This window comes from Schistocerca americana, chromosome 4, assembly GCF_021461395.2.
Source record: "Schistocerca americana isolate TAMUIC-IGC-003095 chromosome 4, iqSchAmer2.1, whole genome shotgun sequence".
Lineage (NCBI taxonomy): Eukaryota > Metazoa > Arthropoda > Insecta > Orthoptera > Acrididae > Schistocerca > Schistocerca americana.
The window spans coordinates 179963381-180107559 of record NC_060122.1 but is presented as its reverse complement, the minus strand read 5'-3'; the positions used below and the strand labels follow the sequence as shown (position 1 = coordinate 180107559).

The window sequence follows — 144179 nt, the reverse complement described above, 5'->3', positions numbered from 1 at the left end:
CCACTTCATATGAAAACAGTGGTTTCCGCATAGTTGCGCTCTTCCAATTCAGGAATCACAATCTGCACAAGAGGGTCTCGATAACGTGCAGACGTCACGTTACAAATGGCAGGCCCTCTGAGTGTTTTCTGTTCGAAGAAGAAAGGACCGGGATTAATGGTGCTGCTGTATCCACACTATACAGTTAAAAACAGCAAGTGCAACGGTTCTTCGTACACAATACGCGGTTTAAAAGTACACCAAAATCGGCAGTTTTGGTATTCATTGCCCCTTGTACTGTAAAATGTGACTCGTCACCCCATAGAATACTACCCGCCCATATACCGTCAACTTCGATCCGTGCCAAAAAACAAAGAGCAAATTCAAAACGTTGCTGCGGATCATGAGAATTCAGTTCCTGCACTGTCTGGATCTTGTACAGGTACCAGTGTAAAACGGGCCGCAAAAGTTCTTGTAGTGTTGAGCATGGAATGGACATTTTCTTGACGCTGCGCGACTCTTGCACTACCCGGACCACGTACTTCATGGTCAGTTACAGCAGCAACAATATCGTCAATAACTTCCACCTAGATAGGACGCCTTCCTCTTCCAGCCCAACCGTGTTTTTGAATTTCCTTAGCATCTTCTTTAAACCGTTTATGACATCGGGTCTCTCGTGAGATCTTTCCGTCGGCGGTACTCTCTCAATGCAGCACTGTAATTGCTGCCGTTCACATAAAACAGGTTCACTAACGGAGCATGGTCCTTCTTCTCGATAACCGTACTGTTCACTCTGTCAATTGACAGAGTGGGTATCATACCGTCATACAAACAGTCTACAACGCTAGATTTGCACCTCGTGGCTAAAATTGGAACTAATTTTTTCCATCGTTAGTCGGTTCCGAAGTATCACATTAACAATCTACCACGTTCCGCTGCCATACGATAATTACAGCCGACACTCCGTCTCCATGAGTAGTTGCACTTTAATTATAACCACCCGGTACACAGATCGTAGTGGATACTCGTAACACTACCACTAACTCTTTGAACCTTGAACTTACAAGAGAAAGTCACATCGTTTAAATTATCATCTTGAAATAATACGGAGTCTGTGGCCCAAGCCCGTGATCGCCCTATCGGCCTGATTACAGGGGGAGTGCCACTCCTTCCTACTCACCGCGGCACTAGGAGGTGGGAGGGTGGCGAGCTTCTCCCCCAGCCCACATTTTACCCCTGGTTAAGATCACCGGCACTCATTTTGACTGCAGGGTAAGTGGATCTGGGGTCATCCTGGAGACACTTGTGCGAGGAAAATTCCCCGCCCCTATCCGGGATTCAACTCATGACCTCCAAGGGCTTTACCCACTAGTTGTTGGTTGGTTGGTTTTTTGGGGGAAGAGACCAAACAGCGAGGTCATCGGCCTCTTCGGATTAGGGAAGGACAGGGAAGGAAGTCGGCCGTGCCCTTTCAGAGGAACCATCCCAGCATTTACCCACTAGTTCACAAAAGCCACTAGAAATGACAAAATTATGTAATTAAATTTTGTTTGAAACTTCCTGTAAGATAAAAAGTGTGCGTGACAGCGGTAGTGAAACCCACGACCATTTCCTTTCTGACAGAGCTAACGCAGCACGACTCATCAGCTGCCCTCATACTACCTCTTCTTCTATCTTCCGAACTTCACTTACGTTGCGTGACGAGTACTCCCGCAATGAGAGATATTGATGGGCCCCTAGACAACCTTTCTTTCCGCAGTGATAGTCCCGCGAGATATGTAGCCGAAATTCTGTAGTTTGGAAGGCAGGAGAAGTACTCTAAGGGTGGATGCTGAATCGTGACGGAATAGCTCAGTTTCTAAAGCAATGCCCCGCGGAAGGCAAAGATCTTAGCTTCAAGTCCCGGTGCGGCACATCGTTTTAAACCACTAGAAAATTTCAAATCAGCGCACACATCACTCCGGAGCGATTATTCAAATGGTTCAAATGGCTCTGAGCACTATGGGACTTAACATCTGAGGTCATCAGTAACCTAGAACTCACAACTACTTAAACCTCAGTAACCTAATGACATCACACACATCCATGCCCAAGGCAAGATTCGAACCTGCGACCGTAGCCGTCGCGCGGTTCCAGACTGAAGCGCCTAGAACCGCTCGGCTACACCGGCCGGCGAGCGATTATTCATTATGGAATTTTTTATTTCTTCGAAGATACATGTCTGCGGTCTTGAAATACATTCACATCCCCTCGCTACAGTGTACCACTAGAAGTGCCAAACAAAAAGGCACAGTCCCTTCATTTTTCCGCTTTTGAAGTGACAAAGTTGCAAGAATCTATGCTGCATTTGTGCGTGGATCCATGCAGCTTCGTCACCTGCATTGGTGCGTGTGTATAGAAATAATTTCCAGTCATAAGACACATTGCTCACGTGGCGCAGCCGCTTCCAGTACAGTCAAACATGTCTAAAATGACGAAGGTCGAAATGATCAGTCATCCGTTTGAGAAGAGCCGCATATGTGCAGATCCTGGCAATAGACCGCCGGCGTATCACAGTCAGCGCGATAGTGAAAAAAGTGAAAATCGGTCATTGGTCAGATTTCTAGATTTTGGATGACATTCTGGTCACAAAAAGGTCGCCGCCCTCTGGTTTCTGACTCTGGTTACACACTTTCAAAAAGCTTGCCAAGAAAGTCAACAACGAAAATATTGAACTTGGGTCAGGACATTCCAGATTACTTATGAATGGGTGTGTATCACCAACATCCGTGAGAGAGAGGAACAAAGGAAGCAGTGGAAACAACCATAATCGCAAGAGGAGTGTTAAGAATGTTTTGGACTTGCAGTGTTTCTCGCTCATAAAGAGCATACCGCGGTCTAGGGGCAGACAGCACGGTAGCTCAGCGTATTCGGTCTCAGGGCTGCTTCCCCCCTTTACAATAAATAAATAAATAAATAAATAAATAAAAAACTGCTTAAATTTTGATTAATCAGCAGCATTGGTGGCCAAAGACTTCCGGCATAAGAAGTCACCCTTATTCTGCAAACGGCCTTGTCAGTGAGGCGGAACGTTTTAGTGATAGGATAGTTCTTATCAAAGTCGACAGCAAACCAACACCGACAACCATAGTTTCGCCGTCGAAAGCTGAAGATGAGGAGATAGAGAAAGTATATGAGGATATTGAAAGGGTAATATAATAAGCAAAGGGAGATGAGAATCTAATATTCATGGGCACTAGAATGCAGTTGTAGGGAAGGTGTAGAAGAAAAGATTACAGGAGAATATGGGCCTTGAACAAGGAATGAGAGAGGAGAAAGACTAATTGAGTTATGTAATAAATTTCAGCTAGTAGTAGCGAATACTATGTTCAAGGATCACAAGAGGAGGATACTGGAAGATTTCATTATATTACAGCATAGTCAAACAGAGTTTCCGAAATCAGATACTGGATTGTAAGGCTTAACCAGGAGCAGATATAAACACAGATCACAATGTAGTAGTGATGAATAGTAGGCACAAGTTAAGAGATTGGCCAGGAATAATCAATACGCAAAGAGGTGGGATATGGAAATACTAAGGAATGACGGGATACGCTTGAGATTCTCAAAGGCTTAAGATAGAGCAGTAACGAATAGCTCCGTAGGCAGTACGGTTTAATTGGAATGACATCCCTAAAACTGGCGATCACTGAAGTTAGAAGGAAAAGCACAGGTACAAAGAAGGTAACTCCGAAGAAACAACTGATAATAAGACAAATACTTCAGTTGATCGGCGAAAGAAGGAAGTACAAAAATGTTCAGGGAAATGCAGGAATACAGAAATACAAGTCGCTGAGGAACGAAATACATAGGATATGCACGGAAGCTAAGACGAAATGACTGCATGAAATATGTGAAGAAGTCCAAAAAGAAATGATTGTCGGAAGGAGAGACTCAGCATATAAGAAAGTCAAAACAACCTTCAGTGAAGTTAAAAACAAGGTTGATAACATTAAGAGTGCCACGGGAATTCCACTCTAAATGCAGAGGAGAGAGCGTATAGGTGAAAACAGTGCATTGAAGGCATCTATGAAGAGAAAGAGTTGTCTGATGTGGTAGAAGAAGAAACAACAGTCGATTTAGAAGAGATAGTGGGATCCAATATTAGAATCAGAATTTAAGAGAACTTTTGCAGGATTTAAGATCGAATAAGGCAGAAGAGATAGATATCATTCCATCAGAATTTCTAACACCATTGGGGAAAATGGCAACAATCCGGCTGTTCAAGTTGGTGTGTAGAATGTATGAGTCTAGCGACATACCTCGTGACTTTTGGAAAAATATCATCCACACAATTCCGTAGACTGAAAGAGCTGACAAGTGCTCATGCATCCAAGTTTCTAACAGAATAAAATACAGAAGTTAAAGGAAATATTGAGGATACGTTGGATGTCGATCAGTTTGGCTATAAGAAAGGTAAAGGCATCAGAGAGGCAATTCTGACGTTGCGGTTGATAATGGGAGCAAGACTAAAGAAAAATCAAGACACGTTCATAGGATTTGTCGACCTGGAGAAGGCGTTCGACTATGTCAAATTGTGCACGATGTTCGAAATTCTGGGAAAAATAGGGGTAAGCTATAGGAAGAGACGGATAATATACGATACGTACACGAGTCAAGAGGGATTTATAAGACTGGAGGACGAAGAACGAGGTGGTCGGGTTAAAAAGGATGTAACATAGGGATGTAGTTTTTCTCCCCTACTGTTCAATCTGTATATCGAAGAAGTAATGATGGATATAAAGGATATCAATGATACCATCCGCTGATGACATTGCTTGTAAGGTGTCAGGCAAATCCAACACCTTCCATGAAAACCCTGACATGATAAGCAAATCCAGTAGTGTGTCACATAGCTCCGAATAAATCGTGACATTAAATTAACCAAAGTAATACGAGTAACGAGTGAGCAAATGGAATACCACAGACTAACACAAGAATGCCTAAATGCATGTCATACCTCCCCACCGTGAGACAGTCGCAGTTCCGAGGGGAGAAACGAGAACAGAAGCCGAGAGCAGAACCGTGTTAAGCGAGAAGGCCCTACATCTACATCTACATCTACATCCATACTCCGCAAGCCACCTGACGGTGTGTGGCGGAGGGTACCCTGAGTACCTCTATCGGTTCTCGCTTCTATTCCAGTCTCGTATTGTTCGTGGAAAGAAGGATTGTCGGTATGCCTCTGTGTGGGCTCTAATCTCTCTGATTTTATCCTCATGGTCTCTTCGCGAGATATACGTAGCAGGGAGCAATACACTGCTTGACTCCTCCGTGAAGGTATGCTCTCGAAACTTCAACAAAAGCCCGTACCGAGCTACTGAGTGTCTCTCCTGCAGAGTCTTCCACTGGAGTTTATCTATCACCTCCGTAACGCTTTCGCGATTGCTAAATGATCCTGTAACGAAGCGCGCTGCTCTCCGTTGGATCTTCTCTATCTCTTCTATCAACCCTATCTGGTACGGATCCCACACTGCTGAGCAATATTCAAGCAGTGGGCGAACAAGCATACTGTAACCTACTTCCTTTGTTTTCGGATTGCATTTCCTTAGGATTCTTCCAATGAATCTGTCTGGCATCTGCTTTACCGACGATCAACTTTATATGATCATTCCATTTTAAATCACTCCTAATGTGTACGCCCAGATAATTTATGGAATTAACTGCTTCCAGCTGCTGACCTGCTATTTTGTAGCTAAATGATAGGGATCTATCTTTCTATGTATTCGCAGCACATTACACTTATCTACATTGAGATTCAATTGCCATTCCTTGCACCATGCGTCAATTCGCTGCAGATCCTCCTGCATTTCAGTACAATTTTCCATTGTTACAACCTCTCGATACACCACAGCATCATCTGCAAAAAGCCTCAGTGAACTTCCGATGTCATCCACAAGGTCATTTATGTATATTGTAAATAGCAACGGTCCTATGACACTCCCCTGCGGCACACCTGAAATCACTCTTACTTCCGAAGACTTCTCTCCATTGAGAATGACATGCTGCGTTCTGTTATCTAGGAACTTCTCAATCCAATCACACAATTGGTCTGATAGTCCATATGCTCTTACTTTGTTCATTAAACGACTGTGGGGAACTGTATCGAACGCCTTGCGGAAGTCAAGAAACACCGCATCTACCTGTGAACCCGTGTCTATGGCCCTCTGAGTCTCGTGGACGAATAGCGCGAGCTGGGTTTCACACGACCGTCTTTTTCGAAACCCATGCTGATTCCTACAGAGTAGATTTCTAGTCTCCAGAAAAGTCATTATACTCGAACATAATACGTGTTCCAAAATTCTACAACTGATCGACGTTAGAGATATAGGTCTATAGTTCTGCACATCTGTTCGACGTCCCTTCTTGAAAACGGGGTTACCTGTGCCCTTTTCCAATGCTTTGGAACGCTACGCTCTTCTAGAGACCTACGGTACACCGCTGCAAGAAGAGGGGCAAGTTCCTTCGCGTACTCTGTGTAAAATCGAACTGATATCCCATCAGGTCCAGCGGCCTTTCCTCTTTTGAGGGATTTTAATTGTTTCTCTATCCCTCTGTCGTCTATTTCGATATCTACCATTTTGTCATCTGTGCGACAATCTAGAGAAGGAACTACAGTGCAGTCTTCCTCTGTGAAACAGCTTTAGAAAAGGACATTTAGTATTTTGGCCTTTAGTGCAGTCTTCCTCTGTGAAACAGCTTTGGAAAAAGACATTTAGTATTTTGGCCTTTAGTCTTCATCCTCTGTTTCAGTACCATTTTGGTCACAGAGTGTCTGGACATTTTGTTTTGATACACCTACCGCTTTGACATAAGACCAAAATTTCTTAGGATTTTCTGCCAAGTCAGTACATAGAACTTTACTTTCGAATTCATTGAACGCCTCTCGCATAGCCCTCCTCACACTACATTTCGCTTCGCGTAATTTTTGTTTGTCTGCAAGGCTTTGGCTATGTTTATGTTTGCTGTGAAGTTCCCTTTGCTTCTGCAGCAGTTTTCTAACTCGGTTGTTGTACCACGGTGGCTCTTTTCCATCTCTTACGATCTTGCTTGCTTGCATACTCATCTAACGCATATTGTACGATGGTTTTGAACTTTGTCCACTGATCCTCAACACTATCTGTACTTGAGACAAAACTTTTGCGTTGAGCCGTCAGGTACTCTGTAATCTTCTTTTTGTCACTTTTGCTAAACAGAAAAAACTTCCTACATTTTTTAATATTTCTATTTACGGCTGAAATCATCGATGCAGTAACCACTTTATGATCGCTGATTCCCTGTTCTGCGTTAACTGTTTCAAATAGTTCGGGTCTGTTTGTCACCAGAAGGTCTAATATGTTATCGCCACGAGTCGGTGCTCTGTTTAACTGCTCAAGGTAGTTTTCAGATAAAGCACTTAAAAAAATTTCACTGGATTCTTTGTCCCTGCCACCCGTTATGAACGTTTGAGCCTCCCAGTCTATATCCGGCAAATTAAAATCTCCTCCCAGAACTATTACATGGTGGGGAAATCTACTCGATATATTTTCCAAATTATCCTTCAGGTGCTCAGCCACAACAGCTGCTGAGCGAGGGGGCCTATAGAGACATCCAATTACCATGTTTGAGCCTGCTTTAACCGTGACCTTCACCCAAATCATTTCACATTTCGGATCTTCGTCAATTTCATTCGATAAGGGACGGACACCCACGTCGCCAGCTAACCGCTAGGACCACCCCCAGCCCATGTTAAAAGCTAGAGCCCTCCAGAAGAGCAGTATAGATTTACGATAACTATACAAGGACCACACCCGCTGCAAGTTCTAGCGTGAGACTTTTTTCGCGTCTCTGTTACGTTGCAAACTTTAAAAACATTGCCCCACCACGAAAAGTATAACGTTTCTCATTGGATAGACAGAATTTTTGTAGGCGGAGCTTAAGGTTAACACTGAGACCCTGATTGGTCAGATGAAAACACAGCCAGATAGTTTTTTTTTAACCAAATTCGGTAAATTGTAGTAAGGAGAAGTTAGGAGAGAGTTGCTTTCGAGACGGCGAGGTGAGCGGAGCTGTGCTACCCGCCGCCCCCTGACGAACACCGACAAGGTAATGAACGCACGCGATGCCGCATAGCAGCGCATAAAGCTTCACTCAGAACTGCAGAAGTCTCATCTGTTACACCCCCTTTTTGCGTAATACTAGTGTCGATCGTCAATTAAAGCTCAAGGTGTTCACTTTTGCCACTTGAAGTAAAAATCTGAAACGCGATGATTTTTCTGTTATATAGTTATTGAGAAGCCACATCAGCCACTGTAATTTACAAGTTAGATAAGTAATTAAAGATATTTGAGGGTCACTGTAGACCATTTTCGCTGATGACATTGCTATCCTGACTGAAAGTGAAGAAGAATTACATGATTGCTGACTGGAATGAACAGTCTAATGGGAACAGAATATCGACTGAGAGTTAATAGAATGAAGACGAAAGTAATGAGAAGTAGGAGAAATGGGAACAGCGAGAAGCCGGCCGTTGTGGCCGAGCGGTTCTAGGCGCTTCAGTCCAAACCCGCGCTGCTGCTACGGTCGCAGGTTCGAATCCTGCCTCGGGCATTAGATTAGTTAGGTTTAAGTAGTTCTAAGTCTACAGGACTGATGGCCTCAGATGTTAAGTACCATAGTGCTCAGAGCCATTTGAACCATTTTGAACAGCGAGAAACTTAATGTCAGGATTGATGGTTACGAAGTAGATGAAGTTAAGAAAGTCTGCTAACTAGTCAACAAAATAACCAATGGCAGACGGAGGATGAAGGACATCAAATGAAGACTAGCACTGGGAGAAAGGGCATTCCTGGCCAAGATAAGTCTACTGGTTCCAACAGGTCTTAAGCTGAGGAAGAAATATCTGAAAATGAACGTTTGGAACATAGCGCTGTATAGCAGTGAAACATGGACTGTGGGAAAACCGGAACATAAGAGAATCGAAGCATTTGAGATGTGGTGCTACAGATGAACGCTGAAAATTTGGTGGACTGATAATTTAAGGAATGAGGAGGCTCTGCACAGAATCGGAGAGTAAAGGAATGTGTGGAAAACACTGACAAGGAGAAGGGACAGGTTGATAGGACATCCGTTAAGACACCAGGGAATAACTTCCATGGTAGCAGAGGGAGATGTTGAGGGCAAAAACTGTACAGGAAGACAGAGATTAGAATACATCCAGCAAATAATTCAGGACTTAGGTTGCAAGTGCTACTCTGAGGTGAAGAGGTTGGCACAGGAGAGGAATTCGTGGCGGGCCGCATCAAACCAGTCAGACGACTGATGTACATCTCCCAAATGTAAGACTCTTCAGGCTCAGCCCTGTTTCATTTTACCTTGTTTCATTTTATCTATTATGCAAAGTTCATTTATATATGCATATAAAGTGATTGAGCATAATTATTTGATCTTTCAATTACTTTTTGTTGTGGAACCCTCCTCTTTCCGTTGCTTTTTCCTGTCTTCTGTGGTGTGGTCGCTTGGAAGGGCGATGTACAAGTTCCTGAAAGGGCAAGAAGAATGGACAGAACCAGTCCAGCCTGGCGCTGAGGTAACTTTAGGATAGGGTTGTTCGACGGCCGAAGGCCGGGTGACTGCAGCCATTGCCTCGCGGCCGCTACTGCACGCTGGCTCGGAGTATGAAGCTCGCTTTCAGGATCAACAGACCACGCCACCATGGCGTCTTCGCTAACTGTTTTACATTTGGAATGGCTTGTTGTCATGGACTCATGATGTTTGTGCGGGAAATGACGAGGTTCCGGCTACAGAGCCAGCAGGCTTTGTTTTCTCTCCTTCCTAGGACTGTATGTACGGTTCTGCAGGCGCCACAGTTATGCCGCCTTCTTAGGATGCTGCATTGGCATGCTCCCACAAATATACATTCCTGTATGTGCAGTCTGCTAACTCAGTGATTGGTTGCCTGGATGTGATGTCAGCGTCTTCCCCGTGTTGTGGATGACGTAGCCCAGGTCCTTGAGCGTCCTTATTGCTAAGCTTGCCCACTCGTCGGAGCCGAGCTGCTCGGATCCGATGGGCTTTGGTGTTGGTGCGGCGCGTTCCGTCTTCTTCCTCCTCGGTGTCTCCGCCGCGGTGTGTCCTGCCGCCGGCTGCTCCGCCGGGGGAGCGGCGGCTGACGTCTCTTCTCCGCCTACTGCGTCTGCCCGGAGCAGTTGCCGCAGCGCAGTTGCCGCAGCAGGTTGCATGCCTCCGTCGTCTCTGCGCTCAGGGTGGCCCCGAAGGCCGCCCTGTCCTCTTCCGTGGCGGCTTTGAAGGCCGCAATCGCCTCCTCCGGCGCGGCCGCCAGCATGACGCGCATCTCCTGTACTTGCGGCGCCTGCTCAGCCGCCGTCGGCGGCCGGTCCCCCGCCCCACTCTCACTGGTGCAATATTCCGGCCGCCTGTTGGCAGTGGGAGCAGTCTTCTCGCCTTCCGGAGTTAAAGGGATGCTAAATGTCTCTCTCCATGAGGGGCTTGCTGGTCCCCCATCGGGCGCCTCCCCAGGTGGCGGATAGGGGAATGCTCACCAGATACGGTGGGTACCGGCGAAATAAGGTACCCGGGGTGGACCAAAACCAGTGAAGAGGAAGTCAACGGCTCATATGCTGGAAGAGAATGTTTTTTTGTAGCATTCCAACAGAAGAAGAGGCGGAAGGCATCTCTACGGGGCAGGCAGAGCCCGGAGCCTGGGAAAGGCAATCTGCCTGGGAAATGATAATCCAAAATATTACTCAGCAAGCTTTGAAGCTGTGAGGTGGAAGCCCCATCACCAAGCTTAACCTGCACAGTGCTCGTAAAACGGCCAGGGGATTCTATAGCTACTGGCTCACATCAACGATTTGCCTCGGATAATGGATTCAAAGGAAACGGGCATAGGCTATGGAACAGCAATTCGCGAGATGGGAACAAGAAACACTGCTTCACATTTGGGACATGGAACGTTCGTAGTCTTAATAAACCAGCTGCAGCAGCGACTTTGATATCTGAACTAAAAACATATAAGACAGATATTGTAGCTCTACAGGAAGTTAGGTGGCTTGGAGAAGGGACACACACGGAGGATAATTGTGTCATTTTTTATGGGGAGATGAAAAAATCATGATTTTGGTACTGGTTTTGCTATTAAGAACAGGATTGTTAATCGGGTTAAGGAATGTCATCCCACTAACAAAAGAATGTCTTACATAACAATCAAACACCAGTGGTACGATATAACAATCATAAATGTCCATGCACCGACTGAAGATTCAACTGAGGATAGAAAGATGAGCACTATCAAGAATTAGAGAGAGTAGTCCAAAGTATTCCAACAAGAAATATGAGAATTATGTTAAGGGACTTTAATGGAAAAATAGGTAAAGAGGATATGTTCATCTCCAGAATAGGAAAACATAGCAAGCACTCGACCACAAACGAAAATGGATAAAAAATGCACTGTCAAAGAATATGAGAATTTGCTCGACGATGTTCCCTCGCAAAGATATACACAAAGGTACATGGTGCTCTCCAGATGGCAAAACAGTAAATCAGATTGACCATGTTCTGACAGATCAACGTTTCGCTTCATTTATAAGAGATGTCAGAACGCATAGAGGAGCTGAATTTGGCTCGGATCATTTTCTAGTGGCAGGGAAGATGAAAATCAAGATGATTTGGAATCAACAACCAAAAGCCACACCAAAACCTAATTTAGACATCGAACGACTGAAGGAACTGTCTATTAAAGAAGCCTATGTGATTGAAATAAATAACCGATTTACAGCATTGCTAGAAGCTGAGGAGGTAAATAGTGTCGAGAAGGCTAGGGAAAAAATAAAGACTGTAGTAACAGATGCAGCAGAAAAGACACTGTGCAAGAAAAAGAAAACGAAGAAACAGAAATGGTTCAACGAAAAGTGTTAGAGAACAGTAGAAAGGAGGAAAGAGGCCAGGATGCTATGGCTGCATAATAAGGAGAGTGAGGGCAGGAGGGAGACGTTCAATGCGGTTAGAAGAGAAACAGCAAGAGTTCTGCGAACAGAGAAAAAGAAATATCTAACTGAAGTCCTAGAATCTATAGAAGTGGAAAGCAGGAATGGAAAGTCAAAGAAGTTATTTCAGTATACAAAGGAAAGATTATCAAAGTGAAAACCTATTCATAAAAGATAAAAATCAAAATATGCTAACGCAGTTGGAAGGTATCCTAGAAAGATGGAAAGAGTATTTCTCAGAAATGTTAAATTGCACTGACCCGCACATAACCTTCAATTACGCAATGTCTTAGAGTGACAGCATTAATAATGACGAATGTAGAATCACAGAACAGGAAGTGATCCACTCCAATCAAAAGCTCAAAAACAACAAGGCAGCAGGCGAGGACCAGATATCAGCAGAGAAAAGAGGGCGGAAGCAAACTACACAAAGAAATTTATAACCTTATCACAATGATCTGGAAGACTGAAACGCTGCCTGAAGATTGGAAAACTGCAATAATTTGTCCCATACACAAGGAAGGAAACAGAATGGAATGTGGAAATTACGGAGGAATCAGCTTGCTGAATGTAAAATACAAAATCCTGTCAATGACCATTCTGGAAAAACTTAAACCTTACGCGGAAAACATTATTCAAGATTACCAGGCTGGATTTCGAACAAACCGCTCCACAACTGATAATTTGTGTACTATAAGACAGATCTTTGAGAAATACTGGGAATTTAACAAAAACAGCCACTGTCTCTTCATTGACTTCCAGCGAGCCTATGACAGCGTCCACAGAAGTAGCCTCTACAACACCTTACGAGAATTTAGTATACCCAGTAAAATCATTAGGATGATACAACTGTGCATGGATGGCTCCCAGGCAGCAGTGAAGTTCAGAGGATCCATATCCCCCCCACCTTTCCAATTAAAACAGGCTTACGACAGGGAGACGCTCTATCAAGTGTCCTCTTCAACCTTGCTTTAGAGAAAGTGGTTCGGGAGAGTAATTTACATCTATACAATGGTCTCCGTTTCGAACACAGTGAAGAAAACTCCTGGCTAATGCAGATGATACAGTGTTGCTGAGTGAAACTGACGAAGAACTGAAAGATGTACAGATTTCTCTGGCAGAGTGCCAGCAAAATCGGGCTTTTGTTTAACCAAGAGAAAACCGAATGTATGGAAACAGGTCGAGTCATAAACCCAAATACTTACTTTGAAATTGACCATCATTCTAAATTCATAAAATTTCTCCAGTTTAAATACCTTGGATCACGTTTCAACAGTAAAAATATCATAACAATGGATATAAATGAAAGAATAGCCTCAGGGTCAAGATGTCTGTACTCACTAATCAACCCACTCAAAAGTAAAGCTTTGTCAATCACCACAAAGATGAAGATATACAACACTATTATCTGCCCCGTAGTATTGTACGGTTCAGAAAGCTGGACGCTTACAAAGAATGAAAGAGAAAAACTGAATGTTTTTGAAAGAAAAGTAATGAGAAAAATCTGGAGACCTGTGATGGAGAATAGCATATGGAGAATTCGAAAGAACAATGAAATTTATCACTTTTTGAAGCAACCCACTATCATCCAGAAATTAAAAAGTCGGAGACTGCAATGGGCTGGACATGTGGCCAGAATGGAAAACAACAGAATAACTAAGAAAGCATTTGAAGGAACTGTCCAGGCAACAAGACCATTGGGCCGACCTCGTACAAGGTGGAAAGATGACATAGAGAAGGGCATCCCAGCATTAGGAATTTCTGCAGGGTGGAGAGAGGTTGCGAGAGATAGAAGGTGGTGGAAGCAGATCGTTGATGCAGCGCGTGGTTTACAGGGCCTGTGATCGCTGAGAAGAGAGAGAGAGAGAGGAATGTCCCTCTGTAGTAGACTCGTGAGACTATTCTATCTATATATCGCTTGAGCCTTGACCTGCAGTTACGCAGGGTCAGCCATCGTTAATCGTATTTGGCATGTTAATGGTTAAGGGGTGGCCGGATGCCCTTCCTGCCACCACCCCGTACCCCCCAGGATGGAATTATTGTACCCCAACCGTCTGCGTCGGGTGTAATCCATGGAATAGTGCGAATGTCTTCAGATGCCTTTGAGCCATGTAACTGATGCGGAACATGGGGACCAGCCGGTATTCACCTAGCGGGATGTGGATAACCGCCTTAAAACCACATCCAGGCTGGCCGGCACATCGGCCCTCGTCGTTAATCCGCCGGGCGGATTCGATCCGGGGCTGGCGCGCCCGCCCGAGTCCAGGAAGCAGCGCGTTAGCGCTCTCGGCTACCCTGGCGGGTAGACTCGCGAGACTGCAGCGCAAATAAATTGTGCATGCTCCATAGCATTCTTTCCCGAGTGATCAATCACCGGCGCACAGAGTTATAATTATTCATGTCTTATTTCGTTGCAACCCGGTTGCAAAGCATCTCACACAGAGCAGTTAGGATCTATGGCTAGGCTTGTCAATTGTACAGCGTCAGATTTCACTTGTATTTTACGATTAAGACTTATGTTCCTTTAATATTCATGCACGTAATTACCACTCACATGAACTTGTTTGATTGAAATAAATCTCTTTATTATATCAAGAAGTCATGAAATGTCTGTAGTGAAATATAGTTTGCATTCCCATTCCCTGACCACAGATTTTCGGCGTTGCAGAAGGCCAACAAGTAAACTCACGTACTGAAATCCTTGCGTAATACTTTGTGTGCAGACTTTTGGGGCAATCGGTATTAATGAGCTCAGCTCAGTTTATTCAAATCGGGCAGCCTTCAGCTGCCCCCCCTTCCCTCCCCTCTCTTAGGGGTCACCTTCTAACGTCGAAGTAGTATATAACCAAAATAGCCTGGAGAAGTTATGGACGGTTTTTTGCTGCTTGGCAACGCCCTAGTAATTCCTTCACTGAAAACAGTCTGACGTGCGACTTACTTCAGATACCATATTGTATCACTAAGTACAAAAATAATTTTAGGATACAAATCGTCCTATAAACAGTACTCACGGCGGTATATTAAGGCACGTTCCATGTTCTTATCACCGTGTAAGCAACCAGCATTACCCTTTGAAACAGTCATGTAACCTTCTGTGTACCATCTGAAGATGAGCCTGAGAAAGTCCGAAAACCGTTTTATGTAATAGATAATTATTTTAGAAAAAGTGACTCGTAGCACTATTCTTTATTTATATACGTAGGAAAGATCATAACTTGTAAAGATGTTCACCTGAAATAATTAGGGCTCTGTCAACGTGAAACTTACTTCTGCACATGTAAAAATGTGACTCATACTGTACTAATTACGTTGGTGTCACACGGAAACGGAAAACGAAGGGGATATGATTCAGTTCAGCAATCTGTATCGACCCTGATTTTTCTTAACTCCATCTGCTACACATGAGTACACAAGGTTAACTTACGTTATATATTGTCTCTTATGCCTACAGAGTAGATCAGAATAACGTTCAAACAGAAATAAATCCGGTACAACATCGCCCCCAGCATCCATTTCACGAACGCTTGTCAGATACATGTGATTGACATATAACTGATATGCCCCATCAGTTGATTCAGAGGTCGTATCCATACCAAACGATAAATGAGCAGCGACAGTTTCTACATACAAAGGATACTGCTGAATTTATAAATTTTACCCATATTTCTTGCAGAAGCTGTAAATAAAGAAATCTATACGTCCATATTGTAATATCTCTTATGTATTACACTTATGGACCTACAGCATGAGTTATTCTGCTACAATGTACTACAGTACACAATCTCTAAAAACCACAAGGCAACCTCAATTATGGTGACTGCAGATACTTAGACAACAAGAAACAACGGAAGTTAATGCGACATTTAGCACCTGTATGGGGATACTTGGTAGTCGGCAGTGCGAAATATGTTTTTGCTATCATTACGTTCATTGTGTTGTCAGCTGCCCGTAGTTGACAGTACTTTTTAGATGAGCGCCCAAGGTGATGATGTGGTGGCTGTATAATAACCATACACACATATAATTACAAAACATATTACACAAATATATCGTAAATGAAACTGATGTCAACACAAATGTTTGAACACTGTAGTGCTATGCTAGGCAGTGTGGTAATGGAAGTGGTATGCTCTTGCCTTCTTCAGACCTTCGAAACGACTTATTCAGGTGTACAGGAGGACCTATAGTTTAACATCGATCCCGAACCAAAGCGAAACATTATATTTCACATTACCAAAACACTATCAGGAGTCGAAAAAGAGATCAGTGAAAAAAATACTAGAACGGCCTGGAGGTCGGGTCTAGGAACGATGAAGTATCAGAGTTGATACAGTTTTTCGAATTCTGTGCTTGTTCCCTTTGCTTTCCTTTCAGGCTCTTTCTCAGTAATTCAGTTTATGAAACAACACGAAATGAATAAAAGGAGAAATTAAATATTTTACCCATAGAATGGCTTCTAAGCGTGCGCCAAGTTCTAGAATCACAACGATCAAAGAAAAAGTGGAATAGTAATTCAAATTTCCAAAAAAAAAAGTTGTAAGTTCAACAGTATCGCCTAAGTAGATGGACATTTAAAATACAACACCGACATGATGAGAGAGAGAAGTTTTACACTAGACTGGGAACTAACATCGGAAGTTTGGTCACTATCACCAAAGCTTAAGCAGCGTTGAGCCTGGTTAGTACTTGGATGGGTGACTATTTGGGAAAAACAGGGTACTATTTGTTTTAATGGCACGCAAGTCACCGAAGTGGCGTCCAATTGAAACACTTGCAGCAGGCTGTGGTGCCACACGATTGTGTTACTAACGTGTGAACGTAAGCTCACCGAGCAAAACACAGGTCACCCTATTAAAGGGTCATACTGTTCACTTTTGAGTGCTATAGATAGTCTAGTCCTGATATCAGGCGGTCAGGCTGCCCTCTGCAACCAATCTAAGTCGTTGCATTGAAGCGATAAGTTACGTACTAATGGGTTGTATGAACTCCATGCGCACATGGGCCAACGTGGAGTCGTGGCAGAAAGTAGGTGATGTGCTTGGACATAATTGAGCCTACGCCGTAAATACAGTTGTATAATATGTTTGTGCATCAATATGGACTGCCCAAGATGTCTACAAGGAATGCGGCATAACTCGGCCGTCGTGTAACACGACCTAAGAACAGTGGTTTTAAAAAAGTGTTGCAGCCAATAGCGACTCGAAAGGTGTACTACGTCTTGTCAATAACAGTCGTTACAAACCCGATAGGAATTGCTCCTGTCACCAAATGAATGTCCATCTCAGTCAGTATCTGAGCTTAGATTGCGAAGGAAACTGTATGGAATCCACATTTGGAGTCGAGTACCTCAGAAAATGCTGTTGTTTACAACGACACATAAAAGTAATGTTTTCGAAGAACCAAATAACAAAGAAACTGGACTGCTGACTGGAGAGGGGGGGAGGAGAGTTGGCGTGGTTACAGAGTTGTCTGAAGAGTCGCGATTTTGCCTCTCTACTCATGATACGATGCGTCGACTACAATGACGACCCTTAAGGTATTTGGTTGGTTGGTTGATTTGGGGGAGGGGACTAAACAGCGAGCTCATCTGTCCCATCGAATGAGGGAGGATGGCGTAGGGAACGGGCCGTGCCCTTCCACAGGAAGCACTCCGGCCTTTGCCTGAAGCGAAATCACGGAAAACCTGAAAGAGGTTGGCCGGACGCGGTTTTGAACCGTCATCCTCCCGAATGAGAGTCCAGTGAACTAACCTCTGTGCCACCTCTCTTGGTAATCAGGTGTTTAATTCGATGTGTGTGGACGTTGTAGTTCATGCCGTAAGCAGTTCGTTCGTACTTTTTAAAAGTTTTTCGTATCGTGGCTTCGGCTCACTCATTCATTTGAACATGCACATAAACCGTGATGCTTACGTCAACATTCACAGTGACCAAACGTTGCCGATCCTTGCACATCTTCACTACGAGAACGCTGTGTACACCTTCGTGTTCCAAGACGCCGCGCGGAGTGGCCGCGCGGTTTCAGGCGCCACGTTACTAAGCGGGCTGCCATTCCCGCCTGAGGTTCGAGTCCTCCCTCGGGCATGGGTGTGTGTGTGTGTTGCCCTTAGCATAAGGTAGTTTAAGTAGTGTGTAAGTCCAGGGACCGATGACTTCAGCATTTAGGTCCCATAGGAATTCACACACATTTCAACATTTTGAACATTTTGTTCCAAGACGACAAAAGCTGTTTTCACGGGGCTGCACACATATGTTCCTTCTTTGACATATTCTCGGATACCCTAAGAGGCTCCTACTGGCCAGCTGAATTATCCGATCTATGTCCCATTGAAAATGTTAGGGACTGTCTGCAGCAATGACTGGAACGTAGCAATTGACATCTTTTCAATTATGTTAGTCTACTGGAGCTAGGGTATTAATGAGTGGTAAAACTCAGAAACTTTAGAGAAGCAATTTACATCCTTTTAACTTCTGGACTATGATAAACACAAAATAATAAAGGCACAAGCAACCAATTACAACTATTAGCCGCCTTTAAAGGCAACGGAATAAAGGGACACACTAATTAAATAAGCGCCTTCACGCCGTCCAATGTGTGTCAGTACAATTTTTAAAATAATTACAGTTAGTAGTTCGCCTTAGTTTGCTATCAAGATAAGCAAAATTTTAAAAAATAGCATCTGGGAACTAACTGCGTCAGCAGTCAGATCAAATAACCAAAACAAAGAACTTCACAACTTAACTATCCACTGCAGGTGTCCAACTACGTGTCTGATGAGTTATAAAAACTCAGAAATCAGCCCTTGAACAGAAACGTTTAGGAGACAAGGCCCTCCACTACGCTATTTTTTAACATTAAATTCCTTAGATATGTTAAGGCCCATAAACAGTAGGAGGTCGCATGAAATACAATCAAATGTCATCGCGCTTTTAAAAATACTATTTCGACAAGCACAAAGAATTAAACCTGAACACAAAATACACAATGCAGATCAAATACTGAGTCTTCAGACAGTTAAACAAAAATAACGAATACAGCAAAGAGCAATCAACAAACGACCACCAGAATGAGAGGACACAAGAATAAAAATATAAATATCAGTTAAAGCCAAATTTGTACAGAACATCTCGAAAGCCAAGTGACAATAAACGTGAGCAGTAATTCTGTCAGTGCCACTGGCATCATGCAGTTTTATATTGAATGTAAAATACAGATTACGAATAAACATTGTCCACTCTTCAGCCTACTGCGCATCTACTAACAAGGCAACCTCTGCAAAATGTGAACCAGATCTTTATAAAAATTTAACAGGAGGCAACACTTGGTTTTTCCATGAACAGAATATAATCAGGGCACCTGCACAGGCTTGACGATGTTACAGCGCAGTGTGGCGCGATAGCCAGGATGGCAGAATCCTACAATAGAACACATGTATCTTCCAAACGTCTTTCCCTGCCAACCGATGGCTTAAAAGCAGATGCTCACTGAACCATGGATATACTTTCAAAACATTTCCTTAGGAATTTACTTTATTTACTAACGATTCATCAATAACATTAACACATTTAATCAAAATATCCACGGGTATGCTGCCGGTCTATAGTGTCCAACGGGCACAATATTTCGGCGATCAAACATGTCGCCATCATCAGGTGAACTGACGGACTGAGCTCCTGTGAACGTGCTGGCACGGAGATCCGTACGCTATGGCTGCTCAGAGGGAACTGGGTTCGGTCGCGGCGGCGGCCGATTTAAATACTCTCCGCCCGCGGCGTGCTCCCTCCGCCGTCCGCGCCCAGCGCCACGGTCGCGCTGTGGAACAGATTGCGACGGCGTCTGAGATGACGTCGGTGTGATGGCTCTGTCCGCCGTGGTCGTCACAACTATACGTCTGCTCGATTTACTCTTGATTAACCCGATCGCTGGTTCCCAAGCCTTGCTAAGATTATAGCCACAGTCACGGTTTATGAGGTCGTCATTGGTGCGAATTTCGATGGCCTCTCTAACAACGCTGTCCCAGTATCTCGACGTCTGTACCAGAATCCTCGTGCGGTCATACTCCATGGCGTGATTTTCCGACAAACAATGTTCAGCGACCGCCGACTTGCTCGGATACATCAGTCGAGTGTGCCTCTGGTGTTCACGGCATCGATTCTCGACGGTACGCATGGCATCGATTCTCGACGGTACGCATCGTCTGACCAATATACGACTTGCCACATTGACACGGAATCTGGTACACGCCGGCCTTCCTCAAACCGAGGTCATCTTTGGCGCTCCCCACCAGTGCACGAGTTTTATTTGGAGGACAAAACACAGTTCCGACCCGGTGTTTCTTCAGAATGCGGGCGATTTTTCCCGAGAGTGCGCCTGTGTATGGAATAAATGCAGTGCCTACCTCCTCCCTCGGGACTTCATCCATCTCAACAGGTTGTGCTGCAGTGGTTGGGCGGAGAGCACGTTGAATCTGGCACCCATTTTTTCGAAATACAGTTCTCAGATGTTCCAGTTCCTGGGGTAGACTCTCTGCGTCAGAGATAGTGCGCGCCCTATGTACTAGAGTTTTAAGTACCCCATTCCTCTGTGAAGGGTGGTGGCAGCTGTCTGCATGCAAATACAGATCAGTGTGCGTAGCCTTCCGATACACCCCATGACCTAGGGTGCCGTCAGCCCTTCTCTTGACCAAGACGTCAAGGAAAGGTAATTTACCCTCCGTTTCAGTCTCCATAGTGAATTTGATGTTGGGGTGTATGGAGTTTAGATGTGTAAGGAAGTCAAGGAGTTTATCCATACCATGTGGCCAGATGACGAACGTGTCGTCAACGTAACGGAAAAAGCAAGTAGGTTTCCATACGGATGACGACAGGGCTTCCTCCTCGAAGTTCTCCATGTACAAATTCGCTACCACCGGTGAGAGTGGGCTACCCATGGCGACTCCCTCCGTTTGTTCGTAGTATTCTCCATTAAAAAGAAAATACGTGGAAGTCAAGACATGCCTAAAAAGTTCAGTGGTCTTCTCGTCAAACTTCTGACTAATCAATTCTAGTGACTCTCGCAGGGGTACCCTCGTAAACAAGGAAACGACGTCAAAACTCACCATGATATCTGACTCATCCAACCTGAAGCTATCAAGGCGTTTAACAAAATCCACGGAATTACGGATGTGATGAGGGCATTTACCCACATAAGGACTTAATATTCCCGTCAGGTATTTGGCCAACAAATATGTAGGTGCCCTGATGTTGCTGACAATGGGGCGTAATGGTACCCCCTCTTTGTGAACCTTCGGGAGTCCATATAGTCTAGGCGGTACCGGACCTTGGGGTAACAATTTCTTAGCGTCACCCTCCGGTAAATCTGCGTCCTTGAGAAGCGCCCTCGTCTTGTTCTCCACCTTCTTTGTAGGGTCAACGCTGATCTTCCGGTAGGAATCGTCATTTAGCAGGCTCTGCATCTTATCAGTGTAGTCCTTATGGGAGACAACAACTGTAGCATTGCCTTTGTCAGCCGGTAAGACAACAATTTCAGAGCGCTCCCTCAGATCACGAATGGCCGCCCTCTCTTTACTGCTGATATTTGACTTCATCGGCTTGGATTTCGTCAACGCACGACAAGTTTCACGTCGTATTTCCTCGGCTGATTCTGGCGGAAGTCGAGCTGCAACCTGTTCAACAGCACTAACAATTTCTGCGACCGGAGTGAACTTGGGGGTGGGAGCGAAGTTGAGACTTTTCTGCAAAACCGAGAGCGCATCATCACTCAACACCATGCCACTCAAATTGATGACAGTCTTGCACGGAACCTGCAGGGATGGTTTGTCAAGGAGACGTGAGAACTTAGCTGTTTGACGTCCCGTAGCCTTCTTATGGGCGGAATCAGCTGACACCCAGGTGACACCATCAATCCAATCCCAGGAACAAGAAGTGAACTTACCAGCCAGTTGCAAATGTAGTTTGAGTAATTCCTGTGAGATAAACTCAAGGCTCCGGCGGGTGAATTGCACTCTCTCACGTACCAATGCGAGGCTGGCTCGTTTCTTGATTCTCTTAGCTGCTGCAGAATCGATGTGATGCATAACCTTAGCAAAATTTGGAACAACATTCTCGGAACGACATCTCTTTAGAAAGGCAAGAGTACTTAGCAAACGACATCTACGGTGGCGCAACTTTTCAAATTTCTTCATGCTGCGATACATCTCCTCCCCGTAAAGGTGTATGATGTGATTCTTGAGTTTCTCCCAACGTATTTGATAATCAATATATCCACGGGTATGCTGCCGGTCTATAGTGTCCAACGGGCACAATATTTCGGCGATCAAACATGTCGCCATCATCAGGTGAACTGACGGACTGAGCTCCTGTGAACGTTCCGGCACGGAGATCCGTACGCTATGGCTGCTCAGAGGGAACTGGGTTCGGTCGCTACTACTACTTCCACTTCTGAAGGCTGATGGCAGCTATTTATGAAGGATTTACCGTTAGGCATTGCCTTCATCTTAGGGTTTAGGGAAATTTGTCATCTTTATTTATGTGTGTTTTGCGGGAAGGGCGTGGGCTGTGTTATGATCTTAATTTATTTTGTTTTCTCCTTACTTATCGCGTTATGTTCTTAAGGTTGCAGTGTCTCATCTGTCCAGCATTGCAACTGGTCGTCTGTGTCGCTCTCGTGGTCGTGGTGGTGCTCCAAGGTCCCTGATGAGGTGATTCGTCGATGTCCGCGTCTTCTCGTAAAAATGTCTTGAGATCTTCTTATGTCTGTCGATGATTTCCAATTCTTCTGCAGCTTCATGAAGGTATTGGTGTGGAAATTGGCTGTTGACGTGAAACACTCGGCGTAAAATTTTATTTTGTAACGACTGCAGTCGTTGAATATGTGTCCTAGCAGCAACGCCCCAGACTTCACAAGCATAGTCAAATAGAGGGCGGAGGTACATCCGATAAATGAGGAGGCCGTTTGAGATGGATAGTTCTGACCGCTCATTGAGGATAGGGTATAAGGCCCCTAGACGTTGATGTATCTTCTTTCGGAGGTCTGTAATGTGCTGGTGCCACGTAAGTTTCTTGTCCATGATGACCCCCAAGTACCTTACTGATGACAGCCAGGGTAGTTGCGTCCCATAAAGTCGAAGTTGTCGTTGTGGCATGGTCCGTTTCCACGTAAAGATGATAGTCTGTGTCTTCGTCGGGTTGAAGCTGATCCTCCAGCGAGCCGCCCAGTCTTCCAGTCTGTTGAGGGCGCTCTGAAGTCGTGGTACGAGTACTTCCTTCCATCGGCTGCTGGAATAAAGCATGGTGTCATCGGCGTAGATGGCCTTCTCCACTCGGGGTACCGTTGGCATGTCAGATGTGTACATGATGTACAGAACCGGGCCAAGGACCGATCCTTGGGGCACGCCGGCGTTGATGTTGCGCGCACGAGAGACTGCGTTGTCGAGTCGTACCACAAACGTCCGATGCTCGAGGTAAGATGCGATCAGTTTGACATAGATTCTTGGCAGTCGTAGTGTGTGGAGTTTCCAAAGTAGGCCTTGGTGCCAAACGCTGTCGAACGCCTTAGTGACGTCTAGAAGGACTGCACCACAAAATTCCCGCCGGTTGAAGGCTTCTTTAATGAATTCAACCGCTCGTAGAATTTGCTGTGTAGTTGAGTGTCCACTTCGGAAACCGAATTGCTCCGGCGGTAGGATGTCCAGTTGCGTCGCCAGTCGTTGAAGGCGTTGAAGAAGAAGTCTCTCAAATAGCTTGCTGACGTGGGGAAGCAAGCTGATGGGTCGGTAGCTGGTGGGGTTTTTCCTGTTTTTGCCCGGTTTCGGCACTGCTACGATGACTGAGTGTTTCCATGCAGCAGGGAACGTAGCTGTCTTGAGTATCCAGTTGAATAGCGCGGCAAGATGGACGATCGCCGACCAGGGTAGTTGCTTGAGTACTCTGCCGGTGATGTCGTCCGATCCTGGCGCCTTGTTGTTTGGAAGTTGCTTGATGCCCACTTGTACTTCTTCAGGTGTAATTGGAGTGATAGGTTCTTCTTCTTCAACGTCCTCTTGTAGGAGTGCGGTGACGTCTCGTTCGATGTCTGCAGTTCGTCGTAAGTCGACTCGGTCTTCTAACGGCTGGAAGTTAGCTTCGAATACGTCTGCGAGCATATCGGCTTTTTCTTCAGGTCGGTACGCTGTGTGGTCATCTGTCGTCAGTGGTGGCGTTCTAGTCTTCCTGTTCGTGAAGTGGCTCACTGTTTGCCATCCTAGTGGGTCGGGTGTAAAGCTGCGGAGCTTATCCGCCCATCTCTCGTTACGGTGTGCAGCGATGCCGGCTCGAATCTCTCTTCGGAGTTGATTAATACGCCGCTTGAGAACTGCGTTGCGCGTAATGCGCCATTCTCGGCACAGTCGATTTCGCGTCCGGATTGAAGCGAGGATTTCCTGTGGCAGGCTGGGCACCACTGGGCGATGCGGTGGCGGTGGCGGTGTGGCGTCGTGAAGGGCGTCGGTGATGATGGTGGTGAGTTGTGTAAATGATTCTTCAGAGATGTCGTCTTCGTCGATGTCGGTGAATGCAGTGTCTACATGCTCGCGGAAGTGGTCCCATTGCGTGCGTCGTAAGTTGAGTCGTCCTGGTATATGTTCCGCTGTTACTCTTAAGCTGAAGAGAACCGGAAGGTGGTCCGAATTGAGTCCATGAATGACATCAGCATCGAGGAATTGTGGTATTCCCTTCGTTATTGCAATGTCGATGACATCTGGAACACCTCTCGAAGGATAGCATGTGGGCTCTTCAGGGCCACATGCATGAGCGTGAGCTTCTTCAAGTGCCTGAAGAAGTATTCGGCCACTCCAGTTGGTCACCAATGAGTTCCATGCTGCATGCTTGCAGTTTAAGTCCCCTGCGATAAAGAGTTTGCCTGGCACACGGAGGAGCGCTCTTGCATCGTCGAGAGAGATGATTCGTCGTGGGCTGCGGTAAACAGAGATGAATGTTATGGGTCCGGTTTGCGTTTCAAGAAGAACTGCTGAAGCTTCAATATGCTGCGTGATGGGTGGATGAACTTCATGGTGCTGGATGGTGTTGCGAATGAAGATGGCGGTGCCCCCTCCGTGCGTCAGGCGATCTCTTCGGTAACAGCGATAGTTTGCAATGTTGCTTCGAATGCCTGGTTTCAGAAACGTTTCATTAACGAGACAGACGTCAACGTTGTGGTCGTGTAGAAACTGCTGCAGTTCGGCAATGTCGTGTGTTAGATTGTTTGCATTGTATGCAACAATCCTTAGGTCTTCCAGCCTTGCTGCTCTAGGCATGCTGTGTTGTTCTTGAGGCTTCAATGGCTGCCGTAACGGCTCTGGAGACCGCCGTGTCGACTGCGGCGGCGATGGTGTTAGGCAGCTGCGTTAGCTGTTGGGTGACATCGGCCAAAGTGGTGACGATGTTTGTCAGCAGTTTTACGATATCGGCATCATTCTGCGGAGCCGTGTCAGGCTGTTGGCGTGGTCGTTGAGAGGCGGGTATGCGTGGTGGTGCAGCTTCTGTGTGCTGGGCGGAGGCTGCAGCAGCGTAAGCCATTGTAAGCCGTGCCTGTGCCGGGGTGCGAGTGCGCAGCGCAGGCCAGGAGCGTCCGTCAGCAGGAGGCGGCGGCGGTGGCGGCGGTTGCCGTCGCGGTTGTGGTGCAGAAGTTTTCTTCAGTGGTGGGAGCCCTCTTCTCCTCCTGTTGTCCTCTTTGTGCTTAGGGCAGGACCGGAAGTTTGCGGTATGAGGACCGCCGCAAAGTCCGCATGTAGGCGTTTTGCCGAGTGTGCAGGTGCGACTGTCGTGAGCGCCGCCGCATTTAACGCACATGATGGGCATCGTGCAGAGGCGGGCGACGTGACCGAAGCCCTGGCAGCGGAAGCACTGGATTGTGCCCCGCGTCTTCTGCAGTTTTTCAACTGTGACAGATAGATTGTAAAATCGCGTGACGTTGAAGATATTGCGATGTTGTGGCGTGTCTTGTAAGATGACAATTCTGTGGCCCGAGAGTTGATTAGTTCCTGGCATGTGGTGGTAGTCGACTTTGGTAGCGACGTAGCCCATCTCTTCCAGTTCTTCTTTCACATCTTCATGTGGTAGTCGCTTTGGGATTCCTTTTATCAGCGCCTTGATGGTGGGCGGCCTGTCTGCCTGAAAAGTGTAATTTGGGATGCCTTGCTTCCCAAGTGTGTCCATGACGAGCACGTAATCCTCTGTGCATGACAATAGCAGCTTCAGTAAGTCATCCCCGATTTGCTTTACTGTAAATGGCTGTTTGCAGTTGTCCTTCAGCCAGTTGCGTAACTTCTTGTAGTCCTGGGTGAATTGCAGGACGATTGGTGGTACCTTTCTTGGGACTGCAGTCGGCGGTGCTTGATCGGTGTTTTCGCCGATGTTTTCGTCGTCGTATTGTTCAGTGTTCTCTGGGCGTTGCTGCTCATCGCGGCCGCGCTGTTGTGCTGCCAGAGAGGCAGTGGCTTCGTTTAGTGTTGCTCCCATTCCTTCTAGCGGCTGGTAGCGATTGGAGATCGCTAGTTCTCGGGCAACGATGACCGGTCTGGGGCGTGCTTGCTTCTTAGCCGGAGGTTGTTGAAATCCGTCAGGGGACGGCTCGTCCCGCGCAAATAGTCTGTCAGTAGCGCGTGGGCGAGATCGTCTCTCTCGCTCTTCCTCACGAAGACGCGCAATGCGTTCTTCCGCGACGTTGTCGGCGTCCAAGTCAGAATTGAAGTCCATTTCGGTGTCCTGTGGCTGCTCCGCAGCGTGGGTACTACTACTTCCCCCCGCTGCGGGTCGGTTCATCATCGCTGTGTCGGCTGATGGCGGGGCGGCCAGTGGGGCAAGCCCCACCGGACCGCGGCCGGCCGACACGTGATCGCTCGCGTCTCGCGCGCGCAGTAGCACTCCCTCCGCACTATGCGACATCTCAGTCGGCACTGGGTTCGGTCGCGGCGGCGGCCGATTTAAATACCCTCCGCCCGCGGCGTGCTCCCTCCGCCGTCCGCGCCCAGCGCCACGGTCGCGCTGTGGAACAGATTGCGACGGCGTCTGAGATGACGTCGGTGTGATGGCTCTGTCCGCCGTGGTCGTCACAACTATACGTCTGCTCGATTTACTCTTGATTAACCCGATCGCTGGTTCCCAAGCCTTGCTAAGATTATAGCCACAGTCACGGTTTATGAGGTCGTCATTGGTGCGAATTTCGATGGCCTCTCTAACAACGCTGTCCCAGTATCTCGACGTCTGTACCAGAATCCTCGTGCGGTCATACTCCATGGCGTGATTTTCCGACAAACAATGTTCAGCGACCGCCGACTTGCTCGGATACATCAGTCGAGTGTGCCTCTGGTGTTCACGGCATCGATTCTCGACGGTACGCATCGTCTGACCAATATACGACTTGCCACATTGACACGGAATCTGGTACACGCCGGCCTTCCTCAAACTGAGGTCATCTTTGGCGCTCCCCACCAGTGCACGAGTTTTATTTGGAGGACAAAACACAGTTCCGACCCGGTGTTTCTTCAGAATGCGGGCGATTTTTCCCGAGAGTGCGCCTGTGTATGGAATAAATGCAGTGCCTACCTCCTCCCTCGGGACTTCATCCATCTCAACAGGTTGTGCTGCAGTGGTTGGGCGGAGAGCACGTTGAATCTGGCACCCATTTTTTCGAAATACAGTTCTCAGATGTTCCAGTTCCTGGGGTAGACTCTCTGCGTCAGAGATAGTGCGCGCCCTATGTACTAGAGTTTTAAGTACCCCATTCCTCTGTGAAGGGTGGTGGCAGCTGTCTGCATGCAAATACAGATCAGTGTGCGTAGCCTTCCGATACACCCCATGACCTAGGGTGCCGTCAGCCCTTCTCTTGACCAAGACGTCATGGAAAGGTAATTTACCCTCCGTTTCAGTCTCCATAGTGAATTTGATGTTGGGGTGTATGGAGTTTAGATGTGTAAGGAAGTCAAGGAGTTTATCCATACCATGTGGCCAGATGACGAACGTGTCGTCAACGTAACGGAAAAAGCAAGTAGGTTTCCATACGGATGACGACAGGGCTTCCTCCTCGAAGTTCTCCATGTACAAATTCGCTACCACCGGTGAGAGTGGGCTACCCATGGCGACTCCCTCCGTTTGTTCGTAGTATTCTCCATTAAAAAGGAAATACGTGGAAGTCAAGACATGCCTAAAAAGTTCAGTGGTCTTCTCGTCAAACTTCTGACTAATCAATTCTAGTGACTCTCGCAGGGGTACCCTCGTAAACAAGGAAACGACGTCAAAACTCACCATGATATCTGACTCATCCAACCTGAAGCTATCAAGGCGTTTAACAAAATCCACGGAATTACGGATGTGATGAGGGCATTTACCCACATAAGGACTTAATATTCCCGTCAGGTATTTGGCCAACAAATATGTAGGTGCCCTGATGTTGCTGACAATGGGGCGTAATGGTACCCCCTCTTTGTGAACCTTCGGGAGTCCATACAGTCTAGGCGGTACCGGACCTTGGGGTAACAATTTCTTAGCGTCACCCTCCGGTAAATCTGCGTCCTTGAGAAGCGCCCTCGTCTTGTTCTCCACCTTCTTTGTAGGGTCAACGCTGATCTTCCGGTAGGAATCGTCATTTAGCAGGCTCTGCATCTTATCAGTGTAGTCCTTATGGGAGACAACAACTGTAGCATTGCCTTTGTCAGCCGGTAAGACAACAATTTCAGAGCGCTCCCTCAGATCACGAATGGCCGCCCTCTCTTTACTGCTGATATTTGACTTCATCGGCTTGGATTTCGTCAACGCACGACAAGTTTCACGTCGTATTTCCTCGGCTGATTCTGGCGGAAGTCGAGCTGCAACCTGTTCAACAGCACTAACAATTTCTGCGACCGGAGTGAACTTGGGGGTGGGAGCGAAGTTGAGACTTTTCTGCAAAACCGAGAGCGCATCATCACTCAACACCATGCCACTCAAATTGATGACAGTCTTGCACGGAACCTGCAGGGATGGTTTGTCAAGGAGACGTGAGAACTTAGCTGTTTGACGTCCCGTAGCCTTCTTATGGGCGGAATCAGCTGACACCCAGGTGACACCATCAATCCAATCCCAGGAACAAGAAGTGAACTTACTAGCCAGTTGCAAATGTAGTTTGAGTAATTCCTGTGAGATAAACTCAAGGCTCCGGCGGGTGAATTGCACTCTCTCACGTACCAATGCGAGGCTGGCTCGTTTCTTGATTCTCTTAGCTGCTGCAGAATCGATGTGATGCATAACCTTAGCAAAATTTGGAACAACATTCTCGGAACGACATCTCTTTAGAAAGGCAAGAGTACTTAGCAAATGACATCTACGGTGGCGCAACTTTTCAAATTTCTTCATGCTGCGATACATCTCCTCCCCGTAAAGGTGTATGATGTGATTCTTGAGTTTCTCCCAACGTATTTGATAATCAAAATATCCACGGGTATGCTGCCGGTCTATAGTGTCCAACGGGCACAATATTTCGGCGATCAAACATGTCGCCATCATCAGGTGAACTGACGGACTGAGCTCCTGTGAACGTTCCGGCACGGAGATCCGTACGCTATGGCTGCTCAGAGGGAACTGGGTTCGGTCGCGGCGGCGGCCGATTTAAATACCCTCCGCCCGCGGCGTGCTCCCTCCGCCGTCCGCGCCCAGCGCCACGGTCGCGCTGTGGAACAGATTGCGACGGCGTCTGAGATGACGTCGGTGTGATGGCTCTGTCCGCCGTGGTCGTCACAACTATACGTCTGTTCGATTTACTCTTGATTAACCCAATCGCTGGTTCCCAAGCCTTGCTAAGATTATAGCCACAGTCACGGTTTATGAGGTCGTCATTGGTGCGAATTTCGATGGCCTCTCTAACAACGCTGTCCCAGTATCTCGACGTCTGTACCAGAATCCTCGTGCGGTCATACTCCATGGCGTGATTTTCCGACAAACAATGTTCAGCGACCGCCGACTTGCTCGGATACATCAGTCGAGTGTGCCTCTGGTGTTCACGGCATCGATTCTCGACGGTACGCATCGTCTGACCAATATACGACTTGCCACATTGACACGGAATCTGGTACACGCCGGCCTTCCTCAAACTGAGGTCATCTTTGGCGCTCCCCACCAGTGCACGAGTTTTATTTGGAGGACAAAACACAGTTCCGACCCGGTGTTTCTTCAGAATGCGGGCGATTTTTCCCGAGAGTGCGCCTGTGTATGGAATAAATGCAGTGCCTACCTCCTCCCTCGGGACTTCATCCATCTCAACAGGTTGTGCTGCAGTGGTTGGGCGGAGAGCACGTTGAATCTGGCACCCATTTTTTCGAAATACAGTTCTCAGATGTTCCAGTTCCTGGGGTAGACTCTCTGCGTCAGAGATAGTGCGCGCCCTATGTACTAGAGTTTTAAGTACCCCATTCCTCTGTGAAGGGTGGTGGCAGCTGTCTGCATGCAAATACAGATCAGTGTGCGTAGCCTTCCGATACACCCCATGACCTAGGGTGCCGTCAGCCCTTCTCTTGACCAAGACGTCAAGGAAAGGTAATTTACCCTCCGTTTCAGTCTCCATAGTGAATTTGATGTTGGGGTGTATGGAGTTTAGATGTGTAAGGAAGTCAAGGAGTTTATCCATACCATGTGGCCAGATGACGAACGTGTCGTCAACGTAACGGAAAAAGCAAGTAGGTTTCCATACGGATGACGACAGGGCTTCCTCCTCGAAGTTCTCCATGTACAAATTCGCTACCACCGGTGAGAGTGGGCTACCCATGGCGACTCCCTCCGTTTGTTCGTAGTATTCTCCATTAAAAAGGAAATACGTGGAAGTCAAGACATGCCTAAAAAGTTCAGTGGTCTTCTCGTCAAACTTCTGACTAATCAATTCTAGTGACTCTCGCAGGGGTACCCTCGTAAACAAGGAAACGACGTCAAAACTCACCATGATATCTGACTCATCCAACCTGAAGCTATCAAGGCGTTTAACAAAATCCACGGAATTACGGATGTGATGAGGGCATTTACCCACATAAGGACTTAATATTCCCGTCAGGTATTTGGCCAACAAATATGTAGGTGCCCTGATGTTGCTGACAATGGGGCGTAATGGTACCCCCTCTTTGTGAACCTTCGGGAGTCCATATAGTCTAGGCGGTACCGGACCTTGGGGTAACAATTTCTTAGCGTCACCCTCCGGTAAATCTGCGTCCTTGAGAAGCGCCCTCGTCTTGTTCTCCACCTTCTTTGTAGGGTCAACGCTGATCTTCCGGTAGGAATCGTCATTTAGCAGGCTCTGCATCTTATCAGTGTAGTCCTTATGGGAGACAACAACTGTAGCATTGCCTTTGTCAGCCGGTAAGACAACAATTTCAGAGCGCTCCCTCAGATCACGAATGGCCGCCCTCTCTTTACTGCTGATATTTGACTTCATCGGCTTGGATTTCGTCAACGCACGACAAGTTTCACGTCGTATTTCCTCGGCTGATTCTGGCGGAAGTCGAGCTGCAACCTGTTCAACAGCACTAACAATTTCTGCGACCGGAGTGAACTTTGGGGTGGGAGCGAAGTTGAGACCTTTCTGCAAAACCGAGACCGCATCATCACTCAACACCATGCCACTCAAATTGATGACAGTCTTGCACGGAACCTGCAGGGATGGTTTGTCAAGGAGACGTGAGAACTTAGCTGTTTGACGTCCCGTAGCCTTCTTATGGGCGGAATCAGCTGACACCCAGGTGACACCATCAATCCAATCCCAGGAACAAGAAGTGAACTTACTAGCCAGTTGCAAATGTAGTTTGAGTAATTCCTGTGAGATAAACTCAAGGCTCCGGCGGGTGAATTGCACTCTCTCACGTACCAATGCGAGTACTGTGTTTTGTCCTCCAAATAAAACTCGTGCACTGGTGGGGAGCGCCAAAGATGACCTCGGTTTGAGGAAGGCCGGCGTGTACCAGATTCCGTGTCAATGTGGCAAGTCGTATATTGGTCAGACGATGCGTACCGTCGAGAATCGATGCCGTGAACACCAGAGGCACACTCGACTGATGTATCCGAGCAAGTCGGCGGTCGCTGAACATTGTTTGTCGGAAAATCACGCCATGGAGTATGACCGCACGAGGATTCTGGTACAGACGTCGAGATACTGGGACAGCGTTGTTAGAGAGGCCATCGAAATTCGCACCAATGACGACCTCATAAACCGTGACTGTGGCTATAATCTTAGCAAGGCTTGGGAACCAGCGATCGGGTTAATCAAGAGTAAATCGAGCAGACGTATAGTTGTGACGACCACGGCGGACAGAGCCATCACACCGACGTCATCTCAGACGCCGTCGCAATCTGTTCCACAGCGCGACCGTGGCGCTGGGCGCGGACGGCGGAGGGAGCACGCCGCGGGCGGAGGGTATTTAAATCGGCCGCCGCCGCGACCGAACCCAGTTCCCTCTGAGCAGCCATAGCGTACGGATCTCCGTGCCGGAACGTTCACAGGAGCTCAGTCCGTCAGTTCACCTGATGATGGCGACATGTTTGATCGCCGAAATATTGTGCCCGTTGGGCACTATAGACCGGCAGCATACCCGTGGATATTTTGATTATCAAATACGCCGGGAGAAACTCAAGAATCACATTAACACATTTAATCGCACCATGTGAGCGTGGAAGTAGTTACCAGTGGGTAACTCATGAAAACAAATTAAGTTTCAATAAATGGAAAGCCGGCCGAAGTGGCGAGCGGTTCTAGGCGCGTCAGTCCAGATCCGCGCGATTGCTACGGTCGCAGGTTCGAATCCTGCCTCGGGCATGGATGTGTGTGATGTCCTTAGGTTAGTTAGGTTTAAGTAGTTCCAAGCTCTAGGCGACTGATGACCTTAGATGTTGTCCCATAGTGATCAGAGCCAACAAATGGAAATTTTATTACTAAAAGCCCCTTCTTAAAAAAAAAAAAAAAAAAAAAAAAAAAAAAAAAGCTTTCGGGCTGAGAAGCTTGCCGCTGCCTTTTAACACGGCCGTAGTCAAGAACGCTCACAACAGCCTCTGAAAGACTACACTGGTGCAAATCTGCAACACGCCAGATTACTTTAAACTAAAAATTTTAACAACTCACACAAACACATAAACTATGCACCCCTTAGGAGGGATGGAAATGGTACAAAACACTCACATTAAAAAGAATTACTTGCCACCGAAGGTACAACTTGTTTCTAAAAGAAAACTCTTACGTGGAAGGGTGGCAACTTTATATACTAAAATTTAAATAAAACCCATGAAATGCAGTCTTACATAAAATGTACAAACATGCTCAACATTACACATATACCGCCTCTCAAGATGATAGTCAAGATAAAAAAAAATATTTCAGGAATTCGGCCGTTACACTACAAGCAATAAATTCGTTAACACCGAATCCGATAAACATGACAGAGGCAGCTATTAACGTACGGCTGACCGACAGTCAGGAAGACCTGGCGCAGCACCCCCAGAACTCTCTCCCGACCCGTCCGCTGCCAGCCGCTTCAACGGACGCAGGAAGGCGTCGCAGCTCGCGCCGGCCAGACCAATGTCGTGGGTTGACTCCTGTTTCTCTCGTGTCGGCCGCGAAGCCACTACCCCTCGCTATACGGCGCGGCCGACTGGACTGACGTGGCGACCTCACATGCGCCGACGCTCAAGACGGACAAATCATCTTGTGTCCCAGTGCGCGACCGACCAACCGATCGATCCAACCGCCAATGACCATTGCCTGAACAAACTCGAGCAGACTGGCGGCCTAACACATATTAGTACTCTGGACGACAGACAGACTGCCCCACACTGACCCGGCTGACCAACTGACCAGACTAGCCGAGACTCACAGGCTGACCCCTTGCCGAGCTCATAGCGCCCCTTATATGCACGTGAACAGGCAACCTTTCCCCTTTCCCACCAGAGAGAGACACCAACGCTGCGATTGCCATAGCGGCGCCACCGTCAGGAACTGAGGGCGCGCTTTTCAAAACATCAATCTTTACTCCGGCTCTCTCACTGTAGTATCAGTATTATTCCTAGATGAAATAAAGCTGCCACAAGCCTCCTGTCCACCAGACAAGACAGCGTTTTCAGGTACCCCATCTGCAAGCAGCAACACTCCACTGCCCAAGCAAACCACTACCAACAGCGTGGCGGCCCTGTTAACGGCCAACACGTCCGTGTTGATTCCCAAAGCGCACGCAAATGCCGAAACTCGTCCCCTGGTTGTTACACGAAGCCGTCAGCGAAATGTCGCTCACCAGTCGCAGTACTGCACCAACTTCCTCCCGTGGCTCATACGCGAGCCCATATCCTCGTGAAGCACAACATCGCTACCCCCTAACGGGGCGCCCGAGTCGCAGTTAACAGGCAACGTGCGCAAGTCGTTACGCTACAGGAGCAGATAACGATAAAAGCTCTCGCACTGCTCAAGTGACTTCAGCTGTATATGACATTCCTCAAGCAACTTACAGACCCTCTTCCCCGTCGAAGACAATATCAATGCTAGAGAAGTTCTTAAACAACTGGGGCTGCAGATTTTCTGCAGCGTTCTTATCGTGGTACTCGAAACAGAGTTTGATAGACAGTATCTCGAGAAGTTAACCTGTTTAGTGGATGAAAGGTCTATTTCTTGCACAAGAGACGCCTTGCTTACTGAGTGGATTATCAGATGTGATTCTCCCTCCAACTCAGGCTATGGTTGGCAGTGCCCCATTTTTGTCCTGTCACAGATATGCTAATTCGACGACTGGCATAACTCGTTCCGAGCCTCTGATAAGCTCGCAGAGGTGTCGCGAGACAGCCACGAGCGGGGGTGGGGTCGGGAGGACGCAGACCGGCGTATTTCGTAAACTTTTCTCCGGCAGATAAGCTCTCGACGACGAGCGCTCCTTATCTCGGCATCCGACGATATAGCCCACTCTGCTTCGTGAAGCATACGCCTCGCGGACGTTCCGCCCGGGTGCCCGCGCTGCTACGAAATGACGGAGATATAACCGAAACAGCGGAGTGGAAAAACGCCGCGGACCTCTATCTTCCACGCTGGCAACACTGCAGAAGCTTTTTTGTGTACTATGAATAAAAAAGACGCCACGACAGCAATGAAAATCCCCTTCACCTAGTTGATACGTCCATCACCTCCACAGGCCTTAACTGACGACACGGAAGAGAAAAGTGACATGTCAATGGAAATGTGGCAAGACGTGTGTTTTTGTACTTATCATTGCACACTATTTACGTTAGCTTACTTATTTATTTTGAAACGTCCCCTCAGAAAAATTATGAGTCACTGTGCTGGTAAACTTCTTATGTTATTGGATTTTCAAACAGCTGAGAAAAACTGAACGTACTCAGACATTTCTCTCTTTACTAATTCTGATCAACACTAAACTGACACACAATATTTTTAGCGCAACGCAATCTGACTTTCAATAATCCCTACAAAAGAATGGCCCTGACTAACAATAACCCATACCTTTCATGAATCACTTACTTCACAAAAATCTTCGTTGCTCGAACTACTGCAATACAGCGAGCGCCAATACTGCCAGCTAAATAAAAGATTCCAACTACTGAAGGCACTGACTACTGTAGGCATAGTTAGCAAATAAAAGATTTTGATAGAGAACTAACAATGTATTTACCTTAATAGTGTTCAAAAGTCATAATATATATGTATAATTTGTGACATCCAGTTTGGCTTTTTTTTTTAGGTGTGAGCCCCTCCACGCTCGCAGAAGCATAGTGACCAACTCAAAAGGTCTACTGTCACCTCTGCATTGCTAGTATTTAGAATCGAGGAGATCGCAGGAGCGAGGGACTGCGATGTTATCCGTACGTCTGGGTAGGGTTACCCATTAGTACGGGCGCATCTGGGTGATAGAAGTGGTCGAAAAAGCTCGACAAAAAAGCTTGAAAGAAGAGCAGTTTGAAGGACAGAGGGAAAAAAGTGCCAAGGGAAAAAAACCTCTGTGACAGTGTCAGGTTGGGTAGTAAGAGCAGTAGCGGTTTCTTGCTATCTGCGACAGATCGTGCAAGGTAAGGTTATGTTAGCGGTTGAGTATCATGCGTCATTACCATAGAAGCAATGCCAGATTGTCATGGAATGACCAGTCCTGTCGAGGAGGTGAGCGCTGCTGCTGCTGGGCCGACGATGTCTCCTGGGCCAGCTGCTGCTGATGCTGCTGTTCCTGTAACATAGCCATGTCGTTGTAGGTTTGTCAGTTCGATGGTCCTCGAAGGAACTAGCAGTGTGATACGTGTTGGGGGTTTGTTTGTGAGTCGTGTATGGCCTCCCTGCGATTGCCAGTTCTCGTGGCAGAGGCTCAGCTAGCAAGCTGGTCAGTGGCTGATGTGAAGGGGCTCACCTCATTGTGTCGTTTGCGTAGTTACTAAGTTACCACAGATGGTTAGTCCCTAAGGAGTGTCTTCAGGCGCCTGTGCTTCCATCTATGGTTGTAACCAGTTTGGCAAATTTCCTTTTTCTGACGGACACACGTCCAGCTCGTCCGATCAATTAACATCTCGAAAGTCTGGCTTCTCTATCCACACATCCACCACTGCTGGCGGCTCACCTCCAACTGCACAACGCTATGCGCTGTCCACATCCAACTGCCCAACACTACAATAGAGAATATTCCAACAATGCCAACCAGCCACAGACTGCACACAGCACAGTCAGTGATTTTCATACAGAGCGCTACGTGGCGTTACCAACATAAAAACCTCAACAGCCTACTTACAATTTTTAATTTACGCATATCTTTCATCAGAGATGTTTAAGGCTATCAGTTCCTCTCTTAATACGTACGTCTTGACATCCTCAGCTTGTCAAAACTACAGTACCATTACAGTTAGTACATCAACTCTTCTTCTGTCTCCGAGTTTCCTACACCGTGCTGCGTCTTTAACATCAAACTTCACATCTCCGTCTGTCTTACCAGCCCACTTCTTGTGTAGCTCCGTGCCGCATCGCACGCCTCACTCCATCGTTTCAGTTTAGCTGAGGGTCTTTTCTTCTGTGTCGTGGCGATATCCAGTGCTCCTATTTTAGAGGGCATTCTTATAAGATGGCCATACCACATAAAGCATTGGTTTTCAATTGTATCTACGATATCCTCGGTAACTCCCTCCTCTTCTCGTAGCACTTCATTTCTTATCTTGTCTCTCCTTTTTCTTCAAAACATCGTCTCCAGAACTGCATTTCAGTTTCCTTTAAGTTCTTCTCTTTGATCTTGGAGCCTTTCCGTAGTTCACCATCACAGAGAGCAATGCTCTCAGCTATTGTTTCGCAAATCCTTTAAAATTTTTTGACGTTTTGTATCCTGAACAATGGAATGTAGCTGCTTGATTGCCATCCTTCCCTTTCTTATTCTGTACTTTATTTCCTCGTTGCTTCCACCCTTGTCCAAAGTGACTCTCCTCAAATATTTACGTGATCGTCTATACTACGGATCCGTCACTCGCAATACTTATACCTCCTGGAACCAAATATTTAGTGCAGTTTTGTCATATGATGACATGGTTGGAAATGGTTCAAATGGCTCTGAGCACTATGGGACTCAACTGCTAAGGTCGTTAGTCCCCTAGAACTTAGAACTAGTTAAACCTAACTAACCTAAGGACATCACAAACATCCACGCCCGAGGCAGGATTCGAACCTGCGAGCGTAGCGGTCTTGCGGTCCCAGACTGCAGCGCCTTTAACCGCACGTCCACGTCGGCCGGCAACACGGTTGGAAACTGTGGCTTTTATTTGAAGACAAATGCTGATGGTGTTGAGACTTCAACCAGCCACAAATTTAATTTATGTTCCTTTATTCAAAAGGTACCGTTACCGTTTTCGAATCATTACAGTTCATCGTCAGACGCCTTTCATGCTTTCATTAGAACATGCGGTGCGTTTTTTATTGATTAGTTGTCCTAAAATATAAATGATACATAATTATAAGCCGTCACACAGATGGTTGCGTTACAGGTTTGTGTTGGGATGTGACTTACGTGACTTACCTGTCATTTAGTTCCCAATCGCAGCGTAATTAAACCTGCTTCCCACATAATACTTTTTTTATACGGAACTGTTCTGTATTGTTATAAGTTTTGCTAAACAGTTATGATAGTTTCTTGTATCTCTTATTTTATCTAAGAGGCGGTGATGTATAAATTGTTCCTCGGATCCTATGTACAAGTTCGGTCGAGGAGCAGTTATATGGACTTCATTTACCAGAATTCTTTTTCTGTGAGGCTCTTTCGCGAGCAATTTGGAACAATTTCTGATATGAATTTTTTCTGTTCTGTAACTCACTTATTATTTCACTTCATGGAAGTGTACAGCTTTATCATTAACTGCAGAACAGAACGCACTACCCTATTTATACATAATACGGGGCGACATATCCTCCCATCTCCATACTGCCCCACTAACTGAAAACTCACGACTGACAGTCCGTGACGTCTACCTGGTCTCAACAACCACAACAAGAAAAGCTCAGCCCAGAGATATACCTATCTTATTCAAAGACTACTCGTAACTCGGTCCTAGTCGGTGACACCACCCTTTTCCCTGGCGTCCTCACGCTCAAGTTGAATATACTATTTCCGATTATTTAATTTGAGGATATACAAGTAATTAAAGGAAGAACTGTGGATATAATTTGTCCTTCAGTTCAAGTAATTATTTCTTATCATTGCGAACTGATGTCCCATTTCAGTAGCTGTGTCTAGCGTAGTTTCTTAGAAATAAATTTTTGTAATCAGGTAAAGACTTTATGCTCACCCTGTAGAATTAAGAATGAAAAAAGGAAAAAACAAGTTGTAGACTGGATCTGTGGATCTGGGGAAGAGCGAGATATAGCAAGACAGCTAGCACATGAAATGGAAGGAAAATGGGCAGGAATAGATATTGATATGCGTGAGGAAAGGCGTTAGATTTTGGTTCTATGGTGGACAAAAGGAAGACAGATGGATGCTGCTAGGTAAGCTATGACGATGATAACATTTAAAGCAGAACGTGGTTTTTCTATGATGCAGTGCATTGACTAATATGCTCCACATTTGTTAGGATGAAATGGGGAAGAAGATAAACATTTAGAGGATTATGCTGCGAGGCTAGGCATATCAAATATTGTAACCTCCCCGCAATAAAGTTAGTCAATATTAACTGAATAATAAAATGAGCCAAGCGTAACCTCCTTGCAAAATTAAAGAATAAAAATTGCACAAATGTAAACTCCCCACAAAATATCGTTAAGGGATGAAGATTGAACACAAACCCACAATAACATTAATTAAATAATGAACCATGAACTGAATGTAACAACTCAACAGCAATAATTAAACCTGACAAATTTTATAAGGACAGCAGCGCTGACCTACGGCCCTGTGAAATAATTAAACCAAAATTCTTACCTCAGTAAAACTGCATCTATATCTGCTCTTATTTTTCGGCATAGCTTTGTGCAGTGCTGGCTTATATTTAATTTCGATTCTTGGAGGGAATGCATAGGAAATATTATTTAGCTTGAAATGAATCTTTTTCTTTAAATGAGTTACTTGATAAAAAGTTATTATTGGGGCATCATTTTGAACAAATTAATTACAAGTAACACACGTTATTAGCTGAGCGCAATGCTGCTTCATTACCCGCTACAATAATATACATATCGTCCACCACATTCCTGACCAGACTCGTGGGCAGAGCACACCGCGGACGCATGCCGACTCGCTACACACTAGCACTGACTGAGTACAACTATCCAACTGTCTACTCCCTCTGCCGACTCGCCACACACTGGCACCGACTGACTACTACTGCAGAGTGCAACTCGCAACTGAACACTCGCGCGGTCAAGCGCAGACTAGCAACGATAAATAACTCTCTGGTCAGAGATTCTGTCATGCCTCGCCATCGCTGGTAATGAATACATACGTGTTTCAATATTGTACTGCCTTTATTAAGGATAATAGGTCTACACAACTGGTTTTTTTTTTCCAAAACTGTCGCCGCGCGGTGTAGCCGCGCGGTCTTCGGCGCCTTGCCACGGTCCGCACGGCTCCCCCCGTCGGAGGTTCGAGTCCTCCCTCGAGCAAGGGTGTGTGTGTTGTCTTTAGCGTAAGTCAATTTTAGTTACATTAAGTACTGTGTCAGCCTAGTGACCGATAACCAAAGCAGTTTGGTCCCACAGGAACTTACTACAAATTTCCAAATTTTTCAAAACTATCCTGTAATTCATATAAACCGGAGTTAAAAAGACCAATCAAATCTGAATAATTAGTTCAAACTGACAAATGAGATTTGTATCATTAGTGGAGATTTCAAATGCTCAATTAACACAGTTAACCCTTTTAAACTGAACTAATACTCTGGAAGCAAATTAAATTGAGCTACAAGTGCACAGGTGTGCAGCAGGTCACGTTAGCCAAACAAAGGAGCCCACCCCTAGGAGGATTCCCGGAAGGCACTCGCCGGCAGCTGCGCAGGTCAGTACCACTCGACCAACCTGCCTTTCTCTGAGGAACTGCCGCTGGGCACCAGTCACTGAGCCGGCTGAGGTGGGCGAACGGTTCTAGGCGCTATGATCTGGAACCGCGCGACCGCTACGGTCGCAGGTTCGAATCCTGCCTCGGGCATGGGTGTGTGTGATGTCCTTAGCTTAGTTAGGTTTAAGTAGTTCTAAGTTCTAGGGGACTGATGACCTCAGAAGTTAAGTCCCATAGTGCTCGGAGCCATTTTTAAACCATCCACTGAAGTCACGATACAGACGTGATCTCTTATAGTGTAGGGCCGCCAGCAGAGTCTGTTTTACAATTTTAATGTGGATGGAGGAGAAATACTGACTTTTGCTAGGTCTGGAAGGAAGCTTTCCGTGAAGATAATGTAGAAAACAGGGCTTTGTTCGAATCACAATGCCCTCATATATCGAAAAGTGGAGTGATAACCCATAGTCAGGCCATATCTGAGGGTGTAGGATGCTGCCAAACTGGGGCACTGCAAAAACTTACTGATTAACGAAATGTAAATGCCTCTACAACTGCTTAACGTAAATAAATTCCAAATTGCAGAGAGAGGTTCGGCTGCGCTGCCAAGTGACTTAGATAGTGCTTGATACACCTTTTTAGCGCAGGTTGTTAGAGTGGTTAACAGCCTGAAATCAGAGTTAAAGAGAGGACCAGCTTCTTTTAAAGAATCTTTTTACTTGTCAGCACTCGGTATATCCATAGTTTAGCCAACCGAAATGACATGAAAAAAGACGAATCTTCTTTTTAGGAAGCAATCAACACAAAATTATTTTCATCGCCAGGGCCCTTCACCGCCACTGCCCATCTCCACCAGACTACTTCTCCCAGCAGGTAGGCTCCTGTCCGAGCTAATGAGCTGAGAACTTGGACAATTTTTCGGCTACATTGGTCGCAGACGCGACCAATGACTGATTTTATCGACCACTTCAGCCTCATCCTGCAGATTAACGTGGTGAGATCTGGGGAGCGAGGCGAGGCGAGCCATGTAGACAGTCAAATAATTTGTACTGCGTTTCAGTACCTTCAGGCCGCATTCTGAAGACTTGTTTGTAGATTTCACTATCAACACGCATTCAACTCCGGCCGCATTTGGAAACGTCTACTCTTCTACAGCGCTATCTGCCTTTTAATACTAACATTCGGGCAATCACGGTACGACATCACTTTTATAATTTTGCACTGCTACACATTTGTTAGAATGAGACCGCCACATCCTTTGACCACTCTTGCCGAGGTTTTAGTTTGTCAATTTTTGTCAGATGTTTCATTGAGCGCTTTCAGTGCAATAAACTGAAATAATAGTGATTCTTGTTCAATTTCGTAACTAATGGCTTCATTATTCATTGTTCAAATCACATAAGCAGTCAGGTCCCAACTACCTTAACTGACCAAAGGCTGGACTGAAATCATTAAGCAACATATCTCGAGAAAGTGTTGATGCATTGCTCAAGAAAATGGAAATTTCCTTTATATGTGCCGTGTTGAACTACAGCACAACATTCAGATAACTTCCGCGAATACGCCCGGGTCACGTCTTCGACAACCACCGATATGTTGACAGTTGCACACCCTATCAGGCAAAAATGCGACTAGAGAGCGCTGTGCAAGTGAAATTGGTATGAGAGGGTATGTGGAAAGATGACACACGGACACACTGTGAACACAACGTTCACCTCACAACAAAATGTGACCAGCGTCAGAGACGGAGAATTATAATATCGAATTCAATGTACCTCAACATTCGCTCCGCAATGGAAGTGGAAAAGGTTGACTGCCTTCTTTTCCTTGATTTGTTGGTCAGGAGAAAGGTTGATGGTACTTTGGAACATGTTGTCTGCAGGAAACCGACTCGCACTCATACGTATCTACAGTCTGATTGTTGTCACTATTCGACTCAGCGTGAAGGGATACTTCGTTCATGGGACACACATCATCTCAGACCCTCAGAGTTTCTCAGTTGAGTTATTCAACTTCGATGTGACCTTTCTTCAGAATGTTTATTGTGATAGATCAGACGCACTTTGTGCTATCGACCAACTGTCAATCGGGTAAGTGATGATAATAATGAGGTGGCTTACGCAGGTAACATTTCAAACAGTATTGGTCATATCCTGGGGCAGCATGATGTGGAAGGTGTTTTTCATCTACAGTGGAAGAACAGGGATGTTTTAGAATCCGTAAAGTATGATTTTAATATGCGTAGGGTGGATGTCTGCCTTATTCCTCGCGGTTGTGGCAAGTCATATATTGATCAGGACTGTGGAACCCGGTGCATTGAGCATAAGCATCACTCACGCTTGTAACAGCCAAGGAAGCCAGCTACTGCAGAACACTGCCTTGACACCATTCATTCTATGAAGTATAACAACACAGATTCCAGCATGCACTTCCATGTTCTTGAATAGTGGCATTGAGGAAGCAGTTGAGATTAAATTAGCAAGTAACTTAATACAATGGAAAGTCCAGGATGGAATAACAACACTATTATGAGAGGGATAGACTGCTATTCACCATATAGAGGAGACGTGGAGTCGCATAGAGGCATAAGAAATGCTGCTAAATACTTAAGCTTTTCGCCAAAAGGTCTTCTTCCGAAGTAGAAAACCCGCAGCTATCTTTGTTGTGTGTGTCTGCGATTCACCGTCTCTTGTATATGGCCAGTAGCGAATTATATTTTTCGTAAGTATCAAGTAACTCTATTTTAAAATGACTTGAGCACTATGGGACTTAACATCTGAGGTCATCAGTCCCCTAGAACTTAGAACTACTTAAACCTAACTAACCTAAGGACATCACACACATCCATGCCCGCGGGAGGATTCGAATCTGCGACCGTAGCGGTCGCGCGATTCCAGACTGAAGCGCCTAGAACCGCTCGGCCAAATCGGCCGGCTATGAATTTTACTTTGTCAGATCTGTGTATCAGGATTGTGCACATATTGTTTGGAAGCTTACTACATCGTGTCGTTTCATCATTAAATATATAGAAAATCGAACCCTTGGATTATTTTTCTATGATCTCTAAATAGATGCTTTTAGCCAACTTCTACATGGAAGTCAATATAAAATATTTTCACGGTCAGTGCTTTCAAACAATGACGATTTACAATAACCACCAAGGCCTGATACATAGTGAAGTGCTGTGGGACAAGTAAAACAACTAAGTGCATGAGAGATAATTAACAATAATTAAATATATCCTGTGATCTGTCTTAAGTTAATAACCACATCGTGTCATCGCACTTGTGACGTGTCCTTCCCTAGGCAAACGTTTCTTAACTGCATTGCATACACTCTAGTAACAGCTAGATATTTTTTCTAAATTTTATACTGTCCGTAAGGAAGGATACGTTACAACTGGCGACGCGCGACTGGACAAAAAAATGGTTCAAATGGCTCTGAGCACTATGGGACTCAACTGCTGTGGTCATAAGTCCCCTAGAACTTAGAACTACTTAAACCTAACTAACCTAAGGACAGCACACAACACCCAGCCATCACGAGGCAGAGAAAATCCCTGACCCCGCCGGGAATCGAACCCGGGAACCCGGGCGTGGGAAGCGAGAACGCTACCGCACGACCACGAGATGCGGGCGCGACTGGACAAACTGCGTGTAAATATCCTATAAATACTTTCTCTGTTACGTGTATGGTGCTGGATACGACGCCTGACTAAGCAAAGAGGTAAGGACGAATTCAAGGACAAGGAGAAAAAAAAATGGAAATCAGAATCATCCACAATTAGCATGTATTGAAATATAAAGCGAAAAATATCCAATACCAAACTAACATAACTGCAGCCATCGTGACAACCAACAATCCTTGAATAGCTGCTTGATTTTTGATGTTACGAATCTTGAAATTTTACCGTAGGTGTATCATAACCCACAGGAACATTTTTCACTTTGAAAAACAAAAACTTTGAAACAGTACTAACTGCAGTATGCTCAAGGTGCGTGCCACTAAGATGGCCGCTTTTGCAGCGCGTACACTTAAGATGTTGGCGCGACCATACTCTGTTTTCTAATGTGGCGAGCTACTACTGGAAGGTTCTGTGAGAAATTTCACTACTGGAAACGTCATTGCGCATGTGGACGGAAGCTTGAGTAAAGCAACTGGTTTTACATTTTTGAATATTTAATTTTCTTATAAAGAACATTGGTAAAACGGATAAAGTAGAGCACGTAGGGGAAATACCAACCGAAGAAAATATCGATAACAGCGACAGGGCGGAATTTACTGTCGAAATTACAACATTGTCATTGAGCCTGAGGTACAGGTACATCTGCTCCCACATGCAACCATTCAACAACCACATCCAATAACAGATCGGTTCATGACGCTACGTCAGAGATTAGAAAACACGATGAAAATCAATGTCCAATGCTTAGCAGAAAGTCTGTATGCGTGTATGAAAGAGAATTTTGATAAAGTATCTGTGGTGTCACCGCCAGACACCACACTTGCTAGGTGTTAGCTTCAAATCGGCCGCGGTCCATTAGTACATGTCGGACCCGCGTGTCGCCACTGTCAGGGATCGCAGACCGAGCGCCACCACAAGGCAGGTCTCGAGATACGGACTAGCACTCGCCCCAGTTGTACGGACGACGTAGCTAGCGACTACACTGACGAAGCCTCGCTCCTTTGCCGAGCAGATAGTTAGAATAGCCTTCAGCTAAGTCAATGGCTACGACCTAGCAAGGCGCCATTAGTAACATTGCATGTATCTATGGAGTCTCACTTATATCGTCAATAGCGATGTACCAAGGATGGATTAAAGTTAAGTATTCCAGAAGCTACGTACTTTTCTTTGTAGCATTCATTACGTATCCTGTTACAGACCTATCTCTTGCCTGTGTAAACTAAACGCGTGCCTTTCGGCTACTTCCGTGGCGTGGCTGTCTTGCTACGCCACAACAGTATCGAAACGTCAGACCAAATTAAAATTTTAACAAGTATCCAAAAATAAACAGAACAATTAAAACTTAATTTTAACGTGTCTTTCAAGATCTTGACACGAAAGTAAATATTCATGGTAAGAGACAAGACGACCAACTGAAAACAGTTTCGAACATTTAGCAAAAAATTTGGATTCCGACATGAAAAAGAATTTTGATCGAGTATCCATACAACAGGGAGATTAGATTAAATTAACATTAGATTAATTATCCAGAGAACAGTCGGAACAGATGAAAGTAACAACAGGTCAAGTAGCAAAAGAACGCTATTACAATAGATTAACGAGAGTGTTACATGAATACGTTCCGAAATAATGAGTTGAAAAAAAGTGTACTAAAATATGGCTGGAACTGTGAAGCAGTTTCTGTCGAGGCCGATGAGTTAGAGACAGCACAGTCTACACTGTTAACATCTGTGCATCTACTCTAAAACCAGTTCACAAATTTCGTTGTGGAACAAGAAAGAAAATTAAATAAAGTTTTTATGGAGAGCGCCAAGAGCTCGAAAACGACTTTTCGTCTTGGATGCGAACTAAAAAAGCACACATAAATGAATCACTCAGTAGTGAATTACGTGTGGTTACGCAGATCGTAAGCCAAGAAGTCATGTGTGAATGGAGAGCATCGAACGAAGATGTAAGTAATAAATGAAGACAAATTAAAGAAGAAGTAAACGCACAGGTTAGCCACATGCGGAAAGAATTAGCCACGATCAAATGCACCACTCGAGAGCCGTCACCACTAAGTATGCACGCCGGTCACGCATACGGTAACGCATATCTGCACAATAGACTATACGGAGAAACAGCGAAACCGGCCAGTCCATATATAAATAGCTCATCTGAAAAAGCAGCTGCTGGGCCTACGTTGTCGGTCAACCTGGTAGAACTAGTTGTTTCTGCAACAGGATTCAAAAGTGAATTACCTCAGTCCTGGGGCGACCACCAACCGAACAAATTAATAACAGCATTTACACAGAAAGATTCCGCCCTGTGAGCTACAGATGCAGCAGAAAGACGTAAAACTTAAAGAGTTCGATGAAGCTTTTTTCAACAAGTACTGGTCTGCATCGATTCAGGAACGTCTTCAAAAGGTAGTATATGAACCTTAACCGTACTGTACAAAGCAGGGCAGTTGAAGAAAATGTTGTGAGCGGTAGTCGAACAAGACGAGATATTGGGATGAACCCATGTCGCAAAAAGATGTGATCAAACTGCGGAAATCGAAATTATCTGCACTTATACGTTTTCGGAAATTCCCATTACAAGCTTGTAGGACTTGTAGAGGGGTGTGGGTGCAACATTTTGAATGTGAACACATGTCTGGAAATGTACCGTTCCCGTTCTGTAACGATTTCAATTCACATGATTAATACATCCGCTTCTGCTTGAGGAATTGAATTATGAGTAGTGGAGTACAGTTATTAGGTAACAATTCAGAAGGAAACACGACGAAACATCCATTATCGCTTAAGTGCATTTTTGTATTAACACTTAAACATTACTTGTTTACATTAGTTGCAAACAGAAAAGAAACCAGTGCAGCACAGTACTGTTGCCTTATTACAGCAGCTCGATGTGGAGACCACTAACGTTGTTACAGGCATTGTACCGACGAAGCACGTTCTAGCACACACTCTCCATTTCACCCAGTGTCTCTTCAGCTTCTAGTGCAGCGGCCACAAGTCGTGCTAGCAGATCTTCCTTTGTCTCTAAGGGAGTTTTTCAAATTACGCTTTGCATACGATCTCACAAGAAGTAGTACACGTTATCCTTTCTACCCTATGTTTACCAGAACAAGCAATGCTGAGCCCTTTCTCTTTCCCCCAGGAACATGGATGTGTTACACGTCTGAACTGAAACCGTCGTAGAAAGGAGGCGCTACTTTTTAGGACAAGGGTTCCTATCCAAAATATTATGTACTCACACCCTCTACAAGTCCCAGAACTTTGCAGCGGGAATTTCCGAACAACCTGTAAAATTAAGAAATTAACAAATGTGCAGGAAGCGGATCTGGGTTTATATAAATTCTACGTTCATTAGACCTCACTCCCGAGGATCCAGTAAAGCTCACAACAGTCACGCTAAGAACGGCAACAGGTGTTGCAAAGGCGCACAGTAGCAGGGCGGGCCAGTAAACGCAGACCGCCGAATCAAAACGACGTCCAGCACTATAACAAGGGAAGGTTTAACCCTGGGTACAACAACTATCCATGCGGTAACAGAAACCAGAACTGCTAAAATAGAACAAGGCAACAACAAGTAAATAACACAGTGCTGACAATAATCTGAAGTGGTTCCAACGTGAAAGCAAAACTGATCGCCATCTCAAAACAAAGTTCTGTGGATAGCGGAAGTGACGGATACTAAACGGCGAAGAAACAGACGTGGCCATACACAGCTCTACAGTATATGTCGAGGATGGAACGAGGGCAGTACATGGACTAACAGCATTAACATCCTGCGGTATAATGATGGTTTGGACCAGGCCTGGCCAGGATTTGCACTCCTGGAGCGCGCTCGTGCTCCGCGATGGCAGTAGACTCAACTTGTCAGTGATCTGGCTTTCCCCGGTACTACGCTGTTCTGAGAACGTGTTTGGGTGAGAGAGTCATACTCCAAAGAGTGCACGTGCGGGAAACTTAGCAAGACGTATTTTCTACACAGTGCGACTGCTTCTAAGAGGCAATAGCTGCAGCATACTTTGATAAATATGACTTTATCATGGGCGTTTATTTTTAAGTCTTCGTTTGTTTTTTCTTTTGACAAAGAAATAGCTGTTATTACTTCAGTACAGAAGCAAATTAGCTAGTGCTAACACGGCGAATAGAACAACAAAAAATTTTACATCCAGGCGTTCAACATTAAGTTGTAATGTTTAACGTTTCTACACATTTCGAGTTTAGAATATGTACTATATATGGTCCTATGATTCATGATAAAGTTAAAACACACGGAGCTATGCAGAGTAAAAATATTAAACTCTAGCGTTGGTGGGATTTTGTCAGTTTCATAACAGAAGAAAAAAGAAAAAAAAACATTCGTACACATATGTTGAACCAAATACTGGAACAACTTTAGTGGCTCTAGATGAATTTTCGTGGGGTTTTTGCAGCTGGGGGAAACGTATAGGGCTTATTAGATCAAAACTGGATTAGGGGAAAAACATCGAATTTAAAGTTTTAGAAGACTACTGAGTGTAGAGTTTCGGATGATTGTCTTAATGACGGCGTAGTACCCCAAAGAACCAATAGATATCACTGTCATCAATGATAAAATTCGCTAGAGTCGTAAGTTTTTTTATTGTAACAAGGGAAGCACAGCCCGGTTTCGAATCTGTCCCATCTTCACGTGTATATTAAAATATGAGTCGATAAATGATGCGTATAAGTAAGAAGAGGATACCCTGTTTTATGCCATTTACCAGGAATGCAGTATTTTAAGGTATATTAACCCACTTTTAATGTTACATACTTATTATCATTTATGGACGTACATTTTTAATACGCGCCTGAAATTTGGTCACAGGGTCCAAAAGTGGGCTGTGCTTTCCTTTGTAGAAATAAATAATTTTACAGCTGCACCGGATGTTGTCACTGATCGTCTCGTAAAGAGAAACATCTCACAATTAGTTTTCTATCTTTAAGCCATTTATTCAGGGGTTTATTTTACCTTAGTGACAGAAATAAGGGCCGCAATTTTATCTTTACGAATACAAACTAACTCTGAATTTACTTCGATGAGATACACGGATTTACTGATGTCACTTTCTGTATTACAAATTTAACAAAACTTCTCTGCTTCATTCGATAGGTTTCATTTGTATCTGACACTGGCTACGAAAAACGAATTCATTGACAAAGTGTTTCTGTAAGAGTTCCGATTTAAATAGGTGTTAAAAGTGGCGGTATTCAATGACCCTTCTTTAACTGCCATTGCAAAGCACGGGTGTATAACCAGTGGAGTAATATACTCAATATTGCTGCCTTAACTGGAGGCATTAAGCTGTTAATCGTTAGTGTTTTGCGACGATCCTGACCCACATCTTCCCGGCCACAAACGTTGACGACTACATCCAAATGTCTGTTTCTTACGCCAGTTTTTCATGAACTCGGCGAGCTTAGGACACACGAAGCGTTCCATCGTTCTTGGACAAGGTAAAGTAGTTGGAATGTCCGACCTAGTTCTGAGGTGGTCACATGATATTTGAGTCGTTCGAGCGCAGAGCATGGTTATGAGTTCCCTTGCATCGACAGTTCATGGAATTGGTTACTTTGCGTGCCAAACGTGGCCAGCCCGTGGCTCTTAAAAGCAGTTTGTGACATCTGTATGGAGTGTCACTTGTACAGAGACGGAATATGTTGACGTTTGTACGGCGCCCAGGACACTTCAGCTAGTGGGTCTCAAAACAGGATGTTCCAGAAGGAGGATACACTAGCGTGTTCTTCGGTACCAGCGGCTTACTTCCGGGAAAGTTTACTTTCTGCACGAAGAAACCTGCCCGCACACATTTCATTGACAGACTGCTGTGGTAGCGTGGCGCTCTCCCAGGGTTCAGAACTGCAGTTGATCACTGAACCAGCAAGTTGTGTTCTGTGTTCAAAGTGTTCTGCGTATGGAGTTCACAGAGACCATCAAAGGGAAGCCTTTATTGACTTAGAACGGGAATCAATATGTAATGGACTATACCAGCAAAGGAGATGATGTATAAGCGTTGAAAAAATAAATGCAGAGGAGTACTATCCACTAAAAATAACACAGTCTTAGGCAAGGTAGCAAGTGTGAATACCAGAAGCTTCACCATTTCTACGACCATTTCTGTACCAGTAGCTTAACAACGAGCACATGCCTAGAGTGCGTGGCATTGCAATGGAAGGTTTCATCGCACTCACCACGTCTCTGAAGACGAAGGATAAATATGTTACAGCAGACTGTCATTCAAACGTGAAGACGCAAAGAACCACGACCACCAGTTCGATGAATTAATTTCAAATTTCTATAGCAAAAGAAGAAAGAAGTCAGCAAATAAGATTGAAGAGAATTTTACAAAAGCTTCTAAAGTCTCCAGATCGACAGCAATTTAAAATCAGTTTTAACTTCTGTGGCCTCTGCACAAAAAGCTACAGTGAAGAGGAAAACATCACAACCATAAAATTTATATAAATTCCGTAAATTAGTTTAGTGCACGCCATATTCATTGGCAGTCTTGTAAATATTGTCAATAAGTTAGATACGAGACGAAATGAGACTACCTGCAATTGGAAGTCCTTGGAAGCAACACAAAGTGATCTAAATGTGCCTTTTCATTTGAAAAACATTCGCTAATGAGGATCGATGTGAATCTCTGAAAGCCCATCCCTCACCAGGTAATCATCACAGCATTCTCCTTGAGAGATTTTAGAATCAATTCTGTATGCTTGGACACCGAATACAAAATCATTATAGTTGAAACGCAGGCCAATGACATGCAGTCATATGCACTTATTCTACATCTGCGTGAAAACTATAGCTGGCTGTGCTACACTGCTGGACTTCTTCGTGTGCCTTTACCTGCGAAAAAATGAGTATCTCAACAAGGGTCTCAGGCTCCGCAGGTGCCACTAGGTAGAAGTGTTACTGCATAAAAGGGTTCTGACGACAGCTAAAATCTGTTGTTGTTGTGGTCTTCAGTCTGAAGACTGGTTTGCTGCAGTTCTCCATGCTACTCTATACTGTGGAACCTCCTTCACCTCCGAATAGCTCCTGCAATCTACGTCTTTCTGAATCTGCTTACTGTATTCATCACTTGGTCTCCCAATACCATTTTCATTCCCCACACTTCGCTCCAATACTACATTGGTGATTCTTGATGTTTCAGAGTGTGTCCTATCAACCGACACCTTCTTTAGACCAAATTGTGCCACAATTTTCTTGTGTCCCCACTTCTGTTGAGTACCTCGTCGTTACCTATGTGATCTACCTATCTAACCTTCAACATTCATCTGTAGGATTTACCCATCTAATCTTAAAAATTCTTCTGTAGGATCTACCCGTCTAATCCTTAACATTGTTCTGTAGCATCTATCCATCTACAACATTCTTATGTAGCACGACATTTCAAAAGTTTCGCCAGTATTTTATCTTGCTAGAAGCTCGCCTTGATGCAGCTTGATACACGCGACATAGCGTATGGTACAAAAGTGGAGTGAGGTACAAGCAGCAGGTGGTACAATATGTATTATTCCCGCAGGAGAGTCTGCCAATTGTACTGAACTTGCTTCTGATTGGTCGGAACTTTCGGGTGTTAGGCGCCAAAACGCCTAACTTCTCTTGTTAATTATTTATATACTTTTCATTGTATTTAAACCAGTTTTCAGTATGACAATCTCTCTTGGTTGTGCTACGAGACCACCGTTTTTGTTTACTAAATTTCACTATGTAGGAGAAACGTAAGAGTAATGATATTACAACCGAAGTGCTTTGGACACCTTCGGGTCGCCTTAGCGCGCATGGGAGATAAATTACTTTGGCTGCGCTAGTCACTGTGTTTCGGGTGTTCTTCAGAGACGGACGTGTATCTTTGTTTTGAACGGACATGTCGTACTCTTAAGTCGGAAGTTGTCAGAAAAGTTATCGTACTATTAAGAAAGCTATGTCGGGTGATGTAGAAGACAGTGGAAAATGTGATATTTTAAAATACGAGTATAAACTAACAGGATACATTAATGAGAGGTGCCGCCTACCATCATTGTGAGTACTACAGATCCTGCCCTCTGTAGATACAGAGACTCACCTGGGCAATTGGCATCCCCCCCCCCCCCCCCCCCACCACCCAAAAAAAAGAAAAAGCACAAACAGATTCAAGTTCGGGATGACAGCACAGCAGCCTCCGCCGAAGAAGATCCCACGACCGACGAGCTGTCTTCTGTGCTGGGGACATAACTTTAGAATACGACAGGTTGGTGGAAAGAACGCTTAGGGACACAGTCAATCTCTATAGATCTCTCCAGTTTCCAGATGTGACTTCCAACACGAGAACGTATAATTTTACTCATGGCATCCCTTGTGGAGAACGTGTATTTAAAGAAGAGGCTACTGTCCTTTAACGAGAATTGTCAACCGAGTGAGATGTGAAAATCGTAGTGAGAACAGTGAACATTAATGACTATCATAAAACTTCCAAATCAATAGTTGGATGAACAGTGAAAAAGATTAGAAGCGACATTGTGCGAACTGTGACATTATATTGTGTTTGAACTTTAGTAAGTTTTTTGGAACTGTTAGGCAGCAAAATTGATAAATGCCGCCAATTAATCCGCGTCACGTAGTTGAAAGTGAACATCCGAAAACTCAAAGCGAAGTGTAAATTTATTAGTATGTGCGCGGTTTTATTTCACCGCGACGATAAACAACGCTTCAGGGAGCAGTTAGCATAGCAGCGTACAGCAGGCGAGGCGAATAACTTGGAAGCAACATCTGTCGCCTGCACCAGCCGCAGTCCAACATCAGAGAGTGGCGAACGGTTGGGATAGGCGTCTGTGGTGGACTATGGCAGCCTTTTTAATACACCCAAAACGACAAAGACAATGAGGGGAGCAGCAGCAGGAGCCCCAGAAGAAGGTAGCGTGTACGCTAATCACTTGACAGCTAACGAGAGGACGCTGCTATTAACCACCACAGGGATTTTTAAGAATATTGTTAAATTGTTTTGTAATAATTTTCTTAAAAACAAAATGTTTGGGAAAAGTGAAACGCAGTACAATGTAAGAATAAAGAGGCAGTGCAGCCTCAGGGTAATGAAATGGAAGAGGGAAGCCAATTACAGGGCAAGCCAGATTAAATTAATAACACAAATAAAACAGCATCAGCTGATACATTGCCTACACAAGATAATAATAAAACGATGTTTGAATTATTAATGGAGTTAGTATCTCGGCAAAACGAAATAAAAAAAGCATTCAAATGAATTAATGAAAGGTCAAAAATTACTTGCTGATGAAATAGAAGAAACAAACGAGGAGTTAGCAAAAATTAATCGTGAGTTTAAACATTTAGAAAACAGAGTTAATTGTCATGAAACTAGAATAGGGGCTTGTGAGAAAAAAAAAAAAAAACTGAACATGAGAGTGAAGAATGTGGCCAAAAGTTAAATAAGTGTAAGCAAGAGGTCATCATAAGATTGATGATGAAGTAGCGAAAATAAATGATCTCATGCAAGCTCAAGATATTACAAAAGTATTTTGAGCTTAGGGATGAAGTCATTTAATTAAGTAATGATCAGAGTAAAATAAACAAAACTTGCAAAGCTATTCATGAAAGGCAAAACAAACAGGTCGTAGACTTAAAGGACGAAAATGCACTCCTTAGCCATAAAGTATCACCAATAGAATCTGTTTGTAATGTTAATACAAATACAATTTAGAGTCATTTGAGAGAAATAGAACAGATGGTAGAAAACATACCTCAACTAAGTAAGGTGAGTAAGAATATAGATCACATGGAAGTGGTGTTAAAACAGAAACTCTAAATGTGGGTTGAACAGTGCGTTGTTCATATTAATGACGTAGTCAGTAATGCCAATGCTTACAAATTTCATGATTTTTCTAGCAAAGGTAGTATACATCCTGTTGCTTTCATTCGTCAGTTTGAGGGCATCATACCTGACAACATGACAGAGCAGCATAAAATCAAATTTGTAGCCAATCGTTTTGAAGGGAATATCATGGAGAACAAGAGCCAGTAACGCAAGTAAAACATACCAAGAATTTGTCAGAGTTTCCTAAACCAGTACTTGTCCACAAGTACACAAAACAGTATAAGAGCAGAAATATTTGAAGCTAGGGGCTTTTAAAACTGTGACTGTGATGGTTATAAGGAGCACTTTTAGCACCACTGGGAACAGGACCAGTATTTAACTGATCCTTTACGTGAATTTGACTTAGTAGAAATGATAATGTGTCTGTACAGGAGAAACTAATTCATTTTAGCAAGAGTGAGCTTAAAAGTCTCCTGTGTATATTAGAACAGCTGGACGCCCTTTCAGGCAACATACAAGTGCCGGAAGGCTGGCATAAAAACAGGTGGTGTGCAGCAAGCAGCACCCACCGTGACTCATACAGGAATAGCACGTAGAGAAATCTCAGGGGGAAATAGCACTCTTTGCAATGCTAGGTAGCTGACGCCTACCAGGCACCCGAGTTAACTAACAGTTTACTTCCTTTCTTTTCGTGCTGTAAGTTCTTCCCTCTTCGTCGTTCTGAACTAAAATCTGTGATCCATCCTTTCTCTATTCAAGATAAAAGGAAAGAGAGACCAAAAGGGATCAATTGAAACAAAAGACATACTAATTGAATAGTTAAGCAACCGATCATAGACTATACTTACGTATCACAAAAGATAACATACATCATAAAGTTTGCAGGACAAGTACAAAACCTAGGCCATAAGACCTAAAATCATCATCCATACAGGCAGCAGAACAACCTATACTCTACATACAGAAACTTTTTATACATCTTATGCAACACGAAGAAACTACATATCCATGTATACAGTGAAAACAACCTTCTATATTTCTTTATTTAGCTAGCTTGCAGCTGACACAGAGGAAAAGGACGGCGCCAAACCAAGTAAGTGGACACAATTAGAACAAACAGTATGCAATGATGCTGAGACGGTTAGATTAAACTTCAATAGCAACAGTTGGTAGATGGTCTGCGGGTGATTACAAGCGGTGATAAGGTTTCTGCTGCAATACATATATATTTAGATTAGGGTGAGTCCATCCACACTTAAAATGATGATGAAAGAGTTTTGTATCGACCACAGAAGTCAACCACTCGTATATGATATTAGGGAATAGGAAGGTAATAGGCAACATGAGAGTCGGCCACACATTCAGGGATTAGTAGGCGAGGTATTTCCACAGAAGCATTACTGTTAATTTTATCACGATACAGAAATGTTACCCACACAGTTAATGAACACAAAACATGAATCTCACATAGGACGCCGACAATAATAAGTGCTGCGATACAAATGCATAAAGCACATGAGAAATTTTTGTTATATTCATAGTGTTTACATGTTTGAGCAGCAAAGTCCATAATATGCTACAAGTGAATTAAAGCAACAGGATCTGTTTCGCTATTTCTGTCTGTTATCACAACCTAGGGCATCTTCAGTTCTCTCGAAAGACCTGTGAATCCTGTTTGAATGCGTAGTTAAGTTACCGAATGAAATGAAAATAAAACCTGAAGTATAGAATGAGAGCTATTCTCATAACAGTTCCATTTTCAATGCATAGACATAAGATAGCGGTGCGTCGAGCGCCATCATTAACTCGAATGAAATGAAGCTCTAACTGGGATGAGTCACGAATGCTGCCTAACGGCAAAACATTAACAGGTAGTACTAGAGTGAACCGATCGATGACTCAAGGATAAGATTACGAGCCGTGCGAGGAGACAATTCAAATGAAAGCCCTGTAGTCACTATAGCACTAACAAGGAATTTGTAAATATTATTGGATTATGTTCAATGCAACATTGTGTATATTGTAAAACTATGTAACATCTATGTATGAATTTTATGTAAGTACACCTATGTGCAGATACGATTTAGAATATTGAATTATGTGATAGTAAACAACGTTTATGGACGGCCTAGTCCTAGCATAAGTAAAATATGTGAGTGCCATTAGGTAAAAGTGGACGGCACTGCACCGATATTAAATAAAAAGATGTGAGTGTTATTAGGTAAAAATGAACACCACTGTGCTGATGTTAGATGAAAAAGTGTGTTGTGTAAAGACCGACAGCATTGCGCCGACAACATATATTGTTTAGTTCCTGTCATATATAAACATCAATAAGCGTAGTGAGTGTTTATGAGGAGATTTACTGGCACAGGTGTCAATATTTACTGTTGAATAACTAGACTACAGAAAATTTTAAGGACAGCTGTGTGCTGAAAATAATAAATGATATTTTATAAGCAGAAGAACTTCATGATGTAATGTGTGTTTAGTTAAGGTTTTTTGATAGAATTGAGATTAGAAAGTATATGTTTAGCATTGGTAAGTCAATGGTTTTGGTTAATTGGGATGATATTTTAGGAACAACAATTTCCTACTTTTGTTAAGGAATTTCCATGAATGGGAGAGTACGGGAGCTACTGAGAGATTGGAAACTTCATGTTTTTAAATATGTGGCATAATTTTCTGATTTCCAAATTTGTTAGTAGTCTTCGAGAGCAGGAAACTTTTGGAAATCAAAGAAGGAAAGAGATGTGTGATATTCCTGGGTGTGGCCGCCAGTATTTTATCTTGCTAGAAGCTCGCCTTGTGATATAGGTGACGTAGCATATGGTACAAAAGTGGAGCGAGGTACAAGCAGCAGATGGTACAGTTTGTACTATTCCCGTGGGAGAGTCAGCCAAATGTACTGAACTTGCTCCTGATTGATCGGCACAAACACTGGTTCGAATTCGAGATGTCAGCATATCAGCCTCCGAAGAATATCGCACGACCGGCGAGCTGTCTTCTGCGCTTGGGACACAACTGTAGAAGACGACAGGTTGACGGAAAGAACGGTTAGGAACACTTATTCAATCTCTACAGTTCTCTCCAGCTTCCAGATCTGACATAACAACCTTAGAAAACGACAGGTTGATGTAAAGAACGGTTAGGAACCCTTATTCAATCTCTACAGTTCTCTCCAGTTTCCAGATCTGACTTCCAACACGACAACGTATAAGTTATACACATAAATCTTGCATGGGGGCTTAATTAAATATAATGCAAATAATTTTAATTTTAGTCGCTGTTTGTCCGATTACGAAGTCTCGTAACTGATTGGCACTGACAAGTATTTGTACGCAATCTGACTGCATAGAATAATAACAAAAATGAAAGGAAATTTCCGTTAACACAATTAATTAATTAAGTCCCCAGCAACTATAAAAGCTACGAAACAACAAAGCACAAGTGTAACTGTTCTGTGTGTGAAAGTGTGATTCAACGTACACATCTGGCACGGTTCTTCCTCAATACGACAAGATGCTTTAAACGCCATTTACAATGAAGTAATTAACCAGTAAAAAACCAGAAACACTATGATTGCACAAAGAAATCAGAATTACATTCTAATACACGAACATAAGCCAGATGTTTTGTTGACTGAACCTGTGACCAAGAAGCATTGTTATTTAGGCAATTTGAAATACAAAAATTTTTTTTTATCTTCATATATATTGACGAAAAATACACTCTGATCATTACAACGTCCCCATTCGAACAACATCTGCTGTCTAGCCCATCAAAACAACTGCACGCGACATGGCCTCAACTAGTACAGCTATCGACATCCTCTGCAAGCACTGCCCACGGCAACTGCTGAACCACCACTGCGCTCGACATTCTCTGAACAACTACTGCGCCAGTGGAGGCGGCGGAATAATACTCTTTGGCGCAATCTCTGGCGCTGTGACTCAGTGTAGCCACCTTTCAATCTATATTTGATGTTAAGAAATTTCGCTGCTTCAGAAATGTTTTTTTGCCATTGCTAGCTCCATTTTATTTCTGTTTCGTCCATCGTCAGTTACTTTGCTGCCCAAGTAGCAAAACTCATCCACTACTTTAAGTGTGATATTTTCCTAAACTAATTCCCTTAGCATCACCTGATTTAGTTCGACTACATTCCATTATCGTTGTTTTGGCTTTGTTGGTGCTCATCTTATGTCTCGATCAAGACAATGTCCATTCCGTTCAACTGCTTTTCCAAGTCCTTTGTTGTCTCTGACTGAATTACAATGCCTCCAGCAAACCTCAAAGTCTTTATTTTCTTCCGTAAACTTTAATCCCTGCTCCTAATTTTTCTTAGGTTTGCTTTACTGCTTGTTCACGTACAGATTGTATAACATCGGGGATGGGCTGCAACCCTGTCTCGCCCACTTCTCAACCACTGGTTCCCTTCCATGCTCCTCGACTATTATAACTGCCATCTGGTTCCTATACAAATAGTAACTAGCTTTCCACTCCCTATATTTTATCCCTGGTACCCTCACAATTTTAAAGAGCGTATTCCAGTCAGCATTCTCAAATTCTGTCTCAAAGCCTGCTGAGGCTATAAACGTAGGTCTAGATCTCCTTAACCAATTTCCTATGTCGTAGGGTCAGCAATTGCCTCTCTTGTTGCTACATTTACGGCTGCTACAAGTTTTACCATTCTTCTGAATAGAATACGTGTTAGTATTTTGCAAGCATGGCATGTTAAACTGATAGTTAGCAAATTTTCACATCCGTCAGCAGTTGCTTTCTTTGGAATTGGAATTATTAGTTTTTTCTTACGGTATTGAGAGTATGTCGCCCGACGTTTGCACACCAGATGGAAGAGTTTTGTCATGACTGGCTCTCCCAGGGCAATCAGTAGTTCTAACGGAATATCGTCTACTCCCCCCAGGGTCTTTGTTCCGACTTTCAGAGCTCTGTCAAATTCTTCTCGAAGTATCATATTTCCCATCTCGTCATCTACGCCCGTTTCCCTTTCTACAATATTGTCTTCAAGTTTATCTCCCTTGTGTGTCTTAACGTAATTCCTATTAACTTACCCCATCTTAAAGTTTTTCACACATTTCTTTCCTTTGAGACTTTGCGAAGAATCTCCTCATTTCTTGTAATTCCACTTAACTTCACTAGCCATCTGTAAAATTACGTCTCAACCGCTTTGTGTGACTTCTTTCCCCGTTTTTCCGCAGTCCCTGATTCACTTCGTGTACCAGAGATAATAGCTACAGAGAAGCGTAGGAGTCTCTGGCGAATGACATGACGCGAGTTTCAGTGCGTGTAACCCTCAGTGACAGCCAGTAGCGGGTCGGCCCACCAGACGCTGCGCCCCGACTACAATACGCTAATGGCCTGTCTACGCCTTTGTTGCCGCTGCGCCGGAGCTTCGCAGGGTGCAAATTCCGGGCGGTGCTTTTGTCCGTCCTGTGCGGCGCGAGCTTTTTGTTACAACCCGAATAGTTGCGGCTTCCGCTGCGCCTCATAAACTGCAGTTGTAAACCGTGCACGCGGTGCGTGCCGGCTGGCGCTACCTGCACTGCACTTCCACCTGCCGACGGCGGCCAGTTTGTCGGCAGCGCTGGCCAGGGAGAGCCGTAATTAAAGGCCCGACACCCGAGAGGTTCGCGGCGCGGAACGCCTCTGCGCGCCGAAACACTTGTCCCAGCGCGCATATTCGCGCCGTCCGCCTTCCTGCTGTAAAAAGCTCCAAATTTATACTTTCCTGCTGGAAATTTTTTCCGGCATACTCTCTGACATAAAATAAAAAACTAGCCAGCAAAGTGGAGAATATTTAAATCCACCGGAATATTATACGTATGAACTAGGGATTGGAAAAACCGACAGGTTAAAACCAATACCGGGATTTTAGTTCTGAATAACCTGTATTTGTTTGGGTTCGTGTGTAAGAGGTGTTTCTTATTTTTTACAAATAACCGAGTAAAAAACCGAAACATCATAGCAGTAGTACTAAAATTTGTTGTTTTCAAATGTATCTTTTTTTTTTTTTTAAAAAAAGAAGGTGTAACATTTATTAGTAAAATTAGCATTGGTTTGAAATATTGCGTTGTGATAGAAAATGGGAAAAGCGGTCAATGCTACTTTAGCAGCAATGCCGACAGAAACAAGCTTGAAACACATGGCGTAAGAATTGGTACAGCAGCGCTCAAACAATAATGTCGTCTTTGTTTCTGCGTGTCGTGTCTTATAGTACGCTGGTACGTGCAGAGTGCAAAATTTACCCCCATCTGGTGTACACCTATACGGTAGTTTTTCGCAGTCGTCGCTTGACATCCGTTGTTCAAGTGGCTCTAAGATTATGGGACTTACATCTGAGGTCATCAGTCCCCTAAACTTAGAGCTACTGAAACCTAACTAACCTACGGACATCACACACATCCATGCCCGAGGCAGGATTCGAACCTGCGACCGCAGCAGCCGCGCGGTTCCGGACTGAAGCGCCTAGAGCCGCTCGGCCACCGCGGCCGGCTCTTCCGTTGTACTGAACACTAGCACCACCCCTATTCCGGAAATATTTTACGAAGTGACGTAAAGCTGAAGTAAAGTGCTGTCATCGGTCCCTAGGCTCACACACTACCTTATCTAACTGAAACTAACTTACGCTACGAACAACACACACACCCATGCCCGAGGGAGGACTCGAATCTCCGACGGTGTAAGCCGCGCGAACCGTGCCATAAAAATGAGGAAGGAAATTGTGGATAGAGTAATGAAGTCTTAACTACATTCATACTATACAATGAATATAATAAATAGAAAAAATAGCCGGTCTCCTTGCTGTGTGTACGTAATATGCCTTTATCTGCTTGTAGCCCTTGAAAACCGGCAAATCGACACGAAATCAGTTTTCATCCTTTAGCGCCGCCTATTCGTAATGTCAAAAGTGAGGTACGATCCCTGATTGCAACATGATTTTTGAGCGGAGCTTCGACAAATTAGAATCAATAGGTGTATACTGGTGATTTTTTTGTAGTATCCAACTACTTATCATTTTCGAGAAAAGTAGCGAACGGTGGGTGGACTGTTTTCTTTTATTTGAGTATTTAACTTAATATTTTGATTCTGCGTATAATGGTACTGAGAGAGTCAAAATTTTTTATCTTTTTTCCGTTTCTACGTTTATTTCACGAAATAATACGAACAAAAAATCGAAACTTCGTTATTTCACAAACCGATTATTTCGAGTGGTTATAACACTGACGTTAAAATGGCACAGAAAAAAACGATATAACCGACAATCAGTTGTTTCAACGACAACCGCCATCCTTAGTCCGAGATGGTACTGTACGTGTAGCACGCTACACTCTGTTCTGAGCGACAGCTGAACAAGTACACCACCAGCTTCAATCATCCCTTTGCTTTCATTCTACGCTTATTACAGTGATCGGAAACCTTTGTGTAACTGTGGGCATTGATGATGTTAGGTTGCAGCCTGACAGCTCGACTGATTCAAGTGAGAATGATTGCCTCGGAAAGGGACTGCGACCCTGAAACTCGAAGCGGAGAAATAAATTAAAAACGTATAAATTCCCATGTCCGAAAACGTACCTTGCTGTTCTACAACGGTTTCAGTTCTGATGTGTGACGCGTCACGTCTGCAGAGGAAATAAGAAAAGTCTCAGACTTGTGTAACGTGGACAATAAATAGTTTAGACAAGAAGAGAATAGAAGCTTTCGAAATGTGGTGCTACAGAAGAATGCTGAAGATTAGATGGGTAGATCACATAACTAATGAGGAGGTATTGAATAGAATTGGGGAGAAGAGGAGCTTGTGGCACAACTTGACTAGATGAAGGGATCGGTTGGTAGGACATGTTCTGAGACATCGGGGGATCACCAATTTAGTATTGGAGGGCAGCGTGGAGGGTAAAAATCGTAGAGGGAGACCAAGAGATGAATATACTAAGCAGATTCAGAAGGATGTAGGCTGCAGTAGGTACTGGGAGATGAAGAAGCTTGCACAAGATAGAGTAGCATGGAGAGCTGCATCAAACCAGTCTCAGGACTGAAGACCACAACAACAGCAACATTTCAATAGTGGTACAAATCCATTACCTTCACTTTTCTGTCTATAACGCATCTGAAATTAACTACCCAAACAAACACAAAGAGAGCTCCACCTCTAGCAAGAAGCCATATGGTTGAATATTTCTGGTATCTCAACTGCAGATTTTTCAGCGCTCATTTAACTGTAGGACTCTGCAACTCAATATGAACGAAAATGGACTTGTACCACTATTGCAATAAGCCCTTCATTTAACCTCTGCTTTGCTGCGAGACCTGTTCAATGCCTGCGGATCTCCGATACAGCAAAAATGATTAGGTACACGTTTTCGGAATATGCAGACATGCTCCTTGTGTATGGCGAAGTAACGGAAGAACTGCTAGTCGGCTGTATTACGAATGTTTTCTGCAACGTGGCACGCCAGCAGGCAGAGTTTTTGCCCAAGTTACGCAGCGGCTCCGAGAAACAGGTACCTTCACTGTGAGGAGGTAGGACTGCGGTGCTCCACAGCAAAGCCGCACGCCCAGATTTGAAGAAGGTGTACTGCACTGCGTTGAAGAGCACCTTTCAATGAGTACTAGAACAACTGCGGGTGCAATGGCTGTTAGTCACAGTATCGTCTGGGACGCTCTGCGTGAAGAACAATTACATCTGTACCACCTACAAAGGGTACACGCTGTGGGCCCAGCCGATTTTCCACAACGCATTCGCTACTACACGTGGTTCCTGCGCTGCTGCGTAGACATTTCCCTGTTTCCAGTGTAGAGTTCTCTTCACAGATGAATGTAAGTTCACTAGAGAGTGTTCGGAATTCGCAAAACAACCATGTCTGGGCAGACGAAAACCCTCGTGCCATGTTCAGGGATGTCAGCACTGGTTCGACATTAACGCGAGGGCAGATATTCTGGACGGTCATGTGATTGGGCCATACCTTCTTCCACTCGAGCTAACTGGTCCTGCATATCTGATTTCACTACGAAACGTACTGGACCCGTTCTTGGAAGCTGTGTCACTGAATCTCCGTCAGGAAACGTGGTTTCAGCATTACGGTGCACGACCTCACTTCCCACATCCGGTTCAAAGATACTTCAACAGACGGTACGGTGGTAGATGGATAGGCCGAGGTAGTCCAACCGCGTGGCCGCCGTGATCGCCCGATTTGACCCCAGTCTGCTACTTGTCGGCTCGTATGCAAAGTTTAATTTGCGAGACTCCTGTAGAGACAGAGGAATATCTGCTGGCACGACTTCTGGCCGCTGCGCTATAATTTGAAGGACACTATGTGGGACTGAGAGTGTGTACCAGAACATGCTACGTAGGTACAAAGTCTGTAACAGTGCTAGTGGTCTCCATATCGAGCCACTCTTTTAATGCAACAGTACTGTTCTGTACGTACAGTATGCTGGGTTGCTTTTTGTTTTGAAATGATATAAACCACCGAAGTTGTGCTTAAGTGATAAATGGATGATTTGTTGTGTTTCCTTTCCAGATGTTACCTGATAGTTGCACTGCGTCACGCCTAATTCAGTTCCTCAAGTGGAAGTGACTGAGTTAAATAAACTGAAACCGCCGTGGAACGGAAACGGTACGCTTCCGGACATGGATTCCTATTCAAAATGTTATTTACTCACTCCCATCTGCAAATGCTAGGAGGTTACAATGGAACTTTCCAGACACCCTGCACAAAATTCACCTTATGAAAAGATCATCACCTTCCCATCAGGTGGGTTTTGGCTGGCGAGTTCTGAGCAGAGATACTTGAGACTGCTAGCTGACAAGCGTCTTGAAGTAATGCCCATTTTCCAAAGACAAAGACAAGCCAGTTTAGGACTGCGGACATATGCCAAATTCGTGTCATCACCACCATCACCATCGTCACTTCGGTAACGATTTCTATCATTAAGTGATGTGGTCTCTCCAATCTTGTCCAATCATTCTGGTAGTCTTCCTCGTGGTCTGTCTCTGCCACTTCATTCCAACACCGTCTTCGTCCGTCGGTCGTCATTTATTCTGGCAACATGGTTTGCCCATTGCCATTTCGTAATGGCTGTTCTCTCTAGGATGTACTTGACATCGGTGACTGATCTTATGTCTTCTGCCTTTCTTTTGCGGTTCCTTGTAAATACCATCGTAGACCTATGCATGACTCGCTGTGCTGTTCTAAGTTCCCGCTTTGTATTTTCATGAAGTATTCAGGTCTCACAGAGGTAGGTCAAAACTGTGAGAACACACTGATCAAAAACTATTTTTTCCAGGTTTACTGCCCTGTTTGACCTGAAGACAGTCAAATGTTTTGCAAATACTTGACAGCCCAGCCCAATGCGTCGAAAGATTTCCGATCTTACGTGTCCTGCCAAATGTATAATATGAATAGCATAGACGTATTCTCGAATAGTCTGTTAGTGTGTTTCTGAGATGTACGTTTCCTACCGTGGTCCATTTATTAGATATTAGCTGAGAAACCAGATGTTGCCTGGGTAGTGATTTGTTGCCGAATCCGGGACGTCGTACGTGTAGGATTTAAAAGCGTCTTCGAATACGACGGAAGTAACGTGATTGGGGATATGAACGAAGAACTTGTTTGCTTTACTAATACGGGAAAGACCCACACAGAGCTGACCGTGCGAAAAGCAACCGACACTAATGTCGACGCCCGCACCACGCAGCATCTAGGCTTGTGCTTTGTTCACGGTCACGACTTAACAGAAGTTATTCGGGAATTTTACACGTTTAAAACGAAATGGTTACGTGCTCATTTCAATTTAGATTTTGATCTACGAGGGTTGTTTTTTAAGTAAGGGCCGTTTGTATTTTTAAAAAAAGATACAAATACTTTTATAAAAAAACTTTCATTTTCTGATTCTACACACTTTTACCTATTTTTCTACATAGTTGCCTTGTTTATTTAAGCACTTGTCATACTGTACACGAAGTTTTTAATTCTCGCTTCAAAGAATTCGGCCGCCTGCTCCGACAGCCAAGAGTTCACGGCCGCTTTCGCTTCATCGTCGTCACTGAAGCGCTGCCTGCCAAGATGGTGTTTCACGTACGGGAAAAGGTGAAAATCGCTAGGAGCAAGGTCGGGGCTGTATGGTGCATGGTCCAAAACTTCCCAGCCAAAAGAATCAATCAAATCCCGAGTCTTTTGAGAGGTGTGAGGCCTAGCGTTTTCGTGCCGGAGCAAAACTCCTTTTGTCAGCATGCCGCACCTTTTGTTTTGAATTGCTCTGCGGAGCTTCTTTAGAGTTGCACAGTTGGCATCTGATTTGATTGTCGTTCCTCGTGGCATAAAGTCCACCAGCAAAACACCGCGCCGGTCCCAGAACACAGTTGCCATAATCTTGCGCTTTGACAGCGTCTGTTTGGCTTTGACTTTGACGGGTGAGGTTGTGTGTCGCCATTCCATCGATTGTCGCTTGCTTTCGGGAGTGAAATGGGATACCCATGTTTCATCTCCAGTGACAATTTGACTCAACATGTCATCCCCTTCTTCCTCGTAACGAATCAAAAAGTCCAATGAAGTGGCAAATCTCTTCCCTTTGTGGTCCTCTGTGAGGACACAGTTTCTTTAAGTTTAGGTTTTCAGACACAATTTTGTACAAAACCGATCTTGAAACTTGTGGAAATTCCAAAGAAAGAGTGGAAATTGTGAATCTTTTGTCCTCACGAATCTTTGTTTCGACTGCAGCCACCAAATCACCAGTGATCACAGAGGGCCGGCCTGAGCGTTCTTCGTCATGGACGTTTTGACGGCCATTTTTAAACTCTCAAACCCATTGACGCACTTTACCTTCACTTATTGCATTCGAGCCATAAACTTCTGTTAACTGACGATGAATTTCTGCAGCTGATAGGCTTCTCGCGGCCAAAAAACGTATCACTGAACGTATTTCACACGCGGCGTGCGATTCAATAATCGTAAACATTATAAAGTAGCACAGCGATGCGTAGACGTCAGCTACAGAGCTGCCACCTGCATCTGCGTGAACGGGAAGGATACCGGCAAGTGGCTCGGTGGCTTGTTGCGGCGTCCGCGCGAACTACGGGACTATACGCGCGAACGGCCCTTATTTAAAATACAACCCTCGTATATTATTCCCGGACGCTTTGCTGAAGAAGAGAAGTTGATATTTTTCTCATTCAAGGATAGAGATTCCCGATAATTCGTGTTATATAACCTAGAATAATCTTCCGCTTGGGTTTTGGATAGGTTCTGGTATATCCCTATATACTACGCCCATTTGGGTAGTGCACACGGGTCGGTGTTGGTGTTCTCGATAGCTGTCTTCCAGTTCATTGTTCTTCCACTTCGATATAAGTGGACGTCATCAGCGTACATGTGGTATTAGCAATAGGACAAAACTGATGATACGTCATTCACATACAATGCAAAGAGTGTAGGATACAATAAGGAATGCTGGGTGTACCTGGTACTACCTGCCTCCATTGTGACTTGATGGCGACGGACATGACGCATTGCTGACGAGACGTCAAGTATGAGCAAAGCCATCGCATCGCACTGCACTTCGCGAGAAATTTAGACTGCTAAGTTAGGAAAGTAAAATGTTGAAGTCGACGGGTCAGAGGCTTTTCTGAAATCTAAGGAGCACATGATAGTTGCCTCTAGTGCATCCACGGCAAGCTTCAGGTCATTTATCTTCATTAAGGTAGATGATGTGCTGTAATGATTACTGAGAATAACCGCTTTTCGTCTAGAGGACTGGTTTTAGTTAGGTAGTTCGTTAGCTAGTCATGGACTATGTATTCTAACACCTCGGACAGTGCAGGAAGAAAAATAGATCGGTAAGTAGAGGGTGCTGTAGCAACGTCCTTCTTTCGTAATGGCTTGTCACTGCTTCCAGGCCTCATGGAAAACAGTGGTGTTTAAGGGGCAGCTAAAGATAACTGTTATAGAGGATAGCATTGGGTTAATAACTGTGGACTGTGATGCCATCGTGTCTAGCAGATGCCGATCTGATAAACATGATGGCTTTTCTGATGGTAACATGCTTTAGATAGAATTTATCGTGGCTGCGCTCGTTTACCCCCATGAAGTAATCAATGAGACTCTGTTGCGTCAACTGCTCAATTGTGGTGTATCTATCGTTATAGTCAAATGGGCCGTTTCTAACATTGTTTTCTGCTGTAGGACATCAGCAGCCCAAAGAACTTTCATCACAAGGGCAATAAATAGCCGAAAAATAATGTAAACATCAACAAATGTGCATCCAAAAATGAAGAGGCGGTAACGAAGCTATCTGTGTGAATATATAGCATTAAGAACAGTCGCTGGTTGTTGTTTCCTTTGCAAGAACCAATCTATATTTCCTACACAACTATGACCTAAAAATGTCAGTTTTCAATAAATTAGGGATAAAAATCACAACTTCTTCCTGAAGACGGTTTCAGCTTCATTTTATGAAAGTAATACAGTAGCTTAAGCAACACAGACAGCAATGGAAAAAAAAATGAATTTGTCAAAATAAGACAACACTGGCCGTCAAACTATGGGTAAAGACCGGGAAAGGGACGAAGAATAACGGTCCGTGAATTGATCCTTGGGGTACACCAGACTTTAGACCGCTGAGTGACAGACTACTTGCGTTGAATCTGTGCCTTTGTATTGAGGTAGACGACTTGATAGAAGGCCACACTGATGACGTTACAGCTTTTGAATGTGGGCACCCGCCTCAATAGGCCGCCGTGAAGCCTGCGGGGCTGCCCGGCCGGCGCTGCGACTGGGCCGCGTCGTGCCTAAGCCCTGCGGGCCTCCGCCGGCATTCACAGCACGTCCAGCAGACGTCCCCGCCGGCGTCAACAGGTAGAGCGGCGCTGACAACTTGCCGAAAGCAATTACGGCGTCGCGAGATATCTCGCTCTGACAGCCGCGCGCCGTGCCGCCGGAATCCCGCCGCCTTACGTCCGGACCCGCCAAAGCCCGCTACGTGAAATGCGAGCCCCGGCGATTCCCTGCGTTGTGTCTGCCCAGGATGAAGTTAACGCAGCAGCACAGACGAGCAGTCGCTATCAGCTTCTTTTCGGCTGATGCAAAGTTGTTACTGCGCTTTTTGCATCTGTATTTACTAATACACCCAGCCGGCCGGAGTGGCCGAGAGGTTCTAGGCGCTACGGTCTGGAACCGCGCGACCGCTACGGTCGCAGGTTCGAATCCTGCCTCGGGCATGGATATGTGTGCTATCCTTAGGTTAGTTAGGTTTAAGTAGTTCTAAGTTCTAGGGGACTGATGACCTCAGAAGATAAGTCCCATATTGCGCAGAGCCATTTGAACCATTTTTTTAATACACCCAGCAACTCGCTGGACGGCATATGGTGGAATGTGTTCCGTACCAATATTAGTAACTTTCCATTCTTTTCCATTTGCGTAGCCGGCCGAAGTGGCCGTGCGGTTAAAGGCGCTGCAGTCTGGAACCGCAAGACCGCTACGGTCGCAGGTTCGAATCCTGCCTCGGGCATGGATGTTTGTGATGTCATTTAGGTTAGTTAGGTTTAACTAGTTCTAAGTTCTAGGGGACTAATGACCTCAGCAGTTGAGTCCCATAGTGCTCAGAGCCATTTGAACCATTTGCATACTGAACGAGAAGAAAATTACTCCTTACATATTCTGTGCAGGTCACAATCTCTCTTATCTTAATCTCAAGATCCCTAGGTTCTGGAAACGACGTTTCTTTCATATCTAAATTTCTGAACTTACTAAAAACGGTTTCACGTGAACAAAATTGCCTTTCTTATAGATTTTATTTTACCCAAGCACCTGGTAGATTTTGGGTATGCTACACTTGTGAAAATTCTAACAGCGCATTTCTGAATTCATTCGATGCTGCTCCTGCTTGATAATACTCCAAATGTCTTTGAAATGCTCTACAAGTGGTCGCAGTAGAGATTTGGGTGCCTTTCCCGTACATATGCAGCGCAAGAGCCAGAATCGTTCCTACAAATATTTCAATCTACCCTACCTGTTCTTAAGTTTTGTGTCACTTTTTTGTTGACCCATAAATTCTGCAGTGGTCTTCAGTCCGAAAACTGATTTGATGCAGTTCTCCACGCAAGACTATCCCATGCAAGCCCCCAGCTCCTCTTCATCACGTGATATTTCACATTATGTCCGTTCAGTCTAACCCTTTTTTCTAGTAAAGTTGCGCCATACATTAATTTTTTCCCCAATCCGATTCAATGTCTGCTTAAGGAGGGTGGAGGAACAGGCAGAGATTCAGGGATTCTCTTGCCACTGGGCTGAGAAACTGTCCCAAAAGGCGGAAGAATCGGCAATGACCAACGGCATGAGGATGCAGAAGGCAACTGAAAATACTGCATTAAAGACACATCATGTCTATCCGCAGGACATGTGGTCTGTAATTGAAAAAGTGTCGTAATGATCTCTACAATGGCAAAAAACTCCGGATTTCCGGGAGAAGAAATGGTTCTAAGGGTTCAAATGGCTCTGAGCACTATGGGACTTAACATCTGGGGTTATCAGTCCCCTAGAACTTAGAACTAGTTAAACCTAACTAACCTAAGGACATCACACCCATCCATGCCCGAGGCAGGATTCGAACCTGCGACCGCAGCGGTCGCGCGGTTCCAGACTGAAGCGCCTAGAACCGTTGGCCACACTGGCCGGCAGGAAGAAGAGAGCCAAGGAGTAGGTGCCCAAGAGAAAATGATTGAATAACCAACGAAACGATAATGTTCGGCGACTAGGGGCGTGGAACGTCAGATGCTTGAATGTGGTTGGGAAGTTAGAAAATCTGGAAAGGGAAATGCCAAGGTTCAATCTAGTTATAGTGGGGGTCAGTGAAGTGAAAAGGAAACAAGAGTTTCTGGTCGGATAAGTAGAGGCTAATATTAACAACAGGGGAAAATGGTATAACGGGAGTAGGATTCGTTATGAATAGGAAGATAGGGCACAGACTATGTTACTGTGAATAGCTCAATGACAGGGTTGTTCTTATCAGAATCGACACCAAACCAAGACCGACAACGATGGTATAGATGCCGACGTCGTAGATGAATAAGAAGAGATAGAAAAAGTATATGAGGATATTTTACGGATAATTCAGCACCTAAAGGGATGCAGTTGTAGGAGTAGCAGAAAGGCCTATGGCAGAATATTGGCTTGGTACTAAGAATGAGAAATGAGAAAGACTGATTTCTGCAATAAATTTCAGCTAGTAAAAGCGATTACTCTGTTCAAGAATTACAAAAAGACGAGGTATACGTGGAACAAACCGGGTGATACGGGAAAATTTCAGTTAGATTACATAATGGTCAGGCAGAGATTCCGCAATCAATTACTGCACTATAATGCGTACACAGGAGCAGATATAGCTCAGGTTACAATGAAATAGTGGTATAAAACAGGCTGAAGTTTAAGGGATTAATCAGGGGATCAATAAGCAAAGCAATGAGACTTAAGAGTAGTAAGGAATGAAGAGACACGATTGAAGTTCTCTAAGGCTATAGATACTGCGTAAAGGAATAGCTAAGTAGGCAGAACATTTGAAGAGCAATGGAAATCTCCAAAAATGTCAGTCACAGAAGTTGGAAAGGAAAACATAGGTACAAAGAAGGTAATTGTGAAGAAACAATGGGTAACAGAACAAATACTCGAGTTGATCTATGGGAACTACAAAAATGTACAGGGAAATTAAGCAATAGAGCAAGTCGCTGAGGAATGAAATAAACGTGAAGTGCATGGAAGCTAAGACGAAATGGCTGCACGATAGAGTGAAGAAATCGAAAAAGAAATGATTGTCGGATGGACTGACTCAGCATATAGAAAACATTCAGTGAAATTAGAAGTAACATTGGTAACATTAAGAGTGCAACGCAAATTCCATGAGTAAATGCAGAGGAGAAAGCGGATAAGTGGAGCAGTAAGATTTTTCTGATGTGTTAGAAGAAGAAATAGGAGTCGATTTAGAAGAGGTAGGGAACCCAGTATTGGAATAGGAATTAGAAGAACTTTGGAGAAATTAAGATCCAAATAAGACAGAAGGGAAAGAGAATATTTCATCAGAATTTCTAAAATCAATGGGGAAGTGACAACAAAACGAATATTCGCTTTGGTATGCAGAATGTATGAGTCTGGCGATATACCATCTGACTTCCGGAAAAGATTGAAAGAGCCGACATGTGCGAGATTTATCGGACAGTCAGTTTAATACCTCAGGCATTCAAGTTGCAGACAAGAATAATAGAAAGAAGAATGGAAAAGAAAATTGAGGATGTGTTAGATGACGATCAGCTTGACCTTAGAAAAGGTAAAGGTACTAGAGAGGCAGTTCTCAGGTTGCGGTTGATAATGGAAGCCAGACTAAAGAAAAATCGAGACATGTTCGTAGGATTCATCAACTTGGAAAAAGCGTTCGACAATGTCAAATCAGGCAAGATGTCCGAAACTCTAAAAAAATAGGGGTAAGCTATAGAAAAAAAGACGGGTAATATATAACAGGTACAAGAGACAGAGATGGAATAATGAAAGTGGAAGAACAAGAACGAAGTGCTCGGACTAAAAAGGGTATAAGACAGGGATGAGGTCTGTCACCCCTATTGTTCGCGCTATACACCGAAGAAAAAATAAAAGAGATAAGGCTCGAGTAGAATTAAAATTCAAGGTGAAAGGATATCAATGATAAGATCCGCTGATATAGCTATCCTCAGTGCAAGTAAAGAAGAATTACAAATCTGATGAATTGAATAGACAGTCTAATGAGTGAATCGAAGAAAGACGAAAATAATGAAAAGTAGCAGAAATGAGAAGAGCGAGAAACTTAACATCTGGACTGATGGTAACGAAGTAGGTGAATGTAAGGAATTCTGCTACCAAGGCAGTAAAATAATCAATGGCAGACGAAGCAAGGAGGTCATCAAGGGCATACTAGCACTGACATAAAGGGCATTCCTCACCAAGCCCATTCTTAGAGCATATGGAAAACACTGACAAGAAGAAGGGGCAGGATGATAGGACTCTCTTAAAACGTCAGCGATTAACTTCCGTTCTACTAGAGGGAGCTGTAGAGTGTAAAACCTATATAGGAAGACAGAGCCTGGAATACATGCAGCAAATAATTGAACACCTAGGTGGAAAGTGCTACTGTGGGATGAAGAGTTTGGCACAGGAAAAGAATTCGTGGTGGGCCGCATCGAACCAGCCAGAAGGCTGACGAGTCAAAAAAAAAAAAAAAGTACTGAGATTGTTTTACAAAAGTATCGTAATTGCGACTGATTCATCTTCATTTTGAAACTCTATCGATTAACTCTTTTCTGTATTACCACTGCCATTTACGTACTTCTTTTTAGAAAAAAAGAAATTTTGCTAACACTTATTATATTTGTTCTTAGAAAAAATAATACTGCTAAAACAGGAAAACACGAAAAAAATACTAATGTGTCGTTGCCAACGTCAGCACACAGCCTGCTCCTCTCGAATAGTACCAGGAGAGCAAACGAACTTAACGCAGCTACCCGACTGGCAGATCCTGTCGGATGTGCCATAGGCTTTCATTCCATGACGCAATCGAAATAGTTGCCTGATACCCGGATAAGGTGCGTCGATGACTTCAGCTACAGATATACACTACTGGCCATTAAAATTGCTACACCAAGAAGAAATGCATATGATAAACGGGTATTCATTGGACAAATATATTATTCTACAACTGACATGGTATTACATTTTCACGCAATTTGGGTGCATACATGCTGAGAAATCAGTACCCAGAACAACCACGTCTGGTCGTAATAACGGCCTTGATACGCCTGACGCCTGGGCATTGAGTCAAACTAAGCTTGGATAGCATGTACAGGTACAGCTGCCCATGCAGCTTCAACACGATACCACAGTTCATCAACAGTAGTACCTAGCGTATTGTGACGAGCCAGTTGCTCGGCCACCATTGACCAGACGTTTTTAGTTGGTGAGAGATTTGGAGAATGTGCTGGCCAGGGCAGCAGTCGAACATTTTCTGTATCCACAAAGGCCCGTACAGGACCTGCAACATGCGGTCGTGCATTATCCTGCTGTAATGTAGGGTTTCGCAGGGATCGAATGAAGGGTACAGCCATGGGTTGTAACACATCTGAAATGTAACGTTCACTGTTCAAAGTGCCGTCAATGCGAGCAAGAGGTGACCGAGACGTGTAAACAATGGCACCCCATACCAACACCGGGTGATACGCCAGTATGGCGATGAAGAATACACGCTTCCAATGTGCGTTCACCGCGATGTCGCCAAACACGGATGCGACCATCACGATGCAGTAAAGAGAACCTGGATTCATCCGAAAAAATGACGTTTTGCGATTCGTGCACCCAGGTTCGTCGTTGAGTACACCATCGCAGGCGCTCCTGTCTGTGATGCAGTGTCAAGGGTAACCGCAGCTATGGTTTCCGACCTGCTAGTCAGTCCATGCTGCTGCAAACATCGTCGAACTGTTCGTGCAGATGGTTGTTGCCTTGTAAACTTCCCCATCTGTTGACTCTGGGATCGAGACGTGGCTGCACGATCCGTTACAGCCATGCGGATAAGATGCCTGTCATCTCGACTGCTAGTGATACGAGGCCGTTGGGAGCCAGCACGGCGCTCCGTTTTACACTCCTGAACCCACCGATTCCATATTCTGCTAACAGTCATTGGATCTCGACCAACGGGAGCAGCAATGTCGCGATACGACAAACAGCAATCGCGATAGGCTACAACCGACCTTTATCGAAGTCGGAAATATGATGGTAAGCATTTCTCCTCCTTACACGAGGCGTCACAACAACCTTTCACCAGGCAACGCCGGTTAACTGCTCTTTGTGTATGAGAAATCGGTTGGAAACTTTCCTCATGTCAGCACGTTGCAGGTGTCGCCACCGGCACCAACCTTGTGCGAATGCTCTGAAAAGCTAATCATTTGCATATCACAGCATCTTCTTCCTGTCGGCTAAATTTCGCGTCTGTAGCACGTTACCTTCGTGGTGCAGCAATTTTAATGGCCAGTAGTGTAATAGTGATGTTCTGATACTGTGAGCGTATGAATTTTTTTCCTAATTTTATGGTATTTTATATGTCTATTGAACTCAAGTAGCCGGCTTGAGTGGCCGAGCGGTTCTAAGCGCTCCAGTCTGGAACCGCTACCGCTACTGTCATAGGTTCGAATCCTGCCTTGGGCATGGATGTGAGTGATGTCGGTGACTGATGACCTCAGAAGTTAAGTCCCATAGTGCTCAGAGCCATTTGAACTCAAATAATTTTAGAGTTGAATGTACAGGATGATAGGACATGACTTAAGACATCATAAAAGAAACTGCAGGGCGCTACAGGATGCTGCAGAGGGTAAAAACTGTAAAAACTGTACAGTAAGTCAGAGTTAGCAACATATTCAACAAGTAAGTAAAGGATGTTGCGTTTATACTCTACCCTGACATATGTTTTACTATCAACTCTTTTAATTTTTTTAGTGTGGTTTCTATCAACTTTTATATATTTTAACGTGTTACTTTTACTAATAGCCTAATCCTAGGACACCCACACTGAAATCAAGTCTGTGTAAAATTGAAGTATCGTGGAAATAGCAAATTTCGTACTCCTGAGCTTCAAACAAGATGAACTGAAGTCATGCATGCATCGAAAGAAATGTGTTCTGAACTTTGACGTCCTTGTAACATGTACTAGAAATGGTGTAACACATTTTATTACATGAACAAAGAAAATAACTTTATTGGCAGATAAGCAGAATCGAAGGTTTTAGTCGTGATAGTCTTTCACAATAAGCCGTTAATATTCTCTCACCGGTTATGGAAAGATCAACGATCCTTTGTCAAAACAGAGTGGTACCAAACTGGAAGCCGACAGATGAGAGCTGAAATACTAAGCTGCAGTTTTTCTCGCTACTATTGTTCTTTGTTTCACAAAACTAATCATGGTTCGTGGTAGACTGTAACGTGATTTTTAGTAATAGATGCAATGCATGCAGCAAATCTAGTGCTTTCCCTGCTGGTCTTATAAGTGTTTGAAATGACAACTAATCGAAATTAGCTCATAGCAGGATTAAATGAAAACTACTGTAATGTTGTTGCTTTAATTTATTCTGCAAGCGGTGCTGCTATTCAAGACCATAAAAGTGGGTTAAAAGCTGTGAGCTGTCTGGGGAAGTTAACCTTGCATTATTGAGCAACTATTTCACCTGGTATCCAGTCTAGCTTACGAAATTCCCAACCAGACTAACATTAAATATAATCTTTTAACAGTCATACGACAACCGGTGATATATATATAAGAGAATTTAAATAAAAGAAATAAATCAGTTTATATTTGGAAATTTATTTTAACATTGATCATTGAAATTTCAGCATATTAAATGTGAGTCATAATTAAGTTGGCGCCTTATTTAGGACTGTGAAAATGTGAGTTTGTAATCTTACGGAACACATCAAATATGGAGCCAAGATTGGGAGACTGCATACAACACTGCATTCATAAAGTAACACATGAAGAACGTTGAAACATATGCAAGAGGAAATTAACCACAACCAACCGATTCAATTTTCACTCAAAGAAGTTACGTTCGTAGCGCAATCCTGTCCGTCATGAAATTACCACACACTGGTATACTAAATTCATACTAACTCTCTGTGAAATCTTCCCGAAAAGAATAGCTGAGGGCTACTTTGATGCTTACACCACATGCTTCACGTGGTCAACTTGGTTTACACAAAGAGTGTAACTCCACAATAATTTTGATAATTAAAATAAATTACATCGAAACGCAATTTACAAATGAAAAACCTTGAACTGGTTACTATCGTCTTACTCTTAACCTGATGAGTCAAACAATGGTATAAGCACGTGGTACTGGTCTCACAAAGTACACCCCACGTGGGTTGAACATAAAGAAAAGTTGCTATATTGAAAATATTGTCAAGACGAGACGTTATAATCTCACGCACATTCGCATTTAAGATTGATGATCTTAGTTAGAGTTACTGATCAACACGTGGTTCCACTTTACTCACAAACTAGTGACAAAGCAACTACCGGAAGATATTCTGAACTTCATACTCGAATTACACTGCGTTGCAATTTAAGATAACATTAGATATTTTAGAGCTAAAGCTGAAATAAAGGTGATTAAATTTTCAGTTAGGCTGAACTTAAGAAATCCATTGTCCTACGGACTTAGCAGACACGCGCTTAGCCGGAGATCTTATTACTTCAGACGCTCGCCGCAGACAGACTGACCTGCGCTCCTACCGAGCGTGCTTCCCAGATTCAAACGGAAGTGACCAGAGAGGCAGCTTCCTATACCAACATGACAAGGGACGGACAGGACCATACTAAGGATAGAAACCTCTCTGCTTTTAGAAAGCGTAGCTACCTGTTCCGACGTTGGTCCCACTGTTCTCTAGCAGACAGGCTTGTCTGCTACCCTCAAGCATGCAACTAGAAATACATTTGCTCATTCATCCTCTCACACAGAAGGGAAGGGGGATGACAGTATCTTATCATATACAGTATATAAAAGAAAGCAGATGTAGGTTCCATATGAGACTGTGTGACATGAATTACATATAAACTGTGTTTTAAAGTGTAGTAGTGTGACAGATCGTTCTTGTTTATGTGTAAAAGTAACATGTTCCACTACTCAGTCTCCTCCCAGATAGTCAGAAACGCCACAGTAAATTTAGAAGAGAAATTTATGCCGTAAATGACAACAGATTTAAGACATCAACATGAAAGGAATCCAACAGAGACCTTTCACTGCGTTACAGCCTATTACGAACTATGTTTACGTTTATTAAACACGTGGAGGCTGTAGATCCGCACGAATACAAAATTTTATTGCTCTTTGTGCGAATTTTGCCCTAAGCTACATACTTGCCAGCGTTATCATAGTTTTGTCTCAAACGAATGAAGTGAGAATAAATTCCGAATGAAAAACCAATCCTACGGATATCTGGAGAGACTGAAAGTATGGTAAATGGGAGGAAAGCACAATTTTAGATACACAGCATACGTTCATTACGTTAGTATAGTAGATGAGATGTGAGAACCATGTAGCTGCAATGAAATAAGAGATTTTTCGAAGACTAAATTGAATAATTATCCGTATCGGAACACTAAAACACAGTAACACAGACAATAATTGAAAAAAAAACCAAAAATGTGCTGATCGATATACTTAAAGCACGGGCCACGAACTGTATAGTCAGGTAGAAATATAAATTTTACAAGAGTGGCGTGAAGCGTCTAATTTCCGTGAAAATGCATACTGCGATATGAACGGAAGGGACCTCAGCCACAGAACCCTATGACGCACATAGATCCCTTTTTGTCCCCTACACGATAAGCCTGATGTAAATCTCCGGTTGTTCGATCGAATAAAGTATAAGAAAGTTCAAGTCGATGCATTGTGAAGAAATTAAAAATTATTTGAGAAAAAAAAGGAATGAAAAACTGACCAAGGTATATTAGTTTTCCGTGGAACCATTGGCAGGTCAGAGACCTCACAACTCTGAATAACAGTTATTGCCGACACAGAAATTAAATGCCCTGTGCTGACCACTTGTTCCATTTAAAGCTTATCCCAAAAGTGTCCCCTGTGGACAAGCTTGTCAGTATAGCTCTGTGACGTAAAGTAACTTAGTACTCCAGTAAAGTATTGTTGGGCAAAGATGTTTCTGGATGTAACGGAGCGGGAGGAAACTATCAATGATGTATTACATATTACATGTGTGATATTCCGGAGAAATTTAGGTACATATCAGGCAATACTAACCTTACAACTTCCCTTAAATGATAAGTAACCTACCGTTTCAGCTTTTTCAGATTTAGAGAGCATTTAATAAAGTTGACTGGAACACACTCTTTGAAATTATGAAGGTACCAGGAATAATTACAGAGAGCGAGAAGTTACCTGTACCTTGTATAGTCACGTGAGGGCAGTTCTAGGAGTGGAAGGATACGAAAGGAAACCAATAGTTGAAAAGGGTGTGAGACACGTCGCTGAAAGAGTATACTGAACCAGTAATAAAGTAAAGCAATAAGATATTTGGAAAAGGATTGAAGTTCAAGGGGAAGAAATAACTGTTTTTGGATTTTCCAATGACATTGTGACTCTGCCAGAGAAATTCTGAAATGGACAAGGTCCTGAAAACAGTTTATAAGATGAATATCAACAACAGTAAAACAAGGGCAGTGGAATATAGTCAAAGCAAACCAGATAATGCTTTCAAAATCAGATTAGGAAATGAGACACTACAGGTGGTAAATGGACATATTTATATGTGTGATGTCTATTCTTTCGGACATGCACCCGTTCTAAGACAATGAAGCATTCCCGCTCCAGCACGAATGAAGTAAGAAAAAAATCAGTATGTGGCACAAATTGCCTAAAATAAGGGATAGGGTGGTAGGACACACTCTGAGACATCAAGGAAGCGTCAAACTGGTAACGAATGGATGTGTTTGGAGTAAAAATTGTAGAATGAGACGAAGGTCTGACGAAAGTTAGCGGATTCAAATGGATGTAGGTTGGAATATTTGTACAGAGATGAACGTGCTTCCACAGGATAAACTGGCGTGGAGACCTGTATCAAACCAATCTTCAGACTAAAGACCACAGCAGTATCATGTATGCGTTGATGGCGTGTGAGTGACGATAGAAGCGGATGTAATAGTTTTGAGGGCCGCCCCTGGAGAGGTAATACGTCAACATTTAACTACAGTATCATGTATAAATGCATATTGCAAAATTTGCACCAAGGCCGGGATTCGAACCTGGGTTATCTGCTTGCTAGGCAGATGCACCCTGGCCCTGTGACTTTGTACGACTGCACGGAGCACCCTAGAACGCCTCCCTACTTAATCCAAATTCCCATTCGCGCCTAAGCCCATTGGTATTTCTCCTGTGCCAGGGCGGCGAGGTCGGTAGTATATCTGTCAAGTGAGCAAGAGACCTGATTTCGAATACCAGCCTTGTTATAAATTTTCATTCGTCGCTTCAGTCCGTGTATACACATATGTATCATAAATGTTTGAGAAGTGGAAAATGTATCTACAACCATATAGTTATGTTGAGAATGCAGCAGGACTCGAAGGTTGTCTTCAATCAGAAATATTCCCTACAATTAGTAATAAAATAATATTGATTAAATATGAAGAAAAGAATGGGAATTTGGATTAAGTAGGGAGGCGTTCTAGGGTGCTCCGTGCAGTCGTACAAAGTCACAGGGCCAGGGTGCATCTGCCTAGCAAGATGTATGAGACAGGTGAAATACCCTCAGACTTCAAGAAGAATATAATAATTCCAATCCCAAAGAAAGCAGGTGTTGACAGATGTGAAAATTACCGAACTATCAGTTTAATAAGTCACAGCTGCAAAATACTAACGCGAATTCTTTACAGACGAATGGAAAAACTGGTAGAAGCGGACCTCGGGGAAGATCAGTTTGGATTCCGTAGAAATGTTGGAACACGTGAGGCAATACTAACCTTACGACTTATCTTAGAAGAAAGATTAAGAAAAGGCAAACCCACGTTTCTAGCATTTGTAGACTTAGAGAAAGCTTTTGACAATGTTGACTGGAATACTCTCTTTCAAATTATAAAGGTGGCAGGGGTAAAATACAGGGAGCGAAAGGCTATTTACAATTTGTACAGAAACCAGATGGCAGTTATAAGAGTCGAGGGGCATGAAAGGGAAGCAGTGGTTGGGAAAGGAGTGAGACAGGGTTGTAGCCTCTCCCCGATGTTATTCAATCTGTATATTGAGCAAGCAGTAAAGGAAACAAAAGAAAAATCCGGAGTAGGTATTAAAATTCATGGAGAAGAAGTAAAAACTTTGAGCTTCGCCGATGACATTGTAATTCTGTCAGAGACAGCAAAGGACTTGGAAGAGCAGTTGAACGGAATGGACAGTGTATTGAAAGGAGGATATAAGATGAACATCAACAAAAGCAAAACGAGGATAATGGAATGTAGTCAAATTAAATCGGGTGATGCTGAGGGAATTAGATTAGGAAATGAGACACTTAAAGTAGTAAAGGAGTTTTGCTATTTAGGGAGTACAATAACTGATGATGGTCGAAGTAGAGAGGATATAAAATGTAGACTGGCAATGGCAAGGAAATCGCTTCTGAAGAAGAGAAATTTGTTAACATCGAGTATAGATTTAAGTGTCAGGAAGTCGTTTCTGAAAGTATTTGTATGGAGTGTAGCCATGTATGGAAGTGAAACATGGACGATAACCAGTTTGGACAAGAAGAGAACAGAAGCTTTCGAAATGTGGTGCTACAGAAGAATGCTGAAGATAAGGTGGGTAGATCACGTAAGTAATGAGGAGGTATTGAATAGGATTGGGGAGAAGAGAAGTTTGTTGCACAACTTGACTAGAAGAAGGGAACGGTTGGTAGGACATGTTTTGAGGCATGAAGGGATCACAAATTTAGCATTGGAGGGCAGCGTGGAGGGTAAAAATCGTAGAGGGAGACCAAGAGATGAATACACTAAGCAGATTCAGAAGGATGTAGGTTGCAGTAGATACTGGGAGATGAAGAAGCTTGCACAGCATAGAATAACATGGAGAGCTGCATAAAACCAGTCTCAGGACTGAAGACCACAACAACAACAACAACATGAAGAATTACTCAAATTAAATGATTCTTCCTCTTGCGAAATGTCAGCACCATTAGATGTCTGAAATTAAATCCTCTGAACTGTTAAAGTCCGTTCACTGTGCCTCTGAGTGATGCCTACGTACAGGTCAGAGCTGGTCTACGTTGAATACGGAGCCCAAGTCTCGGATACGTCGGACGAATACTGCATCTTGTATACTCGGCCGTAACTGGAGACTGTACACTGTTCGCCGCACTGAAGAGAACTCTCTGCCATAGCTCAGCAGTCCAGTATCTAACTGGGCATAGACCAGTCGCTGTCCACACATGTAATGCCCATGGGTTGGCAGGTGCGGCCCCTGGCGGTCCTCGGTAGAGTTGGTACTGCCATTCCATACAGCTGCTGCTCTACGAGTGTTTAGAGCGCGGCTAATCGATTGTAGTGCGGTAATCTCTGGACTCGTGAGTACCGTCACCACAAGTGTCAATGAAACTCAACACGTTTCATACAGGGTAAGCCCCGCACAGTTAGACTACTAGGAGGCGTATTTCACAAATGCGACCCTGGAGAGCTACTCTTGCTACTTGGAAGGGATCTCTTTTGTGAAGAAACTTGTGCAGTAATGTTGCTCTCATTTTCATGTTAGTTCTGGAGAAAAATTATATTATTTGTTCTTTGTTCAGCTAAGTCGAAAAGTTTTATCGTTTAGTTAATTAATTTTATGCCAACGGCCTTGCCGCAGTGGTAACACAAGTTCCCGTCAGATCACCGTAGTTAAGCGCTGTCGGGCTGGGCTAGCACTTGGATGGGTGCCTTCGGGTGTACCGGGTGCTGTCGGCAAGTGGGCTGCACTCAGCCCCTTGTGAGGCACACTGAGGAGCCTCTTGATTGAGAAATAGCGGCACCGGTCTCGTGAACCGACTTACGGTCGGGAGAGCGGTGTGCTGACCACATGTCCGTCCATATCGGCATCCAGTGACGCCTGTGGGCTGAGGATGATGCGGCGGCCGGTCGGAACCGCTGGATCTTCCAAGACCTGCTCGGACGGAGAGAGAGTTTTTTAAAAATAATTTTAGTATTAGGGCTTAGCTTGCGCAATACTGATGCAGTTTTCTTACTTCGAGTTTGACAATTCTCTAAGCGTGATACTAACCTCAAAAAACAGTAAAACAGACTGAATAAGCTAAGAAAAGTACTGTAATTAGCTCACCGTTTTCAACAGATGTAGAAGATTACCAAAAATATGATGAACGAAATGAGGATGAATGCATTGTTTGTGGTGAAATCTGTTACGAAACTATAGAAAATTGCGATTGGATTCAGTATGTTTCCTGTTCATGATGGTCAACGTTTGGTAAAAAGTGTAATTGCTGTTGCGGCGGGGAGGGTTGCTCATCCAGTGTCCATTAAACAATCTGTCCACCTACTTCCATAGGCTTCGGGTTATCCACCCCTTCACTCTGCGATCGCAGATACTGAAAGTAAGTCTTTAATTATTTTTATCATTTAAACATTGACTTACAGAATTTTCCCCTACAAAGACAACTGAAACTTAACGTATTCATTTATTACCCACAACGTACGAGCCAAACGCAATCTGACTGCTACACTGTGACAACATGACTTCCAATAATTAACACAAGAGAATGGCCCTGAATTTCAAGAGATCCTAACATAATAAAAATCAAAAAATTCAAGAAATACGAAAGTACTTCGAACTCTTTAATTGCCTAAACTCATTTCAGTCACGAATCCTGATAGTGGAAACCCAACATTTCTGTTATAAGTCACTTACCTCATAGGAAATCTTCATAACGCAAACTATAGTAATTACAGCAAGCAGCAACTACAGCCAGCTAAATACAAATATTGTAACTACTATAGACTCTAACTACTAGGAGGCCTATGGTTAGCGAAAGAAAGGTTTTGTTGAAGAGCAAACAATGTATTTAGAAAATTTTACCTTATTCATGTGACATGCAGTTCCAAAAATTATATAGTTGTCAATAATTCCACTGGCCTAACATTACCAATCAAACATACGTCATCATACATTTCCTTGACAGTGCTCAAAAAAAAAAAAAAAAAAAAAAACAAAAAAAAAAAAGAAAACACCATGTAACCATGTCCATTGACTTCTCTATCCATTCGCTAACTGCTAGTCCGCTCAACCACAGAATCTCTTGCCGAGGGCGCAGCGCAGAGTGCCGTCAACAATATTAACATTATCTATAGCGCAGCCAACATGCAGACAGGCTACTTACAATACTGGTTTAGCCGACAAAAGCAGCGTTAACGAAACATCGACTGAATACCAGCACTGGCGGACACTCACCTGAAGATGGCTGCAATCCCGAAACCTTATCGAATATGTCTAAAATTTCCTTTTAGTTGGTTCATTGTCTCTAAAACGAGGAAAACGCCTATCAGGTTCGTATTTAATATCCCGACATTAATTATGCAATGTTACAGACTGTCTCTGTAACAAGTTCACCCCCAAAAGCAGCCATAAGATATTTAGTCGGACCCGATATTTGAAACATCCTAAACAGTCACCGATCCACGACTACTTGCGAGTTAAGTAGTCTTCTTGTAGTTCAGTGCTTGCCATAATGCCTCGTAATCTGTACGAAACACGCCACGCGGAGTTTATGAACGACTTGAAATGTTCACATGCGAAATTTCCTACAGTAAAACACTCATAAAGCTTAAACATTTTCAAAATATTCAACAATGTAGTCGTTTTTCATCAACTACAAGTGAACTAATCAATCGCGCGAATTTCTTCATTTTGGTACAAATCTGATCAGCGCGATTCAACATAGGTGTTGACAAGACGTGGGCTCCTGAGCGACTATATCGACTCGTAGATTTGATGCATAAAGCCCTACTCAAACGCCCTGGAAATGCTGAATTCCTATTGGCTAGTGTGTTAAGCAGCCAATCAGATTATCTCGAGCATTTGTATACACGCGGTGTTTCTAATGTCAGCCAATCAAATTACCACACTTAACTTGGACTAGAAATCTCATAATTCCGAAGCTATATAAAACTGAATGAAAACAAAATACGATTCTTTTCCGCAAAATAAATTACTAACAAATTTAATACTCAACTGCCTTTTACAAAATTAGTCTCAGTCGGACACACGTCGCAAATTCTCCTGTTACACAACTTTCTCACGCTTACCTTTACCTAATTTTAATAAAATATCTCATTCTAACGCTACGTATGTCCTCCATTCATTCTAGTCTCTCCAAAACACACACACAACCAAAACACAAAGAAATAATAACTTTCCAGTCCAAAGTAAATTACGTCAGTAATAAATGGCAATGAAACTAAAGAAAATTCTAGACAATTAGATTATATTAACCTATCCTCTTAGTTGTAGTTTCAATTTATACAATAGATGAATACATTGCAGTACCTAACTGGGTTTCACAATGACAGAATAGTTATTACGTGTCTTACTTAAAAACTTATATCTCCGAAAATAGTGAACAATATGGTTGTGTTATCCGGTGAATTTGGTATACAAAGTATGAAAAAGATCGATTAATATTTAATAGTAGAGCTTCACGTTCACAGAGAGTATGTGTAAGGTACTGCATGCAGCGTTAAGCAAGTTCAACGGCTCGCTCGGCCAAGTAGCCGGCGTCAGCTTTGCGAGCGTGAGATCCGCTCTCCTTCCGGCTACAAGGCAAGCTACGCTTTCAGTGCAAGATGACATCTCGTAATAATTTGCTACGTTACACTGTGGTGAGAGAAAGACAGGCTAATGCTTGAAAAAAAACAAAAAAAGCCAACAAATAATTAGAAAAGCCATAGTTTAAAGCTGATAAAATTGTTTTGAACTAAACTGTTCTGTATTCATTACAACATATTTAAAACAAAAATATGAAATCTTAATTGACTCTTCATGTATAGCCAATTTTAAATGGTCCACATCCTCCACTGAGGATGACACGGCAGTCGGATGGTCCCGGTAGGTCACTCGTGGACTGAAGACGGAGTGCCATGTCTCTCATTACACTGGTCCATCTCACCCATACATATAAGGGTGAGAGGGACCGCTCATGTATATTTCCATTCTTGTATTTTAACTGGGCGGTGAATGGTCTATTGCGCTGAAGTTATCTTTCTACACGAACACGCTGCCAGAAGTCGAGAAAAGTTGAAAAACATATAAATGTTATGCTGAAGACAAAATAGTGCCCAACTTTCCCGGACTTATCCTAGCGTAGTGACAGCAGTTCGAGGGAGATCTATTGGATGGTACACTTTCTCAGATAATCTCTGAACGAATTCGGAAAATGAGTAATCAGGACGGGAACAGAAAGAATAGCCATCGCTTGTTTACTACAGAACTACCGTGACCGTGTGAAATATGAAACGGCTGCAGAACGGATTTTCCTCGCTTAAGCGCACAGCAGATAAGGCGGAGAGGCTTTTCGCAGAAGCGAGAAGACTCCCTTTACTTCCCCCTCCTCGTACACCGCACTGGCTCCGCTCCTCGGACGTGTCGCGTCGCATGTTTCACGGCCCGCCGGCGCCGTCTGCCATCGATTCGTTTCTGTTGGCAGCAAGTTTTAACAACGCTCGCCGCACAGCTCGCGACCAACTCGGAGCTAACTGGCCCCTCGTGCGGAAGGCGGAAGCATCGCCCGACTGACTCCCTGGCGCTGGAGTTTGGTCTGCTACAGTGCCGTAGCACTCACTTCTCAGCCCTCCGGCGGTCGCAAGATGTTCAGTCTCTCTTGGTTACTGAAGTCTGGTTTTCAGCTTGAATGCAAGAGACAGTTGTCGATTGAATGAATCTAACCGGATCACCACGGTTTTTTTAACTGTTTTTATTATTGTAATCATCCCAATCACAAGTAACAAACCACAAAAAATTTCAGATCTTATGGTACGTGTGGCAGCCTGCAATGATAGTGTTGCTAACTACTCTGTACGTGAGCTCAGTTCCTCAAAAATAAGCGTTACCACTTTACCCAAATAAATCTACTTGTGTTGGTTCTGAAGTATGCTGGATGCAGTCTGCAATCCACACTGTACAATCTTCTTCGGTGTCGTGTTTATCGTGTCACAGTATTACTGTTTTGTCCGCACGTGGTAACTGAGTGGTCAGCGCGACGGAATGTCATGCTTAACGGCACGGGTTCGATTCCCAGATGGGTCGGAGATTTTCTCCGCTCAGGGACTGGGTGTTGTATTGTTCTTATCAACATCATTTCATCCCCATCGACACGCAAGTCCCCGAAGTGGCTTCAATTCGAAAGACTTGCACCAGGCAAACGGTCTACCCGTCGGGAGGACCTAGCCACGCGGCATTTCCATTTCTATTACTGTTTTGTGTCAACCTGTTTATCTGCGAGTAATGGCTGCACCTAGCGCCCTCATTATTTGTAGCATGTATTGTCTTCCCCACATTTTTACACTTTTACGACTCCCTTTAGTACCATGAAAGCGTGGTGGCTCCAATCCTATTTAACATGTACACAAACGACCTACCTACAGCTGCCAATACCAAAAGTTTCTTGTATGATGATGACCTTGCTCAGACCTTGCATCAGCGGAGAACACCCTCACGAACGGCCTTGAAGACCTATCAAGATTCTATAGGACAAATCAGCTTAAACCAAACCCCTCAAAGATTCAAGTGACTTCTTGTCATTGTAGAAATAGGGAAGCTACTCGTAAGTCGATGGTAGTATGGTCAGGAGGTGGGTTACAACATTGTTACACTCCAAAATACCGAAGAGTGACGCTGGACAGATCTGTTACTTTCAAGATACAATCCATGAATTATTTTTTATTATTATTTATTTATTGCCAAATTATAGACCTGTTACCTGATGTTTAAAACAGGTCGTACATCTTACAATTTTCGTTATCCATCTTTTTACAGTTTTCTTTCCTTTTGTTTTATCTACAACATCCATGAATTGCAAGTAAAAATTTCCGCTAAGAACAATTAGTAGAGAAAATTGGCCAGATCACAGTGGGGCAGTCAACCCAGTAGAGAAAATTGGCCAGATCACAGTGGGGCAGTTAACCTGAAACCGTCCGCACCTCTGCACTTGCATTAACCTATTCTGCAGCAGAGTAGGCTTGTCCTGTTTGGCATAATTCATCACATGCCAAACAGGTACACGCAGGTCTCAACGGCACTTGCAGAATTATAACATGTTGTCCGAAGTATACTCTTGTCGAGTGGATTTACCACCTTGCAGAAATAGCACCACCCCCCATTCGAAGATAAACTGCGGCGAATAAAGTAAGAAAGAAAGGAAATGGAACTAGAACAAACCCATCTCCTGTGTGGGCATATAACACATTCGAAGCGATTGAAGTTAAGGAGGAGTTTTCTTAGAACATCGAAGGTGCTTGCTATCACTGCTGAAAATGCCAGAATGCAGCTTTGGGGGATAAGACTTCCCTTCCCTCCATTGGAAAAAAGTTTCTGAAACTCTGCCTCCAGGACACGACGAGGAATGGATGACTTGGAAATCTTTGAATAGGCTGAGATCAGGAATGGGTAGATTTAATCTGTTAAGATGAGATTCCAGTACAAAGACAATATTAAATGTGATTGTGGAGAAGTCCAGACATCCAGCACAAGCTTCGTGGTCGACTGTGTCAAGGCTCTTGTATTGCAGAAGACCTCCATTAAACGACAGAAGATGCACCAGAAGATGCCAAATATTGGTCATATATATATATATATATATATATATATATATATATATATATATATATATATATATATGTTAACTGTACATCTGTGTATGTTTGTGACACGAGAAGTAAAACAAAATCTCTGATTTTTTAACACACGTTCCATCATCCCACCCCTTCTTCTTGTCAGTATGTTTCATACGTTCTTTTCTTTGTCTATACTTTACAAGTCCACCTAATTTTCTGCATCCGCGTATAGCACCACACCACAGACGCTTCGATTATCTTCTTCTCTGATTTTTCCACAGCCCATGATTAACTACTACTGTATATAATGCTTTGCTCTAGACGAAAATTTCTCGAAACCTCATCCTCAGATAAAGGTAGATATTTGATACTGTCAGAATTCTCTTGGTCAGGAATGCTTTCTTTGCCTGTGCTAATCTGCTTTTTATTTTGCAATTGCTTCATTCGTCATGTGTGACCATGCTCCACAGGTGCCGACTCCATGGGGCCTGAGGGGGCCCGAGCCCCCTCAAAAATTCGTTTGTGGGGGTGGAGCCCCCCAATAGTTTATGGACATTATTAGTTATATTATGCTTTGCAAAATCACAAAATTATGTTGGAATTTTTTATTTTCCTTGTTTGACAATAATTACGTTTTAAAATACATTCAATAATGAGTTAAAACAAATAATTATTACCGTACTAAGCAGGTTAACTGAAAACGAGTGGTGTGAGTACTGATATGTTACGGTACTGCAGGCACACTTAGGATTTGTCCCAATGTGCGAACCTCCGGGTAAAGTCTGGCGCCGGCGGGCCAACGCCGTGGCCACGACGACGTCAAAAGGACTGGAGCAGAAGCGCCTGAAACACCCCGCCTCGCGTCGCCTTGACGCTTCGAGACATTACGACGCCGCCGCTATATAAAGCCCACCCTGCTGTCGCAGTCATTCAGTGTGCATAGTTTCGTTAGTGCATACTGCAGACGTGTTTAGTGTTCCGACTTTAGTGTCTAGTGCACTATTTTAAATAACATTTTATTCCTTTACTTTAGTCTCGTATTGTGAATGAAGTTTGCAATGGATAAATTTTTTACACTTTATTCCTTTACTTTAGTCTCGCATTGTGAATTAAGTTTGCTTGGAAGTTCATGAGACTGCAAGTCAACCTCCAACAATTACTGTGTCGTCAGTTGCTTCATCGTCTTCAGGCGAGAACCTTTCACAGCCGAAACCTGGAGAATGCGGTAAGGGTAGATTATTTCAGAAGTTTTGTTTGATCAAATATACATGGTTAGAATATGAAGCATCTACCGAAAAAGTTTTTTGCAAAACCTGCGAAGAGGCAGATGCTAAAAATCTATTACAATTTTCTTCAAAAAAAAAATGATGCATTTACTTCTGTAGGGTCTTCTAACTGGAAAAAGGCTTTGCAAAAATTCTGTCTTTATGCAAATATGTTTACGCATAAAGAAGGTATTCTGAAACTAAATTCTATCACTAACCGAAGTGTAGCCTTCCAATTGAAAGAACAGTTAGATAGTGATATGAAAAAAGGCTATTTAGCTCTTGAGACAATTTTTACTACCGTACAATTTCTATGCCGACAAGGACTAGGAATTAGAGGGCATGAAAATGTAATCTCAAACTTTTTGAATTGTTGGAACTCCGAAAGTATGACATACCTGAGTTTAAAGATTGGTTAGGGCGTTCGGGGTATAAGTGGATGTCTGACGATATCCCAAATAAGATCATTGATATACTAGGAAAGTCTGTGTTGAGAAAGGTATTGGCTTCAATCAAGAAGGCTGGACATTTTTCTATTGTGGTGGACGAAACAAGTGATTCTTCTATCCACGAACAAGTGTCAGTTTGTATTCGCACTGTCGATGATTCCTTAATCATGAACAAAGACTTTATTGGCTTATATGCGACCCCCAACACTGAATCACAAACTCTGTTGCGGATTTTAAAAGACATTTTTGCTCGTCTTCATTTGTCAATGGATAACATAAGAGGACAGTGCTGTGATGGTGCCTCGAATATGAGAGGTAAGTTCAAAGGACTAAAAAAGTTAGTTTTGGATTTACAGTACAACCAAAAGCACGTTATGTGCACTGCACTGCTCACAGTTTAGACTTAGCGGTTTCAGACAATCTCCGCCATCTTAAGTCTATGAGAGATATTATGGCTTTAGCCAAGGACATAACATACACCGTAAAGGAATCCAAAAAAAGGATGGGACTTTTCAGAAGAATACGCTGTGAGAGCGTCAACGACCAAGCTGGCCTACGACCCCTTTGCCCCACTCGATGGACTATGTGAGCTTCTAGTATCTTGAGAATATTGAAAAACTTTGAAGAACTTGTAGAATTTTTTTAACATTTTTTGCAGAGGACAAAGCAGAGGCAGGTTACAAATGTGCAGGCTACCTTGAATCAATGTTACAATTCAAGACTTATTTCTTTTTACGTCTTTATTGCCATGCAATGATCCCAGTAGAGGATATCAATGAAAAAATTCAATGTCCTCATCTAAGTGTTTCTGATCTGGGAAAAATATATGTGGGCTTGATTTTTATATTGAATGGAAGGCGTGATAGTTTTGAAAACAACGAAGCCAGCTCACGGCACACTTTCAAAACCCCAAAGGAATACTACAAAGCTATTCACATTGAGGTTTGTGAAACGGTGCCGTCTTGCATTACGGAGCGGTTGGATTCGCACAGGTCATTGCAGTTGAACAAGAGTGCTTGCTTCTAGTAAACCGAGATGAAACAAATTTTCAAAAATGACCTAGGCATTGAAAGACTGCGCTTACACTTGAATATGTTAGCCGACATCGCTAAAAAAAACAACCAGTCTTAAAGAAACATGCCTGATGTAAGGAAGTACATTACACAAGAACTTGCAGTTGGAGAAATGTAATGTGAAGTAGCGAAGTGCATTAATCTTCTACAAATAGTTCCAATCACGACAGCAACAGCAGAACGGCCATTTAGCGCCCTAAGACGTCTGAAGTCATATCTCCGATCAACAATGGGACAGAAGCGATTGAACAACTGACTGTTCTTCGTACCCACGGAGATGTTTTGGATGAACTGGATATCTGACCAGTCATCAATGACTTCATATTCAGTAATCCAGTCAACAGTCGACACTCTAAAGACACTCTAGCCCTAAGAATGCCATTTAGAGCAATATTAAAAACCTTTATAAAATAGAGAACTAAATACATACGTAATGTTAATGTTCATAAAATAGAGAATTAAATACATACACAATGTTAAATTTTCAGTTTCGAAATATAAGTACCAGTTTAGTATTGTATTGCTATATTACTATAGTACTGTACTAGTTATTTTCAAATACTTGGATATTTTTAAGGTATAAGACCCAATTAAAACCCGCTATTTATACATACCTTTTGACTGAAATTATCAGGCACATTCTATTAACTTTATTAACTGTATTAAAGTATTAACTTTGAGATATTGTTTTTATTTAATGAACCCTGAGCCTTATTCAAAGTAAGCTTAAATTAATTATTAATCAAAGTTCTATTACTGTGCGACAGCAATATTTTATGTTTTATTCTTATGATGATGCTTAGGATTTATTTAAATATTGTTTCAGTCTTTCCAGCGCTATATATTCACTGCTCTGTAATAGTCTATAAGCAGGATTATTAAAGTAAATTAAATTAGCTTTTTACGAAAATACCGTGATTGTTTGCTTTGTTTCTTTTTTCAAAGCCAAAAGATGTGTCAGGCTTGTCGAGTTTCCCGGAGTGTCAAGTTATCGAGAGTCCAATTTTCGGGATTCTAATGTTGATCATATGACTCTAAAATCCTTAAAAAAACTTTTAAACTCACTATTTTTCACCTAAAATTTAGAAAATTTCCCGGGGGGCGACCCCCAGTATGCCCTGCCCCCGCCCCCCCCCCCCCCCAATATTTTTTATAAGTCGCGCCTCTGCCTTGCTTCCAAAGTACAAGAGTTTCTTAACCTCTTCGTCTGCGTGGCCTCCAATGTTGATGCTAAGTATATCGATAATCTAATTTCTCGTACTCTTTATTACATTCGTTTTCCTTCTGTGTACTATCAATTCACGCACTGTGATCTTTAGACTGTCCACTTCGTTCAAAACGTCCTGTAATTCTTGACTTTCAGTGAGGATAGCAATGTTATCAGTGAATCCTACCACTGGTATCCTTTCAGCTTGAATTTTAATACCACTCCAACGTTTCTTCTTTGTCGTCTTTCTTCTTTGATGTCCGAGAGTGATCGGTGGGGACGACCGTTTACATTAACGACTTACACGTTTCTTAATTCGAGCACTTCATTCTTGTTCTTCCATTCATATTGCTCCCCTTGATTCTCTTACATATTGTATTATTACCCGTCTTTTTCTGTAGCTTACATCTTTTTCCTCAGAACTTCAAACATTTTGCACCACTTTACACACCACTTTTCGTAGGTCGATAGATCTGATGAACCTGTCTTGATTTTTCTTAAGTCTTGCTTTTACTATCAAGTGCAACGTCAGAACTGCTCCTCTGGTTCCGTCACCTCTCCAAATTGCCATCGAACAGATCTTCAATTTTGTTTTCCATTTTTATGAGAATTATTCTTCTCAGCAAATCTGATCGTGAGCTGTTAAGCTTATAGTCAGATAGTTCTTACACATTGTACTGTGCAGCAATGTTTTTCCGGAAGTGTGATGCTACGTCTCCTGTTTCATATATTCTGCACACCAACTTCAGTAACCATCTTCTCCCAGTGATTTTATATATTCTGAAGGAATGTTATCAATGCCTTCTACCTTATTCCATCGCAAGATTTCCAAAGCATTTTTAAATTGTGATGCTAATCCTGAAACCCTTAATCTTCCATGTCGATTTCCATATCTTTTATCACTTCATCAGACCCGGTCCCCCTCGTAGAATCCTTCACTGTTCTTTTTCCACACATCCGCTCTCTCTTCTGCATTTAACATTGGAATACCAATTGCATTCTTAATGTTATGCCGTCACTTTTAATTGGATCGATGTTTGTTTAGAGTTTTCTATATGTCGGATCAGTCTTCCGATGACCATTCCGTTTCCGATTTCTTCAAACTTTCCTGCAGTTATTTCGCCTTTGCTCTCCCTGCGCTTCCTATTAATTTCATTCCTAAGTCATATTGCTGTATTCCTGCCTTTACCTGAACAATAACGTGTCGCCTTGTTTCGATGATCAGTTGAATTACATCTTCTGTTACGAAAGATTTCTTCGCCAACGGCTACCACTGTACAGTACGTATGTTTGGCTGTCCAGCTTCTGTGATTGCCATTTTTAGAGAGGTCCGTTCCTCTTCAGCTGAGATGCCAACTGTGGTTTTCATTATCACAGTACCTTCGGACTTACAGACTTTCAAACGCAGTCTCATCAGTCCTCAGAACTGCTATATCGCACTTAATTCCAGATAGATCCTTCTGCACAATTCTTTACTTAATTCTGATCTAAGTTTACATCTGTTCCTGAGTACGCCCTACAGTTCAACATCAGAATTCGGAAACACGACTGACCGTGACATAATCCAACGGTAATCTATCCGCGTATTCACGCCTATCTTATGATTTCTGAACAAATTATTCGCTACTACTAGCTGATATATACTGAAAGAAGTGAATTAGCCTTTCTCTGCTCTCATTTTTACTATCAAGCCCACATTCCTCCATTAACCTTTCTTTTGTTCCTTCCCTTAATACCGCCTTCCCATTTTCACACGTTTATTAGATTATCGCTTCGCTTTACGTACTGATTTATGTGTTCTGTACGCTCATAAACTTCTTCGACTTCTTCATCCCCTGTTTTCTGTTGGCGTCATTGGTAGTCTGATGATTCTAATTACAACAAGCTTATTAATGAACTGCGAACAAAACTCTCTAGCCAACCTACCTATTCACAAAGAATCTTACTCCAGATGTGCCTTTCACTGCTATTGTTGACATTACGATATATTCGTCTGACCAGAAAGTCCTGTCTTCTTTCCATTTCACTTCAATGACTCTCGTTACACCTAGATTAGGTCTTTGCATGTTTCTTTTCAGGTTATCTAGCTGGCCAAGCACGTTCATAGTTGTGAGACTCTTCGCTCTATCTCTTAAGTTTTAACTTTTCGTTGGCAATCTTTTTCACCGTCGCCTCGCCTTTGGTAGTCCATTCCCGGAGGTCTGGATGGATTCTGATCAAATGTATTTTGTCGATGGAGACATCATCACGACACTTTTTGTCCTGCTCATATTGCGCGACGCGCAGCGCACTAGCTTGCGGGACAAAGAGGGAAGACAGACCCGGATCACAACCACACGGCGAATTGATGTCAGTAGCATCTGCACCGGCCAGCCTTAGTGTGATTTTTAGGCGGTTTCATCTATATCTACATGATTACTCATCAATTAGCAAATAAGTGCCTGGCAGAGGGTTCATCGAACCACCTTAAGCTACTTCTCAACCGGTCCACTCTCGAACAGCGCGCGGGAAAAACGAACACTTAAATCTTTCCGTGCGAGCTTTGATTTCTCTTATTGTATTGCGATGATGATTACTGGGCGCTAAGAACATATTTTCATACTCTCTGGAGAAAGCTGGTGATTGAAATTTCACGAGAAGGTCCTGCCGCAGCCAAAAACGCTTGTATTTTAATAAGAAATGTATCAAATTCGTTTCACTCTGTCCCCATTTCACCATACTAAAAAACGAGCTGCTTTTCTTTGAACTTTTTCCATGTCGTCCGTCAGTCCTATTCATTACGGATCCCACGCCACACATCGGTACCCCAGAAGAGGTAGGACAAGCTTAGTGTAAGCAGTTTCTTTAGCAGACCTGTTACATTTTCTAAGTTTCCCGCCAACAAATCACAGTCTTTGCTTTGCATTCCCCACAACATTACCATCGTGATAGTTCTAGTTTAAGTTATTCGTAATTGTGAACCCTAAGTATTTAGAAAAGTTTAGACCATTTAGATTTGTGTGATTTTTCATGCAACTGAACTTCATCGGATTCTTTTTAGTGCTCACGTGTATGACTTCACACTTTTCGTGATTTAGAGTTAACAACCACTTTGTGCACTACACAGATATCCTGTATAAATCATTTTGCAATTCGTTCTTTACATGACGGTAAATGACAGCATCATCTGCGAACAATCTAAGATGACTGAAGAGATTGTCTCCTAAATCGTTTATGTAGATCAGGAACAGCAGAGGGCTTATAACTCTTCCTTGGGGAACGCCAAATATTACCTCTGTTTTACACGATGACTTTCCGTCTGTTATTATGTACTGTGACCTTTTTGGACGGAAATCACGAATCCAGTCACACAACTGAGACGACACTCCATAGACGCCCATTTTAATTAAATGCCGCGTATGAGGAATGATGTCAAAAGCCTTCTGGAAATATAAAAATGTACAACCAATTTGACGTCGCCTGTGGATAGCACCCATTACTTCATGGGAATAAGAACTAGTTGTGTTTCACAAGACGTATGGGCTATTTGTCATTAAATAGTTTCCTTTGAAATGCTTCATAATGTTAGAACTCAGTGTATTTTCCAAAATCCTATTGCAAAGTGACGTTAGTGATGTGTTGCTGTAGTCTTCAGTCCAGAGACTGGTTTGATGTAGTTCTCCATGCTACTCTATCCTGTGCAAGCTTCTTCATCTGTTAGTGTCTACTGCAACCGACATCCTTCTGAATCTGATGTGTATTCATCTCTTGGTCTCCCTCTACGATTTTTACCCTCCACGCTGCCCTCCAATACTAAATTGGTGATCCCTTGATGCCTCAGAACATGTCCTACCAACTGATCCCTTCTTCTAGACAAGTTGTGCCACAATTTCCTCATCGCACCTATTCCATTCAGTACCTCCTCATCAGTTACGTGATCTACCCATCTAATCTACAGCATTCTTCTGTAGCACCACATTTTGAAAGCTTCTAATCTCTTCTTGTCTAAACTACACTCCTGGAAATGAAAAAAGCACACATTGACACCGGTGTGTCAGACCCAACATACTTGCTCCGGACACTGCGAGAGGGCTGTACAAGCAATGATTACACGCACGGCACAGCGGACACACCAGGAACCGAGGTGTTGGCCGTCGAATGGCGCTAGCTGCGCAGCATTTGTGCACCGCCGCCGTCAGTGTCAGCCAGTTTGCCGTGGCATACGAAGCTCCATCGCAGTCTTTAACACTGGTAGCATGCCGCGACAGCGTGGACGTGAACCGTGTGTGCAGTTGACGGACTTTGAGCGAGGGCGTATAGTGGGCATGCGGGAGGCCGGGTGGACGTACCGCCGAATTGCTCAACACGTGGGGCGTGAGGTCTCCACAGTACATCGATGTTGTCGCCAGTGGTCGGCGGAAGGTGCACGTGCCCGTCGACCTGGGACCGGACCGCAGCGACGCACGGATGCACGCCAAGACCGTAGGAATCTACGCAGTGCCGTAGGGGACCGCACCGCCACTTCCCAGCAAATTAGGGACACTGTTGCTCCTGGGGTATCGGCGAGGACCATTTGCAACCGTCTCCATGAAGCTTGGCTACGGTCCCGCACACCGTTAGGCCGTCTTCCGCTCACGCCCCAACATCGTGCAGCCCGCCTCCAGTGGTGTCGCGACAGGCGTGAATGGAGGGACGAATGGAGACGTGTCGTCTTCAGCGATGAGAGTCGCTTCTGCCTTGGTGCCAATGATGGTCGTATGCGTGTTTGGCGCCGTGCAGGTGAGCGCCACAATCAGGACTGCATACGACCGAGGCACACAGGGCCAACACCCGGCATCATGGTGTGGGGAGCGATCTCCTACACTGGCCGTACACCACTGGTGATCGTCGAGGGGACACTGAATAGTGCACGGTACATCCAAACCGTCATCGAACCCATCGTTCTACCATTCCTAGACCGGCAAGGGAACTTGCTGTTCCAACAGGACAATGCACGTCCGCATGTATCCCGTGCCACCCAACGTGCTCTAGAAGGTGTAAGTCAACTACCCTGGCCAGCAAGATCTCCGGATCTGTCCCCCATTGAGCATGTTTGGGACTGGATGAAGCGTCGTCTCACGCGGTCTGCACGTCCAGCACGAACGCTGGTCCAACTGAGGCGCCAGGTGGAAATGGCATGGCAAGCCGTTCCACAGGACTACATCCAACATCTCTACGATCGTCTCCATGGGAGAATAGCAGCCTGCATTGCTGCGAAAGGTGGATATACACTGTACTAGTGCCGACATTGTGCATGCTCTGTTGCCTGTGTCTATGTGCCTGTGGTTCTGTCAGTGTGATCATGTGATGTATCTGACCCCAGGAATGTGTCAATAAAGTTTCCCCTTCCTGGGACAATGAATTCACGGTGTTCTTATTTCAATTTCCAGGAGTGTATTTATCTTCCATGTTTCACTTCTGTACCGGCTATACTCCATACAAATACTTTCAGAAAAGACTTCCTGACACTTAAATCTATACTCTATGTTAACATGTTTCTCTTCTTCAGAAACGCTTTCCTTGCCATTGCCAGTTTACACTTTATATCCTGTGATATAGCGACATAGCTCTGTAATTCAACGGATGTCTCCTATCTCCTTTCTTGGGTATTGGTGTGACTTTTGCAACTTTCCTGTCTTTGGATATGGATCTTCCTAAGAGCGAGCGGTTGGATATGGTTGCGAAGTATGAAGGTATTGCATCAGCTACTCTGAAAGGGACATTCCTGATACACAATTTGGACCGGAAGACTTGCTTTTCTGATGCGTTTTAAGTTGCTTCGCTACACCGAGAATATGAACTTCTAAGTTACGCATGTTGGCACCTGTTCTTGATTCAAACTCTGGAATATTTACTTCGTCCTCTTTTGTGAAGAAATATCGTAAAACTGTGTTTCGTAACTCTCCTTTGCGGGGATGTCACCAATAACGTCACTATTGTTATCGCACAGTCAAGGTACTGACTGCGTCTTCCCACTATCGTTTACGCAAATTGCAATTCTCTGATTTCTGCCTCAGATAATATGACACTCAAAGAGTTAAAGGATTTTGAAACAGAAAACAAAATTACATGATTCACAGACAGCAGAGCACACGACTTGCCTCCCATAGGAAATTAACCATTGCAGCGGTAAGAAGGGCATCCGTCTTCAAAGCTGCATAAAATAAATATGTCAGATCTTGAGGACAACGGACCCAGTACTAGATGGAATGAACGCTAAAGCGAAGACCATGACCTTTTTTTTTCAATTACTGGCCAGATGTTATGTGAATACGTATTGTGTGCCTTTAATATAGTCGTTTCAATTACCTACTATGTTCTCATTCCGTTGATAATTGTTTCTTCCGCCTTTAGGAGGTCGTTCCTGTGGGCAAGTGGTTTCTTTGAAGCTCTGTCCACTCCTTCGCTCTCTTTGACAAGGCCTTTGGCAGAATGAGGGTGATTCTTTATACCGGAAGTCTTTGGCTGCCTATGCTCATGATTTTTATTCAATATTTCAGCAGTAGCTGGGACCAAACCCGGGATCCAGGACTCTTTCATTACTTGTCACAGTCGCTATTCATTGCTATTCATTATATATCAGCATCTACAAAAAGTAGAAAATTTCCTTCTCCTGAAACTGCAATCGGAAAATCATTTATGTACATCAGAAATAACAGAAACCCAAATCGATACCTTTGTATCCTGCATCTAAGTACTTCAAATTCAGAGTGCCTATCATTATTTGATTTACATGGAATTGGCACACGTTGCTTTCTGTAACTTAGATAAGATAAAAAAACCTATAACTTCAGCGCCCAATATTCCATAATATTTTTACTTAGGAGTGGGATACCATTGTTCAGACAATTAAAACGTTAGTCACAAAATATTCCAAAAGGAGGGATTCCTGATATACTGATTCTATTATACCATCTGTGAAAGTAAGTATAGCCTGTTGAGTTGACAGACTTCTCTGAAATTCAAAGGAATTGGTAGTACGTTTGTTTATTAAGTGTGTCTTCTATGTACATTATCTCCTTTGAAGTTTTTTAAAATATTTGCGGTAATCTGGTAACCCGTAACTCGTTGCCAACGTTTTATATCGAGATTTGTGAAATGACTTCATAACACCTTGTTTAAGTCTGTCTTGAGAAATACCGCTGCCCAAAGGTACGTTACACAAATAACTCAATATACTGCTAAGTTCAGCACAACAATATTTCATTGTTTTGATACTAATTTCATTATAATGAATTGAACATTTATTTTTAAGAGCGTTTACAACATTGAAAACTGCTTTTGGAGATTCTGAATGAAGATAGATTTTGTCAAAATTGTTATGGACAGCTCTTCTTAGGACACGTATGCTGTATGCGAAGGAAGTGTTCATAGCAGAAAGAAAGTTGTTAAAAGTAAATGAAATCTAGGGCTATTTTTGATCAGTTCGTTATTCGTTTTTACAGACATTTCTTTGAATTCTTTTTTGTATCTTATCTTCATTATGTTCTATCTAGGTTTGATGTTGTTGCTAGAGCAACCGACTTTTTCTTGAAAATACCTGCTTCTTGACTGAAGACTCTGTTTAGAGTATTCAAAGACAGTAGCGCAGAAGTGGCATTTTCATGTGGCGAAATGGAGCACATGTAGATTTAGCACTAAACCGTAACACTATTAGGCTGTGGAACATGTAACAGAATGAGAAGATAGAAAAATCATTTGTTTAGAATAAAAAGAAGATATCGTCATTCAGTGATCACGGTCGGTTTCAGCAGCTTGGCGTGAATACAGTATGAATTAACCATTGACTGATGATACATTATCAAAGTGTAAGAATACAGTACACAGATTCCAATAGCCCGATCTAGGATCTCTTCTGTCCAGATATGACAACACTCTCAAACACTTATGTGAAATGTCTAGAACATTTCTTATAATGGGATCGCAAATTAACCACGTACAGTATGTAATAATTATGTAAACCCTACAGCCTTATTGATACACCCGCTAAACCGGCTAGGCAGTACAGAGAATTATAATCGTGGAAAGGACAAATAGGTTGGGGTCAGTTTCACCTTCTAATTGTAATTTATTGTAATTTTATAACGTTTACAACCAAAAACAGCACATCGTTGGATCATTACGAATGCAACTCTGTCATGGCTGAAGGCCTCCAAACAAGTAATCTTAATAAATCAACAAGATAAAAAGCCAATTAAAATAGCAATGAAATAACTAAAAAAACATCGCAGCAAAGTAGATAGAACAAACATACGCAAGGTGCAATACAAATGGCTGAAGGCCACAATTAAATTTCAAAATTTTAGAATATCTTACCATAGACTATTAAAGACAGAAGACCCCAATGTTTAAAAACAAGAAATCTTTTAAAAATCAACAAGATAAAATACAATTAAAGAGGCAAATAAAATAAATTAAAGAAAAACATATCATGGCTAAGTGGAAAGCCTCAAGGCAAAGCAGGTAGAACAAACATATGCAAGGTGCAATACCAATGGCGGAAGGCCACAATTAAGTTTCAAAATATATTAGCATAATCTTTTAAAGGCAGAAGGCCGCAATGTTTAAGCTTGAAAGATAAATTAAGGATTAATTTGGCAAAATTTTTAAGAAAAAAGAAAAAATAACGATAAGCCTTAAATTTTGAGTAGCTGAAAACAAATAATTAAACACCGGTGGCACTCAGAATCCTCTAAGGAGGTCGGTTTGCCCTCGTTCACTTAGGCGAGTCAGGTGGTGAGCCCAACTACACTTGATCCGTCGGAACTCAACCAGGGGACTGCCACGGACCAGCCGACACGACTTGCTCCCCGCCAATCAGTACATGAGAACTCAGACAGAAAAGGTTACAAACTTGATAATCCACAATGGAGTATGTGTTTAGGTGTCAAAATTACATACCATGTTGGACAACGACAAAAGGCGAGGAAAGAACTCTGCCCGAAATTGCGTTAGTGGCCAGGGCAGGTAACTGGAACACTAACGGCCACTAGGCAGAAAGTTCCGCTGATACATGTTGCTCACAGGAAAACCTCCCCAACAGCAAACCACCGAAACGAACCACCACAACATGAATGGACGCGGCTTGGGTAGTTCAAACCACTACTCAACTTTGACGTCCTGTGTCGGTGAACCACGAAGCTCGTAGCAGTCGGACAGCTCCACACACACTCCGACACTACGCAGTGGACCCAGTCGACTGCACCACATGGTGATAGCTTCCCTCGTCCGCAACAACCGACCGACTGCCTGCATACCTTTTTTTTTCTCTATTGTTATTTTGATCACCTTATACAAAGGCGGGCTGTCAGCAGCATATTACGCCGCTCTTCAGCCTTGAGTGGTACAATAAGTATTACATATAGGTGGCACAGATAATACAATAAAAACGGCGGGCAAAAACTGTAGACACGAAAAACAAAAACCATGGAGCCATTCACGCTGGACGAGAAAAATCACTAACAGTAGTTGACACGGCGCACATAACATGGATGACGGCGACGGCACACGTGAGCAGTGGTGGCGTGACGGCGAAAGAACACTAAACACAAAACGAAGGTACACACACGAGACACTAATGGCGATGATCTCTGGCGCGCGAAAGTTCACCTGCCAAGAGATGAGGAGGGGGGGGGGGGAGAGGGAGAGGGGAGAGCAGAGATGCCACGCAGCCTGCCTACCCCCTAGCTGGAAACTATATGCACCAAACCAAAGATGGTACACGGCGCAAATATCGATACACATCACTGCTGCCACATGTAGAAGGAAGAAGAACCACGACGTAACCGCAACAAGGGCGGGAAACCAAACCAAACCAAACAGAGCGAAGTTCACGAAAACGCATAGTTGTGAACGGCTAACTTATCTCGAATGTTAACAACATATTCTCTATCACGAAAGGGACATTTCACCACTATGTCATTTTCCCAGAAATTCTCTATGGATTTGATATACCACGGTTAACTTAACAGGAAATGTGAAAATGCAACGACAGATATTACAGAGAGAATTTTTAATTACGAAATATAAATAAGTGAAATTAGTGTTATAAAAGCAGGTATGAAGAGCTCTCTGGTAGGATGCAGAAACAAACGCATTATTCAAGCTAGCGAGTAAATTCTGAGAAACTGGGGATATACTATTGGAGGACGTTTGGAAGAATACCATTCGCACTGTGACGAAGATATCAAGGACGGATAAATGCGAAAATAGCTTGTAATCACACTGGTAAATCATACGTCCAAGACGCAGATCAGTATATTACGCAGAAGAATAGATAAAAATGGATCTCTGCTAGATGAACAATTCATCGTTATGAGAGATAAAAACACAACTGTGGCTTTTGATGGTGCAAGTAAGACTGAAGTTACTTTCATTCGATTTATTGACCAAGTAAAATTATTCAACAATGTAATGCGGTTAAAGTTTCTTTAAGTCATCAGGAAACAAATTGGTGAGTCTATACATGGTGACCACTTCTATAATAGCGTGGTGGTTCATTCTTGGAACGCAACACAGCAGCGAGTCTACATTGCGTGAATTGGCAAAATCATTGGTATATTTCGGGAGGCACGTGTCACCAGGCTACACAGTTCCCCTAGATTATGGACAAGTGGTTTGTGACCACAGAGCTCGAAATCGATAGTATCACAAATGTGTGTGTCGGGTTCAGATCAGGTTAATTTCGTGACCACACGTGAGTTCGTCAACAAGCTCCTCAAACTTTTACAGCACGTTTCTGGCCTTTTGAGGAGGTCAGTTATCCTGCTGGAAGATACCACCTCCATTGCAGAAGACATGAAGTATGAAGATATGCCGATGGTCTGTCTTCGACAGCAGTCATGGTGCCTTCGATTACTACTACTGGTCCTATGGAAACTCCTGTGAATATCCCCCATAGCATAATACTGCCCCAACGGCTTGCGTCCAAAGCACAGTGTATGATTCAAGCAGTCTTTGCATACTTCAAGCATGCTGGATGTTATGTGACAGCAACTCTTACTGACCGTCAATGTAAACAAATGTTAACGTATTGCGTAAACATGGACAGAAAACCTATAGTTGTATGAGGGCATGTTGAAAAGTAATACCTCCGAGTTTCTTATGTGAGCACTCTTAAAGGTTTTTAAATAACAAAACAAAAGTTATTAACATTGTACACCTTCATGTCAACATATTTGCAGCTGTCTACCGCTAGACAGCTCCGAATAGTAACGTGTAACTTGGAGGTGTGTAACGTAACTGTGGCGGTGCGTGAGGAACAAAAAATGGTTCTAATGGCTCTGAGCACTATGGAACTTAACAGCTGAGGTCATCAGTCCCCTAGAACTTAGAACTACTTCAACCTAACTAACCTAAGGACATCAGATACATCCATGCCCGAGGCAGGATTCGAACCTGCTACCGTAGCGGTCGCGCGGTTCCAGAATGAAGCGCCTAGAACCGCTCGGCTCCTACGGCCGGCCGTGAGGAACAGCTTGCTGTAATCGAGTTTCGAATTCGAAGAGTTCGTCCACACATGGAGCACTCTTTCCTTCAGCGTAACAATGCCATAACTCATACGACCGCTGCAATCAGCAACAATCCGACACCTTGGGTTCACTGTCATCGATCAGCATCCAAACATTCCCTACTAGGTCCCATGAGATTTTGATTTGTTTCCAAAACTTAAGAACTTCTTCAAGGACTTCATTTTGATCGTTATGAAGCAGTCCAAGCAGATGTGGGCTCGTGGTTTTATTAATCAACCCAATAATTCTACAGCAACGGTATCAACAAATTGGTAACTTGTTGGGAAAATTGTGTTCGTCATCAGGCTGATTAAGTTGGCAAATAAATATGTAGACATGCAGAATGAAGATGTAGAATGTTAATGACATCTGTTTTATTTAAAATATTTTAAAAGTTTTCATATAAAAAATTCGGATTCTCTACTTTACAGGAAGCCATCGTATGCAAATGTTGGATGGAACTCTGCCCTCCCAATTTGTATAGGCCCCTCCAGAACCTCCATCACTGTGCTCTCCACCTCGCCTTCCTCACCCGTTTACCTTCCCCCACAAGGATCCTTTAGCAGCTCATCAAATTCCCACCTTTCCTCTCACACTGAACACCGAATAATCTGTGCTGTCCATATGTTCATCTCCCACAATCTTACTCTGTCCCCACTTCTTTCCAATCCAATCGTGCTGCTGCACCTCCACCTACTCGTACACATCCCATGCACCCTTCAAATGCACACCCTAACTGTCTCTCTCTCTCTACTGAATCACTAACTCTGCCCAACATATACCCATCCTTCAAACTCTGAATTCATCCCGCCTTATCCACAGCCTCCACAGGATTTCCTCCTCCTCCTCACCCCCTACTACATCTCCTCCTCTTGCTCTTCTCCGTCGCCCCCCACCCCTCGCCCCCACCTTCTTTTCCTCTCCTCTTTAACTCTCAGTACCAGTTTCCTCTCTCTTCTCGTCTCCCACAGCCACACTTGTTTCGTCACCACCTCATCACCAACGCTATCTCCCTCTATACCCACCCTTCTTTTCATGTAAAACCCACTGTCCGAAGACAGGTCCTTTGCCAATTTTAGTTAAAAGAGCATGGTGATCCATTATTAATGGTCAGTGAATCTTCTGTCGTGTTCAGTGTCCAAGTGTTGCTCAAATGTTTTCAACTGTGCTGTCTGTCCGCATTTTTGTCACAGCTTTTAAACAATTAAAGGAGAGAGAATTATTTATATTTTTCCCATTCACATCACCTTCTCAAATTATTTTAAATTCATAGTATGCATGTCTCCTTGTTTCTTGTTTTAACATCTAAGTTAGCGTTAACTTATACTAGCCGACGAAAGGGTTATTGTTACCGCTACACCGCTGGTAGATCCCCTCCCCCCTCGCCATTCACCTTCTACTACCGAAGCGAGGGTTGATGAAACGACAATAAAGGAAAAAAAAAACAAGATCTTGGACTCCACGCCTCAATGCAGAATGCGGTGGTCGGAGACTTGCCATCTCTGACAAGCAGGGCAGGCGATGATCTGTGGCAGATTTGGCAACTGAGGGCAACAATAATGATACAGCCGCGAACGCCGTTTCGCAGCACTATAGCGGATATTGATGAACATGTGGCTCCTCAGCAGTGTTCCCATGTTGACCCGGTGACATAACTACATCTGCATCCACATATACGTTCTGCAATCCACCTTGCGGTGTGCGGCAGAGCGTACTTCGTATACCATTGTCATTTTTCCCCGTTTCCTGTTCCAGTCACGAATGGTTTACCGGAAGAAAGATTGCCAGTAAGCCTCCTTGTGGGCTCGCATAACTCTCAGGTTATCTTCATGGTCTATTCGTGAGATAAACGTAGTAACCTAGAAGAGAGAGCATTTTGAATAGCAAAAGATGGAGTAATTTTGGTTTTCAGGGACGTTGTATGTGTTACCCCTCTCGCGAAAAATCCAAACTTTGGTCTATCTCCTCCTTTTTGCGTTATCTACCAAATTGAAAAAACTGCTCAGAAACGGAACTTTTTTCACTTATTCCTAAGTAACTCGCTTCCCGCGAATTTTGAGCAAAAATATGCCATCATTAATTTGAAGGAGTGTCATGTCTCCTTCGAGATTCATACGTAACATGTTGGAAAATTCGGAACAGCTACTGTGATACGTGGCTGTGAAAAAATCTGCAAACAATCAAGAAATCAGCAAAAGTTATATATGACCGGTCTCCCTTTAGTATGTTGTTTAGGGCAGTTTTATAGAGGATTCAATCCTCGAAGATTCAAACAAAGTATTTGTAATTACTTCCTATACACGACGAGAAAAGCTGCATTAATAACTTTAGTGAAAGTGGATTCAAAATTGAAAATAACATCCTCAGTCAAAAATAGTATTCCTGAAAGTAATATCATCTTTCACCCATTATGAATGCAGTGTATACACGTAGTTCACGAGATTCATGTGTTTTCTGGGGAATAAGTATTTCTAAAAAAGAAAAACACAAATTTTCAACACTTTTACATATAATTATATTTCAACAAAATACAGCATAGCATTGATGTAAAATTTTATTTTAATGATGTATACCAAATTGTATGTTAAAAATTCATCAGTTTCTATTTTTTCGTCTCAGATGTTGATAATGTCTACAATTCATCATTTTGACCAATAAGCAGTGGATCACGTAACTTATCTTCTTCCATGTTGAATTCAACCTCTGCCGATAAAAGATGGAGATGTGTTAGTTGTGAAGACTGCTATTATGTGGTCTTTCGAACACGATTCTGTTGTTACTGGAGAAGACATTGATCTTTTGGTTTTAGTGAGTGCTTTAACGCCAGACAATGTGTTCGATTAAAAAACTGGAAGCGGTAACATGGGAGATGCCCTGTATTGCAAACCAGAATGTAGGAAACTATATATTTATCGACGCAGTAAGTGAATGCGATATCACCTCCTTGCTGTTGGGACAACAGAGAGATAAATTTCGAACTGTACTTCAGTGTGATGCTTCCCATCTGAAACTGTTTCTGTTTTCAGAGACGCACCTCCATGAAAAGAGAAGATCATGGAAGCAACTGAAAATTTCCTTGCAGCACTTTCTGAAAGAGTCTCGAACACTTTTACAGATGAGTTGCCTTACCATCGCTTTTTCAAACCAATTACAAACACCAAATTAGATTTCGCATGCCGTCCAACAAGGAACTGAGTTCATATATACACTGTAAGTAGGCTGTTTATGTTTTCTTATTGGCAACGTTACATAGCGCTCTGTGTGAGAATCACTGGCTGTGCTGTGTGCAGTCTGTGGCTAGTTTGCATTGTTGTCTGCCATTGTAGTGTTGGGCAGCGGCAGCTGGATGTGAACAGCGCATAGAGTTGCGCAGTTGGAGGTGAGCCGCCAGCAGTGGTGGATGTGGGGAGAGAGATGGCGGAGTTTTGAAATTTGTCATGAACTGATATATATATTATGAGTATTAAGGTAAATACATTGTTTGTTCTCTATTAATATCTTTCATTTGCAAACTATCCCTATCAGTAGTTAGTGCCTTCCGTAGTTTGAATCTTTTATTTAGCTGGCAGTAGTGGCGCTCGCTGTACTGCAGTAGTTCGAGTAACGAAGATTTTTGTGAGGTAAGTGATTTGTGAAACGTATAGTTTAATGTTAGTCAGGGCCATTCTTTTGTAGGGATTTTTGAAAGTCAGATTGCGTTGCGCTAAAAATATTGTGTATCAGTTTAAGCACAGTCATGTATAATTGTTCAAAGGGGACGTTTCATATGTCGACCCTTGGCCTAGGATACCTCACTGGAATCTTCTGATTTTTTTTCTTGTAGTTTGTGTAATTAGTGTAGCCTTTGTTTATTGCTAGCGCGCAATTGTAGAGAAAATCTCCTTTGTAGTTGCAGTCTTTCACTGTTGTACAGTAAAACAGTTGTGGCATGCATGTAGATTTGCACCAAGTATTTCGCAGCTGCAATTAACTAGATATTATTTTCAGTGTTATGTTAATGTGTTCTCTTATTTTTGCTCTTCAAATTGTGCTTTTCTGTGTTGTCGTGTGAAATATTGTGACAGTAATGGCGTGTGAAAAACGTAATACTAGGCTCCAAAGTAAACTGAGAAATGACAGTGAAGACGAAAGCAGTGTGTTAGCGCTGCAGAGTAATGAATTAACAGACGTTCAAAGTAGTAATTTGGTAATTGTGCATAGGGAAATGGAGCGGGCGGCAAACAATGGCGTGGACAGTGAAACAATTAGTGAAGAGGGACGCATTATCGATCGATCGGTCGGCAACAGCTCGCCTCAGGAATCGGGAATGACAGGACACAATTTTGCAAATACTGTAGACTCAGGTTTTGGGTTCTCACCGTTTTCTCAAATGAGTCAAGACACATTTTCCGCTTGTCAAAATGTGAATGTTGCCGGTGCAACTTCACTGCCGAAAAGCACTGAGGAACATGTTTCGGACACCAGTGCATTGTTATTACAATTAATGCAACAAATGGGACAAAAGCTTGAAAAGTTAGACACAATGGAACAAAATCAGAGACAAACACAGCAAAAGCTTCAAAAGTTAGACACACTGGAACAAAATCAGAGACAAACACAGCAAAAGCTTGAAAAGTTAGACACCACACTTGAAAAAACACGTGAAGATTTAACTACTGAGTTACATAACATTGAATCGAAGTGTCAAAAGGTCTGTAATGACGTAAAAACACAAATTTGTGAGCATTTCCAACCTATTTTTTCGCGTCATGAAAATGTATTACAGAATCACGAAGCAGCCATAAAAGAACTGCAAACTATTGTTCATGAAAATCATGAGACCTTGCAAGCTAAAATTGACTCAGTTGCATCTACCAATTCGGTTACGCAACTTGCAAGAACTCAGGAAAACTTAAAGGACACAGTAGATTCGATTTCAACACAAATGGACACTCTGAAACACACTGAGGAAATGTGTTCACTATCGGAGAAAGTAGCCAAACTTTCGGATCAGTTCAATAATTTATCTACGAAGGTAGATGATAATCTGAATGACACAGAAGAGTGCAAACAAATTAGGAAATTCAAACTAAATCAGAATCAAATTAATATGCAATACAAAAGAGAAATCCGGGAAGTACAAGATCAGTTGGCACAAGTAATACAAAAATTTCATATTTCAGAGGACACTCGCGCTCCAACACGGGAAGAGGAACTTAGAAATACGGAAAAGCCACAAAATAATTACACAGGGCATTTCGGAAATTATGAAAGAAATTGGCAAGGTGCACCGAATTTTGAAATGGAACCGCCGAAACGACGTAACAATGACCGATATGCGACTCGCCGACATGATGACTTTGACTATAAGCTGTTCATTACTACACGTAAATTCAAAACATTTAAGAATTCTGGCAACGACATTCATCCACAAGTGTGGCTCCATCAATTCTCTCATTGTTTTCCTCCCAACTGGTCATTAGAGCACAGATTAGAATTTGTGTGTGGCTACTTAGAGAATGAACCAGCTGTAGGAATGCGATCAGTCATTCACGATTGCCACAGTGAAGGAGAGTTTTACCATGCCTTCCTCTCAGCATATTGGTCTCAAGCCACACAAGACTGAGTAAAACATGGCATCATAATGATGAAACATTTCGAACAATCTGAATTTTCCAGTCTTATGAAATATTTTGAAGACATGTTGCATAAGAATCAGTATCTTTCAAACCCATACAGCCCCTCAGAACTCATCCGCATTTGCTTAATCAAATTACCTGAACATTTACGAAATATTATTTTGGCAGGACGTTGCAAAGACGACATTGAAGCTTTTCAGGGACTCTTACAAGAATTAGAAATTGACACAGACAGTCGCGGGATGCGAAAACAGGAGCACAACACTTACAAGTCACATCCGTCGCAATTCCGCGATGAAAGAAATAATAACTGGATACGACAAGGCTATTCTCACAACGCAAATCGTGACCAAAACAGACACCACCCATATGGCAACCACTGGCAGAGTAATAATAGTTACAGAGAAAGATCGCATTTCCGTAGTAATGACTATCACAGAGACAATCAGAGAAACAGACAATATGGGAAACAAAACAATTATTATCAAGGGAGGCAGAATAACTTCAGACGTAACAGTTCGGCGCACAGTTACGATTCAGGGAGAAATTCTCCACCACGTGACGGACAAGGAAGAAACTATGGAATCTACCGACATGACGACAGACGATATATTCGTAACGACAGACCTGAATTCCATCAGAACTGGCGAGCTTCAAACAGGGCAGGGCACTCTCGTCACGGTGAATTTGTAGAAGTTAGGTCTCCTAATCCCAATAACGGCGCGCGCCAACAAAGAGACAGATAATGACTCGCACAGCAGGCAGCCGCGTGCGCCCGCTGGCTCCGAGAAAAATAACGTAAGACGCTAACCTTGAGAAAAATTTTAGCACTCCTCACCGACGTATACAGCATGATAATTTCGATCAAGTTGAAACTCTGCGTACTAGGAAGAGTAAAGGTTTACACCACATTTCACATGTAAAACCGTTCATTGAAAGATAATCTGCTTTTTAACTTTGTCTTTGCCATAAAACGTTTCACTTCACGTTACTAGCATGCTTTAGAAACTGTTACCATGCAACAATGTTTGAAGTTAAATATCCGCTCAAGAACCAAGAGAACTAATTTCAACAGAAATTATGAATGCATTGTTATAGTGAACAGAGGACACAGTGTTGTTATTTGCACATTCTTGCTTGTTAGTTGCACGATTACGTAAAGACTATAAGGCTCACATACTTAGAACATTTACCAGTACTGCTAATGAGATTTTAATGCAACATTTTGGTTTACTTGAAAATATATTCTGGATTTAAAGTACTTTCTGTGAGATACCAGATGACACAGTGGTTAGTTTATGTGACAGCTACACAACTATATCACGACGCTATTAATGTGTGACACAATTTACCTCATTGCTTTTGCGGTGTATCTGTTTTATATCTGCACAGTTTTTCTGAATTCTTCTGGAAAGTAAAACATGTTTTAGTAGTACCTTTTGTGGTATAGCAACAATGAGACAGCCTTTTTCGTGGCACAACAATACGTTACTGTACAGTACTTTCTTCATCACGCCAATAAACATAATAACTACGATATCTATACACAAAGCATTTCACATTTGTTTATCATGAGGTAAGTACATTGGCTTTTGCAGAACTTAGCTTTCGGAGGACGATAATTACGACACTTCCACAGAATTATCTTACAGCAAGACGCACATTTAGCGCTACAGGACACGCATTTGAGTGATTAATTTTGTACTTAAAACATTTATTTTTAAAGATATTTGAAGGACAATGATACAAAGGTTTTCCGTAATACATTTCATTCCATTGCTGTAATCTGTAACACCTGAGGGTATAATTACATTAATCCTCAGGGGGGTACACGCTTACTTTGTGTAACATGTGTGTGGCAACCACAAGGAACCCTAGCTAATATGGTATTTGCTTATACAACTTTACACATCGGTACCATATTTCTCTAACACACAAATTACACAGCTATCTGATCATGTAACTGAGAGATAAACTTTTTTTTATTACATCAGTGACAGATGTTTACGCAATTAGACAGTTGGATAACTTCACACTTATGAAATTGCATTTTGTCTGTACTTTGTGAAATGCTCATATTTTTTCGGAACCATTGTGATACTATGAGAGCTTTGAGTGATATATTTGGTAAGGGAGCATGATTTTAAAGTACGTTTGAGGTAGATGACACTATTGAAATGAGCAGAGAATTTTTTTTAGGTTTTGAAATTATTGGAGGAAGCTACGAAAAAATGGTTCAAATGGCTCTGAGCACTATGGGACTTAACATCTATGGTCATCAGTCCCCTAGAACTTAGAACTACTTAAACCTAACTAACCTAAGGACATCACACAACACCCAGCCATCACGAGGCAGAGAAAATCCCCGACCCCGCCGGGAATCGAACCCGGGAACCCGGGCGTGGGAAGCGAGAACGCTACCGAACGACCACGAGATGCGGGCAAGGAAGCTACGACGATTTTGAGAATTGACTGAGGTGTTATGATATTATTATGACGACGATGTGTACTATGCTGTTGAGATATGTTTATGATCAATAAGATGATGCTACCGTATATGAGGAATAAGAAGTATGTTGGAAACCATTAAGCGTACTTTAAGAGTTATGAAATGTGCGTAAATGCGTGACTGTATCACAATGCTGACGAATATTTTATTTGGACACTTATATTTATAGGGTTTTGTTTCTACACACTTGCAACGCAAATTCTCGACCCGTGAAATTTTGTATATGAGACTGCCACAGTAGCGGAAACTGCTGTTGTAAATATTTCCGTAAGAAAGTTAAGTGACGACCTGCACGTAATGCGTCGTGGGCACACAGCTGTGTCAGACGCCGGGAGAACAAGTCATTAGTGAGTGCCTCATCAGAAGCACAGGTAGAATAAAAGAATGGGGAGGCCATTGTCCTCGCTATTGACATTTCCTTCTTGAAAGCATACTGTGGAGCTCGTAATTTATGATATTTACTAAAATGCCTAATGAAATGATTAGAAACATTTTACATCTATTGTCTTTGTAGTTAAGAGATTGCTCATTTTGTTTAATATCTGGTTTCCAGCTGTGTTGCAGCATTGGTTTTATGAAATAAACTTAAATGCATCTGCTAATGTGAACACTTTCTGTCAACAGATTTATTAAATAGGTATTTTCTGATCCACATTCTTCGAAAAAGGAGCTCTTGGAATGGAGAGAACAATAAGAAGGGACTAATAACAGTAACTGCATCTATAATTTTCTTTTCAAGTACTTGGTAATTTCTTTTGTAGAATAATTTGTGGTGCACCACTTTAATTACATAGACATTAAGATGTGATTATACATTTCCCTTATCTGCATTGTTATTTTTAGTGTAATATTCACTCTGCTTGAGCTTTGTCATGTTTAGGTTTATAGCACTTGCTGCTGCTGCTTGCCAGGCATAGTGTTACTGAATTTGACTTTGTATTACTGGGTTAAGCCAGTTTTACTATTGATTTATTTTTATTGTTTGCTGCACATTGCCTTATATTAGTTGTAATATTGCAATTGCTCTGCTAATTTATGCTGCTTGCTTTGGCATTTGTATTTTTTTATCATTACTGTTTGTGTTAATTGTTTTGTGCTGCTGCATTGCCTCGTCCCTTAGTTTAGCATCTGAGCTCAGTAGATTTAAGTTAGCTTAAGAGGGGGTAGCCTCTAAGAGAACGAGTTGCGATGAATTGGAAGAAATGCATTGAGAAGTTATACGAAAAAACTACAGAAAACAGGTTTAGGTAGGATTTTCTTGGAAATAAATGTTGAGGTAAGAAATGTGTGAACGTATAAATACAGAAAGCATGCTTAGATAGAATTTTTTTTGGTGGAAACAAAGGATGAAATGAGAGGAAAGATATATGAAGTTTTGGGTTGGACTGCAGTACCACATGTTACACTGAAAAGAAACCCTGTCCTTTCCTTGTGTTATCCCACTATGTGTTTGTGTACCCTTGTGTATTTGTTTTCTTCCTGTCTCTGTGTAGTTTCATAGAATTTTTTCTTCTTTTAATATTAAGCTATATTCACTATGATGAGGAATACTGTTATCCTCGAATATAATTGGCATTAATAATATGTTATTTGCTTTGTAAAGATGTTAGACATTATTAATTCTGTTCTGTTTAATGCTCATGTGTGAAGTTGATGTTTCAAAAGTTATTGTGATCTTTTGTGTATGTACTCATTTCATAATTCCACTGATGTATATGTTAGTTCGATTCTTTTGTAAAGCCTGTACTACAAATGTTATCTGTATTGCTATGTTTTTAATGATGTATTTTGTACCTTTGTTATTGTATTCTTATGTTATAAAATTGTAATTGTCACCAGTTCATGATATTATTAACTTGTTAGTCACATTTCACTGCACACGTTTCTGTTGGTCATAGTATATGGACAATATGTGAGAAGTAGGGACTGTTAGTGTTTGCACATGTGTTAATAATTCAGCAAGGGACTGGATAACAGCATTGCTGGTTCTAAGGACGATAAAAAAATATATATATTTTTTTGGTGAGTGCACAAGTGGTGGTTTATGGACTTGCTATATTCTCTGCAAGACTCTTCAATGGTGATTGTGCACCTGCACAGTCACAACAGATGGCTGCTGGCCATCTCTACAAGGACTACAGTGGGTCTGCATCTTTGATGACCCACCAATACCATTATTTCTACAAGGACTACAGTGAGTCTGCATCTTTGATGGCCCACAAATACCATTATTTCTACAAGGACTGCAGTGGGTCTGTACCTCTGGTGACCCACCAATACCATAATCTCTACCAGGACTACAGTGGGTCTACTCTGTGATGACCTACCCAACTTCGAATGACTCTGCTGTGGGTTTGCTCTGTTGTGGCCCATTACCTGTCTGCATATCAAGAGTCAGCGCTGTCTTTCCGTTGGAAGGACAACACTACTTCTTCAAGACTGCATGGAAATCCACTACTTCTCTGTGCAATTTCTTCTACTAATGAGACTTTGCGAAAAACAACTGTAATTACTACTATGATGAATGATCAGGACTGTCTTTATGGACTGTGACAAAATTTTAGCTTTTGACCAACATTGTATCAATAAGTGTGTGCATTTGATATCTTTGTTATTGTAATTATGAAAAATTTTTTCAAATCTGTATTGGCCACTGCCCAAACCAATTTGTAAATTTTTTTGTGGGGAGCATGGGGGCTATGTAAGTAGGCTGTTTATGTTTTCTTATTGGCAACGTTACATAGCGCTCTGTGTGAGAATCACTGGCTGTGCTGTGTGCAGTCTGTGGCTAGTTTGCATTGTTGTCTGCCATTGTAGTGTTGGGCAGCGGCAGCTGGATGTGAACAGCGCATAGCGTTGCGCAGTTGGAGGTGAGCCGCCAGCAGTGGTGGATGTGGGGAGAGAGATGGCGGAGTTTTGAAATTTGTCATGAACTGATATTTATATTATGACTATTAAGGTAAATACATTGTTTGTTCTCTATTAATATCTTTCATTTGCTAACTATCCCTATCAGTAGTTAGTGCCTTCCGTAGTTTGAATATTTTATTTAGCCAGCAGTAGTGGCGCTCGCTGTACTGCAGTAGTTCGAGTAACGAAGATTTTTGTGAGGTAAGTGATTTGTGAAACGTATAGTTTAATGTTAGTCAGGGCCATTCTTTTGTAGGGATTTTTGAAAGTCAGATTGCGTTGCGCTAAAAATATTGTGTGTCAGTTTAAGCACAGTCATGTATAATTGTTCAAAGGGGACGTTTCAACACTGCCTATATCTTTAGAGGTTATCTCCAAGTTCACAGGTGAATGGGGTATGAAAAAGATGCACTCAAGTGGAGCTGGAAAGGTATTCATGGTGTAACTACAGTACCAGAGAAAAAAGAACCTGTTCCATGGGCACTGCTGACCATGATTTCATGCGAATGAAAAAGACTTGTGACAACAAATGCAGCTGTAAAAAGCCTGGACTTCGATCTTTATTGTGTGTGTTCACTGTGGATTCGAATCATTCGGTGATGGACCTATGGTTGGATTCAACATGGTATAAGAGGAATTAGATGTCGCACTGCCTATTGGTCGAAGTGATCAATTGTACACATCAGCCACTTCTGAGACAATACAACAGAAATCGATGAAATTTAACATTTACCCATCAAATAGTACAAGCCCTAAATAACAAATTATCGACAATTGATATTTTTTCTGATCTTTCCAAGGTATTTGACTCTGATTTTATGTAATTGAAGGCTACACACAGCTTGTTTGACTCAACGAACAGAAAGCAAAAAGTTGTGCTGAACAACACAAATAATGTTGGAAGGGTGGCAAATTCTAGCGAATGTTGAGTTATCACAAAGGGAGTCCCACATGGTTCAATTTTGGGTCCTTTGCTGTTCCTTATTCATGTGAATGACCTCTCACTTAACATTCAGCATGCAGAACTAGTAATTGTTGCACATGACACGAGTGTTATAATAAATCCCATTCCAGAAAAAAGCAGCTGAAGATATTGTTAATGATTACTTTCAAAGAATTATTAAGTGGTTCTCAGAAAATGGACTCTCCCTTAATATTGAAAAAACTCACTATATACAATTCTTTGCATCGAAAAGAGTCATACCGACAGTTGATGTAGTATATGAACAGCGCTCAGTTAACAGGAACAATTAAGTTCAGCTTCTTTCGCTCTTTGTATAATCACTAGTCTTGGTAATAACCAGATCAGCCTCCTAACGTACTTTGCATATTTCCATTCAATAATGTCTGATGGAATAGTTTTCTGGGGTAACTCACCACTTAGACATAAAGTATTGATTGCACAAAAGAGAACAGTGAGAATAATTAGTGGTGTTCACCCAAGGACGTCATGTAGACACCTATTGAAGGAGTTAGGTATTTTAACTGCTCCATCAGAGTACATATATTCGCTAATGAAATTCGTTATAAATAATCCATATGAATTCGCTTAGAACAGTAATGTTCATATGTAGAACACTGCCGGCCGAAGTGGCCGAGCGGTTAAAGGCGCTACAGTCTGGAACCGCACGACCGCTACTGTCGCAGGTTCGAATCCTGCCTCGGGCATGGATGTGTGTGATGTCCTTAGGTTAGTTAGGTTTAAGTAGTTCTAAGTTCTAGGGGACTTATGACCACGGCAGTTGAGTCCCATAGTGCTCAGAGCCATTTTTTTGTAGAACACTAGAGGGAAAAATGGCCTTTCCTATCCGTATTGAAACTGTCAGTTGCTCAAGAAGGAGTACATTATTCAGCAACAAAAATCTTTGATCATTTTCCCAAAAACATAAAGCGTCTGGCAGGTAGCAGATCAAGTTTAAAATCTAGCTTAAAATCATTTATTTTGGACAACTCCTTCTAAACCATGGACGAGTTTCTGATTCAGAACTGGTAAAGAAGAAAATACCTCTAAATGTAGTTGCATGTGTAGAACTAAAAATTTCAGTAATATAAAATTAGCACTATGCATGTGTGTGTATATATCCTGTAATTTGACTTGTTCCACGTCATATCGATAAAATAATCGTGAAAATGATATACAGAACATGACATAACTAAACTAAACTAAACTGTGTGTATCATTAAAATAAAATTTAATGTCTATTTTATAAACTATTTTGTTGAAACATAACTATATGTAAAAGTGTTGAAAACTTATGTTTTCTTTCTTGAAAGATACTTATTGCCCAGAAATTACATTAATGGCTTAAAGATGATATTATATTCATGAATACTATTTTTAACTGAGGCTAGTATTTTCAATTTCGAGTCTACTTTCAATAAAATTGTTACTGAAACATTTCCCTGCCTGTTTAGGAAGTAATTATAAATATTTTCTATGAATAATGAAGAGTATTAAATATTCCACAATAATCGTCATTATGTATTGCTCAAAAGACTGCACTAAAGAAATATTAAAGAGAAACCACTGACATACGTAACCTTTTGCAATATCTTGAGATATGGCACACTTTCACAGCCTCTTATCCCAGTAGCTGTTCCGTATTTCCCCACATGTCACCATCTGGAAACAATTTGTGAAGACATGCTGTGGTACTTCTTGCACTATGGGCTGTCAGTCATCATGTTGGCATCAAAGGTTTCTCCTAGTCATAAGAGAAACGTCTTGCTGGAAATTTGGAGCTCTTTAAGACTGATGACATATTTTTGCACAAAATGCAGTACAACCGAGTAACTGAGGAGAAACTGAAAAATTGTCGTTTCTTAGCGGTTTTCTCAAGATTGAGGATAACGGACAGGGGGAAGAAAGTCTAAAACTTGGATTTTTCAAGAGAGGGGTAATACGTACAATAAGCCCGAAAATCAAAATTACGCCACATTTTGCAATCCAACCACTTTTTCGAAGCTATCTCTACTGGTCTGTAGGAGGATGCAGTATATTTGTTGACTCTTCTGCTAACGTACGCCCTGGTGCTTCAAGAGTAGACCGTGGCGTGATGCAGAACACCTCTCTTGCAACGTAAACCACAGAAGTTGGTTGATCATCTCCATGACGGTTTCGTACTTAACTAAATGAGTCTGTGACGAAACGCACTGTCGTTCAGCGGATTTTCTCTATTTCTTCTATCAATCCTATCTATTACAGTTCTTATACTGGCGAAAGAGTATTTTGTAAGCTACTGCCTTTGTCGGCGGACTACACCTCCTGAGTTTCCGCAATGAATCTCAGTGTAGTATCTGTCTTTCCTGCGTTTAGTTTTGTGGTCGTCGCTCTTGAAACCGTTCCGTACGCATACTCCTAGATATTTTATGGAAGTGACTGCTTTCAGGGATTTTCCTGCAGTCGTGTAATCAATTGCAAATATTGCATAGAAAAAGATAGGGCGGATCAGGGATTTGTACGTGAACGACAGTGGAAGGGTGTAGTCCTCATGTCCGTTCGGTTATTGGTTTCAGTAGTTTTAGTCCGTTGTCGGCTTTCTGTCGGACGCTTAGTAGGTGGTGTTTCCTTGTTAGTCGTCGGTAGAAGGTTATTCCAAGGCATTTTAGTTTGTTAGTTACCCGAATGGAACGGTTGTAAATGGTGAGGTAGAAGTCATGTAGACGGAAGGTGCAGGTGGTGCGACCTACAATTGTTGCGTGGGTTTTGGGGGACTAAGCGTTCTAGGCGCTACAGTCTGGAACCGCGCGGCCGCTGCGGTCGCAGGTTCGAATCCTGCCTCGGGCATGGATGTGGGTGATGTCCTTAGGTTAGTTAGGTTTAAATAGTTCTAAGTTCTGGGGGACTGATGACCTCAGATGTTAGGTCCCATAGTGCTCAGAGCCATTTGAACCATTTTTGGGGTCTAAGCTTAGGGAGCCACGTGCCCATAGCGCCACCGGCAGGCACTGAATCTCGGGGGAGCAGCAGTCACCAGGTTTTGACTCTTTAGTGTGTGGATTAGTAAATTACAGCTGTAGAAGAAAGAGTAAATGGAGACTGGGGTAGTCCCAGTGCAACTTGTGGCCTCCACATTTATCCATTCATTACCTCTTCGACGTTACCAAAAATAATACAAAGTGTTAGGGGTAGAAGTGCAGTACTTTTATTGGTGACTGAGAACAGTGTTGTGCTACACAACATTACATCAATATTTACTTCATTTGCAAACTAATACTTACAGTTAGCAGGATAGTATGTTCTCAGATTGACAAGAGCAAGCCATTAATATTTATTTTCCTCTAGACAGCAGGTCAGTTGTTGAACACAAAACGTTTAGTATACAGCGTGAGTTACCTAAAACTCGCACCGTAAATATTGCGGAAATGGGAAGTCCTTCTGATGTGCAGCTTTCACAGAAAGGATTCGTAGTTAGGGGCTCCTACTATTAGCCAATAAACCGACTGCAATAATACATATAAAGTCTATGTTTTGAGAAGCGTACACTTTTTTAAACGGAACTATGCCTAGTGACATTAACGGATTAAAAGTAGAGTAAATTAGAATGTCAGCGGTGTTTGTTGCAGGATTCTAGTGAGAGTCGCTTACGGGATGTGACTTTTTGGAAAGGTGCCACACCGATGCTTGTACAATACCTTTGATAGCACTCGCTAAATAACGACACAAGTGCTTATACCAGTTATGTGGATCCTGACCAGAAACGAAACAATTGACAGTCACAGGTTGCGTTCAGATGACCACCGGCAGCGGAAGTACATGCTCCCAAGCCGGTACGGAATGACTGCTGCACACTGAAACGTCCCCTTAGAAAATTATGAATGACTGCGCTGGTAAACTTCTACGTTATTTGATTTTCAAACAGCTGAGAAAAACTGAACGTGCCAGACATTTCTCTCTTTACTTATTCTAACCTTCACTAAACTGACACACAATTTCTTTCTTTTGTTATTTCTTCCTTTTTTTTTATTGCACTGCAATCTGACTTTCAATAATCCCTACAAAAAAATGGCCCTCACTAACAATAGCCTATACCTTTCAGGAATCCCTTACCTCACAAAAATCTTACTCGAACAACTGCAATACAGCGAACGCCAATAGTGCCAGCCAAATAAGATATTTTAATTACTGAAGGTACTAACTACTGATAGGCATAGTTAGAAAATGAAAGATTTTTATAGAGAGCAAACAATGTATTTACCTTAATAGTGTTCAAAAGTCATCATATATATATCTATCAATTCATGAGATCCATCTTTACGAATTTCCTTTTCTGGCGGGCATACGTCCAAATCGTCCGCTTATAGCAATCTCTCAAGACTCTGGCATCTCTCTCTCCACATCCACCACTGCTGGCGGCTCACCTCCAACTGCGCAACGCTACGCGCTGTTCACATCCAACTACCCAACATTACAATAGCGAATATTCCAAGAATGAGTCCAACCAGCCACAGACTGCACACTGCACAGTCAGTGATTTTGATACAGAGCGCTACGTGGCGTTACCAACATAAAAACCTAAACAGCCTACTTACACTTGTTAGCATTTCGCCAGTGATGACCGAGCAGGCTGTAGTTCATATGTCCTTGCAGACAGTGTGCGCCCAGTTCGACCAACTGGAAACAATTTGTGAAGACATGCTGTGGTACTTCTTACACTATGGAATGGACAGCCGTCATGTTGGTACCACAGGTTCCTCCTAGTCTGAAGACAACCGTCTTCTACCATCCGTGGAAGATGCTTTGTTAGGAGGCTGCGATACTTGTGCTCGTTCTGAGAAACGGGCCTATGAGTTGGTTCACTGTCCCATACCACACGTTTGAACTCTATAGAGCTGACATTCTACATGACGAAGGCACTGGGGATTGTCAACAGAGCGATAACGGCTGTTTCGACTGCTTACCTGGCCATAATTGATGAATGTTACTTCATGGCTAAAATGGTTCAAATGGCTCTGAGCACTATGGGACTCAACTGCTGAGGTCATTAGTCCACTAGAACTTAGAACTAGTCAAACCTAACTAACCTAAGGACATCACACACATCCATGCCCGAGGCAGGATTCGAACCTGCGACCGTAGCGGTCTCACGGTTCCAGACTGCAGCGCCAGAACCGCGCGGCCACTTCGGCCGGCGTCATGTTACTTCATCACTAAACAAGATACATGGTACTCCTGAAGTATCCTGTCTTAATGTCAATGTACAGAAGTTAACACGATTCTCATAATCGTTTCAAGGCAGTTCTTCAAGGAGAGAAACGTGGAGGGTTGGAACCTATGTTAACCGAAATAGTATGCGTAGAACACTTGTCTGACTCCTGCTACTTCCTCGTGCGACTGCGCGGCAGCCAACGTGCGGATCAACTGCTACAGCAACAAGAAAATTACTTTCCTGCTATTCTGTCGGTACTTGTTTCCTTGTGTTACACTGTCTAAGTGTTACACTACCACTGTAACGTAAGTGGCTGAAGAGGTTGATAAATAATTTCCGAGATGGTTGACGTCTGTTGGGGTATCTTGGCGCATACGCCGAACAAGAACGAACTGCGTTCTTCCTACAGTCTCCTTACACCTTGAGCTTGTCGGCTTTTCCTGCATTGGGAAATCCCATCGCCCACACGGCCTACTGCTTATACTGTCACACACTAACTGACTAGCAAGTCGCAATGCATTCAAGGAACACACTGTAAGCAAACATAAGAATATCGTACGTAGCAATTACGCATGTTGAGTGGCACAAACAACTGATGGAGTGGAAACTTTTCAAAATACGATATCTCGTAAACGACTCGCACTAAATCCTGCAACAACGCCACTGATGTTCTAATTTATACTTCTTTTAGTTTGTTAGTCTCAACAGGCATCATTCCATTTAAAAAAAAGTGTATTTTTGCACAAAAAAGTTTTTCAAATGTTATTACAATCTGTTTATTGGCTAACAGTACGAGCCACTGAATACTAATCCATTCTACGCACATCAATAGCACGTTTCATTTCCGCAATATTTGCGGTGCAAGTTTTAGGTGATTCAGTCTGTATATTAGTCTGTATATTAGCAGTCTGTATATTAGCACTTAGTGATGCAGTTGCGACTGTGCAAAAAATATATGGTATTAAATTATGTGATTTCTTCATGGGAAGACTTTTAAACGCAGAGAAAAAAAAAACAACCAAGACATTGACATAACACACATTAAAGTACCAGTGCCCGCCCGGTTAGCCGTTCGGTCTGATGCACGGCTTTCCGGATTGGGGAGGAGCGCCTGGTCCCCGGCACGAATCCCCCCGGCGGACTTGCGTCGAGGTCCGGTTTGCAGGCCAGTCTGTAGATGGTTTTTAGGCGGTTTTCCATCTGCCTAGGCGAATGCGGGCTGGTTCCCCTTATTCCGCCTCAGCTACACTATGTCGGCGACTGGCCGAACTGCACATGCACAATAACTCTGAAAGAGTGGTTGTCGTTCTGTGGGGGGTAGATAGGGGTAAAGTGGACTGCGGCAATCGTCGTGGGTTTGCGGACCACTACGGCTGCAGCGGGGACGGAGCCTCTCCGTCGTTTCCGGGCCCCCGGTTAACATACAGCACAATACAATACAAGGTACCAGTTATACCCTAAACACCCTCCTTGCAACTGTTCCAATTTGTACCGGAACGCACGACGTGCGAAAAGCCTGTTATGTGACCTGCTGCATCAAGACAGAACACTGGGTCTCTTTAAGGATTCACCATACGGATGGGATAAGCCGACCGGTTACAACCGATAAACGGTATTTTAGTTCTGAATAACCGGTATTTGCCGGTATTTGTTTGGTCCCGGTTACAACAGATTTATGCATTTCTTAGAAATAATCAGGTAAAGAAACCAGCATATCAACTTGCCGCTACAGCAATGCTAAAATTTTTGATTTTTAAGTAAATCTTTTTTTAAAGAAAGTTTATTCGTAAAATTTCCATTGCTTTGAAATATTGGATTATTGTAGAATTTGGGAGAAGTGAACAGCTCATTTTTATAACAACGCTACGTCGAGAATCTAACAGCAAACGCATGACACAAGAACCGGTAGAGTATTACAGGGGCAGTGATGGCAATGATGTGGCCCTTGCCGTGTGGCGTAGTTTATTATACGGTAGGCGTGTGCGTGCAGTGTGCTAAACTTGTCCCCGTCTGGTGTATATGATGATTCCTCGCTGTCGTCCTTGGATATCAGTTCTATTGCGCAATGGTACCACCCGAAGTCTGGAAGCATTTTACGAAGTGTGGTAGTACTGAAGTGCAATGCTCCACTTGTTTTAAAAGATTAAAAACGGGAGGAGAACGACAAACTTGCGACATAATAAAAGAAGAAAACATCCGCAATGTTCCTTGGAAGGGTAAAAAAATAAGTGTACCTATAATTTTACTGGCGTGTTGTAAACTTGGAATAATAATTTAACTTTTAATTTCATGGTTGCTTCAGGGTGAAAAACTGACAGCATCCAAAAGTGAGGATGTAGGGAAGTCATCAACTTGTGTCCTTTCACTCTCGCTATGCCGCGCCCGCCCCTTGACCCTCACAGGCTCTGCCTTAGACCATGAGACCGATTTCTTTCGTTGACTAAAGTCCATATCGATTGCAGTCTCCGACGTTTTCACCTCCATTACAATGTTTCAGTTATTGTTCGAAGGCTACGTTTATTATCGGATGTAATAACAGCAAAAAGTCGTAAATCAGTCATTTCCGAAACCGGTTACTTCTGAGCGGTTTTAACAGTCAGGTTGAACTGGAGATGAACCAGTGTAACCCGAAACCAGTTATTTCAGAGGTAACCGCCACTGCTAGCTAACCAACCTGATGTCTTCTAAAGGTGACCGTGTCCCTGTGCAGAAGTACCACTCAGGTGGTGATGACGTTGCCATAGAGATGACACTGTAAGAAACTAGTGAGTTGTCAAAGACTGTCAATGTTGGACTCTCAATGCTGCCAAATAATCACAGTCCTTGTCTGAAACCCTAATAAGCCTTTTGCATTAAATAAATTGAAGGAATTACGTTAACTAAAGTAATTTACACATTTCTACTCTGATCTCCTCTGCCTTGCATTTATAGTCGCGATTGTTTAATATCAGTCCTATAAGGCTGGATACTCGAATCATAACGTGAACTGCACCGTAACGTGAACTGCACCATAGTGTACGCGACTCGGCTGCCAATCTTATGTACCAGATTGAGGTCACATGAATCACTTCGCTGGCTGTTTCTACCATTAGGCAAGGCCAGGCGGCCGCTAGGACGGCAAGATATTAGGGGAGCCAAAGGGTGGAAAAAATTGATTTCAAATCAAAGGGAGAAAAATTGAGCAAATGAGGAGAGAAAATAAAAAAAGGGAAAATTAAAATAACGACATGGTTTCAAAAGCATACGGAACAGTTACTTAGTAAGACTTTACTTACTCTGACGAAAGTAAACACACTGCCCCTACCTACCTCAAGATTAAAGAAGACGCTAATGGGTACGAAACGAAAACAAACATGACCTTATTCATCCCTGTCGAGGGCCAGGGCACGTGTGCTGGCTTGCGATCACGTACCTACCTCTGACCTTATTTTTGTTTTTGTCTCTGCAGATCATTTGTCAAGCGTCAGTTGTACTGAGTAGTTCTGTTGATGTTTTTAGTTCTGGGTGGCTAATAAGAGTTGTAGAACTCCCGACAGCAAATGCAAACAAGCTGTCATTTTTTTATTTAATCACAAGAAATTGGACGCTGAAACAGAAGATATTTGTTCCTCATCCTAAAATTATTTAAGTTAAAACAGAAACGAAATATCACCTCGATTTTCAACATGACTGAGTTTGATGTTTCGGTGTGTCTCCCATCAGTGTAGCATAATTTCTCTGTGGCAGCCGAAGATTCACGAAGTGCTTCGCGTGAATACCTTTGTTCAAATTTAAAACCAATTGACTGGCTGACAGATTGGTATTGAAAGCATATTTAGGGCGACAGACAATTAGAACTGAGGTATGCTTTATAAAATTTTAGTGAATTAAAATTAGAGACTTCAAATTCTTCATTTTTGTGGCCATAGTGTTCGTAGTTGGTTTACAATTATTGAGGGTATTTTTGTTCTCTTGCTGCAACTACAGAAATGCGTGATTTTTCCCCAGACGCGTTTCGCTTTATTGACGTAAAGCATCATCAGTGGTCTGTAATTAAGTTACGTACATTTCGATTTGCTTTTAGATCGAAAAGCAGTGCGTTAAGAATATGTTGATTTGAACTTACGGTGATTTTCGCTTGCTTTCTCGTTTACATCGAGAAATGACGTCGGCTAGCACATCGTTGTTTTTCTGCGCTAGACACTGACTATTTTGGTCAAATTCTTAGTTGTTCTGCAGCACTATGCATTTCTTATGTTTTTCACAGTACACTTTTATGCCCGACACTGTATTCTGTTCGATTTGTACTCCTAAGTACGTGTTTTTTCGTGTTGGCAACATAACTTTTCCACTACTTTTCCTTGATCTACAACCTTTTCTTTTCTTTATTACATTGCTGTATGTGTGCAAGTCTATTTGGTTATGTTGCTCAGTATTTGTACACCTTGTGTATGAGCAGGGAAGGAATTGTGATGGAGGGACTTTTTTCCGATGTAGGGGAGTAAAAAACCATGATATGTGGACGTATGTGTATAGCCGTGTGATAGAATGTGAGTTAGAGGAGAAGGTGAGGAGCGAGAAGTAGAATTAAATTTTGAGCGGGTGGGGGAAATTGTATAAGAGTGGGTAAGGGTGAAGGATGGAAATGTCTCTTTTCTTTTCCACTTAATTTCATCAATTATTTTATGTAGAGTCTGCTTTCCGATATTTGTTTGGTCACTGAGCAACTATTTTGTGTTACTGCATGTATGTGGAAATTTTCTTGGAAAAGGAGTAGATGCCTGTCTTTCCTGGTTCTTGTTTTAGATGATCTCCAAGTGCTGAATGGTTTGTACCGTATTTAAATGCTCCGGTGTGTGCTTTATATCTTGTGTCGAATGTCCTGCCAGTTATTCCAAAGTATATCTTTTCACAGTTTCTGCCACTGAGCTGATAGATACCAGATAGTTGGCATCTGTCTGGCTCTGATTTCAGTTTTGGGATGTGCTTTGGTGTTTTTTTGTAAGCAATGTTTATGCCTTGTTTTTTAATATGTTACCTATTTTATGTGTGAATTTGTTGTGGTAGGTCATTGTATGCCATTTTTTTTGTTGTAGTGCAAGTTGTATGAGTTAATGTGGTTTGGTTAGTTTTTTCATTATTTGTCTCTTTTTTGTTTAGTTTGTCTCCTATTGTTTTTTTTGTGTCCATTTTTAATGCTGTTTTATAATGGCTAGCTCTTTCTATAAGTCCTCTTTAGGGGCATCCTTTTCAGCCTGTTTAACATGAATCTGATTGCTGCTTGTTTGGGATTCTGTGAGTGGTTTGAGTTGCATTTAAGATAATGTCACTTCTTGCGGGTTTTGTGTATATGTCTTTTCTTATAGTTATTAGAGATATGAGGCGCTGGTTCCTGTATTGACAGCCGATCAGATTATCCTCCTACTAAACTGGTGCAGTTTCTCACTGGATTGATACTTACACTACCGTCTGTGTTTTGCCTGACACTCCAGTTCTTGCCTCACACGTTAGCTGAAGCAATCTCAACTGCAAGGTGAAAAGTGTGGTAGACTAACATGGCTTTTAGCAAGGGATGTCACAAAGTACTGCAGGTGTTGATCACATTGCATCTGTTTTTTATGCAATGGCTGATTTGTGACTCTTGTGAATCTGCTGGCAATATTTGTCTTTTTAAGACGTAATTTCTTTAGTCGCTTCTATATCTGTAGTCTCTAGATTAACTAACAACCACATATCAGTTGTGCACGAATGCGAAGGTGTGCAGATACATCACCTTGATGGAACATACAAACATACACACATAAGTATTTTAAAATCGCATTTACTAAGTTTCAGGCGTTCGCTCTGGCGCCGTTGCATTGTGGGTAGTGCCGTCGCTGAGCGAGACACGAGAGGGTAGGCGGGACCTGCGATTGGCCGCGCAGCGCGCGTCACGCTGCATTTCCATGCATATGTCGTCCCCCCCTCTCCAACCCCCTACCACCCCCCCCCCCCCCCCCACACACACGCACCTCTCCCCACCCCCTACCCAAGGGCGAGCGATGTATGGAGATTGAATTTGTCGCACGTCGCTACGGCCTCTGGCGGCGACTTGCCAGGTGTAGGTACGTGCCGCGGCGCTCCCACCGCGTGCAACACACCACAGTCGTCTCTCACGAGGACACCACACGACAGACGGACTTTTGTCATTTTTTTATATTTATGATGTGTGAAGTTCAGAACTCAATTATTAATCACCGAAAATAGTGCGATACAACTCTCAAACATTTTGAGAAAATCGACTTTGAAATTTTTCTACCGGCAAGAGTATGCTAAAGAAATGTCTATTTTCCTTGTCAGGTCGTGTATCTGTGTGGTTGAATGCTTGTTTACTAAGTGGAGGTTTTAGGTTCGACTCCCGGTGATGCAAACTTTTTAACAGAGGTGTCTTACTACTAGCCATTCCGTGAATTTTAAAGTACATAAGGATGGAAGAAAATCAATAGTGCTCGAGACTTGTAATCGCTGATTCGAGTCTCGCGTCATTCAGTACATTTTTCCCATTTAGTTTGAATACCTAAGTCATTTAATTATAAAATTCGTAAATATATGCCAACAGATATTTTACTGGCGTTTTTATGAAGAATGCACGTCATCTTACTTCCAATTACACGTCGCACACAGAAATCCAATTTTCGTTGGTGACATACATTCTCAGTTACTGACCTTTTATAGATGATTATATAAATTAAAAAACTTCGTAAATTAAATTTTTCTTCATCTTTACGTCTTCTGCGCTTTATGGCAATGTTCTTTGTTTAAAATTCATCACGGCTGGGAATCGAACCTGTGCCACCGCCGTGGTAGGCGAGCATTCGACAACGCAACCATACGACGTCCCCAGAAAAAGAAACCTACCTTGCTTTAGGACGTTTATGAAGGTCGGAAAACCTCAAAATTGATTTTCTCGAGAATTTTTGAGAGTTGAATAGAACTGCAGCTGCTGATTGGTATTTGAGTTCTGAACTTCATGTACCATAAATATAAAAAAAATACGAAAATCTGACGCTACCATGTGGCCCCATATTAGTGCTGCTGTGGCCGGCTGTTTTCGCTGTCTGAATACGGCGTCCAATTAAATACCACACACAACGTTCCAGGAAGTTTTTGAAAGGTGTGTTCTTCAACCGCAATAAAAATGTTAGACTTACGCCAATTACTTGATTTGTTCGTCAATGTACGTGTTTTGGAACACAAAAATGGTTCAAATGAGTCTAAGCACTATGGGACTTAATATCTGAGGTCATCAGTCCCCTAGACTTAGAACTACTTAAACCTAACTAACCTAAGGACATCACACACCTCCATGCCCGAGGCAGGATTCGCACCTGCGACTGCAGCAGCAGCGCGGTTCCAGACTGTAGCGCCTAGAACCGATCGGCCACAACGGCCGACTTTGGAAGACATCTTCTAATCTAGTTCATAAGGTTCAAATGGCTCTGAGCACTATGGGACTCAACATCTTAGGTCCTAAGTCCCCTAGAACTTAGAACTACTTAAACCTAACTAACCTAAGGACATCACACACACCCATGCCCAAGGCAGGATTCGAACCTGCGACCGTAGCAGTCCCGCGGTTCCGGACTGCAGCGCCAGAACCGCTAGACCACCGCGGCCGGCAGTTCATAAGGAGGAACACGTACTTTATTCCCATGTATGCACTCTCGAGATACACGGTGTCATGCCTATAAGTTTCAATTAGTCACATCAGAAGGTGAACGCTATCATCCGACAGATGTAGCAGAGAAACTCAGTGGCAAAGTTCGAACATTTCATTAACGAAACGCGTTTCGATGTCAAGAAGTCTTCAGCGATTGCCGTAGCAGAGTTTTACCGAAAGATCTCTCACAAATTCCAAAGAAATTGCGGTCGTATGTAAAGGCTCTTTGTACTGCCAATGTTAATGTCCAGACACTCACGAGCCGGCCGCAGTGGCCGTGCGGTTAAAGGCGCTGCAGTCTGGAACCGCAAGACCGCTACGGTCGCAGGTTCGAATCCTGCCTCGGGCATGGATGTTTGTGATGTCCTTAGGTTAGTTAGGTTTAAATAGTTCTAAGTTCTAGGGGACAGATGACCTCAGAAGTTAAGTCCCATAGTGCTCAGAGCCATTTGAACCATTAGACACTCACGACCGAGTCATGAAGAAGAGCGTAGCAAAGAAAAAACAGAAATACCGAACAATATTTTCAAATGTTCGTTTATAAACGAGTGTCCGGAAGCAAGGCCCACTTTTTTAACCAAGGTCACTAACGATACCCGTGAGGGAGCACTCGACTTGGAGGTAAGCCAGTTCGAATCGTAGTACTGGATGAGAAATGTTCACCGCCAGTATCTGGCCGGTAAAGAGACGACAGGTAATGGGTAAAGTTACTGATCGCCTGTCTTGGCGCCAGTTTCCTGGATGAGATTCCAAACCTCTTCTTAGAGGCTCACGATGTGAAGACAAGTCACACTGTTGATGGTAATCGGTCCGTCGAATGACAGTGCTCTTCAAGAGGAGTAGGCTTTTTCCCAGCATCGTGTTTCACCCTCTCCCTATATTCTCTCGTCAAACATTACGAACCGCGCTATAAGGCGTCCATAACGCACACCTACACTCTACAAGTACTCATAAGACACACCTCTCACATATCGCGAAGGATAGATGCTATGTCCGCAACAGAAGAAAATCGTTTCCCACTAAGAGGCCAAACCTACACGTTGTGGGTTTCCTGGCCAACGATGCCATAAGACTTCTTACCATTCCAGTTTAACTCTCGCACCACTGCAAAGATGAGTGGTACACATATTAGTGTCGCTGAAATCACTAAAATTTAAAAACTCTCCAAAGTCCGATGGAAACCCCTAACAGATTCTATACCAAATATTCCATCTACAAGAAGGGTAGCAGAAGTAATCTATAAAACTACGATCCAATACGCTTCACAGTCATGCATTTAGCGTAAAATCGTAGACTCTGTGCTGGAACGTAATGAAGTGTCTGGATCACAATTACCTCCTCCATGTCGATAAGAAAGACTTTGGAAACATCTATGATGTGAAAACAAAAGCTTTTCTCCTGTGGCATCCTGAAAACAATAGATCAAGGCAGTAGAATTTAGGATTTCTTGGCTTTAGAAGAGCATTTGATTCAGCAGCACACCTAAGTTTATTATTGAAAGTACTCTCATATGACATATCAATTTATAGTCATTTAAAACGGAACGATCACATATGTAAATCAGGTAGGAAACTTCAGTTCACTGATAGAATAACAGGAAAATACAATGCACAAAAGAGACTCTCTACAAAACTCACTTGTATAGCCCATCCTAAAATATTGCTTAAGTGTGAGAGACGCATACCAGATAGACATACGAGAGAATATTGTACACAAAGAGGTGCAACATCAATGGTCTTAGACTTGTGTGACCGACAGGAGAACGTCACGGAGATGCTGAAGAAACTCGAGTGGTAGACACTCGAAGAGAGACGCAAACTGTTCCAAAAATGCGCCCTTACGAAGTTTCGAGAAACATCTTTAAGCGATAAATCTAGGCACATAGTACAAAACCATAGGTATCGGTCTGAAAGGTCTCTGGAGAACAAGATTACAATAATCACAGTGGGTACTTTGGAGTTCAAACAGTCATTCTTCCCGCACTCCATACTTAAATTGAAAGGGAAGAAGTGCTAATAACTAGTAGAACTGAAAGTCACTGTTTCTCACAGTGGAGTTCGAGGAATAAGGGTGTAGATGTTGATGTATGTGTAGACATATGATAATGTTAATGCTGCCGCAATGGACAAAGTTGCATCTACGGAGTGGGGAACTGTATGATGCATTCTTTACTGTCGTCACTGACTGTGATCAAAAGGTCGCCTTCGGACGACCGATAAGTATCTATTAATAATAAGGATGTACAAAATAAGTTCTCAACGCAAAAATGAGGCGAAGATACAAGTTGACAACCTCTTACGCACGCGTAAGACATCGGCATATGTGACTGGCTTTCACGTTATGATCGGTTCTCCGAATGACTATGCCATCACAGAATAATTATCGCTAGGCTCCTAAGTAAACTGATATCAGCTGATCCTGCCAGGACTGTCGTTGGGACACTGACCCGTATTAGCATACGTTTGGTAGACCTGTTGCTGTGATGTCTTTGATGACGCTTCGATATATAAGGGGCGATCACATATCTCTGTTCGAAGGTCATGCAGTCCGGAACCTATAAGCCAGTCAGGGAAAATTACCGTGAGCACTGAGGAAATCGTCCCTTCGACGCACCAGGTCGAAGATCCCCACTTGGGAAAACATCGCGCAATGATCACCATTCAAAGCTAAGGGAAATTAGAGCTTGTACTGCGGTGTTCAGACAGTCGATTTTCCCTCGTGCGATCCGTGAGTGGAGCAAAGGGGGAGAAATATAACTTTGGCCCGAATTGTGCCCTCCGCCACACACCGCTTGGTGACTAGCACAGTATATATGTAGACATATAGATGCAGATGTAGATCGTGTATTGCTGCGTGAGAAAGTTCATTACTGCTTGGGGCACCTACTAGTCTGAAAGGAATCATCGACCCTTCAAGGCCTTTTTTAAGAGACCGAATGCGTGATAATCGTGTGAGGAGAGGTCACGGCTATAGGGTGGGAGCTCGGATGTCGCTTACTTGAGCTGGCCTAACGTCTGCGCTATGGGGACGTCCCCTATGATGTAGCAGCAACACACCTTGGCGCACCATTCCACAACGGTGGTTTTTGACAGAGATGTTGCACCATACACATTCATCATTTTCCGATCGAAGCAACCAAGAAAACAAGAACAACACGATGGTCCTGTTTGGACGCATTTGACAACAGCGTCCTCATAGTTCACATTTCTGCATTTACGTCGGAAAGACACAAATGCCATGCAAATCCCTTGCTGTATGTCGGTGCTTATATACTTACATCGGAGTCGTGCTATTCGGTGCAACAACGCCCTCAAACTGATACTTTTTGATTGCTCCTTATGTTACAGACATCAAAAGGTTTCATTTTCGCTACAGGATATTATATTACTTATGCAACGACAACTTGCGTGAATGTGTTGCCATCAAGAACCTCCTTGTACAGCTTTTGTGACCATGTTCGCTTTAAACAGTTAGAGTCTGAGGAACACTGCTTACAGGGGCAAGAAAGATACACAAGATATTTGAAAGTAATGGTAACGAGTAAATCGAATAAAATCTTACTGATTTGTGAAGTTCCCTATAAATCGCCAAAGAGAAGTTCTACTGAATCTTTTATTGTATCATCGAAGCACAACTGCCACTAGTGCGTTACGCGGACTAACTTAAACACTGTTAATAAGGTTAACATTTACCAGAGGGCACTGACCAAAGTCCTATAATCCTTCACAAATAAATTGTTTGAACAAAAGCCGCCCGTCACCCACGACGTTACTCTAGAGGCAACGTGCTTCGTTTATTAAAAGACATATGAGAACGAGGAATGGAAGACTCAGAAACTTGACCTGACTCAGAGGGGATTCATTAATTTGGTTGTTGTCTTCTTTTGGTACGCTCTCTAGGTCCCTAAACAGGGTGAACGTTACCCATAAAATAGCATTTACGTGTATAACACATGAGGAACTAATAGAAAGTTAAAAATATTTCTGTGCGTCCCAGCATTGTGTAGTCTGCCGATGGAAAGTAAAATATAGGACTAATTTTCCCTCTGCAGCAGAGTGTTCGCCAATTGGTATCTTTCTGACAGTGTGCTAGGTGGGAACTCGCAGTCAAATACCTTTGCTTCACGCAGGGAAACGCGCTATCGAGGTAGTTACCGAGGCACGGCTAGCGACCCGCCCTCACAGCATTACCTCCGCTAGCACTTCTTTCCTACTTTCCAAACCCCACAGAAATTCTGCTGCATGCCTTGTGGTACTAGCACTCCTGAAAAGAAGGCAAAGGTTTACGGTTGCGAGTCTGTCTGGCACACAGTTTTACCTTCCGGAAAATATAACGGGTAGGAAGAAGAAAATCCGAAAGAGAGAGAAATGGAGGAAGAAGTAAGAAGGGTAATTACATGTAAGAGAAAAAAACGTACAACTACACTTTGGCCCTCTGGTATGCTTTTCCGGAAGCAAGATGGCGTATAAAACCTTCATATTGTATTATACACCACTGCTACAGCACAGATTTTGTAAGTTATAGTTTCAGGACTAGTGGTTCAATACCACTCGTAGACCATTACCAGCTCGTTCAATCAGATCAACGCACGTCGCCCTCCAACCTTTCATTATCATCAACATTAGCACCTAACAACACTTTAGAAAGAGAAAGAATTTATTAGGACACTTTTGCTTCTAAAATGACGAAATATAAATGATATTAGGTCTTTTAAGTGTTATTAAACCGTCAACTTACGTGTCAACGAGACAATTTGTACTGCTTGTTTGTAATAACCTTTTTTGTGGAGTGATGTAGTAGTTTCCAGTGCATCCCGAGTGCTCAGAAGTAAAAGTTAGATTTTCGCTTCAGGATAGACGCTTGTTACAAAACATGCCTCCTGTGCACCACTCCTCTTTATAGAGACAACCCTGTCAAAAATCATTCTTGTTAAAATGCGTGGACTGCACTTACTCTTGAGAAATCACTTGATTGCTGGATTCGTTACTTGTGAACTGTTACAAATTGAAAGATTTGAGGCTGCCTATGATTCGTGTCTGACCACTGCCACTAATAATAATAATAATAGTAATAATAGTAATAATGCTGTGTATTCGCTACAGCAGTGTAGCAGCCATTACATAGTTACTGTTGTGTTGTGTAGCCAGTTAGTCTATTTATTATTGCGAAATGGATAATGAGGTAATTTCTGGTATCTTGCGGGAATAACTTACAACTTAGACAAGGTATTTTCATGAGGTATTTAATCATATATGACGTATATATCTAATTTTACGAGGGTCGTTCAATAAGTAATGCCTCACATTGTTTTAAAAAGCCATTAATATACATAGACAGACGTCCCTGTTGGTGCTTGACATTTTATGTTTTTTCTGTGCGCCGGTGAAGTTTCGAACTTGGGGCGATGCTGCAGTTGACAGGAGTACAGTTGGGCGATGGATAAAACAAATTACAGCCTCAGGAAAAGCAGAAACAAAGCTCCATCATCAACCACGGTCGGGACGTCCTTTCACAACCACTGCTACAATCTGGCTGAATCGTGCGGATGCCATTATTTGTGGCGACCGGCGCATCACACTTCCACAATTGGCTCTACAGTTGTCGGTCAGCATTGGCAGTGCGTCTGTAATGATCGAGACTTTCGGATATTCAAAGAGGTGCTCACGATGGGTTCCGCGAATGCTCACAGCCGACCACAAGATTTAAAGAAAGGCCATTTCTCGGAATTGTTGGAGCGTTTTGAGACCGATGGAGAGGTCATTCTGTCACTGATCAATACGTTGGACGAAAGTTGGGTGCTCCATTTTGCGCCGGAAACAAAAAGGCAGTCCATGGAGTGGCATCACCCTCATTCGCCACAAAAGAAGAAATTCAACACAACACCCTCTGCTGGAAAAGTCATGGTGACGGTCTTCTGGGATTGTGATGGCGTCATTCTCGTGGATGTGATGCCAAGAGGGTCAACCATCAATTCAGAGGCATACGTGAAGACTCTGAATAAACTGGAGAACCGTTTATAGGGCGTTCGATCGGACAAGAATCCAGCAGAAATTTTGCTCGAACAAGATAATGCACGCCCACACACAAGGCTGACAACCCGGGAACACATCGCCAAATTGGGTTGGACATCATAGACTCATCCACCCTACATTCTAGACCAGGCACCCTCGGACTTCCGTCTCTTTGGGTCGCTTAAATATTCCGTACATGGAACGGACTTTGAAGATGATGAGAGTGTCTGTCACGCAATGAAAACATGGCTACGCCTACAGGACAAGAGCTCTAACCCAGGAGGGAATACATAGTCTTCCACAACTTGGCGTACGGCCATAGAACATGGTGTACACTGTGTAGGAAAATAGGACATGGAGAAGACATGTTGATGTATATTGTCACCAAATTACGACTGTGAACAATAAATATGTCCTGAGAAAAAAATGTGGGGCATTACTTATTGAGCGACCCTTGTACATTGATCAGTTGTACAAAAGACAACGCACGTGTATGTTAGGTGGATTGTGTGAGGTCGTTGTTCATATATTCGCTTTAGAATCTATATCCTCCACCGCACTGTGTCTCACGCATTAACACTAGTTTCTTTTTGGGGGGCTGGAAGGTGGGAGTGGAATCATTTTTTCTAATCAATATTACAATGTTACGAAATAGTGATTGCAATAATGATCTTTTAAAAGAAATTGAGGTCTGCGACCAAAACACACATTGGGAACCACTGTTTTGCCCCATATAGCGGCACAACACTATGCTTCAGTCTGAAGCAAAACTTGTTTTTCCCATTTTTCCCTTGATTATTATTCGTGGTGCGCTGAGGCGTACCTCAGGAATAACAGTGACTATTCCCTTATCACATATATTCATTTTTCTCCTTATGGGATGAAGGAGCTGAGAGGGAGATGTCTGTCAGGATCTCAGGAAGCCATTCCAGTTCTTCACCGAGTCTCATCTCGTAAATACTTCGGAGTGTCGTTGTTGTTGAGTGTTCTTTATAGGTGTGTCTCATGGACATGATGTGTAACTTCCTCGAAGCTGTCTCCTTTCGTGATAGGATTGCATTCGTAATCTTGTCTGCTGGCACATTAACAGACGAAAAAGTTCGGGTTGCCGATGGCTCCACATTCACGGATGCCTGTGCTTCGTTGGCGTAATTTTAATAAACAGGTCAAACGGAGTCCATGTCCTGTAACCCGATCTTTCGCTTATGACGGCTACGGGCCTGAGGTTAGCGACAAATGAATATGCAGCACCGGTGTGAGAAATAACAGCTATCACAAAGTACATCAGTGAACCATTCTACCAAACTGCAAACATTGAGAGAGACTGTTTAAAATCAAGTTCCTTATGCAGGCTTTACGATATTTTTGGCAAAAAATGTAAATCACATCATCGTCACACATATTAGATCAAGGACGAGTTTCATCCATAGTAACTTACTTTCGCATGTTTCCACGGAAGTCATGTGTATTAAAACTGGAAGAATTACTCTCACAAGATTCGAATTCGTCACAAATGACAAAATTGCGGGTCAGTTGGAGGACTTTCCTCAGGCTGACAATTGAGGCTTCTAGTAGTACGATCAATATTGTCATATGGGGCTACATAGAAGACTACAAATGCAACCCTGAAAAAATTCAGGTTCGACAATATCTTCTGCTTTGCCCACACTAGACGTAACTGTGAATCAACAAGACTTGATCTTATCAAAGAAGAGTATCGAAAAATTAGGAAACATTGGGAAATTAAATTTTACCCTCTGCGCTCGGAAAGAGTCATAGATGTTACACAGCTGATTACCAACTTACCACTGTATCGTTGTGCTATAGGAGAACTTATTATTCGACCGACCAATGCACTGGGAAAAGTTCATCGCAAAGAGCCTCCGCTTAATCTCTCGAAACAATTTCTTGAACGTCTCTTAAGGTCCCGGAATAAAAATTTAAAAGGCTACAGATCAGTGATAAAAACATAAGTCCCACTAGATTTCACGGATACATCGAGGTCTGTTTACACTTCAACAAACCATGTCCATTTTGTTTAGGCAGGGTTTCAACTTGCATGATAAGTAGCACAAATAAAGTAACTATCTTATTTATGTCAGTGGTATCAGCTGTTGGTAAATGTGACATAGACCTGTCGTAGACGAAAGAAATTAAATAAAAACTTGTCTTTGCAAGATTCAGACAAGGCAATTTTATTTTCCTTCAATTCATTATTGTGTCATGATACGTGGACAATGTTGCTTCAGAAAATATTCTTGACGAGACAAGCAATTTTGACCAGAAACTCAGCAGGTGAAAAATTCACAGTGTGGAAAAATTCCAAGAAAGTGAAAAGAAAAGCTAAATCGCGTTTTGAGAATTGTCTTTACTGTGTATGGTTCACCGAAGAGTTTCTCAGGTTTTTCGATCTGCACTTCGCTTTGACGACAGAGAAACTTCTGTTTTCCATCGGCTTCTACAAGCCTATCTTTCCTTTACACCGTTGCAAGTGCATCTTAATGGTTAAAATTTTTCCATCTAAATCTCGTCCACTTCCCGTTATCCGATTAAATTAAATAGTGTCTATGTGCATGGAATTTTGACAGTGCATTGATAGACTCTCATAAATTTAAGGTGGTGCCACCAACATTGTGAAGAAAAGTTAATATTTCTTGTTCAATGAAGAATTTGCAAACTAGTAGAAATAACAGCTGATTTTGTATGTTAATTACACTTTTTACCTTAATACCTTACGGTGTTCTAACTTCCTGTCAGTTGTATTTAATGAGCAATATAGTCTGGATAACGTTTTTTAATGAGCAATATACCCTGGATAACGTTTTGTTACCTTTTATGCCCGGTTACGGCCGAATTTAGTCTTTTCAGCTTTAATACAGAAATAGAAAAAAATAAAAACATTGCTTGCTCTCTAACATCTAAAGTACTGATAATGAGTACAAACATATATTTAATCTAAATGTGGTTCTTCATCGTGTGCCCTTTTAACTCCTCGAACCATTCTCACAGTCCCACCGGTGTGATAGAATGTGGTACCCGTCCATCTCATTTTGGGTTCGAAGATTATGTCCATGGAATTCTTATGGGATATCGGTGAATCAGCTGAGAATCGAAGTGGCCAAGACTGTCCAGATTGTTCTAGAATATTCAAGACATGATGCTCTACAATGCCCCAGAGTGGTCTATAACGTTCAGGATTGATGGAGGATGTTGCAAAATTTTCCATAATATTACAGGATCTTCCAGAAGCTTCGAGATGTAGAATTCTCAAGAATGTTCTATAATTTTCTAGAAAGTTCGGGAATGTTACAGAATGTTCCAGAATGTTCGAGAATGTTCCTTACTGTGCCATTATTCATTAATGTTGCAGACACGTTCCAGTTGAGGAGCGTAAATATAGGCGACATTGCGATGTTTTTCCAGGAAGGTGCGCATTTAGTAGACACCGCCAATATGTAACTTTCTTGGAGAGGGAAACTAAAAGATTTTGTATACCTATCCATCAAATAATATGACAAATATAGTTCATAAGCAAGTCTTCTAACAAAACAAGCCCACGTCTCGTGGTCGTGCGGTAGCGTTCTCGCTTCCCACGCCCGGGTTCCCGGGTTCCATTCCCGGCGGGGTCAGGGATTTTCTCTGCCTCGTGATGGCTGGGTGTTGTGTGATGTCCTTAGGTTAGTTAGGTTTAAGTAGTTCTAAGTTCTAGCGGACTGATGACCATCGATGTTAAGTCCCATAGTGCTCAGAGCTATTTGAACCATTTATCAAAACAAGGCAATCAATCTGTCCGAGCGAAACGAGGATAACTCCCTCTATTATACAAATGTCTGAAGGATTTTTACAGTATCCCCAAACCCACAAACTGTCACTCACTTATTTAATTGTCTGATGCTACACTTAATGTCCCTGTCATGCACTATACTGGCTGTGCGATCGTTGCTGTTGTGGTTGTGGATATATGAGTGTCCGAGCCTCTAGTATCACTATAAACACCGTAAGTTATATGTAGCTAGGTACAGAGTCGGCTACCCACAGAATTAACGTATCTGCTCACTAAGTAGTAAGATAACAAATGTTGTTCATTACCCGGTGTTATAATTGAGTAAGTCAATTAGTTTGTCTCAGCAAAGTGAGGATAATTCCAGGTAAACTTTCGTGGAAGAAGTTAATACATCCAAGCCCATCCACCTCTATTTTCTGTACAGAAATGAGTAAGTGAGTGGCAGAGTACTTTATTTCAAATTAAATTATTCGTGAGTGAAGTGGATTTAAGGGTACTCCGGAATATTTTAGAGCATACGTGAGAATTTTTGAGGATGAAATACTGAGGGTTTGACGATTTTTTAAACTCTCATTTTTTATGATGACGTCGAATGTTCTCGAGTGACTTGTATTCTTTCCAGAAACCATGTTAAAATAAAACGGGACTTTTTCTGCTAGTAATAAATAAAACAATAAATATGTCTGTGGACCAAGTTACCTAAAATACTGGACTGTTATTACCACCAGCTCAGCATGTAGGCGTCGTTGCCGCTAAGAACACACCCAGAGCTCCCTGAGGCTGTGTGGCAGACAACTAGCGTTATTGTTATGATGCAACTGTGGTAAAAAATCAAGTATGTATTGAAACAGGTATGCTATAGTGCTAATAGCACATTTATTGGAAAGGCTAACATAGAGATACTTGTATTAAACTAGAAACGTTAACTGACTTCTCCTCCGGTATTTGGCAAAACATGACGACAATATTAAATAGAAAACACTTTCGTGATGTTCTGTAGGATATTATCTGTTTAGTTATATACCGGATTTCGGATTCTCAAACCCACACCAAATGACAAATGTTTGTCTAGAACACAGGTAAAAATAAATAGACTTACAGATGTTACTTGCACAGAGGGTGCAGAAAGTTCATAGAAGTCTTCGCAAAGAAAAATATTAGATTTTTATGTAACAAATAAATAGTTACATATAACTAAAAATGAAAAATACCGTTGTATTACAACTGTAATCTAATATTTGTTTATCTGAAACTTAATTTAACACATGGGAAAAATGAAAAGGTATTTGACCATTCAGAGCTGGTATTTTGTATCTTATTTTCATTGATTTCAAGTATTTCTTAGAGGGACACATATCTGATTCTCTTAACAGTATGTAAAATATTGCAGTTTACGTCATATAATTGGCTTCCTGTTAAAAGATCTCCAACAATGTTGACTCTCTCCTTCATAATCTCCATTTTCTCTCATGTTCCGATAACCGTATTGCCACAGCTCTGCATGGCTGACCAACATATATTTTCCCATTGGCTTGCATGTGGTTTTCTATATACCAGCCAGTGACAAAGGTCGCGAATTGACTTTAATAATGAATAATGTATTGGATTTACTGTTGTTATTGTGAAAGGCACGTCCGTGGTTGCTAGACTTTAGCTCTTTTGCGGAGTCATCGAAACAAAATGCCAGTTTTTGTAACTACTGACTGTTTCCAATTTGCGAGCGAGCAGAAGTGGTGAAATTTGACATTCTCATCAGGTAGAGCGATAAATTTGTAATAAATCTAAACGTGAAACCTATCTATTTCTGCATGACATAAAAATGTAAAACTTTCCTTTGCAAATATTTAATGTCTCAATTTCTTATCTCAAGAGTAAAATTGTAAGTTGAACGTCATTTTTTTTCTCTCTTTGCGACATTCATTAGTCAGAAAGACGCCGAGAGCCAAACTGCAACAAAATTAATAATATTTTGCAGAACAATGGGAGAGAGTTTCCTATTAAATATTAAAATACTAACATTCATTTTTTTAAATAGAGCTATGGTACTTTGTTTATTAATAGCATCTGTAATGCTGAACTGTTTACTTAGTAAGAGTATGATAAAAGAATTATTGAGTCACACTATAAAAGGCAAAACATGAAACTATGTAAAACCTTGTGACATACTGTAAGTGCCATTGAGTCATGCCAGTTGATATAGGTTGATGTATTCGTACATGGCCTGCTGGAAATATGCTATTAGAGGAGGCTAGACTGGTGCTCCATTATGTAATGCGTTAAAAAAGGTACCAACTTTTATAATAGGAATAAAAAAAGTCGAACTTTAACGGGAACGACAGAACATGGGTTCCAGAAAACGAATGTCATATCATAAACGCAAAAGCATTTCATGCAAGTAGAATAAATGTATACAGCTGTGAAGGGTAGTCCACGTTATTCGCTGCTGAACCAGTCATATCTCCATCATCTACATGACAGACCTGCAATGTACAATGAAGTGCCTGGTAGAGGGTTCATCGAACAAAGGGCACACTTCAAGTGGGCCCTCTATGAATACATTAACCATCAGCTGTGGTTAATATAACAGTTGAACTCACTTCGTTCTACAGCACTGAATTGCCGTTGTTTATTCTTTCGCTTCAGCTCATCGTTGTTTATTTTCTGACTGACAGTAAGATAACGGCGAATATAGAGGAAACCTGTTTTTATTGAGAGGAAGACATATGTATTTTCTTGCAATCGTGGCTCATGTGTTTTCTTTCTAGCAGTCCAATATTAAGTAAGCTCTCTGGAATTTGAACGTAAACTTCCTCATTTCGTTACGTTTGTGTACTTTGAAGGAACCTCCTCCATCGTTTCCGTGGCGTCGTAGCTGCCTTTTGAATATCATCATCCAGTCGTTTCAATTCTTTAACTTTGTTATGGTGCAGTATATTTTCAGTACACGTTTACTCTCCGAAAGGACTCGTAGAAAGCCATGTTCACACACGTCTGCTGGTGCAACTCGTCTTCACTTTCTCCCACGGCCGAGCCCACCGTGAAAACCAGACACGAGTCATTCATTGCCAGCACACGTTCTCCCAGGGAGCGCATTCATCCGTCTCTCACAGCGCTCTCTAGTTCAAGGTCAACTCTCACTGACCGCCCGCCAGCACGCCGATGCTTACGGCGCGTTTGTCTGCCGTTGTAGTCTGCTGCAGGTTTCTATTAGCTTCATCGTCAGCTTGTTCTGGTGTACACCGAATGCCAATATGCTTTCCACTTCTGAACAACACCTCCCACTCGCGAGTTAACTTAGGTTGAATCCAGTGAATCGGAGGAACGATCAAAATTGTCCGTATTTACTTTTCAGTCGCTTGTTTATAGGAATAGTCAGAATATTTCTATTTACATACACAGGATAAAATCAAAATGAGAGGAAATACGTTTCGTTTTTGTAATAGCATCCAGTGAAACAAATGCGCCTCAAATTATCTCCTGTCCTACAAATGAAATGACGATGAAGCTGTAATTAACAGAGCCTGTCAACGAGAAGTAATGACACATATAGGGTACGTGTTGTGTTCCTTTAGCAGAATGGGAGGTGAATTTTTCAGGTCTCAGTTTTGAAACTCTTATACATGCTCGAATTACAGGCGATTGTGAAATGCCGGCAGTCGAGAACGAAAAAGTATCATGGAATGCGATCAGACGAACGTCGGCCGAAGAATCTGAGACACAAGCCAATAGGTAGTTTGTCAAGAAGTGGTCACGAAAGCCTTAACAAATTTGTATCATAGAATAGGTTTGAACGATTCTTTGCCTGGCACCGAGTCAATAGTACTGGTGTACAAACGTTCACTGCACCAGGATGGGAAGGAAATGGCATTCTACTCGAAAGAACAGTTGGTTCTGTGAATGGTCTAAAGGGGGTTCGAACCAGAGTTCTCCCACAATGAAATCCAGTGCTCTCAACGGTGCGCCGCCACTCTGGTTTCCACGTTCAGTTCCTAGTCGGGTACGTAGTTCTGTCGTGTAATCCATACATCACCATCACCTTCGGCAGCAGCAGCAATCATGATTTATGACTTATTCTTGTTCCGTCCAAATTCTTTTAGGACTTTACAATTTTATGTGTCCGCTGAGTTCTGTCATTCATTAACTGTATCGTAATAAATCACCTTTCATTCATCTCACATGTGTGAACCATTATTCTCTATTTGTCGATATTATATCTTCAACTGGAGTTCAGTACAACTTCTTAACTCTTCTTGGATTTCCAAGTCCAACTGTTTGTGTAGCCTATTTTTTGTTTCTTCTTCTTCGTGGTGGTCCAAGTCTGGGTGTGTTAGTATGCCTGCAGTTATTACAGTTTAAATGTTTCACTTCTTGCCTTATTTTTTAAACTTATAGTTCTGTGTGCCATAACTGTCGACACATTCCGAAGTTTTATATACGTCTGCTAAGAGTGTTTGTTGTACGTAAACTTCATAAACGGTGTAACAACTCATCCTCAGAAAGTATTATTCGCGACAGATTTCCATGTTGTAAATGTCGTGTGATGTAAATAATCTGAAGATTCGAGAAATTTTTCGCTAAAATTGCGCGTACGTTGCACATAAAACGTTTACAGAACCATGTACGATGGATGATTATTAAGAATTGAAAAGAAATTACATTTCTCCTGGCAGAATAGATAGGCAGTGAGAAAGTAACGCATAAGGACAGACATTTTGTCTGTCGAAGCTGCAGCACGCGCTAGTGAGTTGAAACTGATTGTTTCGCCCAGTAATAGCTAGGAAAATATCTAGAGGAACATGACAGTTTTGATCGTTACATGCCTGTTCTGATCTCACGATGCAGCAGGTCGCAGTCATCATTGTGAAAGGTTCAAACGGCTCTGAGCATTATGGGACTTAACTTCTCAGGTCATCAGTCCCCTAGAACTTAGAACTACTTAAAGCTAACTAACCTAAGGACATCACACACATCCATGCCTGAGGCAGGATTCGAACCTGCGACCGTAGCGGTCGCGCGGTTCCAGACTGTAGCGCCTAGAAGTGCTCGGCCACTCGGGCCGGCTATTGTGAAAGGCTGCGTCGATACTCAGCTGATGTTAGATGTCAGCAAATAGCTAAGATGTCCTGTTAAGGCCTAAATCAAAAACGGTTATATGCATTTTCTCTCAGCTGTAACTGAAATAAACAAACAATTATAATAATACATAACTTTCTACGAAACTGTAGCGGATTATGTATCTTATTCGATATCAAAAGCAGGACGTTTGTTGCATCTATGGCCGTAACATTACGAGTACTACAAGCAAAATCTCTTGAGCTGCGTGGCAGGATAGTTATCTCTGAAGGCTTAAGAGGCTTTTAGGAGATACTTCCGAGACGCTAGCTGAGTGTGTACAGAAGGCAAGTGCCGTGGGGAGTGCCTGGAAATGAAACGGAACAGAGTGCACCGGGAAATGATAGCTGCCTTGGCTGCGGGTTTTTCTTCGGGAGTCCAGCAAACAGACCTTTTCTGTTCAACTGCCCGTGAGCAGAAGTCTTTCCTAATTTAATGTTGGATATTTATTGAAATTCTTTGCGCATGTATTACATGCAGTCTTACAATTCTAACCCTTGTGTGTTCTAAAAATTCCCCTCCTGTTGTTCTTTTCAGTGACAAATGAACTATTTGAGACGCTTTAGGTGACATCCAAATAATTTGTCACTTATTCCTATACGGTCTTCCATCCTATTCCTGTTTGTACCTCTTCCTTCCAGACCAAGTGCACCTACTTTATCTCTTACATCCACTTGTCGCTTCAAGTTGAAGCTGATTTCAGTTAATTGTTCTCAAGATTGCCGTCACACAGTGTTTCAGATACTACTCTCCTCATTTCACGTGAAACTTTCACAGCATCAAATGTCTTATGCTGATTAACATTCGTCCTAGATTGAATAAACCTACTTGCGATGACTTCTGAATCCCTGCCAGCGGAGACTACGGGTCCCTGATACCAAAGTACTTAGAAAATATCCCTCAATAATTTTTTTCGTTGAGGTCAGGTTCATCCTGTTTGTGATTTCCTGCACGAACAACGAATTACGTTTGTTAACAATCTAAAACGTCATGAAATATACATGTAAAGTAGTACTGAACTTTACTGGTACAACGGTTGCAGGTTCAAATCCTGCCTTGGGCATGGATGTGTGTGATGTCCTTAGGTTAGTTAGGTTTAAGTAGTTCTAGGGGACTGATGACCTCAGATGTTAAGTCCCATAGTGCTCAGAGCCATTTGAACCATTTTTTACTGGTTCAAAATACTATGGAACAATTGCTTAATGAAGGCCAGCACATCGTTCAGAACCGTGGACAACAGGACTCAGTAGATTGTAAGTATCGGTGACGTATGGTATCGCAACGATAATGCCAGTAGAGTCGTAAAAGCTTATGTTTGTTGAAACTACACTGTGTAAAGTCCAGTCATGACGGAATATCTTATTTGTAGAGTGTATGAGTAGTCTATTTCAGAAATAACCGAATATAATTTAGTACGTAGCCGGTTCTAAGTTTCGATAAAGGTTTGGAGAAAGAACAACATGATAACAAGTCAAGCGTTATATAGGTATAGGTAAGTGCAATGTAAGCGTC

At 42.7% G+C, this 144179-nt stretch overlaps 1 pseudogene; it reads left to right on the top strand.

Annotated features, from left to right (window-relative positions):
* Positions 1-81386: 81386 nt before the first annotated feature.
* Positions 81387-81503, top strand: LOC124614465 (annotated as a pseudogene).
* The last annotated feature ends 62676 nt before the right edge of the window (positions 81504-144179 follow it).